The 138513-nt window shown below is 42.3% G+C and overlaps 1 protein-coding gene and 1 long non-coding RNA gene across 2 annotated transcripts; one reads left to right on the top strand and one right to left on the bottom strand.

Annotated features, from left to right (window-relative positions):
- Positions 1 to 29942: 29942 nt before the first annotated feature.
- MEX3C (mex-3 RNA binding family member C) lies at positions 29943 to 51552 on the bottom strand. The gene is made up of 2 exons (XM_012769823.3): positions 50547 to 51552; positions 29943 to 32965 (listed from the first exon to the last, which is right to left on the bottom strand). The coding sequence occupies exons 1-2, from the start codon at positions 51283 to 51285 to the stop codon at positions 31740 to 31742; spliced, it is 1965 nt and encodes a 654-aa protein (XP_012625277.2). The 5' UTR covers positions 51286 to 51552; the 3' UTR covers positions 29943 to 31739.
- A 313-nt stretch (positions 51553 to 51865) lies between these two features.
- On the top strand, positions 51866 to 90791 carry LOC105874231 (uncharacterized). The gene is made up of 4 exons (XR_012912881.1): positions 51866 to 51898; positions 66864 to 67948; positions 69150 to 69318; positions 89576 to 90791. It is a non-coding gene; the product is annotated as an uncharacterized LOC105874231 (long non-coding RNA).
- Positions 90792 to 138513: the final 47722 nt, after the last annotated feature.

Below are 138513 nucleotides of genomic sequence, written 5' to 3'. Positions count from 1 at the left end.
TGCAGGTGGCCGGGCATCTGCAGACCGGCCCTGCCCTCCAGCTGGCGTTCCCCAGGAGACGCTGAAAGATTACATTCTGGGGCATAAATGTACGAAGGAGTTTATGCAAGTTTGTCCCCATCTTTTCCACTGTTTCTAGGAATAGCTTGAAATAGCTCAAGGGCTTGGTAGTAACACAGGGGTGACCCAAGCCAGGCCGGTCACTCCTCTCCGGGCCTCATGTGTCATATGAAGGGTCCCATTGGGCACGCATCCAGATCAAGCCTTTGGGGGCTCCACGACCAATTTTTCTTGGGAGCGGAGGAAGGGTTTCTAACATTGTATTAAAATGTAATAATTTCACTCATGGTTTTAGCTGAGCCCCTAAGGTTTCACTGTCTGATGGCAATATGATTCCAGGCTCAGGTGTAATTTTAAATCTCCTATTAATAGTAGTCCCATCAAAAAATTCAACAGACGCCAGGCATGGTGGTTCATACCTGTAATCCCAGTGCTTTGGGATGCTGAGGATCACTTTAGCCCATGAGTTTGAGACCAGCCTGGGCAACATAGTGAGACCCCATTTCTACAAAAAATTAGCTGGGTGTGGTGGTGTGTGCCTATAGTCCCAGCTAGTAAGAGGCTGAGGTGGGAGAGCTTACACCCAGGAGTTCAAGGCTGCAGGGCTACTGCACTTCAGCCTGGGTGACAGAGCGAGACCCTGTCTCTAAAAAAAAAGAAAAAGAAAAGGGTGAAATTAATTTTAATAATACATTTTATTTAATGTGACATATAAACATATTATCAGTTCAATATGCGATCCATATAAAACATTAATAAGATATTTTACATTATTTTTTGCACCAAGTTTTACACTTATAGCACATCCCAGGTGCTCAACAGCCACCTGGTGGCTGGTGGCTACCATACTGGACAGTGTAGCTCCAAGGCAAGAAGTGACAATTGCCACATTCCCAGATGAGACTCCAGATTACCTGAGCAGGTATCAGAATTCTGCGTTTCATCTAGTGGGTAACAGCCATGCACATTCTCCCCTCTTCTTCCACCCCACTGCAAATTTTCTTTCCACTGAAGAAAGGTCTTCATAGTGAAGGGTGGCCACACCAAGTTTCCACCTTTTGTTTACCTGTCGTGCACCGCTGTCCAACCCAGGCAATCGGACAGTACCGTGGTCCCCCCTCTTATCTGAGGTTTCAGTTACCCGAGGTCAACCTTGGTCTGGAAATATTAAATGGAAAGTTCCAGAAATAAACAATTCGGTAAGTTTTAAATTTTGTGCCATGCTAAGTAGGGTAATAAAATCTCTAGGCCGGGCGTGGTGGCTCACGCCTGTAATCCTAGCACTCTGGGAGGCCGAGGCGGGAGGATAGCTCAAGCTCAGGAGTTCGAAACCAGCCTGAGCAAGAGCAAGACCCCGTCTCCTCCAAAAATAGAAAGAAATTAGCTAGAAAACTAAAAATATATAGAAAAAAAATTTAGCCGGGCACGTTGGCGCATGCCTGTAGTCCCAGCTACTCGGGAGGCTGAGGCAGGAGGATCGCTTGAGTCCAGGAATTTGAGGCTGCTGTGAGCCAGGCTGACGCCACGGCACTCACTCTAGCCTGGGCAACAAAGTGAGACTCTGTCTCAAAAAAAAAAAAAAAATCTCTTGCTGTCCAGCTCCATGCCGCCCGGGACGTCGTGACTCATCCCTTTTCCAGCGTGTACACTGCGGAGACACTCCCCACCCTAGTACTCGGGAGCCGTCTCAGTTATCAGAGGGGCTGTCACACTAGCGCGGTGCTTGTGTTCAAGTAACCCTCATTTCACTTACGACAGGCCTGACAGTGCAAGAGCAGCGATGTGTTGTTATAATTGTTCTATTTTTATTATAGTTATTGTTGTTAATCTCTTACAATGCCTAATTAATAAATTAAACATCATAGATATATCTATAGGAAAAACATAGCATCTGGAGGGGTCGGTACTATTTGTGGTTTCAGGCATGCACTGCGGGGGGGGTGTCTTGGAACGCATCCCTCATGGACAAGGGGGGAGGGGGCTACTGTGTCTGTTTCCTCCATCCGTCCGTCAGCTCTGGGGACAGGTCTGAGTGGGGAAGACCTGCAGAGGAGAGAGGAAGAGCCTGCTCTGGGATTTCGCTGTCCCCCTGCCTATCCTATGAGAGCCAGTGGGGACATCTCCCATCTTCACTATTCGACTGCCTGTGGGCCCCAGAGGAGCCCAAGACAGCTGTGAGCGGGAGGAGAAGGAGACACTTGAGGTGGGGAACAGGGGGGTCACCCACCCTGGCCCCCTTTTGAAAGGTGGGCTCCCAGCCTGCAGCGGCCCGGCCCTGGGTGGGACAGTGAGCTTTAACTGCAAAGGAAGTTCCAGTGTCTTACGTTATTCTGCTGCGCTAGACTGAAGGAAGGCCACTTGTTTCTAAAAGCAATCAGAGGGTTTGCTTTAAAATATTCCAGCAAAAACAAAGTGTATGTATGTGTGTGTGAGAATGGGATTGATCAAACATGGCTGTGATTGGTTACACAGGGGGTTCACTATACCATTGTCTTTTTTCTGAGTAACATCTGAATATATTCATAATAAAAGTTTTTTTTGTTTTGTTTTGTTTTTTTTTAAGACAGAGTCTCGCTTTGTTGCCCAGGCTAGAGTGAGTGCTGTGGCGTCAGCCTAGCTCACAGCAACCTCAAACTCCTGGGCTCGAGCAATCCTCCTGCCTCAGCCTCCCGAGTGGCTGGGACTACAGGCATGCGCCACCATGCCCAGCTAATTTTTTTTCTGTATATATTAGTTGCCCAATTAATTTCTTTCTATTTTTAGTAGAGACGGGGTCTCACTCTTGCTCAGGCTGGTTTCGAACTCTTGACCTCGAGCAATGCTCCCACCTCGGCCTCCCAGAGTGCTAGGATTACAGGCGTGAGCCACTGCACCCGGCCATAATAAAAGTTTTTAAACAGTGACAAGAGGACTTTTTAAACTTGGGAGTGAGCAGCAGAGGCTCAGACCGGCTGGAAATTCACTGACAGGTGGGATGAGAGGCAGCCTCACAGAGCAGGATTCAGCGGGAAAATTATAAAATAATCCAGTTGTTTTCTGAGCACACCCCATGAGACCCGCTTGTCCAAGGTACGGCTTACTTTTTCCTGGGTTGTGGAATCTCTCTGTTCCCAACCTCCATTACCAGGGACGTGCCCCAGTGCCCGCTCCAGCGGGGCCCGGGCAGTTCAGTTGCTCCCCAACTTCTCCGAGTGACTTGATGGCTTGGTAGCTGCCTGCCGCAGACGCGGAGACGGATGTTCCTGGAGCGCACAGCCCCCGCGGCACGGAAGGACAGCCCCTGTGAAGACACTCAGCACAGCAGGGGCCATTAGTCACCAAGGATCACTTGACATTTTGAAATGAACTCCTGGTCTCCCGTAAATAAGCTGGAACACTGAGTCATGCCTAGGGCGGGTGGCTGTGGTTGGGGACTGGGGCCCCCACCTGTCCCCCCTCCCCCCGCAGCGCTGTGGGGGGCTTGGTGTAGCGTGGCCGGGTGTGGAGAGTGAGCAGCGCAGCAGCGCATGGGCGGGAAGCTCCTGGTCAACCTGCTGTCCCTCTGTTGGGATGTGGCAGCTCCAGCTGTGTGGGCGGGTGATCTCAATGGCTACCGACCTGTGTGACAAGACTTACTGGCTCCTCTGCACGTGGGCCAAGTCCTCTGGAGCCTGAGGGCTGGGCCAAAGGCCCCTCTAGCTCTAGGTGTCTTTTCTCAGGCCCGGAAGGTGCTTGGTCAAGAAAAGCCACCATTCAAGTTGAGTCCCTCTCTGGCGGCACCAAAGCTCACAGTGAGGCCTCCCGGAGAAAAGTTTAACTCTTTACAGTTTGACTTTTTTTCTTGCCTGAGTGTGATACGTAAGACTTTATGAAGACTCCCTGAGTGCCAGGCATTGTCCAAGGCCTTGTGTGAATTATTTAACCCTCACAGCCCCGGAGAGGAGGGGATTGTCCTGTCCCTGCTGCATAGATGAGAAACCAGAGCTTTGCCAAAGTTGCTGCCAAGTGACTTGCCCACGGGCACTCAGGGACCGGGGCTTAGCCCTGCCACAGAAGCCTCTGTGATCCTGCCTCCCAGGGAGCTTCAGAAAACCAGGCTTCTTACAGATACAAACCAACCGGGGGATGTGTGGAAGGCTCTGGGGTGGCGTTGTCCCCTTTTCTGGCCCCAGAAAAGTCCAGCAGCATCACAGCTCCACGAGCCAGGCAGCTGTGGGACATTCCAATCCACATGTGGTCAAGTGTGGCCCTCGTCAAGCAGGGGTTCTTGGGTGACCTGGGTGAAGAATGGATTAAGAATAATTTGTGATGGGGTCAAATATTTCTTTTGAAATGCCAGAGATGTTTTCTAGGCTAAACCTTCCCTCTGCCCAAGTGGCTACCCCCTTCACTTGCTTAGCAAACTCTTTTTCCAGGGGTCCTGCAGAGGCCGCCTGGTTTTTGAAAAGGAGCTCACAGTGCCTAACACTTTTGAGTTTACAAAGAACTTTCCTTACAGGATTTTGTTTTGCTTGCACCATAAACGCAAAGAGCAAGTGAGACGCATAGCAGAGATTAGGAGGCCAGACCGACTGCTTGGTAGGTCAGCCAGGACTCGAACCACAGGTTCTAAGTTGGCCTTCCCAGTGACTAAAAATGGAAAGGGAAGAGAGATGCCACACGGATGAGATTTTCCTCAAACTACCCTGTGTTTCTTAAGGATGTGAGTGACTGTTTCTTGAGTAGATTTCTCCCAAGCCCAGTTCCTCTGTCCTTTCTTGTCATGACAGAACCTCGTCCTCCTCTCCTCCCAGGCCTTCTTGCTGATGAGCAAACAGGATACTGTATGGTCACTCACCTTGGAAGATGAGGGCAGCCTTATGGCTGGACTGACCAGCGTAGGACTGCGTGGGCAGGCTCCAATCCGCTCAATATATTATAAAACAAAAAACAAACACACAAAAACACTGCAAGCAGGCCAAAAAAAAAAAGTGCATGTTGTCCTTCGATGAGACCCTGGGGAAACATTTCACGAATTCAAATATGCATGTGAAAAAAATGCATATTTTACCCAACACACATGCACAGACGTATGTTAGTCATGCTCAGAGAACAAAATCTGAAAAAATAAATGACAAGTCATTAATAGTGGTTAATCTTCTTGGAGTGAGGTAAAAATGTCTCTGTAAGCCATTTTTACTTTTTTGCATGTTTGTAGCTTAGTCAAACACTTTAAAATGTTTTTAAAGTAAAATACTGAGCATGTATAAAAGAATATTAGTAAACTATAAGACATGAAGAATTATGATATAAGAGACACCCATATGCCCACCACTGGGGCAAAGAAATAGAACACAGGTCTATTTCCTCTGAAGTCCCCTGTTAATTCTCCCCATGCCACTCCTGCCCCTCAGCCTGTGTTTATCATTCCACTTTTCTTTTAGTTTTATCATATATATTTGCAGCCTGAGAGTTGCTTTGTTTCATTTTGCAATTTACACTTTAAATCCATGGAATCATACTGTAGGTACTTTTATGTGACTTGGGAGATTCCTCCACGTTGTTGCATGTAGTTCATTCATTTTCAGTGCTACATAGTGTTCCTTTGTATGAATACATCACAATTTATTTATTTTATCATTGTTGGACAGCTGGAATGTTTAGAGTTTTGTTTTTTTTTTTTTTTAACATTACAAACAAGGTTACTATGAACGTTTTTGTACAAGTCTCCTGGTGTTATACATTGCCATAGGGAAAATATCTGACAGAGGAATTGCTGGTCATAGGATATACTCATATTTAATGTTACTAGATGAAGTCTGTTTTCCAAAGTGGTTGTACAAATTTATACTCCCAACCACAGTCTATGGAAGTTTCCATTGATCCTCTTCCTCACCAGCACTCAGCAATTCTTGTCAGACTTTTAAATTTTAACTGTTGGGTGGGTGAGTGATAGTGTCTCACTGTAGTCTTAATGTGCATTTCTCTGATTACTTACGAGGTTTAGCACATTGTCCAATGTTTTTGGGCCATTTGGAAATCATTTATGAAGTGCTCATTTTTTCTGTTTGGTTGTTATCTTTTTTTCTTATCAGTTTTTAGGGTTCTTTCCATATTCTAGATATGGGCTCTTTATTGGTTATATGTGTAGGAACTATTGTCTCCAATTCCATGGCTTGCCTTTTCATTCTCCTCATGCTGTCTTTCGATGAACAGGAGTTCTTAAATTTAATGTACTCAAATTTATAAGCAATTTTGTTTAGTACTTTTGGTGTTCTGTTTAAGTTTCCCTACCGTGACAGCTTGAATCCACCCCATCTCTACAAAAAATGAGAAAAATAAGCTGGGCATGGTGTCGAACAGCTATAGTCTCAGCTACTCGAGAGGCTGAGGCAGGAGAAACGCTGAGTCCCTGAGTTCAAGGCTGCAACGAGATATGACTGCGGCCACTGCACTCCAGCCTGCACAATAGAGCAGACCTTGTCTCTAAAAAAAATTAAAATAAATAAATGTTATATATCACTGGATTTTGTTTGTTAATCTTTTTTTAAAGGGTTTAAAAATCTATATTAATAACATTGGCCTGACATTTTCCTCTCTTGTAATTTTTCTGTCAGGTTTGGTATCAAGGCTATGCTTTAGAAAGTAAGTTTGGATTATTCCTCTTTTTCTAATCTCTGGAAAAGTTTGAGTAAGATTAGTGTAAGGGCTTCCTTAAAAATTTGGTAGAACTAAAAAAAAAAATTTGGTAGAACTTACCAGTAAAGCCTCTGGGGTGTTCTTTTGCGGGGGAGGATTTAATAATAAATTTAATCTCTTTTATACATATGCATTATTTAGATTCTCTATTCTTATGTCAGTTTTGGCAAGTGGTATTTTTCTAAGAAATTGTTCATTGTAAAATTTCCAATATAATGCCCAAAGCTGTTCATAATACTCCCTTATTATTTTTTAAATGTGTGTGTGATCTATAGTGATGTCTTCTTTTTCTTCCCTCACATTGGTTGTTTGGACTCGACTCTTTCTAAATTGGTCAGCAGGTATTAATTAATTTTTTTGAACAAACCACCATTTTTTGGCCTTGTTGATTTCTCTATTATGTTTGTTTTCTATTTTATTACTTTTTGTTCTTATCATTATTATTTCTTTCCTTCTACTTCTGGATTTGGTTTGCCTTCCTTGAAAAAATTGTGTTTTCAGAAGACTGCTTAGATTATCAACGTTCAGTCTTGCTTCTTTTCTATTATGCAATGAAAGGCATACATGTCTCTATAGGCATAGTTTTAGTGTATGGCACAAGTTTAGATATTTATATCATATATTATTGTTTGGTTCAAAATGTCTTCTAAGCTCTTTTGTGATTTTTGTCTTTGATCTAACTCCAACCTTTTTTGCACCAGGGACTGGTTTCATGGAAGACAATTTTTCCACGGACTGGAGGGATGGGGCAGGGAGCATGGTTTCAGGATGATTCAAGCACATTACATTTATCGTGCAGTCAAACCTCTCTGCCAATGATAATCTGTATTTGCGGCTGCTCCCCAGCGCTAGCATCACCGCCTCAGCTCCACCTCAGATCATCAGGCATTACAGTCTCAAAGGAGCGAGTAACCTAGACCCCTCACACACGCAGGAGGGTTCACGCTCCTGTGAGAATCTAATGCTACAGCTGATCTGGCAGCAGGCGGAGCTTGGGCGGTGACGCGAGTGATGGGGAGTGGCTGTGAAAACAGATGAAGCTTCACTAGCCCGGTGCCTCCCACCTCCTGCTGTGTGGACTGGTTGGTTCCTAACAGGCCACCGGCCAATACTGGTCTGTGGCCCGGGATTGTGGACTGCAGATCTAAGTGTTACTTAGAAGTTTATGAATTTCCAAACATATGGAGATGTGTAATTATCTTTTTAAATTAAAATCTCATTGCTACTGTAGTCGGAGACTATGCTTTATGATTTCAATTTTTTTTTGGAATTTGTTTCAATTTACTTTATGACCACAAACATGATAAACTTCTGTAAACGGTCTATGTGGCCTTAAAACAAATGTGTATTCTGTGGTGGTTGGGCTCAGTGTTCTATAGTATCAAGTATGTCAAATTTGTCAATCATGTCATTTAAAACTTTGATTTTTTTCAAACCTTTTTATTTTTAAATGTAATATACCTTCAGAAAATCACATTAAACATTGTACAGCTTAATGAATTTTTATAAGGTGAATATTTTGCAACCACCACCCATATAGGAATATAGAATTTACTAGCAAGTGCTCTCTGCTAATCGCAGCTGTTCCTCCACCCACCAGACTATCTATTAATATTATTCTGACTTTTATGGTAATTACCTTCTCGTCTTTATAATTCTGTCACCCAAATGTAAATACCTAAACACTATCATTTTATTTTAACCTTTTTGTTTAACTTTTGATATGTCTCTTTCAATTTGTAATTTTCCTTTTCTTTTTCTCTCTCTGTCTCTCAATTTGTTTTTTAAAAATCAGGTCATTTGTCCTGTAGAGTTTCTTCTATGCTGGATTTTGCTGATTACATTTCCATAGCATAATTTAACATATTCCTCTATCCTCTGTGTTTCCTGTAAATTGGTAGTTGCATCTAGGGGTCTCATCCGAATCAGGTTGGTTTTGCTATTATTTCTTTGTAAGATTTTTCATAAACAGTTGCCTGTTTTGTTTTACACTGGGAGGCATTGAATGTCTGGAATTCCCACTTTATGAGATTTAGCAGTCATTGGTGTTCAATGTCTAGGAGCATTTAATTCATTCAGGGTTGTAAAATAGTGCTAGTATGATTCTTTCATTCCTTCTTCATTCATTTCCTAGAATATTCTAGAAAGAGAAATTTCACCTCACGTACTATGTAGTTTCCAGTTGTACCAGTTCAATAGAAGAAGCAAGACAAATGCTTAATTAATTCCCTTTACTTACCAGTTTTCAAAATAAAGAATTGGTTTCTCAGCATCCTCCAAGGGTGACAAATTAGTATTTTTTTTTTGTATCATAATGAGCCAGCAGATTTAAAGATATCGGATGTGTTTCATCCACTGCCACAATTACCCTTGATGCTCAAATTGTCCCATTCGGGAAGTTGGAGTGCCACTTGACTCCTGTGTTTCTGAAAGCTTCTTTTCCGCCTGGTATAACAAGATACTTAAGGCTCATCTTGTACAATTCTTGTCCCAGACATTTCTCCTTGAAGCATTGGTTTCTTTTAGTGGAAAATGATACACTACTGTCCAAATTTGGTGACTGAAAACAGTTGGAAAGATTATTTTATGTGTGTGTTCTCACCAGTTCTATTTCCTCCTTCTTTTGCTCCTCTTTTTCTAGGGAGCACACAGTTAGGACACACTATACTCTCTTTTATATCCCTCATGCAGTTTTAATTTTATACAGACACACACACCATACACAAGATACACACACAACATACACAGTAATCAAAACGTCATTCTCTAGCTGTTTTCTAAGAAAGGGCGATAGAATTAATATTACCTGAATTTTTGCATGTTCCAGACACAATATTTCTATTTAAAAGTCAATTTGGCTAGATTAAAAAAAAATCCTCCGCTTTCATTTTCTTGCCTTGAATATCTTAAATATCTTACTAATTTTCTTCTGGCATAAAATGTTACTATCATAATGATTTTGGTAATCAAATTTTCTTTCCCTTATAAAGTTAGTTGGTCTTTTTGCCTAGATATCTAGATTTTTCACCTTTTTTTAAAGTCCAATATTTTACTAGAATATATCTTGGTATTGGTGATTTTGGGTCAATTTCTCCAGTTAAGTGGTGTGCTGTTTTGATTCCTTTTAGATTTTTTTGTTTTTTCCCAAAGTTTTGGGGTAAATGTGGTACTGTCTCCTAACTATAATTTTGGATTTGTCTATTTTCTTTTAGTTCTGTTAATTTTTGCTTTCTACATTTTTGAGGCTATGTTTTTATGTACATGAAAATTTAGATTTGCTAGATTTTTTTGGTGAGCCATATCTTTTATTATTATAAAATACTCCTTAACCTCTAGTAATGCTTATTGCCTTTAAATCTATTTTTTCTGATATTAATGTAGCTACTCCAATTTTCTTTAGGTTTTTGATTGCTGTCTCTTTTCTCATACCGTATTTTTGTAAGTATGCTTCCTAAGCAAGCAGCTTATAATTGGATTTTGTTTTTATCAAGACAGACAATTTTAATTGGAGCATTTAGTCCATTTATATTTAATACAATTATTGATTCAATTGAGCTTAAATGCTATTATTTCTCCTCTCTTTGTCCCAATTAGTCTATGCGCCCTTTCTTTTCTTTCCTGCCTTATTTGCTTCTTTTAAAATTATTTAATTTTCTCATCTCTTAACTTTGCAGTTATATTTTTTAAAAACATGATATTTAGTAATCAAACAGATATTACAACATAATTCTTTGAGTCATCAAATTCTAAAAGAAATTAGTACATTTACCTCTTTTCAGACAGCATGAGTGCCTTAGAAAAACATTAATCCCATTTACTTCACTTCTGATTTTTGTGCTATTATTGTGATGTATCCCTGCTCAGCAGCCTATGAGGCTTCCAAAAGCCATGCTCAGTCTCTCATCTGCTCTCTGTGTAATCAGCAAATGCACCCAGGCTCCAGATGCCTGCCTTATCTCCCTGAGTCTCTGCTCTCCAGAGATCCTGGCTCAGTCATTTTTCACTCTCATGTGAGCTCTCTGATGCCTTCAGTAATTTTTATATTTAGTCCAGCTTCTCTAGTTGTCTTTGGTGGAACAGTTGGTCTGATTTACCTACTCTGTCATTACTGGAAGTGGCAGTCTGGCGCTATTCACTGTACTCTACTTGACAAAGACCCATTGAGCAGGCATGGAACACTGGTGGTGCTAGCAGAGTAGCCTAAATCCCACAGCTCTTCAGCATCTGTGTTGTCTGGGAAAGGTGACTCACAGACCCAGCATGTGATGCTGCATCCAGAGTCAGATGCATGTGCTAGCCAGGCCCAGAAACTGCACATATTGCTTAATTGTCTGAGTAAACATAATCCGAAAGGGACCTGAGGTGGTTTGTGCTGTCCTGAGCAGGTTTTGGATCAGTGCCCGGGGGCCCAGTGCCACCGAGGCCTACCTAGACTTGATGCAAGTCAATGAACAAGCCCATGAGGTCAATGAGAAAATAGTCTCTTTGTTCCGCCGTCAGCAGGATAGACTCAATGAGTGCTCGGCGCTGGTACACCAGCCTGCAGCCCGAAAGACAGGAGTCTGGGCCAAAGGTCAGAGGCAGCCCATCCTTGTCAGGGGCTGGGAAGGCTGAGCGATGGGCCATTCCTGCAGCTGCCATCACGGGCCGGGGGCTCCACAGGACACCCCCCCCCCCCCCCGGCAGGGACGCAGCTCGATCCCAGAACTTCCACACCTCACACACATTTTATTGGTGTTATAGACTGCATTGGGCGCCCCTCCCAATTCATATGTTGAAGTCCTAACCCCCAATATCTAAGACTGTGACTATATTTAGAGACAGAATCTTTAAAGAGGATAAGGTTACATGAATTCATAAAGGTTTGGCCCTGATCCTGCAGGAGTGAAGTCCTTATAAGAAGAGGAAGAGACACCAGGAACACACGTGCACAGAGAAAAGCCCATGTGAAGACGCGGTGCGAAGGTGGCCGTCTGCAAGCCAAGGCAAGGGGCCTCTGGAGAAACCAAACCTGCCAGCGCCTTTATCTTGCACTTCAGCCTCCAGAGCCGTGGGAAAACAAATGTCTGTTGTTCTGTGGTATTTTGTTACGGCAGCCCCAGCACGAACACACCTGGGGTGGGGTCGGACACTCTCAGCGGACAGGGAGGTGCTGGTGGGGATTTCTGTCTTCCCTGGAAACACCCACCTGAAGCACCTGGCTTTTAGAAAGCGACTCCCAGCGCTTCACTTGCTCCATTTGTTTCTGAGTATGTCTGGGTGTGTTTCCACCCTTATTTTGTCTTCCTTTATCAACCACCCCCTTCCAGGAGAGAAGATTCTGGCAGGCTCCTGTCTCAGAAGGCAGACAGACCAGATCTCTGGAGTTTCTGTCCCAAGGGGACCTGGCGCCTGACTTCCTGGCTCAATTGCTGGAGGCACCGGGAGGACTGTGCATTGGACTTGCTCCTTTGCTGGGTCCCCACACCGTGGGGACGGAGACTTGTCACATTAGGGGCTTTGTCATTGACTTGCATGGACTTTACCGTTTCTGGCTCTAAGCCTCTGGCACTGCTGCACTTCTTGTTTTGCTCCCAGGGGCACTGTGGTTCCCGGGAAGCCTGCGGAACAACCCAAACGGAGCTGTGACTCTTGCCTTCCCGGAAGAGACGGCCCAGACCTAACCCCTGGGACCCCCAAATCCACCAGCAAGGGAGGCCAGTGAGCTCTTGAAGCCTCACCACCCCTGTCACCCCCAGTGAGGCGCCAGGCGAGTAGTCACTTCTTCCCTCCCAGGGCGATGACCTCACCTGCCCGCTGTGGCCTCCGGGTGTCTGCAGCTGCTTCCCCGGGAAACCTCCGTGTGTGTGTGCGCGTGTGTGACTGGTGGTAAACAGGGCCTGCTGTTTCTTCCCCAGCTGTTAGCGTCACCTCTTTCTTTCTTTCTTTTTTTTTTTTTTTGAGACAGAATCTTGCTCTGTTGCCTGGGTTAGAGTGCCGTGATGTCAGCCTAGCTCATAGCAACTTCAAACTCCTGGGCTCAAGCAATCCTCCTGCCTCAGCCTCCCGAGTAGATGGGACTACAGGCATGCGCCACCATGCCCGGCTAATTTTTTCTATACATTTTTTAGTTGGCAAATTAATTTCTTTCTATTTTTTTAGTATAGATGGGGTCTCGCTCTTGCTCAGAGCAGGTCTCGAACTCCTGACCTGGAGCGATCCGCCCGCCTCGGCCTCCCAGAGAGCTAGGATTACAGGTGTGAGCCATCGCGCCCAGCCTAGCGTCTTTCTACCCTCTTCCATGTCTGCTTAGCCTCAGCTCCTAGTAAACACATAAGTGACAAGAGACCTCCCTAGTGTCCCATCTTGGCTAGTCCTAATCCCTAAAAGATCTTTCCTTCATCCTTCCAGCACTGGCCTTTCTTGTAAATGATTCTGGGTATCTGATTCAAATATGAGAGTCATGAGTTTTAAATCTGAGTCACATACAAACCTCTGTGAAACAAAGGAAACCAAAAGTCTCATGATCCTCCAGGGCTGTCTTAGATTATGTTGCTCATCCTATTACTTAAATAAGTACAAACACAAAATTATTTAGACTCTGTATACTTTAATAGCTCTTACATAAACTTTAAAATCAAAATCAGTGTATAAATGAAATACCAAAATTCCCTGAAAAACCATCCAAACTCAAGTTGGGACACTTACTTACTTAATTTATTTGAGACAGAGTCTCACTTTGTTGCCCAGGCTAGAGTGAGTGCAGTAGCATTAGCCTAGCTCACAGCAACCTCAAACTCCTGGGCTCAAGCAATCCTGCTGCCTCAGCCTCCCGAGTAGCTGGGACTACAGGCATGTGCCACCACGCCTGGCTAATTTTTTGTATATATATTTTTAGTTGGTCAATTAATTTCTATTTTTAGTAGAGATGGCGTCTCGCTCAGGCTGGTTTTGAACTCCTGACCTAGAGCAATCCTCCCGCCTCGGCTTCCCAGAGTGCTAGGATTACAGGTGTGAGCCACCACGCCCGGCCAGGACACTTACTTTAATGTGTGGCCTGCCATGGTATTTTTCTGACCCCAAACACTGAATATCCTATCCTCTGATGCCACCCTGTGTGGTGTGCAGATGTGGTTCCGCTGCAGGGAAAACTGTAACATTTCACTTGTGCAGAACAAACACTGTGCTGGCTGGCATTTACAAATGAAATCTTCTGCTCCATTCTTTTTAAAAATTAGCACTATTTGGCTCTGAAATCTCTCAAAACAGTTGTGAGATGATGTTTTATAGGATGTGTAACATGCTTACATTAATTAAAAAAATTTTCATTCAAAAGAAAATTAAGGCCAGGCCTGGTGACTCACGCCTGTAATCCTAGCTCTCTGGGAGGCCAAGGCGAGCGGATTGCTCGAGGTCAGGAGTTTGAAACCAGCCTGAGCAAGAGCAAGACCCCGTCTCTACTATAAATAGAAAGAAATTAATTGGCCAACTAATATATATAGAAAAAATTAGCCGGGCATGGTGGTGCATGCCTGTAGTCCCAGCTACTCGGGAGGCTGAGGCAGAAGGATTGCTTGAGCCCAGGAGTTTGAGGTTGCTGTGAGCTAGGCTGACGCCATGGCACTCACTCTAGCCTGGGCAACAAAGTGAGACTCTGTCTCAGAAAAAAAAAAAAAAAAAAGAAAATTAACATTCTCCTAAAGGGGTCACAGACGTCCCGAATGTGTCTGCAAGTTCTCAGGGTGTTCATAGACCCCAGATCTCAAATTCCTGGATTTGAGGTTCCACTTTTCATCCAAGAAGCTCTTTAACTGCTTCCTTCTGGGCCTGCACTGGTCCCCAGCCACTCCCAATGCCCTCTGGGCTGAGGTCCCCAAGCGGGCTCCTGGGCCTGGCTTGTTTTTGCGAGTGTCTCCCGGTGGGCCAGGTGCACACTACACACATGCATGATTCGCGCCACAAAAGGAGCCTGTGTGACCGCTCAGGGGGTGGCTCCCTGCTCCTCAGGGCTGGCCAGCTCAGTCTGTGCAGCGTGTCCGCGTTCCCGGGCCGGGGCTGGCCGAGGGGGCCTCTGTCTGTCCCCAGCTGATCCTTGCCGGGCAAGTGGCTGCTCACTGTGCCTCCACCAGAGGAAAAAATAGCAGCTCAGTCTTTGGAAAAAACGAGCGACTCACACGACCGGAATAGCAACTGAAGACGTACTTAAAAACAGAAACACCTGCTTCGGAATTGTGACAGGAAATGAGATTTCAGAAATGCCACAAGAAGCTGGTAGAGCAGCCCCTGCCTCGTGTTTACCCGCCCGCAGGGAAAGCCCACCCGAGCCAGGCCACCCGGTGGCCATGGTGGCTGCTGGCTGGCCTGGCCTGCGGGGCCAGGGCCTGGTGCGGGCTGGGGGGGCAAGTCACGGTGGCCATAGGCGAGACCCCACACTCCTGCGCCAAACCTCTTGGGTAGCAGCAGACACTCAGGGGGGACTGGTCCCGGGGTGGAGGGGACACGAGGCCCCCCAGACCCTCCTGGAGCGAGCCCTCCTTAGGGGACTGCACAGCCACCGCTGGTCCTCTTGATCCACGACATCTCTTTTAGGGGCCTCCGAGGGCTTTCGGGGAAGTGGAGGGGCCTGACGCTCAGTCCGGAGCCGGCGTCTCCAAAGGGGGGTTCGCCCGTGCCCGAGGGCGTGTAAGATGACCCATGCGCTCGTGGGAAGAAAATAATAGCCCATCTATTTTACATTAATGTTTTACTTCAAAAAACGAAAGAGAAAGCTCAGCCACGTCATTCATCTTGAACACGGGGTGGGGTGGGGGGGACTCGGGGTGCCCTAGATGGCCCCGGGAGGCGGGCCCAGAGCAGGCAGGAGAGGGGGGAGGTATTTCAGCAAAAACTTACCCATGCCTGGTGACGGGAATGTAGAGATCCTGTTATCTATATTTAGGTAAACTAACTCTCCTACCAAGGGCCAGCGGTTTTAAAACAATCTTGAAAAGAAACCTTGGGCTGAAGATAGCACTAATATGGCAATCCCAGCAAAGCCCCAAACACAGAGCAAGCCCTGCTCCTGCCATCCTGAGCTTGCTGTCAGCCACCTCCTGAAGGAAAAAGAATGGCACTTTAAGCAGATCTGACACAGTTGGTCAAAACTGGAATTATCCAGAAGCCTCTTTGAACTATGGCTTCACACCCACAATCATTCATGTCAAATGTTGCCTGAAGTAGGCATTGTGCCAAGAGGTCACAAGACATTTAAAGTATCATTAATTTCATCTTGATCTCATCCTTTTAACTCATTTTTTTTGCAGGGTGCTTTAAAATAAATAATGAGAACTCTTGAGTGTGTGAACAACTTTTTGTCCCTTGGTAAGGGCGGGCAATACATGAGCTCGGGGACGGCTGCCCCAGTGGGCAGAGCTCAGGCTGCAGGTGCATCACAGTGACCGGGAAGCTTGTTAGACCTCTTGGTCACGGGCCCCTGCTGATGCTGATGGTCTGGGGACCCTCCTCACAGGCGAAGACAAGGCTCTGGCCGGAAGACCAGCGACCCCGCCCACAGCCTGAAACACGCCCTTAGCGCCCACTCCTTAGCCTCAAGCAGGACTTTGCAACAGCTTCTGTGAAACTGGAAGCAGCCTGAGTGCTAAGCAGGGACACAGGGCGCAGGGTGGGGACAGGGAGGGACTGTGGGTTCACCTGCTGGCCTTACCTTTCCTCACCCCCGAGGTTCTGGGGCTGGGGAGGTCTGAGTTGAAGTCCCTGTGCAGCTGCTCGATAGCTTTTGACCTCAAATCTTAATATATGTGTAATGGAAAAAAAAAAAACACAAAGAAAAACCCCTTACTATTTCAAATTCTTTTGCTGCCTTCCCCGAAGAAGGGTGGGTCTGGGGGAAGGGTACTGTGGCCAGCAAGGCAGCCCTGCATAGGCCTGTGGGAAGGAAGCTATGAGCCTCTGGCACCCCCCTCCCTACTGTCCTCATCCTCTGTGGGGCATGTCCCTGAAGGCTGAGCCTAGCATGCTGGTGGGTGTGAGCAGAGGCCTGGGGCAGAGGTCAAGTTCCCAAGTAGGTATTAGGACCTTCCCATCCCCCTCTGCTCTGCAGCTCCCTCCCACATGTGCGGCCATTTGCTCTTTTTTTCTTTCCTCATATGCATTTGTATAGGGGACTTGTGAAAACCAGAAGCAGCAATGCACCAAGGGATGTGACTTTAATGGCAGGATTTCCAGCACGGGCCAGGCTGGGAGACAGCCTGTGTCCTTTACATTGGGCCCAAATCACATCCAGTTCATGCAGGCTGCTCACTTTTAAGGGCAGGTGTTTTCTACACCTGCTGTATTTGCTGCTGGTGAAAAATATTAGAATTCCTGCCTCCGCATGCAGCCTGCAGGGAGAAGGGAACAAGCTTTGTGGTGCTCCTGCCTGGTCTCAGCCTAGCCTGTGCCTGGCGCCACCCGCTGGGGCAAGCGTGGGGCCCTGGGTCCTTCCTTCTCAGCACTCCCTTCTCCAGGGGCCCAAGCGTTGTCGTTAGGGCTAATTACAGAGCTTCCTTTCCCTGTGCAACTTAGTGCCTATAAAAGGCCAGTGAGAACTGTGTAGAGATAATAGGCCTTGGAGGGGCCAAGCCCTTACCCTGCCACTGACCACATTGGTGACCTTGAGCAAGTTCCTCAATGTCACTGAACTCCAGTCCTTTGCTCTGTAAAACAGGGTGGTGAAGCTGCCAACTGCAGATGGCCATGAGGATGAAGCGAATGTGTGTGACGAGCAGGGCCCTTGGGACGCTCCCTTGTGTCCCTGTTTGGAGCTGATCCAATTGCACTAAATTCTAAAAAGCCCCGTGGGTCACTCCACTGAAAGCTAAACTCAGGGAATCTTCTTCTGGGATTCCTAGGGCTTCTGAAGGTTAGAGACATGAGCTCACTCTTGCAACAAATATACACTGAGTGCGGATAGCAGGTCAGACAATAAACGAGTAAATTATCTAAAACAAAAGCCTCTCTGCGAGGGCTATGCACACAGAAGGGCTCTGGCAGACCTCCCTGGAGGCTGGGCTACTGGAGGCTGACCTCCCTGGGGGCTGGGCTACTGGGCCGGGGAGGGTGGGGCAGGCTGTGAGCGCTGCCAGTGGATGGGAGCCCCTTTTCCACCCCAGGCAAGGTGGACAAAAAACCACAGTGGCCCTAGTGCTAAGGGCCACAGTGAGACAAAAGGGGAGGCTGAGGCTGGAGGGGGTAGTCAGCCTCCTTCTTGGGCCATGACTGCTTCCCAAGCCTGTCCCCACCCTGTGGGAGAATGCTGGTCCCTGCAGGAGCCATTCTCTGCACCCCTACCCACCTCAAGTCATCCCAGTGCACCGCTAGCTTTGGAGTCAGACCTGAATGCTCCCCTGCTCTGCATCGGGAAACTCTGAGCCTTAGTTTTTCTACCTATAAAATGGTGATAATTGTATCTTTTTATTCCACCCACCCAGGAAAACCACGTAAAATAGGAAGAGGAAGTGCTTTCAAGATGACAGCACCTTATGCCCAATGTCTACTATGGGGCGGATTCAAGTGTCAGTCTATAGCAGTAAGCTCCTCCTCAAATGGTTTTTATATTTTAAAAACAACAAAACAGTAACAAAATCCCTCAAAGGTAACAGCCACATGGAACATTCTGACCTTTCATTCTCTTTCTGGTGAGAGCAAGGATCCCAACAGATGGATGTAGGTGCAGCCATGAGCCAGGGTGTGAACATGTGGCTCACCCTCAGTTGGCCAGCAGACACCAGCATTAAAGCCATGGCTCTTGTGAGATCTGACTGGCTCCAGTGCCTGCCCCAAAGCAGTGGCTGCATCCACGGCCCTGGGGCAGCTGCCTCATTCTGGATGGGCTCAGGACACGGCACCAAGACAGCAGTGGCCAGATTACAGAGGCAGCCACCTGTCTGCATTCCCCACCTTCTGCCTGGGGCGCTGGGTGGTTTCCTGGCCCATTCCTTTCATCAGAACCTTTACCCACAAAGCACAGCCACTGACCTAGCACACCTTAGAGCAAGGCCCAGCAAGCCAAGGCCCACGAGTAGAACCTGGCCCGCAGCCTGTTTATGCGTGGCCTGTGAACTAAGAATGGTTTTCACGTTTTTAAATGGCTGAACAAACTTAACAAGAGAACATTTTTTGTGAAAATTGAGTACTTGCAACAGAGACTGTATGGCCTGCATACCTAAAATATTTATCTCGTCCTTTGCAGAAAAAGCTCGTCATCCCTGAGTTAAAGATACCTTCCTTCCAGGAGCACTAGTGCTTTAATTCACACTCATGCGTTAAGCCAGGGGTCCTCAAACTTTTTAAACAGGGGGCCAGTTCACTGTCCCTCAGACCGTTGGAGGGCCGGACTATAGTTTAAAAAAAACTATGAACAAATTCCTATGCACACTGCACGTATCTTATTTTGAAGTAAAAAAAACAAACAGGCAAAAACACCCACATGTGGCCCGAGGGCTGTAGTTTGAGGATGCCTGTCTTAAGCAAAAGAGATGAAATTCTAATGGTGGGATTTTAGGCACAAGTGGCTTCCTCGGTTCACCCTTTCAAGGGGAGGGAACAAGAAAAATACAGCCAGGTAACAGAGAGGCAGCAGTATGTAAAATAAACGCCTGGAGCTAGGCTGTAGGAATCCTGGTTTCTAATTGCAGCTTCAACTAACTAATAATTATGTGAGTTTTGAGCAAGAGGGCTTTCTAAGTCCTGGTGCTTTCTTCTCCATTCGAGATCTTCCCCCCTCTCCCCCAAAAGGAAAACGATAACTGTGAAATGCCTTGAGACCATAAGTGTCACTCAAAAGCAAAGATTAGTCAATTCTAAAGCATTCTGATTAGGTATATTTCTTCCTTTCAAGGCAAGTGAAACAAGGTATCTATAGATATAGTGGCCCTATTCTCAAACTCCTTGGTTTATCAACAAGACTGTTACATACAGACCCTTGGCATTTGTGTCATTGACACTTTAGTCATTCCCAAGCCTCCCAGAAGTTTCCTCATCTATATCTGTTATTTTGCCAAGGCACAAATCTGAGTAACTCAGCTGCCACTGAGTGAATCCAGGGAGTGGCCCAGTAGCTGCGTTCAAAGACACCCAGCTATTCTCTCCTTGTTATAATAGACATAGTAACTAACAGAGTTGATTAAAGACTCCTTTGTTAATAAATGCCTTGTATGCATGATGCTGGCACTCTCAAAAGTCTCAGGAGGGACTATCCAAGAGTGACGTGAGTCTACATTATTTATTTGTAGTCAGGGACTCTTGACATGTGGTGGCCATTTCTAGAAGATGCCTAACATGTCTTTCAATACAACCCCGGAAGTGGTTTCCTTTTATGGCAGTCTCAGTTTCCGGTTCCTAGAAATTGCTGATTCCAACAGCATCCAATGTCCACAAGTCACCTGAGGGTGCCTGAGGGCAGGAATGGATGACAGCCACATTTTACTCAGTCACCAGAGCAAGCTGCCATCTGAATTGCGCCACGCCCTGTAAAGGTGCCAAAGCATGCAACAGAAACAGAATTTGCACTTGGCATGTTTATTTCCATTCCACTAAAGGTGCATGGGTGCTCTTAAAGAGGCAAACCCACATAGGAGCCCACGCCAGAGACAGTTGCAATAAATTGCATCACCTGGGTTTTTCTGTTTATAATAGCTAGCCTATGTTGGTGGTGCAAATTGGCCAGTTGTGTGCTATTTTAAACCCTGCCTGCTCCTTTCCCCCCTTAGTGCCAAGGGCATACAAAGCTGCCCAGAAGGAAGGAATTCTATCAGCATCAGAAGAATGCATTGAAGTCCTGTTTCCTAAACCCCAGGGGAGATCTGAGTGGGAAGGGAGGATCCAGCTAGCTGAGGACAGAGTCTTTTTTACGGTGTCTGTTTTCCCCAGGCCAAATGCCAACCAGCTGACAAATGTTAGTGGGTGGGAACAATGGAGGAGGAGGGCCTGGGCATAAGGGGGTGGATGTACTTCCTGAGGATCCATGTAGGCCCAGAGTTTCCAGCTGTCACTTCAGAGCGCCGCCCACCTGCTTGGCCAGGTGGGGTTGGCCCTGGCAGAAAGGGCTGCAGGTGAGACCAGTTATCGCCCCGTTTTTGCCAGAACCCCATCCCTGGCCATAAACCTTACCTGGCCAAGCTGCTTTCTTTATGGGACATTTTAGTCAAGTATCCAGACTGGTTGGTCTCAGAATGAATACATTCTTCTTCTGCTAGTCCCTTCCCTTTTCTGAAATGGCACAGAGGCTGCACTCTTAAACTCACCCAGGGTTTGGGCTGGGCTGGGTTGGATGTCCTGTATGTGGACACCTCCATGGACCAGCCTGCTCCCTGGGTTCAGTTTGGAAGCTGGTCACGCCACTGCCAGCCTGACTCCCTGTTCCAAACAGTGACATACCTCAGGTCTCCTCTCCTGCCAGCTGGTCAGAATGGGGGGTGCTCTGTAGAGTCCTGGGGATAATTCGGTGGCCCAACTCCCTTGTAAGACCTCCGGGGGTGTCAAAGCATAGGTGCCTGATGGAGGAACTGGTGTGGGACCAAGTCCCTAAACGAGAGACCCCATGCCGTTTTGTATCTGCTCAGGGGGCCAGGTTGGCCCTGAAAAAAGGATAGCCTGTGTTAACCTCTAGTACAGCGCCCACATGTCCTAGGTCAGGCGTCCTCAAACTATGGCCCGCGGGACATATGCGGCCCCCTGAGGACATTTATCCGCCCACCGGGTGTTTTTGCCGCCGCTGCCTGTCCTGCTTAGCAGCCGACTCCTCCCGGGCCCACAGTGCGCATGTGTGGAATGTGCGCCGCACTCTCCAACGATCTGAGGGACAGTGAACTGGCCCCCTGTTTAAACATTTGAGGACCCCTGTCCTAGGTGCTCAGTGATGTTGAATATCAACTACATGCGTTTCCCGGGGAATCCGATTACTTTGAACAACATGGACTAGACAGGTATTTGTCATGAATGAAATATTTCACACGCAGGAGACTTTGTTTTATCACAGTTAATATAAACTGTGAAGTCAGAGAGCTTTCAATACTGAAACCATTCTGAGAAGAGGTGGCTCCAGGCTGGCGCTGTGGGAGGTCTTTCAAACCATGGGGGTCACGTGGGCTCTGCTTCCCCAGTCATTGTCCTGCCACCAGAGCCTCCTGGTTCCGGTTCTGGGAACGGGCGCTGGGCCTCACGCTCCAGCCCCATCTGTAAAATGGGGTCGCTGTCCTACCTCACAGGGTTGGCGTAACAGTCAAATATGATAATAGACGGAATTCTGATAATATGATAATAGATGGATAATAGATGGAATTTACTTCACTCTTCTGGAGTGAAGTAAAGACAGTGAGGCATTTACATGGGAGCACCAGACCCCCCTTGTCTGAGGACTCAGGAGGTGGAAGAGGAGAGTCTCTCCCTGAATTGGGCCTCATGAGCCCCTGCTGTCCTCTGCCAGGGGTTTCCCCCAACCTGTGCCATCTTTCCTGGTCAAACATGATATGCGAGCGCAGAGATTTTTGTTTCTCTTTTACTTGTGTCTAGAAGCCACTGCAGCTGCGTGGCCTATGGAGCTTGGAGGACCTGACCCCACACCCACACACCGATTCCAATGAAAACTTGGTGCCCAGAAGCCCAAGGAAGCGCATCCACCCTTGGGAGACTGGACAATTTCCTCTCATGACACAGCTGCACAGACCGTGAGAGCATGTCATGTTCTCGAAGAGCTAGTCCCCAGCTGTCACAATCTAAAGCAGGAACACCAGGAAGTACGTGCTGTATCTGACAGACACCTTCCTGTGAGTCGATTTCACTCTTGAAAATGTGTGCAGGGAGTTAAGCAATTTAGGACAGTTTAATATCAAATACGGATGTTGTCGGGAAAATGCAAATTGTTCGCTGATTAAGATGAAACACAAGCCTTCAAAGAAATTTCAGGCTTGCAACTTAAAGCAGCAGTCCACAAACATGGCTTAGGAGAGCAGAACACCCCCATTCCCACACAGCCCACCCTGCCTGAGCCCCACCCGACCGAGTCAGGTCCTGTGAGGTTGGGGTCCCTCATCAGCTCGTCTAAAATGCTCCCAGGTGACTCCAGTGTTCTGGTGGGATTAAGCAGCACTGGCTCAAGGGTGTGTTTGCCCTGTGCAGGTAGGAAGTGGGCGGGTCTGGGGCATGCTCCCTCGGCACTGGTTTCCGGTCCCTTTGTAGATGAGATAAAAGTGATTTCTTCAAGGTCTGAGTGGGGTGCGCACAAACCCATCAGGGAGCTTTGCTGGATCAAACCAGTGCTAACATCAAAGCCCTGCCAGGTCCACTGGGGTCAGCTCCAAATGGTCTTAACCCTGCCCTCGGCACACCCTGAGAGACTGGAGACACATGTGGCAAAGGGGATCAGGGACTCCTGCTTAGGTGTCTTTTCCATCTTTAGATAACAGGAGGAAGCTAAGGATGTCCCTCTCAGCCCTATGGGGACTTAGTCAAGAGAAGCCTCTCACAGCCTTATGAGATGGCATTCCCCAGCCCTTTCTCAAGTCCTCTGGTTCCTTCTGGGAACCAGGGTTAAACGGGAAAACCACAGAAAAATAAGACTTCCTAAAAAGGTGCAGATGTCCTAAGTTTTCAAATAAAATCTCCCTTGGCACCTAAGAAAATGGATTCTTAGGCAGCTTAATTCTTCATTGTTTGTTCCACGAACACTATGCCTTTTTGCTAAGTACTAATATTTTCTGAGGTAACCCGATGGGGCTGCCAGGAGTGGGCAGTCTGCCCTAGGTGGGAAGCGCAGCAGGTAGAGGCCCTAGGTGGGGCACAGTGGTCTCAAGGCCTAGAAGCAGAGATCTCTGGAGCACCTGGAATGTGCTAGACGCATCATTTGTGAAGGGGCCTTTCAGGCTTAGGAGTGCTGACTGCAGGGTCTCCCGGGAGTGTCAGCTGCTCCAGGGCAAGGGGGCAGCAGAGTGTCAGAATCCCACCATCTGGCCTGAAGCTCGCTGGGTGACCTTGGGCAAACCCATTCATCTCTCAACCTTCCTCAGAGTTAAGGATTAAGTGCAATTGTATACAAAACATGTATTAGCATGCTTAACTCAAGTACTCAAAAATAGTGGTTATCTTAGCCACTTAGAGCCTTTTCTCTATCATTTGTCCTAGTACGGAGGACTTCTGCACTCGTGTGCGTGCGTGCATGTGTGTGTACTGCTGACATCTAGTGGGTCAAGGCCAAGGATGCTGGTAAATACCTTACCCCCTCCCCAACAAACCATGGAGCCCAAAATGTCCACAGTGTGAGGCTGAGAGCCCTGATCTATAGAGAGAAGCTGGGGCTAGCCCAAAGACGACGGGTGGGGGAAGCAAGTAGGCACCAAGTGTGGGATCTGACCGCAACTGCAAACTCACGCAACCATCCCCGGAAGAGGAATCTTCTCCTCGAGTAGGCACGTTAGCAGCTATAACTCAAGTGTTAAGCACATCCTTCCCTAAATTGTCCAAGTTAGAGACACTGGATTCAGAATTAAGACTCACAGGTCAGTGGACTGATTTCAATAGCTTTTTGGTAAGCTGTGAAAAAGCAATAGTAATTGGAGGGACAGAAAGGAAAAGCAGCTAGAGGTAGAAATGTGGTACAGAGGGAAAAAAGCATAGTGGTAAGATATATCACATAGTAGAAAAATATGAGGTTCATCCCCCATTCTTGATTTTCTTTGTAGGATAAGGCAAACTGCATACTAAGAGACTACAAACACTTAAGCAAATCGGTCTGCATGAATCTGGAAAAAAGACAAATCCTTTGGAAGGTCAACAAAGTTATCTGGTTGGGCTGCTACCTGCTCATGCTATGGTGGTCTCAAAGATGAAAACAAACAAACAAACAAACAAACAAAAAAAACGAAGTAAAAATTCTGATCCCACCAGTTTGGGCTGATTTTGACATTTCATATGCTTGGCAGAGCACTTTAGTGCCCAGTATGAGTTCACAAATCAATCGTGAAACAAGAATTGATGCCTTCATGGTCACGACAGTCTGAGAATCCAACTTAACTGTATCAGGTTTAAAAAGCTACTGAGATCTTTTGATTGGCATGCCCAGGAATTACAGAACCACTGAGTTAAATGAAAAATGCTCAGCATTTGTTAACAACTGAGACATTTTCCACGGAATCTTCTGCAAATGCCTTTAGACTTGGGGATTTTTATTTTTACCTTAAGCCAGTTACTTAAACTCTTAAGCCTCAGCTTTATTCTCTGCAAAATGGAGATAATAGTCCTTCCGCCCCAGGGCTGCGGTAAAGATTAAGTAAGATTACGCACCTGAGTTCACTTTGTACTAACTGGGTCACACAACTAAAGGTAGTGTCCTAGAACCCAGCGGCTTTTTACTTTTATTTCACATTGCTCTTCAGGCGCACTTCAATATTTTTCAGGGTCATGCTGGGTTTTTAAAAGAACCAGAACAAGAGAATGTTACCCAGGAAAGCAAATTAGTTACTTCACAGCATCTCTGGTTCTTAGTTTCTTACTTGAGGTTCATGCAGTCCTCACAGGTAATTATCTCTATTTTACAGGTAAGGAAAAATGAAAAGAGACTAAAAATATCTAATTTGCAAAGTTTGAGATTAGATACCCTCTAATGAAGCCAAAAAATAAGGGAACTTGAATTGAAATGGAAGCCCAAAGCTGGAGAATAAAATGAAATTCTACAACTGCTCTGCCCTGGCAAGCTCTGTAGGCAGGCCCAGCCCAGGAGCAGTTTCCTAGGCTAAATGACCAGGATTTGGAAAGCATGGAAAATGATGGAAAAATCAGATGTACCCTAAAATGTACAATTCCCTTCAGTGGTCTACTTGGATTTAAAGACCTCAGAGACAGAGCTATGACGCCCAATCAATTCCATCTTTTCCCTAGATGGGGTGGTACCTAAAGGTGTCCAAATGCCGGTGGTGGTGAAAGGGTCAGCAGAAAGATGCTATTCCTGGAGGTTAAAAACACAGGGGGGCAAGATCTGAAGTGAGGTCACTGAAAAGGCTGAGGAAATGGAACAGGATGATCAAGAAAGGCTTGTCTACTAGTAAAGAAAAGTAGAAGGGACCATTTCCGTAATCCTTGACCACAAAGACAATCTTTGACGTGAGGACTTACTTTCCAAAAAACACTGGGAATCACCTGCTTAGGAATGAAAACATAAAATATGACCCTGACTCAAGAGTTGTCAGCACAACCTACTAGTTGTGAGAATAAGATTGTCTCATTAGATTCCATACAGTTCAAGAGAGGCCACTGGGAACAGTGCAGAGAAGCCCATTTTTGGAGTTGGCTTTCTCAAATTCAAATGAGAAAGCAGCTCTCAGAGTATGAATTCTGAGAATCTTCATCCACGTGCTGATAAGAAACCAGGAACATCTGTCTAGCCTCTAGATAACTGGAGCTTCCAGAATTAAAAAGAAACATCCTAAACAATACCATGTGACTTAAATGAGCTAAAGTTCCAAGAACAAATTCAGAAAAGTTGTTTTTAATCCAAACACAATCAAGAGTCCACTCATAATCCTATCTTGGTTTTTATCAATGGCCAAGATGCACAAAAGAGCCCTTAATTGAAGTGATAGACTGTTTTAAGAAAACAGCTTAAAGAGCTGCTTTCAGACACCTACACCATTACTTTCACACATAGACAATTCTTAAAATTTCCAGCAAGTTCTTGTTGTATTCTCCACCAACATGAAAGAAATGAATTAGACTCTCCAGTATTTCTGTGGTTTCAGAAATGGTCTTACTTTCAGAAAATTTTACTTCATCAATACTAACAATTTTTTAATAATAGGTATTGGTATTCCTTGACTCTAGTATCGTATTTTCTCGCATCTGACTCTTGTAGACTTGAAACCACTACCCCATTCATGTCTCTTGTTATTATGCTTTGGTAACTCCCCTGAAATTGCAGGAACACATCACGCCAAAGTTCCATTCTGTTTTTGATCTTGGGAAATGTCATGAAACAGATATAAGCCTTGGTGCTTTAAAAAAGGGGAATACCTACAATGTATTTCCAAATTTGAGGTAATTATATTCTTACAGTTCCAGGATCACATAAAAATCCTCACATCTTCATTTTGAATAGAGGATATAACTGACTTCTCCCAAAACATTCTAATTTAAATAGAACCTCCATAGATTGTCTTTGCATTTTGAGGTTCTGTGCAGCCTTTAAGAAGAGGTGACTTTTTTTTTTTTTTTTTTGAGACAGTCTCACTTTGTTTCCCAGGCTAGAGTGAGTGCCGTGGCATCAGCCTAGCTCACAGCAACCTCAAACTCCTGGGCTCAAGCGATCCTACTGCCTCAGCCTCCCGAGTAGCTGGGACTACAGGCATGCGCCACCATGCCCAGGTAATTTTTTGTATATATATTTTTAGTTGGTCAATTAATTTCTTTCTATTTTTAGTGGAGACAGGGTCTCTCTCAGGCTAGTTTTGAACTCCTGACCTTGAGCAATCCGCCCGCCTCGGCCTCCCAGAGTGCTAGGATTACAGGCGTGAGCCACCGCGCCCGGCCAGATGTGACTTTTTGTGCATTATCATTACTGCAGTAAATTATACATAACACTGCTACAAGTTTTGGGTAAACATTGAAATGTTGCTGGTAGGCATTGAGCAAAGACTTATATGATCTTGACCCTGATTATTTGCTGCCTCTTCTTAAACTACCAAGCTTCTTGTTATTAAGGCAGTTTTTTCAGCTTTCTTCTTGTGTACTCAGCTGAATACTGTAGTTCCTCCTGAGAACTTCCCTATTTAAAAAGAAAGGTACTTAAGCACATGCTTTGAGATACTAAAGGTTTACAATTTTAAATACATTCAAAGGCAGCAGGAAAAGTAATTTTACAACTCATGTAGTCATCAGGTTACAAACCATGAGAGTTATGAATGAAGGTCTAACATCACCCCTGATGACCTAGAAATGTGTGGCTTCTCTTCAGCTGTTTTCTTTTCCCTCCCAATCCCCATCTCTGACTACTTACTATTTAAAATTATCTAAACACTTATCCTATAGTTCTATGCACTGGTGTCCAAATGCTATTCTTTGAAATGTAAAAGCAGACAAACTAGTATGAAGGCAGTAGAATACCTCAGCGGCATAAAAATGTCTTTCACAATTTTCCATTATTCCATATGGTCAGCTGAAAAAACTTAACAGGAAAGATCGGGGATGCCCAAGTGGGAAGGTATGCCATTTTAAGGAGAGTAGCTACTCTAAATCTTTACTAAATGGAATCTCCTTCTGAGGCTTCTCAATGTCCTTCCCTATATTTTATCAGTTCCATTGTCCATAGTTTAATTAATCACTAATAGCAAATGGTTAAGTTATGAAACCACAAAAGAATATTACTGCAACCATTAAATGACATTCTCTGAAGTATACTAACACTGAAACGATATTCATAATATATTACAAATATCCACAACCCCCATTATTTATAAAAAGTTTTGGATTGAGATAAGTAGAAATTTAAGAGAAGAGGCAGGTGGCAGATTGAGAGCCAGTGTCTGGTTTTAGTCTAACAGACCCATTGAAGAAAATAATCTGTAATAACACATTTATTATACCTATTCTGAAATGACTTTCTAAATTAACCAAGTCTTCATCTTACTAAAAATCTAATTCACAAAGGGATTCTTTCAATAAAATGCTTTATGGGAAGAATTATATAACATTACAATAACTTAAGCTGCTAGCCAAATATTTTCAGTTTAGCTGTCTGCCCTCCCAGGCTGTGAAAAGGAATAATGTAAAGCCCTTCTCAACAGGTTTGTCTAAACCTTGATTATTCACATTGCAGATCATCCTGTGTGGTGTGGCTATTTCCTGTTAACACGGGTCCAGAGTTCCTGGATCCTTTCTTCCCCAGTACTTCAATAAGCAAGAAAACTGACACAGGCATGCAAGGAAAGGCAAATCCAGACTTAGAACTAGGATAAGTGCTTATCAGTTTTGCTAACATTAGTTTCAGACAAAGTTTTGGCTTACTCGGACAAGCAAAGCCTTTAAAGTAGATTATTTTCAAGGTCCCCTGAAAGATCTTGACCTTGTATTAGGTAAAAGTTAAATTCTGGCATAGCGCAGTGGCTCAAGCCTGTCTTCTTAGCACTTTAGGAGGCTGAGGCTGGAGAGCAGCCTGAGCAAAAGCAATACTGCATCCCTACAAAAAACTTACAAATTAGCAGTGTGTAGTGCTGCTTATAGTCCCAGATACTCAGAGGCCGAGGCAGGCGGATCCCTGGAGCTCAGGAGTTGGAGGTTGCAGTGAGCTATGATAATGCCACAGCACTCTAGCCTGGGCCACAGATCGAGAACTTGTCTCAAAAATAAAAAAGACCAAAAAAAAAAAAAAATTCATTTCATAGGCTATCCAATCTTAACTGGAGTTTACAAATACTAGAACACATTCAAATAATTTAACTTTTACACTTCTGAAGCTAATCTTAAAATTGGCAAAATAATTCTGGCTGATAATTCTAGGGCAATAATCTTGCCCATTATTAAATCTACATACTCCAGTCTTCTAGCACAGCCTAAGAATTTGTCCAAAATCTACAATGAAGACTTACTGAGGCTATGTGATATCCCAAAGTATTAAGAGTAAAATTTTACTTTCTTTAAAATGACTTCAGAAATGTCTTTATTCTTGCTTTTTAACAAAACAGCAATAATTTACTCCAATTCACATCAAGTCCATTTCATAAATGGAGTAATATTTTTGTCAAAGACAAAACCTTTTAGAAGGTAGTTTTAACTGAAGTTAAACTTATACCTTCATATTAGAAAAGAATCATTTTTATAGATTTGGTGATAAAAAAGACAAAAATAGTTAAAGAATACAAACTGAGTGGAATCTAAGTAGAATTCAGGATTTCAATATTAATGTATAAAAAAGTCATTTACTATTTCACTTACAATAGATCAGTAGTGGTTATTTGTGGTCAATCAATCATGCAACTGATCTAAAATCAGCTAAATCTCCAATTTCCGATACTGTAACACTCATTTAAAGAAAAAGCTAAACTTGGACAGGAAAATAAGTGACACATTTAACACCAAAGAATACACTTAAAAAAAAAAATCGTAAGAGTGAGCACAGTTAGGTAGCTGGTAAACGGGTAAAATTTGTAAAAGGAAATTTTCAATTCTTAAGTAGCCATATTCTAAATTGCTATTATATGAAAAACACCAAGGAGAATACATTCAAGTTAATGGAAACAAGTCTTTATTAAGTAACTTTTAATATCAGAAAAATAAAACTCTTATAATTCTCTTTACAGCAAATATATAATATCAGTGCTTTGGCCATCTTAAGTTAAAGGCCCTTTATCATAAAATATATGGTTTTAAACTTTACTCAAATTGAATTTATAATCCCTATGACTTCCCTACATATACATAACAAAAGAGTGTAGTAAAATTAGCAAATACTAAACTATATTGATAATTTATCATTCTTAGTTTGTGGTTTTTAGAAACAGTACACGCACCTAATATATGTCGATTCCTTGGCTTATTAGTTGCAGTGTACAATGCAACAAAATACAAAATACATGCTTGGTGAACATTCGTTCATATCTACAAGACGGCAGCTAGAGATTAGGTTTCAATACTGACATTTAACTATCCTACAAGCAATTAGCATTACATCATAATATGCCATCAAGGCAATTTTTTATACTGAAAAAATCAAAATAAAAACCGTTATTTGTAAACTTTTATACGAAATGTAACTCTTCAAGTGGAAATAAAAAATAAAATCTGTCTATTTACTATTGAATACACATAGGATTTCAATTTTCGGTATACCGAGAAAAAAAGCTCTTTTGTGTTGGGAAAATAACGCTTCAAAAAATAATTAGTAGAAAAACCCACCAGTATAATGTTTTGTCCTTTCAATGCCAGCACAGATTTGGGAACATACTGAGGATGAGTTATAGACATCCACAGGTGAAATGTACAAGCATATTTTAAACAAATCTTTCCTTTGTGATTGGAAATAGTTTTGAAATGAAGTAAACTGATTGGAGGTCGTCACAGCTGCTTTTGTGAATTATGCCAAGGGCATTATCATCCCTTTCTCCCCCCTCCCCTAAATTACTAAAAAATAAAAATATATTTATAATGTGCAAGACAAATATGGATTAAACATAAAATGTTTCACATTTTGATCTATAGTCTAAAAATTAATTAATAGCTTGATCAGACTAATGAATGGAATGTTCGCATCCTCAATTATTAGCCAATATAGGTGCCACCCCAAAGCCCTTCCTGATATGGGAAAACCTAGGTGGCCATTTCCACATCCACCAAGGGAGGCAATGGGTAGGAATTCACAATTGCATTCCTGATCCACTGATCACACCAGCCTTGAGCACTCTGGGCGAGATGAAGGTCAATGTAGCAGTTTTGTCCCAAATTATAACCAGTGATATAGTAAACTGCCATCAGCCCTATTATTACCAATAAGTAATCACAATGCATTAAAAAGTGACTTGCAATCCTGCAGAATTAGGCATAAGTTGTTGTAAAATAAAAAACAAACAAACCTGTTTTGTCAAAACTGGCAGTGTAAAGAAGGCAGCACTGGAAGTGTCTGAATCATCTGTAATGCCAAGTACCCTCCATAAACTCGTAATGTGGTTAGGCTTTGGGACCCACTGTTTTGAAATCTTAGACGTATACACTTTCTCATAGGCTCACATAACCTATGATTATCTTCACTCACCCAAGTTGAACTTCAGCTTTATCAATTCTTAGATAAGCTATGTCTCTGGGTCTACAGAACAATATTAATAATTCAAACCAAACTAATAGACAAGAGACCACTTAGGTTTAGTGTTACCATAGCAGTCTTTTATAAGTTTACTAACAACTTTAGCCTAATCCCAATAAAGCCTGATAACAGTCATAAGAATTCATTAGGAAGTTTACTGGGGGGTACCATTATACCCATGCCTTTACGAGTCCATATAGAGATATAGTATTTATGTATATATATATAGTTAAGAGTGAATTTGGATTGCCTGAGTAACAGCTGTCTGGCAAACTGGACATGATGGCGTTCTCTTTTCACAGATCTTGTTGGCACATTCCATGCAGAAGAGGTTGTGGCCACATGGAACTAGGGCAGCAATAACTTCATTCTCAAAGCAAATCACACAGTCGTGCTTTCGTCTTGATTCTGGAGGTGAGCTAGAGGTGGAACCACCATTGGAAGAGGAGTAACTATTGGTACCATTAGAAAAAGCAGGGATGTATATTGGAAGGCCAACATGGTTGCCTGTACTAGGTGGGTCGCTCCTAACCCTCCGAGCAAGTGGGTGTTCTATGCTCTCAGGAAATGTAGGAGACAGACGAGGAGTAGATGGCTGACTTCCTCTGCGCTGAGTCTTCATGTTACCAGAGGGATCACTCCCAAAGCCAGAAAGTGGGTTAACTGGTTCAAACGGAGTCCAGATAGTTTGAGCGGATGTTGGTAAAGAGTCAAAGGCAGGAGAGTCAACTGCAAGATCTTCTGAGCCTACAGATGGTAGCGTATCTCCAAACCAAAAGTTTCCTGTACTAAATGGGCTTGTTGGACTAAAGTCAGCCAGCCTGTTGCTTCCAAAGTAGGAATCTGTTGAACCACTTCCTAGAGAACTGGAACTATCATTTCGATAATTAGATATCATTCTTGCTCGGCTAGGAGGAACTGGATTGGAGGAGAGCCACGCAGAGCCAAGAGTGCCACCTTCAAAGCTTACATCGGTGCCATTGTAGTGGAAATCATTCTCTTCATTGAGCTCTATATAGTTTCCTGTACGCATGGCAATATGCATTTCTATTTCTTCCCGTGCTCGGTCAACATTTTCGGGCATACCGGTCACTTCAAAAACAGGCTCCTTATCTCTGCTTGGTGTTACTATGTATGTGTGGGTCTGCTGCTGAATTCTTTTAATGGTTGCTCCTTTGGGTCCAACCACTAATCCTACCACACGATAGGGAACCCTGACTTGGACGGTGGTTTGACCAGGCAGATTAGGACTACATGACAATCCTCCCAGGGCAGGGCCATTTTTGTTTCGAGATGCACGGATCATGGAGAAGTGCTCTGCAGCTGACAGGATTTCTCTTTTGGCCATGGCAACATCTTCTTTCCGTCCAGTGACAACAAAAATGGGCTCTTCACCACGGACAGGTGTCTTGATATACGTGTTTGTCTTGGCTCTCAGTGCTTTAATTTTACAACCTGTTAGAAAAAAAACATTTTGTAAGAATCAACATCTCTTATAAAGGCAAATCACAGAAAGTGCCTTTTAACCTTCATGTTATTATGTTTTAGAGTTTGTTCTTTACCATACAAACTAATCACACGATGACAAAACTCCTAATTTCACTAATACTCCTAGATCCAGAGGTATACTTGTTTGGTGGATGCTTCATTTGAAAAGAGTAGTGGTACTTCTACTGGGAGGTCTTGACTCACTCAAGTCAGGCATATCATTTTCTTCCTCTTGTTATTAGAAATCACAAATGACACATAAAGTTGCCTATACAGATAAGCTACACCACAAGTGGGTTTGATTTTATAACACGAATAAATTACTACTACGCAGGGAGTTGGTGACAAAGAAAAACAATAACAAGCATGAGAGAGACATTTAATACCTATTCTCACTTAATCTACACAATAACTGTTAAGAACCAGACTATTACACCCTTTTTTATTGCTAAAGAAACTGAAGTTACACAGAAAAACTGAATAACTTGTCAGAGTTCACGCAGCTTGTAAGACACAGAGCCAAAATTAAACCCATTCTGACTTCAAAATCTTTTCATAATTCCCCATTTTAACCAACTTTAAGTAATCACAGATTACCAGTGCCAACCGGGTAAGATTAGAGGGCTTCACACTGTAACCTAAAAATGCCAAATATACAACTAAGATGCATATAAGTCTGGGGTTATACTTTTCAAAGATCCGAACTTGAACCTTGCCGTAAAAGATTTGTTCTCATGAATGTATCATGCTAGTCTGGTTCCTCAAAATAAACACACTAGGTGCTATTGAAGATAAGTGTCACGATTTGAGCAGATCTTTTTCTTAAACTTTCCCAAATTAATAATGTGCTTGTTTAACTCCTGCTAGTCCTTCAGATTTTAGTTTATATGCCTCATCCTCTCCAAAGCTTCCTCTCCCCCAGAACCAGTTTGTGTGCCTTTCCTGAGCATTTCCAAAAGACTGGGTGGTTGTCTATAGAGGTTGAGTATCCCTTAACCAAAATGCTCGGGAATGGAAGTGTTTTGGATTTTAGAATATTTGTGTTGTATCTGTAAGACAAGCACCTGTAATCAGAAAATCCAAAATGCTCCAATAAACATTATGTTGGTGCTGATTTTGAAGCATTCTTGATTTCAGATTTAGGATGCTCTATCTGTATGTGTTTTTGCTCCACAATAGAAAATGAATTAGAATACCAGAGCAACAAAACTTCTGTTATCTACTTACCATTTATATAGGCTAAATGTCCAGGAGACCCCCTCATTCAGCACAGTGGGTGTTTTCTTGGGACTGAGAATTGAGATCACTTTTCATTGGCCAGTATGACTGATGGAGATGCCTAAACAATTCTGACAGGGATGTATGAATACGTAACTGGTCATACTCTATATTCTGGGGAATTATTGGTATTATTTGAATATATACGTTTGCCTGGGCTACAACTTGACAAGAAGGCAGTCTGCGGTAATCACATTCTTAACAACAGACAATCCTGATCATTCTGCAGAAAAACACTGGGCAATTTCTACCAAGGACAAAGGGAAAATTAACCCAAGGGTCTAGTGTTGGTCCCTTTCCACCCTTACTAATACTGGCCATTAGAAAATGGAATTAAAAACCTTTCTAAATAAATACTTCTGAGACTATAAACAACTGTCAGTCATACCTTAGGAGAATATTTTCTGTTTACTATCTAGTAGGATTATAGTATTAACTAAGGAAATATGCTTAAAGAACCACAAAACACTATCTGGCCTATGGGTGGTACTAATAATAGGTGTTTAATACATGCCTCACTGGATAGAGAAAATGTTTTAAGCTTGGACCACGTGCTTTATTAGGTTTTACCCATTAGGGTAAAGAGATAATAAGAATACAGCAAAGCCACGCCCTTTTAAGCCACTGACAATAAAAATAGAAGTATTTCTTCTCTCCTCTAAATTTTATGACAGTTTTAATACAGTACTCTAAATTCAGATTAGGACTACGGGAAACCTCACCGAACATAACACTGTTTCTATAGAAACACATATTCTGAGTTCCAAACAACATGTGATTTCTAGAATATGAATACATTCTAAAGTTGGGGACTATTATGAATAGGTATTAAAGTATTAAAAAGTATTAAAAAGGTGACACAAACTAAAGCAGAAAAGAGTTTTATAATTTTGTGAGTGATGAAGGTAAAAAGCTTTTGAAATATTTTTAGATGGGTTTCTACTTGAAAATTCAAAGATGCTTTTAAAAATCACAGAAGAATTTATGATCCCATAAGCCACAAAAGTACTGATAAATTAGACTGTATATTTTTTTAATTGCTGCATGGCAAAAGTCACCAAAAAGTAAAAAACTAAAATATAACCCATCTCACAAATGGCTAATTCCCCTTTATTTACACACACACACATACACCCCTTACCTACAAACCACCAAAAGCCCAACAGAAAAATACTTAAAAGAAACAGTTTGCAGAATATACAAATGGCTCTGAAGATGGAAATGTCCATTTTCACAGGAATTGAATTTTCCACCTAAAAGATTGTCGTATATCAAAAAACTTTACAACAATGCTAGTTAAAAGCTCATATTTAGCTAGTAAGATTATAAACTACCTGCTCTGGAGGGCGGTTTGCAATATTTATCAAATTACAACTGCATATACATGGTGCCCCTCCAATCCCACTTGTAGAATGGATCCTGCAGAAAAACTTGCACAAGTGCAAATGACCTCTGTATTTTATTACTTGTTTCGTTTGGATTAGCGCGAGTCTGGTGCAAGTATATAATGGAATACTATGCACTCATAAAATTGGTTGACCTGGGGGACACGGTAAAAGGTAGATTTAGTATAATCTTAATTTCTTATAAATGCATCACCTTTTTCTAGGAAGTATGATTAGAAAAACAAATCAGATATAAAGAAAAAATATATTTTACTAGTCTTGGCATATTCATTAGACTTTTGGCTAGTACTACTGAGATTATAGTCCCCTCCCCCCAGTTTTGCTTTCCATGTTTGAGTTACCCACAGTCAACTGCTGTCCAAAAATAGGTGAACATAGTACAAAAAGATATTTGGAGAGTAAGAGACCACATTCACGTAACTTATTACAGTACACTGTTACATAACTTTTCCATTATTAGTTGTGGTTAATCTCTTATTCTGCCTTATTTATAAACTTTATTATGAATATGTATAGGGAAAAAAATGCAGTATGTTTATACAGTACTACCCCGTTTCAGGCATCTACTGAAGGTCTTGGGAATGCGTGCCCTGAAGATTAGGGGTAATCCCTGTACATGAACAGCAAGGTAAATGATTTCATAACCTCAAAGTAGAATAAAGTTTTATAGTTCCAAAATGTAAGAACACTTGTTTTCTTACAGCTGCAGATAAAAACATGGCAAGCTCTACTCAAGGTAGTCAATGGGCAGAAGCTGAGGCCAGACAGTTTAGATGTCAAAAACTAGGGTAGCTCGAACGACTTTCACAGCTATAATTTTATCTTGATTTGGAAGTAAATTTCCAAATAAAGTCTCCCACCTTACCCCACTGGTACTGGGGCTGTGTTTCAGCTCAAAACCCCACAGCTGAAACCAGAACTCGGGTACTATCGTTCCTTGGTATAGCAAAAGGACTGTGCCTTGCTTCTTCAGGGTAGAGAGAGCCTCTCCCAGCTTTAGTAAATAGGAACAGGAAGTCCTCTGCTGCTGGGAGAGGAGCTGAAAGAAAAGGTTTTAAACAATGGTATCTTCAGTGTTTTTCAAACCATTGGTTGTAATATCAATTTAGTAGGTTGCATAAAAAAGAACTCAATGTGCTCCAAATGTTTTAGTGCTCCACATGTCTGAGCTTTCTGGAAGCTCAAGGGATCTATTTCCTATGTGTACGATGGGATGTAATGTTGTTCTTTCTGCTGTGGGTTACAGTCAGAAAAGTTTAAAACCACTGGAGTAGATCATCTTCAAGGCCACTTTCTAGTTCTACAAAACATGTGAAATGATGATACTTACCACAAGAGAACCAGTGTAGTGAAGCGGGAGGAGTGTGGAATTGTTAAGACGACGTAGGTTTACAGATGAAATTTCTTATATAGTTGAAAATGGTTTAATACTTATAGTTCTGCTCTGTTGTCACCTAAAGTAGCTTTTGGAGGCCAGAGAATGTAGATATATTTATAACACTGAATTTTAAAAAGCCATTTATTCTAGCCACTAGAAACGTATCTTGGATACCCACAGCAGGATTCTGCAAGTTTTTTATTTTGTTTTGTTTTAAACCATGGTTCACCTGGGTGGTAGCAAAAAGACCACATGGCCTATCTATAACATTTGTTCCCACTTTCCAATAGATAAAACAGTATGAGACAAAGAACTGAGTTAACATTTAGGTCACCAGTAGTCTACAGTTAAGCAGAAAATAAAAGTCCATGGAGCTGTTCATCATTCACTTTCATTTCACCATTCACTAAATCCTTAAAAAGGCAGAATTCTAAGATGGCCTCCCAACATTCCTGGCCCTGGTGTACATACACTTTCTTTTAGTTAAACACTAACCTAGGTGCCCATGTGAAGGGATTTTGCAAAGTTATAGTTCAAATCAGTTCATCTTAAAAACAGGGAGATTATCCAGACTATCTGAGTGGGCCTAACCTCATCAAGAGTCCTTTAAAAGCAGGTCTTTCTCCCAGCTGATCTCAGAAGAGAAACCAGAGAGATGTGTTCTATCTGGCTAACCTGGAAGAAAGGAAACAAGCTGTGAATTGCCTATGGTGACCCCATGATGAGGACCTGAATGTGGCCTTTAGGAGCTGACAGCTACAAAGAAAATGGAAGTCTCCTTCCTTCAACAAGGAAATAAATTCTGCCAGTAACAAGTGAGTTTGGGTGAGGACATGAGCCCCAATGAAAACTTTGGTCCTGGCCAATCCCTTGATTCAAGCCCAAGTAAGACTCTGAATAGGCACACCATGCCAGGACTTCTGACTTACAGAAACAGACAATACATTTGTGTTGTTTTAAACCACTAAATTAGCGGTGACTTATGCAGCAATAGATACTACAGAGTTCTCAAAGTCCTTGAAGACTCCACAATCACTGCCCTAAAAGAGCTGAGACTAAAATATTAGGTATTACATTCTTATTCAGTATCAACATGTAATACTATATTAAGGTGTTACAGTAAATACGGAATTGTCATTAGTTCAATTATTCAATTTAAGTACAGAATCTTTTTTTATCCTTTAATTTTCTTATTTCCTGCTTCAGTTTTCTAATGCTGCCATAACAAGCTACTTCAATGACACAAATTTATTATTTTACATATATTTATTATTTTATAGTTCTGTGAGTCATAAGACTGACATGGGTCTCGACACAGCTAAAATCAAGGTGATGGCAAGACTACTCCTTTCTGGAAGCTCAAGGGATCTATTCCCTTGTACATTCAGGTTGCTGGCAGAATTCAGTTGCTTGTAATGTTAGGATGTAGTTTCCTTGCAGCTCTCAGCTGAGGGCCATTCCTAGCTTCCAGAGGCCACCTACATTTCTTGGCTTATGACTCCCTTCCTTCATCTTCCTCCTTCATGTTTCAAATCTCAGACTCAGGTGGGATATGCTTTCTGCTTTTAGGGACTCATGTGATTACAGTGGGCCCACTCCGGATGATGTCAGACAACTGCCTCATAGCAAGGTCCACACTCATCACATCTGCATAAAACATCTACAAAGTCCCTTTTGCCAAATGAGGTAACATAGTCACAATTCCTGGAGTATTAAGGTATGGGCATCTTTGGGTGGAGAGGATTATTCTGCCTACCACATTACTTTTTTCCTTTCCTCCAATTATTTTCCTTTTCTTCCAAGTACCTAGCTTTTAAATTCCAATCCAGAAATAGTAACCCAATGGCCAGGGTAGTGGATAGATATGATAGGGTCAGGAAAGGTTTGGGGAATCATAGGCATTGAAATAGGGTAAAGGTATAGTTTAAAAATCAAACAGGAAGAAAAGAAATATATAAGCCAGGTGTTGACGACAACTCTTACTAGGTGATTGTATTTATGTTGGGAAGTGAGTGGTTGGTAGGTGATGCACAAGTAAAAGCTGGCCTCCACTTGTCCTAAGGGCTTTGACTAGGTGCTCCCAGCTAAATCACTTCTAGGGGCCCCAGAGCATTTCACCAATTGTGAGATAAAGTTCATTTCAGCCTAATGGCTGAACTTACCCATTCAAATGTTAAATTCCCTACAAGGGTGTAGGTGCTACTTCCAGGTAGTAAGTATAAAGGATCTATCAACATTTCTGCTCTCAAGGAGCTCAGTCTAGAGGGGAAACAGTAGAGCAATGCTGATATATGATAACTGGTTTAACAAAAACAGGCATACAAAGCAGTGGAAGCATAGAAGAGATTACTTTATTGCTTATACTAAATAAAAGGCATCAGAGGCATTTGAACTGAGGCTTGAAGAAAGTGGTTTGGCCAGGTGGGAAGGAGAGCAGAGGGAACTATTAATACAAGTGCAAAAGCAGGGAATCAGGAGCAAGGGAGGGCACAGCCAGAGAGAATTGTTCAGTACTGTGAGTGCCTCCAGTGAATGGAGAGTAGATGGCAGGGGATAAGGCTGGATGGGGAGGCAGAAGTCCTCAATGTCAGGCAAGGGAGTTAAAGGCTATCACAACAATCAGTAGAAAAATGCTGGGAATGAAAGACAGGATACAAGGCAGGGGCTTTTTGTGACCATTGTTATGGACATATTTATTTCAAGTACTTGTGTTGCTGATTTTTTACAAAGAGGAGTTTGTTTTCCAGAAATTAAATCCAGTATATTTTCCATTCATTTCATAAATTAGCTACATATTAATTATTATATGAGTTGATTTAAGGAAGCACAAACTCTTACAAACACCAAACTGCATTAATGTGTGTATTTTCACTTTTGGTAATCCTTCAGGTAAGATCTTTCTCCGAAAATTTCCACCTTAAGAGGTTTTATTTTGAAGGGGAAAGCATGCTACTGGGAAATCATGACACACACTCTTTAATAAAAATGGGGAGAGGGAAGTTAAACTCCGTGAGTAGCTCTTTTTACCTTCAAGAAAAAAATAAATCTCCTTGGCCTGATATTAAATTCTCCCTGCCCCTCCCCACATTAAGTGGCTATATAACCTACCTTCTCCCAGACTTTATCATCTCCTAAACATGTCTTGTTCCTCTTCTATTTCTGCTCAGGTATTTCCTTAAATAATCTGAAGGATTCTCCTACCACACTCCCTCTTCTCTGAGTTATCTGAGTAACAAATGCGGCCATTTGGAAAAGATAAAATTGTACATGTGAAAGGCTCTATGAACTCAAGAATAATACAAACATAGGTATAACTCTTATAGCTATCACATACGAATCGTTCCAGTTCAAAGGAAACAATATCAAGAAAAAAACCCTGATCATCTACAGAACTGGGAACTTGTTTTGACCTTAGATCATTCAACCTCTAGGTCTTTTTCAATGCTTATATATTTTTAATCAACCCCTCATCTCTTCCTTTCCTAAAGTCTAAAAAAGCACTTGGGACAATCAGATACTATTATATTTTGCATTATTATATATCTGTTCTTTCGTAAAGGAAAGATTGGTGGAGTAACAGTTGGGAACATGAAACTTTGGACACTAACGAGGTTTGTGAACTTGAATAGGTCACTAAGCCTTACCTCTCCTTCACGTGTAAGGGACTACGATTATGGATACTTCCCTCATTTAGTTTTTGCATGAATTAAACAAAATACTGTATTAAAAATGCTTACTATTTTGTCTGTTATTCAGTTAAGTACTCAGTAAAGGGTAGTTTTTATGATTTTTTTTTTTTTTAAGAACTATTCCCCACTCCCCACGTTTCCCAAGTGAGTATTTCCTAAGTAATCTCAGCTAATATTTGAGACTGGACTTAGCTTGGAAATAGTAGAAATTTACAGAGTACTCCTTGGTTTTCAGAGCTTTTTCCCAGATACATTCTCATTTAATCATAATAGTGCTTTAGGAAGGCCAGGAAAGAGCTTAATTCAATTGTTCAAGATCTCCCAGCTATAAAGTCAGATCTTAAACCCAAGCTGTCTTAATTCCACACTCTTTTCACTATTCTACAGTATTTTCCCCTAAAAGTATAACACTTTACATGTTTCAAAATATATTAGAATGGATGAGGGGGAGATAGTATTACTTAATGGTTTTACATAAAATGAGCACTTTTCACTTGACAACAACTCAATTTTAGTATAATATTTTCAAAGACTGATGAACATCAGCCAAGTCCCAGTAAGTGTTGCTTAAATACATAATTTAATTCAACATCTTAAGTAATACATCATTTAAGAGTGCAATGTATTCCCCTAAATGTATAATAAAGAAATATTAGCTTTCCTTTCCAGGGTTCAAGTGTCTCTGTAGCTTCTCTAAGGTCAAAATTCTCCACATTTTCTTAGGAAAACTGTCTCACTTTAGAGATTACTTCAACAGTACTTCAAACAGCTTCATTATTTTATTTTTGTTTATTATCAGCTTACATATGGATATTTAATGCCTTCGATCAAGTACCATCTACTGTTCTTCAAACAAAAGCTCAAAACAATTTGAACCTGACTAGCTCTTTTAAATAAAAAGCTGGGAATAAAGGCAAGAGGGAAGAAAAGCTCAATGAATGCAATATGGAAAATGAATGATAAATAATAAAATGACATGCTTCTAATACAACAATTCAGTTCAATCAAATAAACAACATGTACCTACTTTGTTTCAGGTACTTTAACCAATATTAAGGATGCAAAGACAACTAAGATTCAGTTGTTTTTATTGATTTGTATCAACTTCAAGCATCAAAAATATTTAGTGATAGTACATGTTCATGTACAGATATACATCTGTCATTTTCTTATATTATTGTTGTTGGTCAAATCTACTAAATTCTTGCTGATTTTTGTCTGCTTGTTCTACTTCTTACTGAGACAAAACTGTTGAAGTCTTGATCTATATTAGCTCAAGACCTTGGAGAAGTTGCTTATACCTCCATAGACCTGTTTGTTTTATCTGTCTGGTGGAAATAATGGATTAAATGAGATGATACATGTAGTTTTTACATAGCACCTGACACACATGTTAAAACAAATGAATTGACTTTCTATAGGGAGTTAAAAACATATAAAGAATTCTTCAAAAGATAAAATATATTTAGATTGTGAAAAACATCTTAAGATATTATGAACTTTGCAAAAATGGAAAGATATGAAGTCAACCTAACTGGTAATTTGAAATATGGCTTACTTATATATGATTTTAGGGACTCTCTTTGGACAAAAATCAGAATGTAAGAGCTATGATAGATCACCTAGTTCAATCTCATTTTATACATGAAGAAAACCAAAGTCTAAAATCACACAAAGTTATAAACTAGTGACTCCTAACCACCCTCCCAACCTGTCTTATTTTCCTACTTGATTTTTGTAACTGGAGAATTCCCTGCATGTACAAGGTATTTTAAAAAATAAAAGTTAAACAAAATCTAAAAATTTCTCTTTTTTCACTTATCTTAGATAAAAAATATTTAATGAAAAGGTTTTTATTTGACCTTTCAGTAGAGCTGAAACAACTAAAAGTAGGTGTAAATCAGAGATAAAAGGCAGAATAATTTTCCTAACTGGGAGCTTTAAATTATGTTCATGCCCTTTAGAGGATGTTAACAGAAACCTTTGCATTATCTCAGTTTGGGTACCATTTAATGGAATCGGATTTATTTGTAAACGACTCTCTTTCAGAATAGCTTAACTCTTTGCCAGGAAATACATTTCCAAAGCTCTGATTTTAAATAAACTTTAAGATATAGCATAAACTTTAAAAAATATAATTTAGTTAGTGGTATATCCTAAAAACTTACACCATGAATTTATACTACTAATGGTATCTTCTCAAACTTGATCCTCACAACAAATGGGGAGAAGGAGCAAATAGGAAAAGTAGATGGAACAGCTTTTTTCCCATGAGAGGAAACAGAGGGCTAAGAGAAGTTAAATGATTTGTCCAAGGTCACATGCAACAAGTGGTAAAACTCAACTTTTCTAACTTCAAGTTCAATGTCCTTTTCTACAGTATACTACATGGTACCTGTAGAAAGTCATAAGATAAGGTGAAGGGGAAAAGAAAGTGGCATGGAAAAGCAAAACAATAAAAAGGGCAGCTTCAAATGTAAAAGTATTTTACACTGGTAACTATTTGGGGAGATCTTTTAGTTGTCGGGAATCATTCCCTTCAAGTTCAAGACCAAATTCTTCAAGCTTACCTTCAACTACATCTGCAGTTTGCATTAAAGAATTTTCTTGGCTGGGTGAGGTGGCTCACGCCGGTAATCCTAGCACTCTGGGAGGCAGAGGCGGGAGGATCACTCGAGGTCAGGAGTTTGAGACCACCCTGAGCAAGAGCTAGACCCCGTCTCTACTAAAAATAGAAAGAAATTATGTGGACAACTAAATATATATATATATGTATATATATATATATAAATTAGCTGGGCATGGTGGCATGTGCCTGTAGTCCTAGCTACTCAGGAAGCTGAGGCAGAAGGATTGCTTGAGCCCAGGAGTTTGAGGTTGCTGTGAGCTAGGATGACACCATGGCACTTCTAGACGGGGCAACAGAGCCAGACTCTGTCTCAAAAAAAGAGAAAAAAAAAAAGAATTTTCTTTATTATTTAAGGCCTAGTCTTATTATTCCATGGTAGTTTTACTTGTGGTCAAATCAGGCTTCCCTGCATGCAACAAACCATATACTTACTTACTCAACAAAGGCAACAAACCACGAAACTTGAATTGTTCTTAAATCCCAAACACTGGCATCAAAGAGGTTCTATAGTTACTCAGTGTAACTTAAAATTCCCCCAAATCAGTCATACAATAAAGACTTGAACTACTCAAATAGGATTAGGCCATGCATATATTCAATTTAGTATAATTGGGCTTGGTAATCCTAACATTAGAAAATTATTTTAAAGCCTTAGATATCAGATTTAATCTTTGCCAATCTTTACACAGTAACTAATGATGCCATGGGAAAAAAGTTAAAAGGAAACGTACAAATTACGGTATCGGAGCCATCTGGGAAGCCTTAAGGATGCAATTTAATAAAAAAACATATCACTATAGAATCACCAGAATATCAATAGGGATTTAAAATAATTGTTTATGATATATTTCAAGCTTCCAATTAAAAAAAAATTAAAATCTAGTATCTTATTTAGATACTAACAGTTACTTAGTAGCTTATAAAAATTATCTATTTTTTCATTTTGAGTTTAAATTACAAGTTCCATATGCCAGAAATTACTTTAAAATTCCATAATAATCCTATAAATTATAAAATAGTACTGTGGTAATCATCATAGCTGCTCACTAGTATCTTGGCTCTGTGCACATGGTTGTAATGCACTTTCTTGCCCATCTGAAATTAGGTGTGGCCAGATTACTAGCATTGATTAATGAAATATAAGCAGATGTGATAAGCATTACTTCCAGGTCGAACATTTAAAGACAAGTGTGTGATATGACATAGTCTTTGACCCTCTAGCATAGGGGAGGAGAACAGTAACACTTGAGATGGTGGCTACTCCATTGGCCTGTGTCTCTGAATGACTAAAATGAGCAGAGTCCCTGTGAACAAAAAACAAACCTTGGTTGTTTTAACATTGAGATGTTGAGGTTCTTTGTTACCACAGCATAATTTAACCATATCTTGACAGAAGTGTCAGGTATCTAACAGGTGTTCAGATATCAGTTGGTTCTAGTTCTATCACATTAGAAGAATATAATGTGTGAAAATGTCTGCTAAAGCCGAAAAAAGGTGGAATATGATTAAAATGGAGTGGTTCTACATTAATTTCAGATTTACCTTGACAAAAGTTATATGTTCCTATCATTTATAGCTTCATACATCAATTTATTTGTCTATCATTCAGATACTCTAGAGCAGGGGTCCTCAAACTTTTTAAACACGGGGCCAGTTCACTGTCCCTCAGACAGTTGGAGGGCCAGACTATAGTTTTAAAAAAAACTATAAACAAATTCCTATGCACACTGCACATATCTTATTTTGAAGTAAAAAAACAAATGGGCAAAAACAAGCGTACGTGGCCCACGGGCTGTAGTTGGAAGACGCCTGCTCTAGAGTTATTGCAGACATGATTATGCCCAGCTACAGAAGAGGAATCTGAAGCCTAAGGAGTTTCAATGACTTGTCTAAGATCACTAAGTGAATTAGTGGCACAGAGTAATCATCCTTCAGGAATATCAATTTCTGATTGCTGGCTCTTTCCAATACACCACAGCTGAACAGAGACTGTTACAGGCAATTTGATGTTGCTTATAATATGTATTTTTATATTAAAATACACATTATAAAACCTTTTTGTTTTAGAATTGAATTTGAATTTTGTTTTAGAATTGAAGGCAAAGTATTAACAACCCATAAATATTCAAAACCAAATCAGCACTCTTATAACTAAATTCCACCTTTCCTTGAAAACTTAAGATGCAGTGAACAATCGCCTAGAATTCCAACCCATACACATTGAAAAATTTTCTAGGTAGAAATCTCTAAAAGAAACAGTTCTCAAATACTTGGCTCCCCAAATCATTTTTAGGTTGTTGGTAAGGGGAGTAGGGTGTAGAAAATACACCTTTGGCTGGGCCTGATGGCTCATACCTGTAATCCTAGCACTTTGGGAAGACAAGGCAGGAGGATTACTTAAGCCCAGAAGTTCAAGACCAGCCTGAGCAACATAGTGAGACCCCATCTTTACAAAAACTAGAAAAATTAGCCAGGCATGGTGGTGTGCACCTGTAGTCCCAGCTACTCTGGAGGTGGAGGCAGGAGGATCCCTTGAACGAGTAGTTTGAGGTTGCTGTGGGCTATGACACCATTGCACCAGAGTGAGATCCAGCCCTACCCACCAAAAATACACCCTTGAATTGCCATTTTATTTCCCATTTCCTCCCTAGTAAAATCAGAATAGTTCATTAGCTGAATAAGGCAGAAAGAAAATGCAGTAGATTCCCTGCTTATATGCAAAACAATTATAGTAATCTGAACCTTTCGCAAGCGCCCCAGAGCTAATAATACAAACCATTATCAACTACATTTAAATTTTAAAGCCTAAAAGAAAAGTTATAATTTTTAAAGCTACTGTGTATGTATATATACACAAATTACTAACTATAAATGACAGTGAATTTTTTGTTAGACACATTAGAACTATATTGTAATGATAACCATGCCTTCTGGGTAGTAAAAGACATCAAGATTTCATTAAGTAAACTAATTATGAGAATGATATTATGTATACTAGAAATACAGGATCCCAAAACTCAAGATGATTAGGGCAGAACTTAATCCACAGTATTATTAACCTTCCAGAGCAGAAAGCCTCAATAACTGAAGCAGCAATGTCAAGTGGAATTTTATTTTCGTGTCAAACTGGCCTACATCCAAGTTCTGTTATTTGAGCATGTTATCTTTCAGAACTCCAGTTTTTATATCTGTAAGATGGTGAAAACTGCCTAGCAGGGTTACATGGCACTGGTAAAGTACCTAACATAGGCCTTGCCAAAGAAAAGGCCAACAATGCCACCCCTCCCTTATAAAAGAAAAAGACATGTGCTTTAGCATTATTCCAAAACTGTTTATTCTCATGAAATGTGTATTTCTTCTTGAATAGGAAATTTATGTTCAGCAAGACCAGGCTTTTTTTCTCATGGTCATACGTACATACACCTTATTTCAGTTGTTTTGGGGCTTGAAGGGGTGGATCCACCCTAAGAAATTGCAAGGATGCATTTAAGACAACTTGAAACAATGTAAAAAGTGACACTACACACTGCCACTGGGGATCAGTGGAAACAGAATAGTTCAATAAGGAAGAAGAAAATTTCCAAAATGGTGTAGCTCAGTGATAGTCAAAGCAGAGTATGAGAAAATCCACTGGAGTGCAGAAAAAACTAGAACTCCTGTTACCATTTTTACCTTATTTTTTAAAAATCTTACATATGTTTTATAATATATACTAGCACAAATATGCATACATAAATATCCAGATATTTGGAGTACAAGCTTAAATTTTATTGACAGGGTGTACAATCAAAAACAGCTGGAGATCACTATTCTAGACCATGAGGCAGGAGAATAAACACACACCCGTCAATTGAAGCCTAATGAAAATAGTATAAGATATTCATTTATCTTAAACAGTAATATAAAACCTTGGTTACAAGTTTTTAAACTGAATTTATGACATTTAATATTTATTTATAATGTAGATAATGGGTATACAATTCTGCTTTAATTCATTTTTTAGTCTAAATTGATATCAATGATTGTATAAATTGGGACAAAACCCATTGACTTAAATTAGACCTGTTAACTACTGTTAATGTATTACAGGTACTACACTTAAATAAGTGTTGCTATTGCCAGCCTTATTTTTGAAGTCCATATTCTAAAACTTCTTTGATTAACTACATCAATAAGCCTTTTTATAGTTCCTGGCTTTATTTTACAATATTGTTGGTTTCACAATAGGTGCAAAGCTGAAAAAAACAAGGCCAATTTAGCATTTACAAATGACCACATGCTACTGGGGAGTATAAATAAGAGGTCAAACACTCAGCCAACTTTCATTACTACCAAAAGCATGTTTTTTTTTTTTAAATAAGCACAACAAATTTATCACATGCACATGTGTGCATGGGAGTCATACAAAACACAAAAATTCAGTGGCTTGGTTTTTTTGAAAAGCACTGAAACCAGAGACCATCTACATGAGTTGCACTAGTCTATCTGACTCAGAATTCCCTTTGTCCTGCTCCTTGCTTCAGAGCTTAAGTCACAAATATCTCCATCTGTGACATAATTATTTCTAAAACCAATTAAGAGATGTCACACAGAAAATTATGACTTCAGGTAATAAATAAAATGACAGAAATGGATAATTCTTAAGGATGAAAACTTAGCTTCTCCAAAGCAAACAAGAAAATGAAATGATTTACTCTGCTTTACTTACTTAGGACAGGTCCTCTCCCATGGGGATATGATCACACTGTAAAAGGATGTGAACAGTGGAAGTCACTAAGTTCTCCATAGAAGTAAATACTTTACAGGTTTTATTACTATGCTGCTAGAGCATAGGGGTGGCAAATGGGTCAATGATCCACTAGTTGAATGGTTTAAAATAAATGGGAAAAGGGCAAGACTTTCTGCTTTTAAGATAAGATAGAGGATAATGACATACAGTCAACACTGAGAAAATACTAAGCACCAAAAGGAATAGTCAGCAATTTGTCTTCATGTCCTAAGACATAAACAGATTTACATTTCCTTATTAACTAACAAGTACAGCCTGAAAAAAAAAACTTTCTCATTTGCTATCACGTAATACAAGGTACAAAACATTAATAAAAACTAGGAATTAATTTATTTTTACATAATGGGTTTATATAAAGATAACAGTTTATACAACTAAGGATCATTTTATAGTGTTTTAACGGGTATGATATAGTAAAGGACAAAAGTCTGTATTAAACTAAATCTACAAAATATGTTATCTGGACTCTTAGAAAAACTGGCATGTAAATGTTCTTTTCTTTGTTACCCTGGACTGCCACCATAAGCACACTGAACCAACTTGTGCGGAGGAAGTAGCATCCTCCCATAGCATTCAGGATTCTCCATATTCCAGCCTATAGGACTACACTCCCAGTCTTCCACTACTCCCCTTTACTGACCCTAGATATCAACAAAACTTAACACTACTTGCCAATCACATCTAGAGGTTAGTCCTCCACACCATTCCTCACGTTGTTACTCGGACTTTCTCCAATCTCCATTTGTTAAACTCCTACCCATTCTCCAAGGCCCTCCAGGATATACGTTTTTACATGTGTGACTTTTTGTTTGTCACACTAGAGTTAGTGTCATTCCACTGCTTATTAGACTGTTAGCTTCTTAAGGGCAGAAAAGTTTGAACAAACTTCACATTCTCAACTTAGTACCATAATCTCAATACCTGGCAACATACAAGCTTGATACCTAACAATCCCTCAATGTTCTTATATGAATGGCCAATTCATTCTGGATCTATAAATTGAGATGTTTTAATTTTATCCTGTGTAGGTGAATTAGTTTTCTCCCGGAGATTTTTATCCTAAGTATTGTCAAAAACAAACGAGGTATTTGAAACTCATTTACCAGAAGAACTACAAGAATAAACTCCCTTTCAATTGAATAGTTCCAGATTTGAACAGCATCTTAAGTGCCAATCATCAGGCAGTCCGAAATAATCTCTTGTTTCTATCCAATTTTCAGATAAGTTTTTATTAACAATCTACAGGTAAGAAATAAGTCAACTCTGATATGTGAAACCACAATTTCGACAGACCTCTTATTTATGTGTACTTTAGACCACTTGGGAAAGATGAGATCATTTAAGCAGCAGCGCCATCATCTCTTTATTTGACCCCAACAATGCTCTCAACCTAACAGTAAAGAGTCATGCATCAACCAGGCCAAACCATATTGTAATGAGGTGTCAGCAGGTAATAGTTACCCATTTAATAAAAGGGAGAAAAGCCACATTACAGAGCTTAGGACCTTCCCTAAAAATGTCGGAAAAAGAGGTACTCCGGGCGGGCATCCCCTTCCCCCACCTTCACAAATCTACTCCTGGAATCTGAGACATAGGTCCTTTGTCTGAACAATGTGGGAGGAGTCTGTCTGCAGTACTGGTGTGCTGGCAAAAAGAGTAAATTACTGAAAACTGTATAAACGCATAAAGTTCCTTAATTACCTTACTGTCCAATTTTTCTTCGTCGTGCACACTGAAGTGTTCGAAAAGATAGCCAATGGTGCCTTTTCGAGAGTTAAAATATATCAAGAGGAATACAATAAAATCAACAGAGTTAGGCTGCTCTTCAACACCCAAGTTTCTGAATAGCTGAGGGGCTGGGGGATGGTGGTGCTGGCGACCATTTGCACACCCCCCTCCTCTCGGATAAGGTCTTTCTACAAGCCTCCATCTCTGTCCATTTCTCTATCTGAATAAGCCGTTGTAAAGGAAGCTGAGCGCTTTTATAAGACACTCGGCTGTGCAAACTTGCAATCTCGAAGCTTTCCGTACACAACACCGAATCCACAACTCCTCTGACCCGACCTTTTACCACCTCACTGAGGTTTCTGGTGACACGCCAACCCGGTATTCCACGAATACAGCCCAAGCAAAGTGAACTCCACCGGACTGGTGGCCAGAGAAACTTCACACTTTTTATCTGGCAAAGTGAGCGGAACAGCGTGGGTTTGCGCAAGGTGACCCATCTTCTCGTCGACCCTCGGCTCCTCTCAGACCCCTTTCGCAGTGGACCTGGGAGACTCGCCGGGTTTGCTTTCTCGGCCCCAAACTCGTACCTTTTGGCTCCCCACCCACGCCCAGAGCCATGCCCAGCTGGACCTCCCCACTCCCTACACTCACCCTGGCGGCCGACAATCTCGGCGACATGCTCGGAGCTGGGCACCGGGACGCACTCGGTGGTGTTGACGCTCTTCCTCCGGAGCAGTGCCGCCTGCTCGCCGTTTAGGGCGGCCGCCGCCGCCCCGCAGCCGCCGGGGCCGTAGGCGTGGGACAGCATCGCCGCCATCATGCCCTGGGCATCGTCCCCGCCGTAGAGCACCCCCGCCGCCGCGGCCGCAGCCGCCGCCTCCCGGGCATCGAAGCCGGCGGCGGGCAGCAGCACCGACCCCAGGGTCCCGCCCGGGATCGGCTGGGTCTGGGAGGCGGTGGCCGCGGGCGGCGACAGCAGCAGCAGAGACGGCCGGTCCTCCTCCTCTGCTTCCTCCAGCTCCTCCTCCTCTAGCAGTTCTCCGTCCAGCTCCGCTTCCTCCCCCTCCTCCTCGTCCTCCTCCAGCTCCAGCTCGGCCGCCTCCGGGGCCCCGGGCCGGCCAGCCCGCTCCTCTGGAGACAGCCCCGCCGCCCGCCGGGCCTGGCCCTGCGCCGCCGCCGCGGCCCGAAGCGCCTGGGCGCCGGGCTCCGCCGGGCTGGGGTCGTCGAGGCCTAGCGCGGCCAGGCGCTCCCTCAGCAGAAGCCCGTCCCCATCGAGCTCCGGGCCGCCCGCGGGCGGCGGCAGCGGCGGCGGCGGCGGTGGCGGGGGCGGCTGCGGCAGGGGGGCCGGGGCCGCCGCCAGGGCCAGGGCCGCGGAGCTGCCGCTCGGCATCGCAGCGGCGCGCTGTCAATGGCGGCGGCGGCGGCGGCGGCGGCCGGGTCAGGCGCGGCGGGCGGCGAGCCCCATGGCGGACAGGGCCCGGGCCCTGTTCAGCGCGCAAACACCTTTCCTCTGGGGAGGCGGCGGGGCTGGCGACCCGAGCTGAGGAGCGCCAGGGCCGCCCGGAGACCGGAGAGGGCGGGGTGGAGGGGCAGGGGAAGGAGGCAGAGGTAGGTAACTAGGTGGGTGGGTGGGTGGGGACGGCAGCGGGGCGGGCTGGTGGAGGTGGCAGCGGCTCCCCTCTCAGGGTTTCTTTTGTTTCATGGCCTTAACCAGCCCCCGGCGCGCGCGGCGGCGGCGGCGACGCCCCACGCCGCTCACCGAATGAAGCCGGCGCGCTCTGATTGGCTGTTTTTAATCCCGGGGAGCCCGCCCTCTCCTCCCGAAGCCTTCCAACTCCTTTCCCTAGCCCCACCCCCCGCCCGCGTCTCGGGCCCCGCCCCTCCCCACCCCAGAGCTCTCTGATTGGGTGACTGGGACAAGCCAGCCCCCAAAACCTTCTCCTTCCGTCCTCTCCCCTCCCCCCACCCTCTCTTCCCTTTCCCTACTGGCTCTCGAGGAGCGGGTATGTGATTGTTCGCTTTCACGTCACTCTTTGTGACGTAAAGCAGGGGGGGCGGGGAAAGGGGGGGCGGACGAAGCGCTGCAGCAGAGGCTGAAGCCCGGGGCCCAGCGGGACTTTGGCGCAGGCGCGTGCATTTTACGCGCGCACTTGGGTTCCCTCCCCCATCCCTCCCAACCCTGTAGCCCACCTGGGTTGTGTTCTCTTAGGGAAGGCAAAGTGTGAGCTGCCCTGGAGCGGAGCCGCCGGCGTGGACCGGAGGGAGGGCGTTGTTTGCTCAGGTTGAGGAAGAGCTTGCCCCTTTTTGGTTGAGGGCCTAAGAACAGTCATCAAAGGAGGGGCCAAACTTACCTGGCAGGGGTGATACCATGATCACAAAGGAGGGGCCAGGGAAGTGTTCTCCTATCCTCTCGCGTGGGTGGTTTCCTGAGCCACGTGGCCGCTGGGCCTTCCCTGCTCTACCAGGCGACGCTCCTCCCTCCGGCCGGCCCTCCCTCGCCGAGCTGGCCCGGCTTCCCGCCGGCCGGTTGGTCACATCAGGAGCTTTGAGGTGCTGAACTTCAGTTCTTTGAAGCTTTTAAAGGAAATTAATTGCTTGTTTCCTCCTCTCTAAAAGCTCTGCCTGCAGTATGGCTCAGGAGATCTCTCACCGTGGCTATCTTATCGAGGGATTACTTTAAAGTGGCCTGTTAAACCCTATTACTTTCCTCTGTCTTAGGCTGTGACTACCCCATCCCTCCCTTTAGTACCAGATAGTCTTCCCAGGTTAGTCTTAACCAGCAACATTGTCCTGTAGCCATAGAATGAGGGCAATATAATGTCATTTCAAAGTTTCCAGGGCCATCATTAAAGTATTAGATTATTAAATATGAAATATCTATTTTGAAATCAAAAGTTTAGTTTATTATATCTCAAGAAGCAGTACAATTAATCAAGTATGAGCCTAAACTATCGACACAGTTTTGCCATCTTAATGGTAGCTCGTTTATGCCAGCAGCGAAGAATCCTAGAGAACAAGTGGTGATGAAATCTCAAAAGGTGTTTTCCATAGCTTGTTGAGAATTGAATATATATATATATTTTTTTTTGCAAGAAGTGGTCCAAAGCCTGGAAGGAGTGGTAGGCAGTTGGTGCAAGATCTGGTGAATGTGGTGGATGACATGAATGTTTCCCAGTTCAGTAGTTAGAGCAGTGTTGTTTGTGTGGTGCGTGGTCAAGCATTGTCTTGCAATAAGATTGGTCTATCTCTATAGAGCAGTCTTGGCTGCTTAATGCAAACATCCTCATCATTTAATCTAATTGGCTGCTGTAGATGTTTGCTGTAAGGGATTGACCAGGTTTCATGAATCTGTGGTGGATAATACCAGCGCTGGACCACCAAAGAGGCACCATTAGCTTTTTTTGATGAATATTCTGTTCTGGACTGTGTTTTGGCATTTCATCCTTTTTTTTTTGAGACATAGTCTTGCTTTCTTGCCTAGGCTAGAGTGAGTGCCGTGGAGTCAGCCTAGCTCACAGCAACCTCAAACTCCTGGGCTCAAGCGATCCTCCTGCCTCAGCCTCCTGAGTAGCTGGGACTACAGGCACGAGCCACCATGCCTGGCTAATTTTTATATATATATATATTAGTCGGCCAATTAATATCTTTCTATTTTTATAGTAGAGACGGGGTGTCGCTCAGGCTGGTTTTGAACTCCTGACCTTGAGCAATCCGCCCGCCTCGGCCTCCCAGAGTGCTAGGATTACAAGCGTGAGCCACCGCGCCCGGCCTGGCACTTCATCCTTATCCAATCATTGTGCTGAATGATTGCGATTGTCAAAAGGAACCCATTTTCATCACACATAATATGGTGTAGAAATGGGTTGCCTTTCTGTTGTGACAGCAAAGGCATGCTTCAAGACATTTCTCTTCTGATGCTCGTTTGATTCATGTGGAACCCTTCTATCCAGCTTCTTTACCTTGTCAATATGTTTCAAATGGTCCAACATTGTTGGAATAGTAATGTCAAACCTTGCTACTATTATAATTCACACGTGAGTTGAGATAAATGCGCTTCCACGACAGCGTTCAGCTCATTGTTATCCTCCTTGGTCTCAGGTTGCCCACTTAGCTCATTTTGAAGATTGAAATCACCAGAATGGAACTTCTCAAACCATCCACGTACTCTGCTTTCATTAGCCACATCTTTTCGAAACATTCATTGATATTTCGAGCTGTCTGTGCTACATTGGTTCCAAACGGAACTCATATGTGAAAATAACACGAATTTTTGACTTGTCCATGGTTTCATAAAAATGGCTGTAAAAAAATTTGAAAGATAATCACAAGCTAAACCATGTGTTTGAGAGAATAAAGATGTACCTTCATGAAAAAAATAAAACAAATGTCAAAAAGTGAAATGTCAGAGATACCAACTGTCAAACAGTACACTTAAGAAAATCGGACATTTCATACTTAATAACCTAATAGAAAGTTTTAAGAAAGAAACAGTTTTAATAAACATGCTTAGTTCAATATGTCCAAAATATTATGATCTCAATATATAAGCAATGTAAAATCATTAATAATACAGTTCTTTTTAAGTCTTTGAAACTGGTGTGTGTTTATACTTACAGCATATCTTGATTCAGTTGGCTTCACACTAATATTACATTTCAAGTAATGCTCAGTATCTACTAGTAAGTCTAGACCTTGATTTTTGAAGTAGAACTTGGGGCCTTTTCTATGTTGGGTTTATATACTATATCGTATTCCCTTAAACTCTTTTCTTAGGAGTCAACTTTAATTGAGCTCCTACATTTCTCAATTGTCTAAGCTGTTGCAGAGAGAGTAGTGCAAGAGAAAGCAGAAATATGCCTTCCATTTCCCTATTTTGTGCTCATAGAACCATTTGCACAATCCTTCCACCTACCCCACCCCTCCAATCAAAGACCTGGAGAATTTTAGCTAACACTGAACCTTTCCTATTATTCCTACCAGCCTGTCTAGAAAACCCTGTAGGTTGCTTTTATAACAACTTGTAGCAGTAAGTTATGGAGCAGTTGGTTTTACAGAAGAAATCTTGCTATGACTCTGCTGAAAAGTGATCTGTTCCTTCCCTACCTTCCCAATTAGGCACAATTTTCACCTATACCCTGTTTGAGATATGCCCCAAGGATACATTTCATAGCATCTTGATAAAAGGTACTGAATCTTTTTTTATGTACCAGTGAATGGCTAGTACAACTAGACATTAACTGATAGAATATACAAAAATGCTTGCTGTCTGATATTTCAGTTTAATTGATAACCATTATTTGAAGGGAAAAACTTCTAAAAAAGCAAATCTAATCAAAGGATAAAACCAAATAAAACATGCAGTTGTCACTCCCAGGATCTATTTGTCATTGGAAGGAAATTCGTAGTAGAATCACAATTGAAACTGTTGAAAGTCCTTTTCTCTACCTCTTCATGGGTTGTTAAATGCCCCCAGACCTTAATCCTAAATTCTCTTCCAAAAGACCCAAAGCAAAAGCTAGAGCAGGAGTGATAGTCACCACATGTTTTTCTTTTGAGAGGGGATGATGGAAGAAATAGATTCATGTAGATAAAGATCCACACAGATAAGATCCATTTGGCTAAGATTTTAAAAAATGCTAAATGCTTTATTGAGGTGTTCATAATATAAAAATTGCTTTCTACTTCATTCTCACATAATAAATGAGGTTTCATGAGTTCCCATACACAAATATATACATTCATGCATTCAGTTATATTTGATCAATAGTGTGATTTATGAATAAGGCAGGAGTTATCGAAGCTCATGGACCTTCCCATTTGGGTCTAAATTTATCAGCTTGTATTAAATCTTGTTTATGAAGCAACTTTGAGATTTGCTTTTGCTCTAAATATTTGACTAGGATTCTTTCATTTAAATTTATCAAACAACCCAATCCCTTCATTCTCCCTCAGCCACACAACACACTAATTTGCACCTCAAGAGGGTTTCCCTTTTATTCCTAAACTGCTGTTTATTACACAGTTTGATACCCTGGGGAAGAAAAGTTGTTTTAATGATCATAGAGCAAAAAAACTACAGAATTGGCTACCCTTTATCAAATAGCGGGCAGACTGCTGAACTAGCCCTTTAAATCTATCCAATTGTAATATTAAGGTTGGAATAATTGCAAACTAAACAAAATTTAACAAGATGTTTGTCCTAGTAAAGAAAACTGAGATAATTAGACAATAATTTAGAAACAATGCTTCAAAATTCACAAAAGCATGGTGAAAGATTCTGCTAAGACCCTCCCTCACCTAGAAGCCAAACTAAGCCTGTGCTTCATTTTTAAGGCAGGATGAGTTTCTTTAGGGTAGGATGTCCCCTGGAAGCAGTAGTACCCAGCTCCAAGATAAGTCTTCCTACACAGGACCACAGACGTGCTTGAATGGCTCCTCATTGCCTAGGAACAGCCTGGATTCCTGGCCTTCCACACTCTGATGTCATTTTTCCATGTGTACAAAATTGTCACATGAACATGCTTACATCTCTCCGTATTAATGGAAACTCTTTCTTGACAGCATAAACCTCTCTTCTCTACTCCAAATCAACCTCCAATCAGCTGTCTGCACTACCCTGCCCTGCAATGCAGCCGTGGCTCTTACTGCTTCACTGAAATTATTCTCACCTTGTCACTAAATCCAATGAGCACTTTTCATCCTTATCCAGCTTAACCTTTCTATGGTAGGATTTGACACTATTGACTGCTCCTTAAAGCATTCTCTTCCTTTCCCTTCCTTGAGAGCACATTCTTCTGTTTTTCTTCCTACTTCCACAGCCATGCCCCTTACAAGGTCTCCTGCATCTGAGCTGTGTCTATCTCTTTAGCTTCATTCATGCCATTCTTCCTTTTGCATTCTTGGCCTTACCATAGAGGCCTTCTGGCAGATCTTCATATATTCTCCATACTCTTATCATGCCTCCAGGCCTGGAATGTGGCTTTTCTCTTTCCACTGTTAGCTTTGCTAACTTCTGTTTGTCCATCAAGGCTCAGCTTAAGCATCACTTCCTTTAGGAGGTCTTCCCTAACCTCCTAGGTGAGGTTGGCGTCCCTGCAGTAGGCTCTAATGGCATCCTGTACTTCCCTAGCAACACTCACCATCCCTTGCTATTTAATTGTCCCTTTTCCTCTGTTTTCATCCTTATAAAGCCAGGACTATGATAGCACCTGACACATAGCAGAGACCAGTATATACTTGTGGAATGACTGCCTGACTAAATGGACAGTCTTCCAAATAAACTCAGTACATTAGCTAGTCTGAGCTTTTGGCCATTTTGCAAATACACATTATAATCTCCCATCTTTGTCCCTTTGCTGGTATTGATTTTCTGCTCAGTTTTCCCTCACCTTCTATCCCACCCTCCCCCATCTCTACACATTTTGAAGCTTTAGCTTAAATTTAACTTCTTCCAGCATATGTTCATAGCCAATTGAATCAGGGCAAGTCCTTTCCTTCCTCTCCCTAGGAAAGTGTATATGAAGGGAACATTTTGTATATATCTCTGAGTTGTTTAAACAATCCTCTAAAGTCTATCCATGGATCCCTATGAGTTCTATAGACCTGTAACTCAGGCTGGCTAGTTGTTCATTAAACCTGTTTCCTCTTCTTCCTATAGCTAGACTACCTTTCCTGGCCTCTGTTGCATTTGGGAGGAGGAGTATTCATAAGACCGAGTTTTAGCATGATGTACACCACTTCTATACCTGACCCTCAAAAATCCCTAACTCTTCTCTATGTTCCTTCCATATATGTGGATATAAATGAGTATGATGAACTTAGAAATCACATGTTAAGGATGACAGGCCACAAAATGAGAGGTATCCTCCAATCAGATGTACTTGTTTTAGACTTTACATGAGTGAAAGAAATATTTTTATCATCTGAAATATATATTTCTGTGTACATTTGTTACAGCAGTTAGCTAATATAAAACACCAAGTTAAAAACCCCTGGTTTGCAAGGAGATGGTAAAAACATTAGTGGTTGCCAGGGATTAGGGGGGAGGAAGGAAAGAGTAGGTGGAGCATAGAGGATTTTTAGGGCAGTGAAACTACTCTGTGTGATGCTATAATGGTGGATACATGTCATTATATATTTGTCAAGGCCCATAAAATGTACAACACCAAGAGTGACTCCTGATGTAAACTACGGGCTTTGAGTGATAATGGTGTGTCATTGCAGGTTCACGGATAGTAACAAATGTTCCACTGTGGTGCAGGATGTTGATGATGGTGGTGCATGTGTCGGGAGGGAGGGATGTGGGAACTCTCTGTACTTTCTGCTCATTTTTGCTGCGCACCTAAAACTGGTTTAAAAAATAAAGTCTACTAAAAAGAAAGCAAAACCAAAACCCTGGTTTGCACAGTTATAATACATAGTTTAAGCTACTTATATTCTCTGACCACAAACTGCCTGAGACTATTTCACTTTGTAGAACAGAGCCCAATAAATATTTATTTAGATGGGAATCAATGCACCAAGATAACATGGCAATCCTAAATGTGTATGCACCCATCAACAGAGCTTTGAAGTACATGGAAAATAAACAAAACCAAATAGGTGATGAAGCTGAAAGGAGTAATACAAATCCACAATTATAGAAACTTCAACACTCTTCTCTCAGAAATTAATAGAACTATTATTAAACAGAATATTAGCAAAAAATAGAACTGAATTACACTATCAGCCAACAGAATCTAACTGACATTTATGGACTACTCCACCCAGCAACAGCAGAATATACCTTCTTTTCAAGTACCTGTGAAAAATTCATATACATATACCATATCCTGGGTTATAAAACAACTTCAACAAATTTAGAAGAATTAAAATTATATAGAGTATGCTCTAATCAAACTAGAAATCAATAACAGAAAGAGAATAAGAAAATCTTAATACACAGAAATTATACAACACATTTATAAATAATCCATCAGTCAATGAGACCTCTCCAAGAAGTAAAAAAATACACTTATCCAAATGAAAATGAAAACACAACATATCAGGATTTGTGGAACATAGCTAAAGTACAGCTGAGAGAAATTTATGGCACTACGTGTTTATATTAGAAAAAAGGAAAGGTTTCAAATCAATAACTTATGTTCCTACCTCTGTGAACTAGAAAAATAAGAGAAAAACCCAAAGAAGCAGAGGAAGGAACTAATGAAGTTAGGAGCAGAAATCAGTAAAATTGAAAACAGTAGAAAAAATCAATACAAGAAATTGATTTTTAAGAAATCAATGAAATTGCCAAACTTTTACCAAAGGCAGACTAAGAGAGAAGACACAAATTACCAATATCAGCAATGAAATGAGATATCACCACAGATCCTGAAACCATTAAAAGATTAAAAGGATGATACTGCTGAGGCAGTATTTGATTAAAAGAAAACAAAAAACCAAATGAAAATAAAAGGATAAAAGGAGAATACCACAAACAGCATTGTGTTCATAAATTCAACAACTTGAAATAAATTTCTTGAAAACTATAAACTATCAAAATTCAACCAAGATGAAATAGACAATCTGAATAATCCTATGATGATAAGAAAATTGAACTCATAATTAAAAAGCTCCCAAAAAAGAAATCTCTAGGTTTCACTGGAGAATTCTACTAAATATTTGAAGGTGAATTAAGCCAAATTTTATACAATCTCTTGTAGAAAATAGAAGAGAGAAGACTTCCCATTTTATGAGGCCAACACCGGACAAAGATGATACAAACAAAACAAAACTATAGATCAATATCTCTCATGAACATAGACACAAAGATCTCAACAGAATATTATCAAATAAATCCAGCAACATGTAAAAAGAACCATACCCCACCACCAAGTGGGATTTATTTCAGATATTAAGACTGGTTTGATATTTAAAAGTCCATTAATAGAAAGCATATGTTCACACAAAATCTTATACAGGAATGTTCACTGCAGATATGTTCATTGCAGAATTATTCATAATAGCCAAAAAGTGAAAAAAATCCAAATGCCCATCGACTAATTAATGGATAAACAAAATGTGGTATGTCCATACAATGGAATATTATTCAGCCATAAAAAGAATGAAATACTGATATATGTACTACGGTGACACAGATGAACCTTGAAAACATTTTGCTGAGTGAAAGAAGTCACAAAGGGCCATATATTGTGATCTCATTTATATGAAATATCCAGAATAGGCAAATATATAAAATCAGAAAGTAGATTAATGGATGCCAGGGGCTGGGGAGTGGGGAGAAAGAGAATTATTGTTATTGGCTATGGAGTTTCTTTTTGGAGTAACGAATAGGTGTAAAATGAGAAGCCATTGCTGAGTTTTAAGCAAAGAAGTGATGTCACAAAAGTGTTAAGAAATGACTGTAGGTGGAACGAATAGAAGCAGGGTGTTAAGAAACAGTAGTGTTTGGGACACACTTTTGAAGGCAGTGCCCCCTGACTCCAAGGTTTTTGGCCTGTGCAACCAGAGGGGTGGTGTCGCTCCTGGTGGAGATGGCTGCAGCCAAAGCAAGTCTGAGATAAATATTTCTAGGGTTTCAAGGGTTTCATGACAATTGGTGGCCCCTTAAGTGGCTTGAATCCAAAGTCACTTCTCTGACTTGGTCTTTCTCATCATCTGTCCTGTCAATCTTCCTCTTCTCTTCTGCAACCCTTAAGCGTAGCTTTAGGGGAGGAAGGCCAGCCTAATTTTCTAGGCAGACTGTTGGCTGGTTTCTTTTATCCTGAGTCCCTAATAATAAGTCTAAAATTTCTCCCACAGCACTGGATCTTGAGAGAAGGTGATGACATATTTATTTTGGTCATACGTAGGTGTTGTTGAGTTTACAGTGGATGGAATGAGTTTTACAATATGCCAACTGTCCACTAGGACCTGAGTTGAAACACAGTTAACTTATTTTATTCAGGTCCTTTTCTGTAATCATGATAGAGGCATCAGTCCCTCCGGTCAGGTTTGCACTAAAGTCATTGCGAGCAAAACTTCCCCAAGGCCATATTTTTATGGTTCATTTTCAGACTATTGGTGCCATAGGAGCAATTAAAATTTGTGAATAATGTTTTTTTCCCCCTTGATAAATAATGTGAATGGCCTGCAGTCTGCTCATATTCGTGGCAAGGGATTTAATAGGCTATTGTGTTAGTAACAATGTGGATACAAATTGTGAACATTTATCATATCCAGAGCTTTGTGAAATTTTCAAAGCAAAGTCAGTGAAAACAGATGCTCTAATCCCCCCCAACAAAAGCCTTTAGATGATTTTTTCCACATTCTCCAAAAACATGTTGTCTTCCTGTAACTTCTATTTATTATATAAAATAAATATTGTAAAATTTACATATTGTAAAATCTACTAGAAAGTGAATAGTAATGGATAAGTTTAATGTCCTCTAAAACTGATGTTGTGTCTCTTTAGACACTATGAACTACTATTCTAACATAACAAATATATATAGCATATTATTAAGGTATAGCAATAAAATATACTGTATAGTGGGATTTAGTCATAAATTCCCTTTGTGTGTTTATTAGCATGTTTATTAGAAAGTAAACTACATATATGCTAGTGAAAATGTCCCAATATATTTTATCTATAATCTTACAATTTTACAATTGTTATCTCGACTCTTGAAAACCAGCAATTCACATAGGAAGTCCAAAAATTTGAGTCTTAAGATCAAATTAATATTTTGCCAGGGGGAGAAAACTCTTTAAGAATTATTATGACTCCTACTGAAGCATGTTAGAGGAGAAAGACATAGATCAACAAATATTGCCTAACTTCTTATAAGGCCTTGTACCAAGCATGTGGGGAATACAAAGAAATATAAATCATGGACTAGACCACAAGAGAGTCACAATATAGTTGGCAGACTGGTCAAAAGTTAAAATGTACGAAGGCATAGAAGATAATAATCTAATGATTAAATGGATATCAAAGAAGCTTATTTTAGGTGTTTTGAGAAGATATACTATTTCTGTGAGGTAATTGAGAAAGACTATGGAAGAAGTGAAATTAAGCCGAGATTTAGGGGAGGTGAACTCTGAATGGGTGGAAAAGAGGGGGAAGGCAGCTTCTTGGTGAGAAATAACACAGGCAAAAGAGAAGCCTACAGACTTGGGAATACTGGTGAGGATTAGGGGGTGAGTACATGTTTGACTAAAGGGAGGGATTGATATATGGCAATGTGAGGAAGCAAAACATGGAAATTTGAAAAGGCTAAGGCATTTGGACTCTGCTCTGAGGCCGGTCTACTGTGGGTTGGTCGGTTTCTTGTGTAAGGATTCAGGCAGATAAGAGAGTAAGTCCTAGCTCCACTTACATATGGACAATATGTTACTTAGTGATTTAACTTCTGGGAGCCTCAGTTTCCATTCTGTACAATGGAGATTTTATCTGCCAAGCAGAGTTGTGAGGGCTGTGTGAAATACCAACAGTTCGTTGTGACCCAGCCAAGTGAGCGCTCATCACGGGAGTGGTCACTCCCTCTCTGGGGTGGACGGGTGGGGCAGGGAGGCCGCACTCAGGGCTCGTGAGAAGGAAATGACGTCACTGAAGGATGGATGTGGAGCTCTGGGAATAGTGATTTTGTGATGGTGTGCAGAATGAACCAAAGAAAGGGAGCATGCGTGTGTTGGTGGTGAGGGAACATTAGACCACACAGGAAAACACGGGGCCGAGTTAGCCATACTGGCTATGGCAAAGCAGTAGAAATGAAGTGAATATCAGAAGGAAAGTGCAGAAGGGATTTGGTGAAGAGAGAGCTAAATGTAAAAAATGGAACCCAGATGAAAAATTTATTAATTTCAGAATGAAGAAAGAATCATCAAACTAGTAAAAGAAGATACCAAGGAAAAACCTATAACGAATATTTGTTTTTGTCTGTTTCTGGTTTTTGTTTTTATTTTTCCCCCTTTTTTTTAGTTTTTTTTTTCTTTTATTTCTGTTTTGTTTCACTTTGTGTGGTGTCCTATCCAACTCTTTCCTTTGGGTGAGTTACTCTTTTCTCACTTTATGATGTGTCTTTATCTGGTGAATCAGAGTACTTTATTTTCTTGGCACCAATGATTGGTCTGGAAGAGGGCATGTCATAGGCTGGGTCAATCGGAGTCTTTCCCCAGAACTTTCCTACCTAAAGATAAATCCTCTTGGCCTCTCTGGATATGGGAACTATTATAGAAGGTTGTCAATCAGGAGAAAGTTGCTGGCAGGAGCATATGACACCAATGGAGACCACAAGAGATTAAAGGAGAAGCAGAAAGACAGATTTACAGGCTCGGTGACATTGATATTAATTTTAATAGTATTTTGTAAGGCCTACAGAGTTTCCCTGATCATTAAAGGATGCCTTTTTTTATTCCTCTTTAAATTTTCTTCCAATAAATCCTTTTCCATTTAAGCTAGATTATGCAACAGAGATACCAATAGATTTGATTGCACAAAAGTTAAAAGTTTCTGCAAGCCAAAATATTAGGAACAAAATCAAGTTAAACAAATTGGGAAACATTTGCAACAAACACAATATGACAAAAGGATAACTATATTTCTTGTATGAGGAGAGTTTATAAATCAATAAGAAAATAGTAACATTCCAAGGAAAAAATGAGCAGAGTCTATTCATGAATAGACTACAGTCAAAGAAATACAGAGTAAATAAGAATCTGCCTCAATAACAATCAAAGAAATATAAACCAAAATAGCAAAATGTATTTCACTAATCAAATTGCAAAGGTGAAATTATCGTAATAATGTTTGGGTAGAATGTGTGTGTGTTTGGGGTTTATTTCACTTGTCTTGAGGGCAAGAGACTTAAAAATGTCCAGAGCCTTTTTTTCTTTTCTTCTTCTTTTTTTTTTTAAGAGACAAGGGTTCTTGCTCTCAGGCTGGAGTGCAGTGGCACAATCATAGCTCAGTGTAACCTCGAGGTCTTGGGCTGAAGGAAGCCTCCTGCCTCAGCCTCCTGAGTAGCTAAGACTACAGGTGTACCACCACTCTCAGCTAATTAAAAATTTTTTTTTTATAGATACAGGGTACTGCTATGTTGGCCAGGTTGGACTGGAACTCTCGGCCTCCAGTGATCCTCCCACCTCAGCCTCCCAAAGTGCTGAGATTACAGGCATGAACCACTGTGCCTGGCCTGTCCATAACCTTTGATTGAAACATTCCACTTCTAGGAATTCTGCTGAGGATATAATCAAAGATGTGCACAAAGATTCACATACAAGGATGTTTATTGCAGTGAATATTTATGTTAAAAAATTGTAAATGTCTAACTGGGTGATGGTTGAATAAATAAGAAATGGATACTCACATAATGAGAAATTAGGAGCCAATTAAAAAATCATGTTTTTGGAATATAGTACCTTGACATGGCAAATTCTCACTATATAATACTAATGGAAAATAAGTATAATGCAAAAATGATGTGATAGGGTCACTATTATTATTTTATGTGTATGTGAGTATGTATGTATATGTGTATTAGGATGTGAAATGGGACTCTTTCTATTGCCTTGAACTTTTGGCCAAAGCCTAAACTAAGAATAATTGATAATAAGTATTTTCATGTTCTCAAGAAAGGGGGTTAGACACAGCTTCACAATATCTACTATTAAATTAAAAAAAAAAAAGAAAAGAAGCCTAGTGATCACCATAACCACCACTAGCGTATTTCCCAGAAAGGATAATTTTAAGCACATTTACTGGGGCAGAGAATGCTTTTGGCATAGACCCTTGTGCCTGACATGGTGACGGACTCACTTCCACCCTTGGGGGTAAGGGTCTGTGGATTTTCCTATGCAGCGAGTGGCATGGGACAAGGAGAATGAAAGACCAGCCCATTGCCTGCTCTGCTCCGTGTACCTGAACCTCAGACGGACCTGAGCTCAGGGAGGGCAGAGGCATGGACTTGACTTAAACTGACTTTTTAATGCCTACACGTGAACCAGTTCCAGTACCTGAAAATGACAGGAAAGCTATGGGATGTGCCTGAATCATGGCTCAGGGCAGGGAATGGTGAACTGCTCAAAGGCAGTAGTGAGTAGGAAGCAATCAAGCTGCCTCATCTTTGTGCTTCACCAAGCCCATCTTGTTTAATAATCACTCCTAAATGCATTGACCAAGGTTGGAAAAAAACGTTACCTGAAATCAAACATCTGAAATCATCTCAGAGTGCTGAGAGTATAGGTGCCATTTAATGCCTTATTTATATTTTTTCTGTGTACTTTTCAAAATTTCTTTTCTTTTTCATCCTACGTTACACTTTGATACTTTTCAAAATATCTAAAATAAATATACATGCTTTTATAATACAAAAAACAAATAAAAATAAAAAGCCCAAAACAACAAGATTAACAAGGCATAACAATGAAAGGTGTAGAAGAAATGGCTCCAGAGAAAAGAACCAGGATCAAAATTTTAAAAAGGGAGTGGGCGGGGCGCGGTGGCTCACGCCTGTAATCCTAGCTCTCTGGGAGGCCGAGGCGGGCGGATTGCTCGAGGTCAGGAGTTCGAAACCAGCCTGAGCAAGAGCGAGACCCTGTCTCTACTATAAATAGAAAGAAATTAATTGGCCAACTAATATATATAGAAAAAATTAGCCGGGCATGGTGGCACATGCCTGTAGTCCCAGCTACTCGGGAGGCTGAGGCAGGAGGATTGCTTGAGCCCAGGAGTTTGAGGTTGCTGTGAGCTAGGCTGACACCATGGCACTCACTCTAGCCTGGGCAACAAAGTGAGACTCTGTCTCAAAAAAAAAAAAAAAAAAAAAAAAAAAAAAGGAAGTGAATTGTCTTCTACTTATGTGTAGTGAGGCACACATTATATCTGTATTTCTATTGAAATGCCTTTTGTTTCTCTCCCTCTTCATTTTTATACATTCACACTAGTGCTGACTCTGGGCACTTTTTCCTAGAACAGCAGTCCCCAACCTTTTTGGTACCAGGGACTGGTTTCATGGAAGACACATTTTCAATGGACTTCTGGCAGGGGAGGTGGTTTCAGGATGATTCAATTGCATTGCATCTATTATACACTTTATTTCTATTATTATTACATTGCCACTTGCCACTCACTGATAGGGTTTTGATATGAGTCTGCAAGCAATTGATTTATTATGGTCTCTGTGCAGTCAAACCTCTCTGCTAGTGATAATCTGTATTTGTAGCCGCTCCCCAGCCCTAGCATCACTGCCTTACTTCCATCTCAGATCATCATCACTGGCTCTCCCACCACTCACTTCTTGCTGTGTGGCCCGGTTCCTAACAGGCCACAGGGGTTGGGGACCACAGCCTTAGAAGACTGTAGTGACCTGATAATTTATGTATTTTCCTGCTATAAAGCACCACACTGATAGGACCATCTTCTCAAAACACATTCTGCTCTCAGTTCAACTCTTCCCAAGTGTTTCAAAATACCACCCCTCTACTCCCCCCAGCTTCAGGCCATTTTCTTCAAAGTCTCTTATAAAAGGCTGAATTTAACCCTCCTCTGGCTCTTGTTAATTTACAACGCCCAAGAGGAACTTTCAGTCTATTTAAATTGTAACCATTTCCTGGAGTTTACCATAAGTCCAGCCCCTTCTCTAATTTTAGAAAGTAATAGGCAGTAGGTTTAGTAGTTGGGTACATGTGAAACAGAGTTCTCTTTTTCATATATGTAAAAAATTTATAAACTTCATCAGTAACAGGACCATGCCACGTACTTCTGTGTGTATATCCTCATGTGAGATACTACAGTACATTGTTTAACATGTAGTAGTCTCAGAAAATGCTGTTGAATTGGCTGCATCTAAATAATTACCATAGAACCATTTAATCTGTTAATTTATTATCAAAGTTACTAGGATTGTGAAACTTAAAATAGCCCATCATTTTCTTTCCTGAATCTGATTAACTTTCTAAATCATCTTTTCTCTTTTTTCATTTCAGCTGTGTGATCATGTGAAAGTAATTTGACATCATAACATCTTAAATAAAATAAAAAGGTAGACTTAGATAGAGGTAAAATTAAACAGTTGACTTGGATAAAAGAAAACAACCCTTATTTAAATCCATTTGTATTTGCAATGAAGAAAAAGACACTTTCATATTACCGTTGTTATTCCAAAAATTAATTTTTGAGTCTCAGAACAAGGGTTATTAAAAATATAAAAATCTTTTCACACCTCCTCCTACTCTACCATCTAGAAAAATCTATATAATATATATATAATGTGTGTGTGTGTGTATTTTACCTCTCTGAACAGATCCAAGGAAATAAGGCTCATACTTGTTTTCTCTACACTTAATTTTTTAAATTTATAAGTAAGTTTATCCTGATTCCAAGTATTAATTAATAAACCAAGTATTAATTAAGGTACAAATGAGAGAGAGAGATTAGACACAGACAAAGGTCAAAGTTTCTCTCAAGTCTACAAAAGGGCCATATCTAAGACAACTTACACTAAATGTTTGTAGTTGCATATTTCAAAATTCTATGATATAGTGTATTAAATTGAATTTGACTTCATTAATATTAAGCATAGTACTGATCACAATACTGATCTAGCTTTAGTACTTTATTCTTTTTTTTTTTTAAGAGATAGGATCTCTTTCTGTCGCCTAGGCTGGAGAATGCAGTGGCTTGATCGTAGCTCACTGCAGTCTCGAACTCCTGGGCTCAAGCGATCTTTCCCACCTTAGCCTCCCAAGTAGCTACGGCTACAGGCAAGTGCCACAACTCCTGGTTAGTGTTTTTAAAAATGTTTTGTAGAGAAATAAAGTAGCCCGCAACAAGTGTTACTGGCAGCCTAACCAAATGAAATGAAATGTAATGAGTATATAATAAAACCAAATAAATATATTGAGGTCCAGACAAAAGGCGAAAAGTATCATGAACTTCAGGTGGTTCCCTACCATTGGGCTGGCAGGCTGTGGAAGGTGAAAGCTGGGCTGTTCTCGCTGATGGCAATGCCAGAGCTTTCCTGGCTGGAACGCAGAACTCATTCCCCATGGAAACCGTGGCACACTGTTAGGTAGGTTCTACAGTGTGTTTAGAACTCCAGATGAGGTATGTGGGTCAACCGAACTTTCATGAGTTCTCCCAGGCACCTATCCACGCCTTCTTAGATTGTTTCCTTAGGAAAATAGCTCCAGTTCCAAACAATTGACCATAAATCATCTTTCTCTAGGGAGCCCCAGGGATATAGGAGGCCTGGATTGTTTGTCTGCTGTGAACTCAGACAGGTGTGAGCCCCACTGAGAGGCTTAGCTCCACTCCAGGCCTGAGACTGCTGAGCTGTTAAGGAAGCCAGAAGCCCCCTTAAAGTGAGCACCCAGAAAGGAAATAATAGGCCAGAGAGAGGAGAGGATGCATATGAGCTTGGTGTAAGACCTTGATCTGGGGCAGGAAGGACAGGAGGCTCAGGGCAGGTAAGGGCGGAGCTTTCCAGAGCGTCTTTTGGCCTGCCCCTAGAGATTTTAACAGCGTTGTATTGTTAAGTTAGTTTCTATAGTCTTGTGCCAGAGCCATTGGCAGGAGGCTTATAATAAGAAGCAAGTGGAGCAAAAATCTCTACCTTTAGAGTTCTCTAAGAGATGGAGGCCAAGGGTAAAGTTATCTTGTGACTAGTAACAGAGCACATCACTGGGTGTGCGCATGCGTGTTGTGTGCATGTGTGTTGTGTGCATGCGTGTTGTGTGCATATGTGTTGTGTATGGTATTCTACTGTTCAGCTGGAACAAAATAAATGTTCCTTGGCTAGCCCAGGCCACACTAACCTGACAGGGGTGTGACAGTAACAACAGGGAAAGTAGGGAACAGTGAAAGAATGGGAGGCCATCACAAGATAGGGGAAAGAATGATTAGGAAAAGTTATGAGTCTGTGTTTGGTCCCATAGGATCAGAAGTAAGAGATTTTGGGGGGACTGGGCTCCAGAGATTGAGATGGAAGGGTCTAGATTTATCAAATAAATAACGTTCTTGTTACTCTTTTGATTGTGCGCTGGGGAAATTTAGCTGCTTATATATGGCCCTTGGTACTTAGCATCATGCATAAAGCAGATTTCAAAGTGTTACCAACAGGCTAAACAAATAAAATAAAATTAGCATACTATAAAACTAAATAAATACATTGAGGTTCAGACAAAAGGAAAAAAGTGTCATGTGCTGCAGTGCTGAAGATACACTGTGTAGGTTTGGAGCCTGATGTTAGCTTGTGTTGTTTATTATTCTAGCTGCTGAATGTGCCCATACAATCTTTGCCTTCAGAGGAACTCAATAGAATTATGAAGAGAAACCAGTCTTTACTGTGATAGTTCAAAGTTGGTTTTATGGTCTCTCAAAGTGGTCTGCTAAGGCTCTGAGCCTTCTCTCCTGAGGGCGTGATGGATAATAACGTAGAAGGTGAGTTGGTGGCAAAATTTCCATGATGGTGATGGCAGGGGTAGTGGTGGGTGGGGGTAGGAAGAGATTTTTGATGAGAGGCCTAATGTGTATTCTAACCATTGACTCCTGTAGCTAGCAGGGGCTCTCCCAGGGGTGGGGAGTGGAATATGACAGCAGAAACAGGCTCTTCTGTCAAAAATATTCAGCCTTCATGTTGCATTTTGATATATGAGTTGGGGGCAGGGGCCGAGGACAGACTTGCTTTAATCTACACAATGGACAAGAATGTATGCAACAAAAGTGCTTCATAAATGCTAAATGATCTCACGAGAAATGTCCATTCGTCATCATTTCCCATTTACTGAGCTCCTATTATGTGCCAGGATTGTGGTCAGTCCTTTGGAAATACTGGAGATGGCTTCAAGTTTCTGTGCTTTTATGACTATAATTCCTCAAGAGCAGGGACTTAGATTATCTCATTCATTTTTTGAAACCTGTGGTTTTCTTTCCTGGGGATTTTTCAAAGTTGCAGTGGAAGGTGTAGCTCTCTTCCTTGGATCCCAGAGCTGCTGGAAGAGAGGTCCCTTGCTGCTTGGAGGGCCTTGAGAGAATGAGCCCAAATACAAGCAGAAACCAAACAGAGAGGAAGAGCCAGGAGGAGAGAAAGAGAGAGACAGAAGGCAGGACAGAGAGCTAGTCCTGGTGCTTTCAGTGTTCAGTCTGGAAGTCCTCTCTATCCCTACATTTCCACCATTTGGTTCTATGACCTTAGGAAGTTGTCTAAAGGTAGTTTCATATGGGTTTTTATGACTTGCAGCCAGTGCCCTGATTTATACAATGTTTAACCCTGAACTCATCATCTTCCTTTCCTCAAAGAACCTCCTCCTATATGCTGGTTAATGGTACCACTCTCCACCTAATCCCTTGCATTAGTAATCTCTGGCTGCCATAGCAAATACCATAGACTGGGTGACTTAAACAACAGGAATTTCTTTCTTACAGTTCTGTGGTCTGGGAAGTCCAAGATCAAGATATTGGCCAATTTTGTTTCCTAGTGAGGGTCCTTTTCCTTTCTGGCAGGTGGCTACCCCTTCTCTGTCTCTTCACAAGGTGGAGAGAAAGAGAGAGGGAGGGAGAGGATGCAAACTCTCTGGTGTCTCTTCTTATAAGAGCACAAATTCCATCATAAGGGTTCCACCCTCATGACCTCTTCTAAATTTAATCAATTTCTGACCACCCCATCTCCAAATACCATAACATTTGGGTTTAAGGCTTCAATGTATGAAATTGGTTAGGGTCAGGGGAACACAATTCGGTTCATAGCATTCCCCCAGGTCAGAAGCCTGTGGGTCATTCTAGAATCCTTCCTTCTCATCACCCCACCCAATAGCCAATGATAATCACCAAGTCCTAATGTTGTAGCCTAAATATTCCTTGAATCCATCTTATCCCCATGTCAGTTGTCACCACATTTGTACAGGCCTTCATTGACCCTTGCCTGGGGTTTTGCAGTAGCTTTCTACCAATCTCATCCTTGTTAAATCCATCCTCCAAGTAGCAGCTAGGGTAAGCTATATCTGAAAGGCAAACCTTACTTTATCAGTCCAATGCCTAAGTTTCCCATGACCCAGTCCTACCCTTTCCAATTTCTCACTTTTCATTATACCATGCGTTGATCAACAAAAGCTTATTATTTCACATGCAAACCAAGTCCAGGCTATTGTGTCAATAGCTTTGATGGCTTTTTTTTTTTTTTTTTTTTTGAGACAGAGTCTCACTTTGTTGCCCAGGCTAGAGTGAGTGCCATGGCGTCAGCCTAGCTCACAGCAACCTCAAACTCCTGGGCTCAAGCAATCCTTCTGCCTCAGCCTCCCGAGTAGCTGGGACTACAGGCATGCGCCACCATGCCCGGCTAATTTTTTCTATATATATTAGTTGGCCAATTAATTTCTTTCTATTTTTAGTAGAGATGGGGTCTTGCTCTTGCGCAGGCTGGTTTCGAACTCCTGACCTTGAGCGATCCGCCTACCCGCCTCAGCCTCCCAGAGTGCTAGGATTACAGGCATGAGCCACTGCGTCCGGCCTTTTGATAGCTTTAATACCAAAGAAGAGAGGTGGTCTGTTTCCACTGACTTAGTTCTCAACATAGTCTTTAAATACTTCATTTCATACAAGACAAAGCCTAAGGTTTTTAGGTTGTTATTTAATTTATTCTTTAACTTTTCAACCTTTTCCACCCTACTAAAACCCTATAAGAATTATTGCTTCAGCCAGACTATTCTATAAATACGTAACAGCTATTTCACAGATCTGCCTACAGAGCCCTGCAATTCTTCCCTGCTCATTTGCTTATACTTACCCTAAACAGTGGTCTCCAACATTTTTGGCACCAGGGACTGGTTTCATGGAAGACAATTTTTCTACTGGCAGTGGTGGGGAGTGGGGAGGAGGGGGTGGGGGACAGGGGAGGAGGAGGAGGCAGAGCTCAGGCATGATGCCAGCAATGGGGAGCATCTGTAAATACAGATGCATGCTTCGCTTGCTCACCTGCCACTCACCTCCTCCTGCGTGGCCCCCTGGTTCCTCAGTTTCATGGAAGACATTTTTACCATGGTCCATGGCCTGGGGCTTGGGGACTGCAGCCCTAAGGCATTCCAAACCACACTGATTTCTTGTTCTTCCAGCCTCAGCCTCTAAGTTCTTAGTATTTACCCTAGTCTTTTTTTTTTTTTTTTTTTGTCACTTACTACATATTGCTTTATATTGATGTTTGACTCTTCATGCATATGTCTTACCTCTGCCACAGTTTCCAAGCTCTGTGAGGGCAAGGACAATGCCTTAAGCCACTGAGTGTGCTGAGCATGCTGTCTTGTGTACAGCGGGTAGTCAGACATTTGTAGATTTTCTTCTATTGGATCCATTCTCTTCCCTTAGATCATGGTAGCCCCAAATTTGGGTGAATTTTTAATAGAAGAAGACAAGGCCAGTACATTTTTAACTTCCAAATGTAAAAGTTATGCAAGGTCAAATTCCTCAGTTCCTATAAAGGGGATAATCACTTTTGCGAGGTGCCTAGCAACAGTCTTAAGTTCTCTTGAGCAAGTCCCAGGAGCCTAAGTTTTGTGTCAATGAAAATCATAATTACTGAGGACAATTACAATGCTGTGGAAATTGTGAATATTACAATTTATGCATCTGTAAAATTGCCATTTCAAGGCTCATGAAAGATATAAGCTCAAGACAAAGGAGAACATGAAAACCTTGGAACCAGATTTCTAGTCACAGTAAAGAAGTTATTTTAAGATAGTCTGAGATTATAATTTTTAATTCTCTTTACACATATGCCTATTTATTTCTGGGCATTTCACCTTACATTAGAGTTTATGAACATAGAAACTCTTCTGGCATGTTTGTCTATTTTATTTTTCTCTCAAGACTCTTATCTGTTTTCATGGCTTTATTATGATGTTGATGAGAATTTTAGTTAACACCTTGATTATCTTGATATATAAGACATTTTTCTTCTGAAGATCTTAACCATAGGTTACATTTCATTTGTCCTCTGCTAGTATTCTTTTCATTGTGAAAAGAATATACAAAATACTTGGCTTATGCAAAAAGGGAATTTATTGGCTCATTTAAGCTAAAAGTGTAGGGCTAGGCAAGCTTCAGGTACAGCTAGAGTTAGAGCTTAAAATATTTCATAAATATTTTGTTTTTCACTATCTTTCTCTTCTGCCTTTTAAGTGTTGCCTTTAGTCCTGGGCTTCATGTGGTAGGTAGAGGGTAGTATCAGCTCCAATTCCTGTATCTCTTTAAATTTCAAGACAATGAAGAGTGATAGAAGTCTGTCATTGCATTTCATTGGCTCTCAGTGGTTATGTGCCCACCTCTAAACCAATTATCATGGCCATGACTTACTTAAAACTGGTAATGAGGCAGGGTAGGTACCCTCTAACCTCAGGGTACAAGCTGTTCCATCAGAACTTCATGGACTGATAGGGTGGGTGAACTGATTTTGATCTTCCAGACATCCACTTCCTGGACTCCCAGGAGCAATCAACTTTGTTGATCACAACCTTTAAAAATAACACATTTCTTTGTTTTTCATAGGGCTCATTGTCCCTTTTTTTTTTTTTTTTTTTTGAGACAGAGTCTCACTTTATTGCCCAGGCTAGAGTGAGTGCCATGGCATCAGTCTAGCTCACAGCAACCTCAAACTCCTGGCTCAAGCAATCCTCCTGCCTCAGCCTCCCAAGTAGCTGGGACTACAGGCATTCGCCACCATGCCCGGCTAATTTTTTGTATATATATATTAGTTGGCCAATTAATTTCTTTCTATTTATAGTAGAGACGGGGTCTCGCTCTTGCTCAGGCTGGTTTCGAACTCCTGACCTCGAGCAATCCGCCCGCCTCGGCCTCCCAGAGAGCTAGGATTACAGGCGTGAGCCACCGCGCCCGGCCTCATTGTCCCTTTTTTATGTGGTCATTATCTCCTTTCTTTGGTCATTAAATGTTCTAATCTTTAAAGGTTAGGTCCTAGGCACTCTTCTAACTGAATTCCCTTCTAGGTGACTTCATTCCTACCCAAGGCTTTGATGACCACCTAAAACCCAAGGACTTGAAATTTCCTCTGCAACCCAGAGGAAACTCTGCACTCTATAGCTCTGTCTCCAACTGCCCATTTGACTTATCTACTTAGTTTTTCTCTCTCTCTCTCTTTTCTTAGAAACAAGATCTCACTCTGTTGCCCATGCTGGAGAGATGTGGCATGATCATAGCTCACTGTATACTTGGTTCTCTTAAAGTCACTTCAAACTCAACATGTTTAAAACCATATCCCCTGACCCCCAACAAACTGGTGTTTCTCATTGCAGTGAATCGTACCACTAACAATATAGTTCAGCAAGTGAGAAATCTAAGCCTCATCTTTAACATGTCCCTCAGCCTCACTCCCCATTGCTTAGCTGATCTGTCACCAAGTCCTACAAACTTTACTTCCTCAATAGCTCTCAAATCCTCCCAGTTCTCTCCATCTTTACAGCCACCTCCTTAGTCCAAGCCATTATCTTCAATCATCTAATTTCTACACAACCTCTCAGCTCATCTTCAATGACTTTCCTCCTTCTTCCAATCTGTTTTTCATTTTGTAGTTAGGGGAACCTTTTTTCAAAATGCAAATCCAATGACTTTCCAATAATCTTAAGATATAGAACAAAATCCCCACCATGGTCTGCAAAACTTTGCAGCTAGGCCTCCTTCCTACCCCTTTAACAGTGTAACTCTCTACACTACCCTTGCCCCTTGAATTCCACCACAGTGACCTTAGTCCATTTCTTGCCACACTATGGTAGACAGAGCAATGCACCCCAGACAGATGTCCACATTTTAACCACTGAAACCTCTGCATATGTTACCTTATATGGCAAAAGAGACTGTGCAGATGTGATTAAGTTAGGAATCTTGAGAAGGGGAGTTTGTCCTGGATTATCTAGCTGGGCCCAGTGTAATCACAAGGGGCCACATAAGAGGAAATCAGGAGGGCCAAAGGCAGAGAAGGAGATGTGATGATGGAAGCAGGGGGCAGAGAGACATGGAGGGGGCTGTGAGCCAAGGAATGCAGGAGGCCTCGAATAGCAAGAAAAAGCAAGGAAATGGAACCACTGTGCCCCAAAGCCTCCAGAAGGAATGTAGCCCTGCCACCACCTTGATTTTAGGACTTTAGAACTATAAGATAATAAATTTGTGTTGCTTTAAGCTACTAAGTTTGTGGTAATTTGTTATAGCAGCAACAGGAAACTAATAACACAGACTGTTGAGCTGAGTATCTTCAGTTTGCCCTTCCAGGTTTGGTCTCCACCGTTCCTGCTCAAGGCTGACCTGTGTGCTCTGCACCAGGGAGCTCTCTTACCATCGGGTCCTGGTTGGGCTTGGCCAATGGGAGGCACACACAGGATATTGGAGGGTGGAAGGGAAAGTGAAGTTGGGCTATTTCTTCCCCCCTGCTACCATCTTGCTGGAATTCTGTGGGCTAGTGGCATACCCAGCCTGAAGGCCACAGCTCCTGCCAGATGGCCCTGACCATGCCTGTGGCAGGTTCTAGTAAGTACTTTCTCTCCTTGCCCCTTTAAGCTGGGGTGGTGAGGTGGTTAATGGCTCCCTGCTGTTGCTAGCCTAGGGTGCTGCAGTATTCCGGACTCTTCTCCCTATAGCCTGGCCTGGGCTTGTTAAACAGTCTCTTTATTAAACACTCCTGAAATTACCCAGTTTGCAAGGGCCATCTGTTTCCCCACAGGATGCTGAGTAATACAGACCTCATTCTATTGCCTTCTGCCTAAGGGCCCTGGCGAATGCTGCTTCCTTTGCCAGGAAAGCCCTTCTCCCCAAGTGTACTATCTTCCTGTGTTGATCTTCAGAATTCTTAAGAAACACTTCCTCAAGCAAGGCTTCCCTTGCCCTCAAAGTCAGGTCTTCTACAGCCTCAAAACACTACGCATCTATGTCTCTATACTTCATATCACTTAAGATTTTAGCTTTCTAGCTGTTCCTGAGTTCATTTGGTTATAGTCTATCTTTCCCTCTGAAGCTGCATTATCCTATACCAGGGGTCCTCAAACTTTTTAAACAGAGGGCCAGTTCATTATCTCTCAGACCGTTGGAGAATGTGCACTGTGGGCCCGGGACGAGTCGGCTGCTAAGCAGGACAGGCATCGGCGGCAAAAACACCCGGAGGACCGGATAAATGTGCCATAATTTGAGGACGCCTGCCTCGAGCCACACGTGGCTGTGGAGCCCTTGGAATGGGGCTAGCATAACCGAGGAACTGAATTTTAAATTTTACTTAATTTTAATTAATTTGAATTTAAGAATGAATAATAAAACTTTGGGAAAACTTTGTAAGCATATTTGGAACCACTGGGGGGTGTGAATCTACTTTATCAACAGTAAAATTTATGAAATCTACATACAGATCAAATATTTCCAATGAAATTTAGAATCTGAATAGAGATGGGATGTAAGGATAAAACACACACTGGATTTGGAAAACAGCACAGAAAAGAATGTAAAATGTCTCCATTTTAAAATGCTGATGACATGTTGAAACAATAATGCTTTGAATCTACTGTGTTAACTGCAGAGTATTATTAGAACCAACTTCACCTGTTTCTTTTTACCTTTGTAAAACATGGCTACTAGAACATTTAGAATTACATGTGTGGTTCACATTGTTATTTCTGGGACGGTGCTTCTCCAGACAAGAGGGTAAGATAGGGCAGTTTTCTCACCTGGTGTCCCTTTACGTACTGCCTGATGCTTGCTAGTGCCACACAGATGTTGAATAGTGTGGGAATGAAGGGAAGTGTGTGTTCTCCTGCAGTGCAGAGTGAACTTGGGGAGCATCCTCACCTTGAGTATCAACAGATTCCTAGTCTGGGTCTTAAGAGTCAAAGTTTTAGGGACAACAGTGATAACCTGCATGTTTAATGAGGTTCTGGTGTGTTTCTATCTCTTGTAAGTTAAAATACCCACAGGCTGGTAGGTAGAGTTGCTATAGCTAAGCGATGACAAACTAGACCGGATCCTGTGGTAGGGCAGGGTGTGGGCTGGGGGTAGTGGAGTAGACTTTGCTGCACTTGGCAGGAAGCAGGCTTTCTGGATGGTTTCCAGGGAAACCTATGGTTTCCTATGGTTTCCATAGGGCCAACTATGCCAAAAAGTCTCGGGGTACTCATGTATAAGAATACTCTGGGGCTACTACCTGCCAGCACTGTTCACTTCCCCACGACATCCATGCTTCCTCTTGGAGACTCTTCACTCCTTTCCTCAAAGGGTAATCCTTGTCATTTTACTCTGGTTTTACTAAGCCTAATCCCACAGAGCCCAAGACCCTGCGTCCAGCTGGGGATGTTTATTTTGTGTGCTTACCTGAATGGCCTTTTCAAAAGGAGATGGGGCAGCTTGGTTGGGGTGGGACATAGATCATTTGCTTTTTGTTGGAAGGCAGTGAACTGGGTTAATAAGAACTCTGCATTTCAAACCATCCATCTCCACCTTGTCAGCCCCAAGCACCTCTGTGCAACTTGCAAGAAGGCATCCTTCCGTATAGCCAAACTCTTGCCCTCGGCTCAGCCCTCCTCTGTTTGAGAAGAAAAGCATGTGGATGCAGGAAGACAGTGACTCCACGTCTTTAGGATTAAGGTCCCTCACACATCCACTCTGACTGTCTGACTACTAACGCTGAGCGGTCTGAGTCATCGGGAGGCTCCCAGGGGACTTCCGGGCTGGCCTTGCACTGCCCTGCCACTCTGCCCATCTTCCCACCGTTTTCTTACAGACCTCCCATAAGCCCCAGCCAGCAGCTTGTTTTCATTCATTCCATCTCTACATTCTCTTGACTGCGATGACCTACTTAAGTTAAAGGGAAATACAAACCTCCAAGGAAATTTGCTGACAGCTGTTTCCTGGGTAGAATTAGGTTGGGCATGTGTGTGTGAGAGAAGCTCTAACAATCATTTTGGCTGGAGATGAAAGTGGTAAAGGAGGGACAGAAGGTTAAAGGGGAAAAAAAAGTGTCACGACAAGTCTTTCAGGGGGAAGTGGCTGGAGACTGAGGGTGGCAGGGACGGCTGGGGAAGAAATAGTTCCTCCAGGGCAGTTCTACATTGTTTTGAGATTTTCTATTTGGTCCCTTTGCTAAGTTTCCTGCTTTGAAGCTTTACTCCTAAGATTATAGATCTAAAGACTATCTGGGTCCAGATAAAGCAGATTAAGCCAAACGATTATTGGGAAAAATTACATACTTTTAGCAGGCTGATAATATTCTGACAGGTATATAACAGCACAATCTGGAAAATAATGTAAGGATAAAAGATGGCTTCAGACCAAGCGTCAGAACACCTGAAATTTTCCATTGGATTTTCTAGGAACTGGCTGGGCACCTCAATCAAGTCATTTTGACCCCTCCTAGCCTCATTTTTCTCACCTGTAAAATGTGTGGTTTAAATTAGATGATGGCTAAGATGTCTTTTTAGCTTTTAAACTCCTTGAAACACATCAAATTATTCACCTATTGGCTAAGATAGCTAACAATTGCTATTATCTAGTAAAGTTGTTAACAAGTAGTCAGATTGATTTATGTTTTTTCCTTCTCCTTTTTTGGCAGAGGTGTTTTGTAAACCGGCCAAAAGGTGGGGCACAGAAAAAAAATCAAAGATCCAAATAAGCCCTGATTCAGGCAATCTGCCTCTGAATCACGGACAGCTGATTGGCTGTGGATGGTAGAGTCCTTTTGGCAACGTCTGGTATGAGTCAGAGGCCTCACTGTCCAAGACATCCAATCCCACGAGGCGGTCCTTTCCTTATCTATTTGTATGGTTTGAAGGAGGACAAAGTACTTCCATGACTAACAGCCAGAAACTCCTGGATGAGCCCTAAAATGCACTTTGTATGCTGTCTTCATTCAATTGTAATGGTGCAACGAGAGTGGGCACTGAATAATGTTTGAAGCTACATTCCACAGCAAACAATCTGGTATTTATTATAACTGTCAAAACTAGTTACGGCAGATAAAAGTACTGTTAGGTCAGTTTATAAGCTTAAACTTACAATGTTAGAGAATTTTGGAGCTCAAAGACCCTGGAATCCATCTGATCTAATACTAACACTTGCCCCAGATTACAAATTTATTAGTGCAAAGTCAGGACTAGAAAACACCACCAGACTCTCAGATCTGTGGTCTTTCTACCATAGTATGTTGCTTATGAAAGTACCTGAGTATGTTTTGAATACAATTAATTTTAAATATGCAATGCATGTACTACAAAATTTAAAGGACACAAAAGGGTTTAGAGTGAAAAGTTAGGCTCCTACTCACAGTCATCTCTATGTAGGTCTCTTCCCTCTCTGACCAGTCTGGAATTTATTTTATTAATGGCTTAGGGTGTGAGGTAGGGATCCAATTTTATTTTCTCTCAGATGGCTATCCAGTTATTTTTTTGCTGATAAGCTGTGTTTTCCTCATTTGTACTTCTTTTTTTTTTTAATTTTCCTATTAATTTTGCTTTTCCCCCCCTCCTATATGAACTTGAGAATCAGCTTACACATTAAAAAAAAATTCTGTTAGTTTTAAAATTGTTATTGTGTTAAATTTAAAGATTAACTTAGGAGAGAATTGACAGTTTTATGAAGTTTGCTCGAGAGCATCAGGTCATACTTTCCTCCCTGTTAAAAAGAAAGATGGCGGCCAGGTGCAGTGGCTCATGCTTGTAATCCTAGCACTCTGGGAGGCCCAGGGGAAAGGATTGTTTGAGTTCAGAAGTTCGAGACCAGCCTGCGCAAGAGCAAGACTCCATATCTACTAAAAAAAAAAAAAAAAAGAAAAAGAAAAAGAAAAAAAAGAAAGAAATTAGCTGGACAACTAAAAATATATAGCAAAAATTAGCCGGGCATGGTGGTGCATGCCTGTAGTCCCAGCTACCCAGGAGGCTGAGGCAGGTGTCCTTTCTGCTCAGAACACCCCTTCCCCCAGAGATCCGCATGGCTCATTCTCTCCTCTCCTTCACCTGTCATCTTCTCATTGAGCCTACAGTGACTGCCAAATTTAAAATCACTCTTGCCTCCCACTCTGAGCTCTCCTAATTTTCTTTATCCCATTCTACTTTACTTTCCATACTGCTTATACTGCCTTCTCATATACTAGGTAATTTAATTAATCATGATGCTTCTTATTTATTGTCTGTCTCCACTACTAAAATGTAAGTCTCAAGAGAGCAGGGATTTTTATTTTATTCACTGTGAAATCCTAAGTGCTTAGAACTCTGCTTGGCCTATAGTAAATGTTCAATAAACATTTGTTTAATTAAATGAAAGATACTATATTTTAAAAAGATATTTTATTAAGAATCCACATAGCATTTTAATCAAGTATCAAATACATTTTTGGCATCTATGGAAATAATCATATGATTATTTTCTGTTTTCAGTCCAAGACATAGTAAATTATATATATTACATTTCCTAATAGTGAAATATTCTTGTATTTCTGCAGTAAATACCACTTAGTCATGGTGTATTATTATTGAACTGCCTGATTTTGTTTGCTATTATATTTAGGTTTTTGAATTGATACTAAAAGTGAGATTGGTGTAAGTTTTGTCATGACATCTTTGGCTTTGTTATTACTGTTACACTAGCCTCAAAAATAATTTAGATGGAACATTTTCCTGCCACACTTTTTTTAATGCTCTAGAATAGTTCAAACAACATAGGCTTTATTTTTCTTTAAAGTACGGTCACTTATACATTCTTCTAAAAATTTTTTTTATTTGTACAAATTTATGGGGTACATGTGTAATTTTGTTACATGCATAGATTGCATAGTGGTCAAAGCAGGGCTTTTAGGATATTCATCACCCAAATAATGCACATTGTACTCATTAATTTCTACTCATGCATTCTCATGATTGTAATCTCTGGGTCTTCAAATTTTCTATTTTGTTATGCTCAGTATTATAAATACAGTTATAATATTTTGCATATACATATTCAAAATTAAGTTAGAGTTAATTATCTCAGGAAATTATCAACAACAAATTATCTTATGCCATACATTCTTTTTAACCAAATTTCAATTAATGAGAGTTTGCGTTAACATTGCTGTGACTTCCTTCCTTCCTTCCCTTCTTTCCTGCCTTCCTTTGAAATAATCAAATCTTTGCTCAGGATTTAGCTTTATTTTTTGCACAGGCATATTAAAAAAAAACCAAAAAGCAAACCAGTTCCTAAACTATGTATTCTCCTTCTCGAATGCTCATACAATTCTAGAGCTATAAATTTCTTAGCTTCTAGATGATAAAACTGAGGCCCAGAAAGTTCAAGTTTCCCTGCCTGGGCTTTCGTTCTCACAGGAGAGTCAGAATTAGATCCTGGATCTTCAGTGCCCTTTGCATCGTACCACTGTTTCCCTCAGTTGGTCTCTTGGTGCATGTCCCTGTTCTGCTCCTCCTGCCAACCTTCTCCCATCCACCAACAAATGTCAAGTACCAAGTATGTGCCAGTCATTGCTCAAGGTGTTAGGAGATATGACGATGAACAAGGTAGTCTTTGTTTTCTAGACATTTATAGCCTAGTAAGGGACTCAGGCAAGTAAATAAATAATTGTAACACAGTGTGAAGATGATGCATGTAATATATAAATGGGCAGAAAAAACAGTGGAGAGGGGCTACTGAATGTGATCAGAGAGCCAGGAAGAACTTGGCAGAGTCTTGGACTTAGAGGCCTGGCACAGAGGCTTCTGCTCATGTTTGCCATTCCTTGAACTCAATGTTCTAGCGATGCTTCACGCATATCTAAAAATATTCTCATTCCAGGGAAGCCACAAACCATGTGGCTAGAGCCTTACAGTCTCTGTGCTACAATAATCCACATTCTTCCTGTTCATTGATACATTCTGGGCCCCAAACCACTTCAGAGTTCTCTGCTCCATATGATATGGCTTCTGCTCTCAGATTCTTTAGTAGAAACATCCCTTTGGTAATGTTCAAAGCCTTAAGCAGTTCTAGGGAGTAGGAATTTAAACTTGACAGGGCAGAACATGAAGATGTTTACTTTTATGTTTAAAACAAGGAAACTCTCTGGCAGTTGATCGAACCTTATTCACTTAGTGCATTGAGGCTAATGCTATTGATTTATCTATCCTAAGGATTTTCTGAGTTTATTTATCATCAAATGCATTCTTTTATTTAAGACATTGTGAGTTCCTCTCTCTGGATAAGGCATTGTGGAGGAGATAAAGAATTAGAAGATATGCTCCTTTGCCGAAAAAGTTTTCAGTCTATCTGGGGAGACAAGGTGTTAGAAACCAACAAAGTCACTGTATATATGTCTCAAATGGGTAGGATAGATAATTATGACTATTGAGTGCAGGGGAGGAATGCTTGCTGTAGAATATACTAGTTCTTATTTGCCCATCTTTAAACCTGTGATGGTTAATTCTATGTGTCAACTTGGCCAGGCTATGATACCCAGTTGTTTGGTCAAACACAAGTCTAGATGTTGCTGTGACGGTGTTTTGTAGATGTGCTTTACATTTAAATCAGTAGGCTTTGAGTCAAGCAGATTGCCTTCTATAATGTGGGCGGGCCTCATTTAATCAGTTGAACGCTTTAAGAGGAAAGACTGAGGTCCTCTGAGGAGGAAGGAATTCTGCCTCTCGACTGTCTTTGGACTGGCGATTGCAACATCAACTCTTCCCTGGGTCTCTAGCCTACTGGCTTGCCCTGCAGATTTTGGACTTGCCAGCCCCTATAATTGCAAGAACCAATTTCTTAAAATGAATCTCTCTCTCTCTCTTTTTCTTCCTCCTTCTTTTTTTCCCCCTCTCTCTCACCATCCTATCTGGTTTATTCTCTAGAGAACCCTGACTGACACAAAACCCTAAAGATTCTCATCTTCAGGCTCTTTCTACCTGGTTCCTAAGATCAGAAAACATCAGCCTGGTATATATTAATATTTCCACTGAGAGGCGATCTCATCCATTCATTTATTAGTCAAGAAAAATTTCATTAGCTATCTATTAGTATGAGGGATTAAGAGTACAGGCTTGGAAACCAGCCTATATAGGTTTATTTTGTAGTATTAGCTCCAATTTTTTCATCTGTGAAGTGGGAATAATAATTATACCTACTTTTTATGGCTTCTTTGAAGAATAATTAATTGAGTTAATAAAACCATGCTAAGTGCTTTGAACAGCCCCTGGCACTCGATGCAGTCAGTGCTCAATGCATGTTAGCTATCTTTATTATGACTGTGTGCCAGGACATTTTGCTTGGCGTTGTAGGAACAATGGTAAGCATTATACAGAGTTAGCCCTTCAGTGGCTCACATACAGTGCCAATAGAGTGTGCTAAAAATATTGGTGGAGGTGTGCACAGGGCCATAGGCTTTTCAGGGGAAGCACAGAGCAGGTATTCAGGACCCTGAGCAGTTCTGACAAAGAAAATCTGTGGCCCTTTGAGCTGTGAAAGACAGAGGGAGGCTGGAACCTGAGAAGCCCTGGTGTATTCAAGGGAACCATTTGCTTGGATTAAAGACTGTGAGAGGAAGCTGGTGGGAGATAGGGAAGAGATAAGCCTGGGGCCAGAGGCTGCAGTAAGAGATTTATCTGATCTTTATCTTGCTGATAAATTAGGATTTTCACTCCTGCAAGGGTTTTCAGCCCTTTGAGGCATTCTAGAAGGGGAGGCATATGGCAAAACAAAGAGGCACAATCGTACACATACAAATGAATAAATGAATGAATGGATGCCTGTTTTGTTTTTTTGGTAGGAGAACAATGAGTTGACCTGAATTGTGGGAGTGTGACCTCCCTATAGAGTGGTGGCTCTCAACGGGGGTGGTTTTGTCCTCCAGAGAGGACATTTGGCAATGTTGGGAGACATTTTTGTGTGTCATAGTTGGGGTAGGGAGGCATTACAAGGCACGTAGTGGGTAGAGGCCAGGGATGTTGCTGAAAGTTCTACTATGTGCCCGACAGCCCCCGACAATAAATCATCAAGTTCAAAATGCCAGTAATGCTGAGGCTGAGAAACCTGCTGTAAAGAGACAGTGAAAAATAAGGCTGCAGAATGGGGAAGTGCAACACAAAAATAATAATACCATGATAAGTATTTTGGACTATTCTCCAGGCCATTAGGAAGCCTCCGGAGGTTAAGAAGGAGAGAGTGATGATGAAGGTCATGTTTGGGAAGATTAATCTGGCTGTTGTGTGCAGGATAAATTACAGGGTAGGAGAGACCTGAAGCAGGAGGACCATGTAGAAGGATATTGTGATTGTTCAGACTCCAATGTTAGGAGTCTAAGTGATCTGCAGAAGATGGAGAGAGAAATAATGAAAACTGATGGACAGAAGAAGCCTGGAGAGGAAGCTAGTTTGGAAGAAGATAATGTATTTATTAAAGAAAACATTCATTTTAAGGCAACAGTGCAATTCATGCAGAAATATCTCCTAGGCAGGAAAGAAGACAGGACTGGGGATATAGGAGTCAATGGCCTAGAAGTGACAGGCAGAATACTGGTGGTGGACTCGTTCTTCCAGGAAAAGAGGTTACAAGAGAAAAAGCAGTAGGCTGAGCACTGAGCACAGTTCATGGTGTCTCTTCTCTTCCCTTGTTTTAATTTTTTCCTTTAAGAACCTACATTTCCCAGCAATGTTGTCAGTGAGAGAAACGGAGACGGGTGCTGTTCCCAGGTATTCTGACGCTGTTGGTATTCAAGGCCCTACACGACTGTCTATTGACTTGATGGGCCAGGTGCTTCCTGGAAGGTTGGTTCCCACTGGAAAACTAATCACTGATAATGAACCTGATCACCTGAATGTTTCTTGCTACTTTTGGTTCACATCAGGCTAGACAGTACGTTCATGATCACAAACAACGTGGGCTAGACACCCTTCTCTCTTGCCAACACCTGGGTTGGTGGCGCTGCATGGATGTTTTCCTGGATCCTATTTTTTTTTTTTTTTTGAGACAGAGTCTCGCTTTGTTGTCCAGGCTACAGTGAGTGCCGTGGCGTCAGCCTAGCTCACAGCAACCTCAATCTCCTGGGCTCAAGCGATCCTCCTGCCTCAGCCTCCCGAGTAGCTGGGACTACAGGCATGCGCCACCATGCCTGGCTAATTTTTTATATATATATATCAGTTGGCCAATTAATTTCTTTCTATTTATAGTAGAGATGGGGTCTCGCTCTTGCTCAGGCTGGTTTTGAACTCCTGACCTTGAGCAATCCACCCGCCTCGGCCTCCCAAGAGCTAGGATTACAGGCGTGAGCCACAGCGCCCGGCCCCTGGATCCTATTTTTATAGAATATTGATCACTGCCTTTCCTGATGTGGGTTTTCCCCATGTCTTACTAGTACTTTTCTCTCACACATACCACATTAACCACATAATTCTAGAGTCTTTGCAATTGGAAACTTGACCTGAGTGTATAGCAATGTGATAGAGGAGAGGGGGTTGAGGAAAACAGGCAATTTTATTTGGTTTAAAAAAGAGAAAAAACATTAAAGTGGTTTTTTTTTTGGTCAAACATAACTAATGTTTTAAATGATTATTATAGAGCAGATACTGATCATCTGTTATTGATCTCTGATAAGAATTTAACATAATAATACCATGTAATATAAAAATTTTTTACTATTTAAAACTCAAGACAGCCTTCTAAAGTAGGTGGTGGTAGCCATTTCACAGGTGAGGAAGCTGCAGCTCAGAGAATGGAATGTTCGAGGCCTCAGAGGAAAAGGGTAGCAGAAGGCTGCTGTCAGTCTCGTTATTCTCCGTCTGTCCCAGCAGCTACGCAGTGTAGACAGAGCAACTAGACAGAATTTGTGTGTGTGTTCCCCACCTTTTCCTCTTTTTCACAGTTGATATCATAGTAATCACAATTTATGCTCTTTTTTTGAGATTATTCTATACCAGAACTCATAAAACATCTTGTCATTTTTTTTCCAGTGGCTATATATTAGTCTATTTTAATGGACATAACTTAATTTGTTTACTCAGCATTTAGGTTTTCTCCCCCCATTCTTTTTCTATGAAACAATGTGGTGCTATGAAAAACCTTGTGTATACATCATGTTGTGCATAAGTGACAAATGCAACTGGAGAATAAATTCCTAGAGGAGGAATGGGGAGGTCCAAGGGTATGTGAATTCGTAATTTTAATAGATACTGCAAACCACCCTCCATAGAGAATATGCCCAATGTACACTCCCACAAACAATGTACAGGATTGTTCTTGGGTTTTTAAACCTATCGGTATTTTTTGTCTGATAGATAAATCATAGCTTCTTGCACTTTTCTTTTTATAGTGCGGTTGAATATACGAGGGCTGTCTGGAAAGTGTCCAGCCATGGAACCGGCTCATTACATTAACAACAGCTGGATACTTTCCGGACATCCCTCATATATCTTTTCATATGTTCAAGAGCCATTGGTATTTTTAAAGCCCTACAGGCCTTGTAAACCTAGGAAAGGTCTAGTATGGCCCTAGGTCTGCCGTGTCAGCTTCTTGCCAATGAGCAAGACCTCAGCCTTCTTTCCTTAGAATGATGTTTATTGAATGATTGGCCAAGAGTTTCACTTTCTTGTGGCTCTGCAAGGGCTCCCTCTGCAAAGAAGGTATCTCAGCCCCTGCAGGTCCTTCTGTCATCTTATGCTCCTGCTATTCCTTCTCCCTCACGAGTTTCACCTGCTCAGGTTGCTGATGGGCCAATGCCGCAGTGGATCCCTCACCCTGGCCACCAGCCTCTGCTGTGCTGACCCAGTCAGTCTTCACCTCTGACTTCCTTAGGTGTCTGTTGCCATCCAGCCCCATCTGGAGTTCCATACTTATTTTGCCTGCCCTGGTCACTTAATCGCAATGCTGCTAATCCTCTGTTTAGCCACCCACGTGATGGCATCTGCCTCCTCTTTGAGAGTGTGCTATATATCCAGCACTTTGCAAAGAGCTTTGCAGGAATTATCTCATTAAGTCTTTACAAGAACTCTATTTTAAAGACAGAGAAACTGAAGCTCAGAGAGCTTAAATAAACTTCCTAAGGGCAGACAGGTAGTATGATGGTTAATTTTAGATGCCAAGCTGACTGGGTTCAGAGATACTCAAATAGTGGTAAAACATTTCTGGGTGTATCTGTGAGGGTGTTTCCAGAAGAGATTAGCATTTGAATCAGTAGACTGAGGAAAGAAGATCCCCTCACCAGGGTGGGCAGACATCATCCACTCTACTGAGAGCCGAGATGGAACAAAAAAAGTGGAGGAAGGATGAGTTTGCTGTCTTCAAGGGCTGGGCCATCTGTCTTCTCTTGCCCTTGTGTATAGGAGCTCCTCTGGTTCTCAGATCTTTGGAGCTGGGGACATAATACCAGTGGCCCCTCCCGACCCCAACCCAGTCGTCAGGCCTTCTGCTTTGGACTGAGGTTCATACCACTGGCTTCCCTGGGTCTCCACCTTGCGGATGGCTTATTGTGGGATGTCTTGGCTTCCATTGGCTCATCATGTGAGCCAATTTCCATAATAAATCTCCTTTTATATATCTCTATATACCTGCTATGGTTTGAATATTTGTCCCCTCCAAAACTCATGCTGAAATTTAATCTCCAATGTGGCAGTATTGACAGGTGGAGCCTTTAAAGGGTGATTGGGTCATGAGGACTCTGCTTTCATGAATGGATTAATCCATTCATGGATTAATGGAGTCATAGGTTAATGGATTCATAGGTTATCAGGGAGTGGGACAGGTGGCTTTATAAGGAGAGGACGAAAGAACTCAGCTAGCATGCTCAGCCCTCTTGCCATAGCAATGCCCTGTGCCACCGTGGAACTCTGCAGAAAGTCCCTACTGGCAACAAGGCTTGGATTTCTCAGCCTCCATACTGTAAGAAAGAAATTCCTTTAAAGAAATAAGTTACCCAGTTTCAGGCATTCTGTTATCAGTAATAGAAAAAAGGGCTAAGACAATATCCTATTGGTTCTGTTTCTCTGGAGAACCATAACTAGTATGGGCAGTGAGTGGGCTCCATTTCACTCTCACATGCATGTTGCTAATTGCCCTTGTGCTGGTGCTAAGCAGACCTTGACCTCTGGGGTTCGCTCTTTGGTGCTTTGTGGGGTTTGCCACCATCTCTCTCTCTCTTTCTAGCTCATGTGCACCTTTCTTTCTCTGTGCCTCAGAGAAAGGTGGGTCTATACCGTACATAGGTGTCAACACACACACACACACACACACTGGCAAACTTGAAAATTCAAGGTTTTTGGAAAAAGAAAAAACAATCCTGTCTAATAGAAGAAGCTTTATTTTATACCTCGCAGCACCAACAATTTCTGAAAATAAGGTTGGTTTAGAAGGGCATGGTATAGCAGAGGGACACAGTGTGGTGCAGTGGGCTTAGGGCTTGGTCTGTTCTGTCTGCTAAATGAAATACTATAGGCTTATCGACAACACAGATTTATTTCTCACATGTCTGGAGGCTGGGAAGTCCAAGACCCAGGTGCTGGCAGATTCAGTGTCTGGTGAGGGCTCACTTTCTCATCACTAGTGCCTTCTTGCTGTGTCCTCACATGGTGGAATGAGCTTCCTCTGGCTTCTTTTATAGGGACACTAATCCCATTCATGACTTAATCATCTCCCAAAGTCCCCACCTCCAAATCCCATCACACTGGGCATTAGGTTTCAACACGTGAATTTGGTGGGAGCACAAACATTCAGTCTATAGCGGGGACCCGGAACCAGGTTTAGTCTGCTAACTTGTGTCACTTCACTCTCTGAGCCTCAGGGTTTTGCATTATCTGTCAGGGATGGGGTTGAACTAGTGGTCTCTGCAGTTCCTCCTGGCTATATCCCAAGAGAAGCAAGCAATTGTTAGCCTTCACTGAGGCAAATAACCAGACGCACTGGCTTTTAGCCATAGGGGAAAGAGAACACATCTCTTCCTTGCATGGCCTACCCTAGATTTTCTCAATCTTGGCCTTACTGACATTTTGGGACTGGGCGTGGTGGCTCTTGCCTGTAATCCTAGCACTCTGGGAGGCCAGAAGTGGGAGGATTGCTTGAGGTCAGGAGTTCGAGAGCAGGCCTGAGCAGAGCAGTGACTCCGTCTCTACTAAAAATAGAGAAATTAGCCGGGTGCAGTGGCACGGGCCTGTAGTCCCTGCTACTTAGGAGGCTGAGGCAGGAGGATCGCTTGCACCTGGGAGTTTGAGGACGCTGTGAGCTAGGCTGACACCACTGCACTCCAGATGGGGCAACAGAGCGAGACTCTGTTTCAAAGAAAAAATTAAAAAGACATTTTGGGCCAGATAATTCTTTGTTGTGGGGGCTGTCCTGCATGGTGTGGGGTGTTTAGCAGCATCCCTGCTCGCCACCCACTTGATACCAGTAGCACCGCCCCCCACCCTCCACCAGCTGTGACCCCCCCCCCAAATGTCCCCAGGTACATTGCCAAGTGGCTCCTGGGGTGGGGGCAAAATCTCCTCTGGGTGGGAACCACTGGTCTACCCTTATGCAAGTTGCACAGAATTTCTTCCTGAAGCAAACTCTTCCTTCCAAGGAAGCCAGACATCAGACCACAAAGGGTGCTGCTCTTTGCGGTTTGTCATCTGAGGGCTGTGGACACAGACCACAGCAGCTTAGCAGCCTCTTCATTGTGGCTTTCCCTGAATATTGCGTCCTAGGAACTCCAGAGGCCTCAGGCAAGCATTTCCATTTCCTGTGTTTGCTCTAGCCTTGAGTATCTTCATGTTGGAAGACATTGATGTATGATCCACATACGAAAATGTTTTCTCTAAGCTTTTTTCTGAGAGACAAGCAGACTCTGTAGATGACTACAAGAAGCCAGTCTCCGTCTAAACTCCAGCAATTCTCATCTTTGCCCTAGGCTGCCTGCGTCAGGTGAGGCGCGTCTACACTCTGAGGGGCTGGGCGCTGCTTAGACAGGGTGCTAGGGGTGGAAGTGGCAGGGTTTGGAAGCTGAATGAACCTCACCCACAGAGCCACGTAATCGTGGAGGATACACCACAGGAGGAAGAAATGTGGATTGCGTAAGCAGTTTCTCCTCAGAAAAGAGCACCAGTCAGCTCAACTTAAATAGATCCAGTTTCTGAGGCGCTCACAAGAAGTGCTACCCTCAAGGGACAGAGGGCAGGGAGATTGTGGGGTTCACCCCCATCCCCACCGTCAACGGTCTGAGCATCCTGGGCCGGCCCCGAGAGGGGAGAGGTTGGGAAGAGACTTCATCAAAGGCCAGGTGCAGCTGAGGGGCGTGTGGGGAGAGGCTGGGGAGGAAGATGCTGGATGCAGTGGCAGAGCCCGGCCCTCCGCCCTCTTAGTGGCTGATTTCGGTAGAGGGGGCCTCACACAGTTGCAGCAAAAGCTCACAGTGCCACCCCCTCCCATCTATCTGGTTCTTGCCATAGCGTCTCCTCCTGCCTTCCCAACTTCTCATCCCTGAACCAACACCCCATCTTGTCTGTGACCCCCCACGCTGAGGAGACTGAGGAGATGGGGGACAGTCACAGATACGGATGCAGGAGCGTGGAGTGTTCGAAGCTGTGGGTGTGTTTATTCCCCCGTTGCTCCCCCCTGGTCTCTGCCTGCTCCGTCTCTCTGGACCTCCCTCCTAAGATCCGTTCCTGAACTTCCAACCTTTCCCTGTGGCTTCCCCCGTCTAACTTCTGATTGTCCTTGGCACTTCATCCCAGCGCTCCCTCCTCTGGGAAGGCCTCCTGCCCTCCCGGGCTGTGTTAGAAGCCCCTCGTCTTGTTCCTATATTGGTTCATACTTCAGTTTTTTGAATTTTAGTCAATGTCTGTCTTTATGGTTATCTTTCCCCACCATTTGCTAAGGGTAGAAATAAAATCTTTTATTTTAGGCCTTTTAGTCTTAGCTCACAGTAGGTCCTGAATAAATAACTGTTGACCAAAATTAATAAAGAGAATTGAAGGGGCCCATCAGAATCTTCTAGATGGTGTTTTCAATATATACATTGCCATCCCCAGCTATATATATATATATATATTTTTTTTTTTCTCTAGGTCTGGACTGGGGTTCTCGGATCTGCCTTTTGTAAAAGCCCCATGTGATTTTGAGGCTCACTCATGGTTAAGAACCACTGATATAACTGAATCTACTTTCCAAGTGTCACACGGAATTGGACTAAGAATCCAAGTATCCTAGCTCTCAACGCAGCGCCCTTTCTTTGACATTTTAAAGATGAACAGAAAGATGTGTTGGGAAGAAGAGATTTGATGAGACATGAAACAAAATATTAGTATGAGACGAAAGTTCTCTGGTTCCTCAGTAACAATAACGATCATTAGTGTTAATAAACCTCATTGTATTTGGAAGTACAGACGCTACTACTGATGGTGCAGATGTTTGAGGGAAAAAACGTGGGCACACTCAGCTGGCGGCAGTGCGGGAATGACGCGGCCCAGGTCAGCCGTGCGTCCTTGCTTGTACAGCAGGGGGACAGCCTCTGCCTAAATAAACATCCCTGCAAAGAGCTTCTCCTGGATTGTTGAGAGAGGGAGGGATCCGAACAGTGTTTAGTCTAGTGATGTCATTTTAGAGATGAGGAAACTGAGGCTCAGGGACGGGCAGTGGCCTCCTGTGCAACAGCCAGTTAATGGCAAAGCCGGGCCTAGAGTCTAGTTTCCTGCCTCTTTGCCAAGTGGATGCACACACTGGTTATACCTGGAGAATCTAGCAAAAATGATCCCAGGGTGTGGGATAACCTACTGATGCCCTCAGAGACCCCCAAACCGTCCCAATCATCCCAATCCATTGTCCCAACCTGCCCTCTCCTGTCCCTTTCTAATCTTCTCCCACCGCCAGAGTAATTTCTCTAAAATTCAGTACTGATCAGGGGCTTCATCTCATCACAGAAACTTATGTTGGTTTCTCAAGTTTTTTAAATAAATTCCAAACTCTGCAGCAAGGCACTGCAGGTGATTTGGGTTCCAACCTCAGCTTGCGCCCCGACGCCATCCCCAGCCCTCTCCTGCCGTGGCTGTGACGGGCACTGTGCTTGCGTGTGCTCATTTCTCACCTTCCTTTTCTGTCTAGCGGAGCGCACCACCCATTAGAGAAGTTGCCAGCACCAAATACTCACTTTTGCGGCTCGACCGAGCCTGGAGAGCTGGTAATGTGAGCCAGCAGCGGCCAACAGGACGATGCCCGGGAAAGTCTACAGTGGGGACAAAAGGTAGCTGTGGCGGAGATCTTTGTCCTTCTAACACGGAGAGGCTCTTCCATCTTCTTTCCTGTTCTGGAGGACAGGGCATGAGTGCGTGGTGACTGACACTGTTGCAGCCGTCTTGCAGTCCTGAAGGCGAAGTCCAAAGAATCACCGAGAAGCTGACCCACCGGCCAGACACTGCTGGACAACTCAACCAGCCCTGGAACTTCCCCCGTCTGGACTTATTGGTATATAGGATGTAGAGAAATTATGCAATAATCTTTCTATTTAATAATAACAAATTGCCAAATAACAATCTTACACATTCACAATGACTTAGGTTTTCCATTACCTACGTGCTGACTGACATCACAGGGGCTCTGTGATCAACTCAGGGCCCGCCTCCCTCCCTTGGCCGGGAAATGGAGATGAGAGTTAAAATTATAGAAAAGCTCAAGTCTCCCACCCCCTGCTGCACTCGCTCCTCACGCCTGCCTTTTGTGGGCTGGCTCCGGCTCCCACAGGGCCCCTGGGTCACTCGACCGCACCCACAACTCATTCTGTCTAATTCTAGACTCTTCCAGGAAAGGACTTCCCTTCTTGTTCTCTGTTTTCTTTTTACCTAGCAGTTCAGGCTTGACAGAGTCTGGGTCTCTCCTTAAGGTCTTCGGCTTCCTCTAGGGGAGACACTCCTCTTTCCCACTCAGTGGGGCCTCCTGGGACCCTTTGAGGCCCCCATTCCACCCTAGTCAGGGACTCCCACTTGTTTTGTTCCTCCGGAGGTGGGCATTATCGCCTCTCACTTCTCTCTCTGCCTGAAGGAACAAACTCTTTAGTCAAACCAGTCTACTTGCGCGCTTCAGAAAATCCACTTCCTCTTCTACTTCCAACAGTTTCCTCCACCTTGAATGCTGCTTAATGGCAACATCTCCACCTATGGGACTCCTTCCCATTCTTGGAAACCTCTCCCACGTTCACGTCCCCTGTGAGTTAATCCGTGTCCATTCCAGCCACAGAGCGCTCCTTCCTTTCAGCACCTGCGGGAGTGTGTACCTCTGCGCCAGCCGGTCACTCTGCTGTGTGTGTTACACTGCCGTGTCTCTGGGTTGTGAACGTGTGTCTCCCTGCTGGACCATAAGCTTCCAGGACTGCAGTTTATGTATCTTTTTAATCCTCTCCAGTATTCTGCAGCAGGACAGCCCAAGCCGACAAACACTTACTGTGCTTGGTGGTGCTATCTCAGGACTTCTTGTTACGGAGAATAATAAATGTAGCTATTGTTCAAAGCTAATTTTATTTGAGTTTGCATTTCCTTGTAGTCAAGAGCACCATAATGCATACAAATTCCCATGAAGGAAATAGAGGTGGGAGTAGAAACGGGGTTTTTCTACAGTTTATTTCAAAGTGGGTGGTGTATGAAGCGGAATGATTGAGGGGGGGAGGTTAAGAGTTGGTCTCATAAAGAGGTACAGGCTATGATGTATCCATAAAAATTAAAAATAAAAAAATTTAAAAATCACAGTAGGGCAACTATAGTTAACCATAATTTATTGAATATTTCAAAATAGGTAGAAGAGTAGATTTGGAATGTTCCCAACACAAAGAAATGCTAAACGTTTGAGGGGATGGATATCCCAATTACCCAGATTTGATTATTACACTTTGTGTGCTTATATCAAAATATCACATGTGCCCCATAAACATGTACAACTGTTATATATTCATAAAAATTAAAAATAAAACAAGAGTTGGGGTGTGTGTATGTAAAAGAACAAAGCTAAAGGAAACTAGGAGTGCATGTGTGTACAAATGTGCGGGGGAGATGGAGGGTGATGAGGAGGTTTATTTAGAAGCAAGATTAACATAGTGAACTCCATGTTGCCCCAATAAAAATTCGCAAAATACTCTTTTTAACAGAAAAGATTTCTTGAGTGCCCCACGTATGCTAGGTTTGGCTAATAACACTCTATTCTCTATATGTTAACTCACTTCATCCAAACCAATGCTTCCTAACACGAAATTTGATTTTACTCTCAGTAGATAAAGAAAATAGTTTTTATTCTCCATTTAGGTCAAAAGCAATTTTGGCAGCAGTTCAAACACTGCTTGGGGCACCAAGAATAACTAGAAGCTTATCTTTGTGAACATCTTTTTTGGGCCTGTTTCTTTCTTTGGTATTTTTTCTTCTCTATCCTTTGAATTTTTTTTTCTTTTGCAGTTTTTACTTATTTTTCATCACATCCCTCTTCTTTGACATTGCTCTATGGTTTTTTTTTTTTTTTTTTTAAATCTAGCTCTTGCATTTCTCACTGTGATGATGGTAACATTTCAATAATTCCCATTAAGGGGGTGGGGAGTTGGGGTCATTGGAGTAGCAGGAAAGCAATTTGGTGGAAGGGTAGGAAGCGGTGGCCTGGAGTTCAGGACCCCCAGGTTTTCATGCAGGATTTTATCACTAACTGGCTAGATGGCTTTGGGCAAATCACAACTTCTGGAGTCTTGAGGCCCTTATCTCTAAGAAAAAGGATTTGCCCCAACACAGTCTCTAGATATTAACATTCTATGATGTTTATAAAAACCTGCTTTATATTAAAAAAGTGAGATTTGCTGCACTTGTGTTTGAAAATATGGGTCTTTGGTGATAATGAACACTGAATTTAAAAGTAATTTTCGTATTCTGCAACTTTGTGGTTCCTTGAGGTTTATAAATGAGGACTGGGATTTGGGACCAGCATTTCTGAGGTTGTCATCAATCAAACACTGGAAATGTTTCCAGATAGGAGTTGACTCTGCAGGAAACAGGGAGATAGAATAGTAACAGTCCTTGACTTGTGCTCTCTCTCCTTTTTTTTTTGGTGGTTAAAAAAATAACATGAAATCTACCCTACTAACAACATTTGAAGTGCATAATATAGGATTGTCAACTCTGGATGTATTGTTGTAGAGCAGATCTCTTGAGCTTTTTTTTATTTTTTTTATTTTGCATGACTAAAACTTTATACTCATTGCACAGTGACTTCCCATGTCCCCATCCTCCTGGCCCCTGGCAACCACCATTCTGTTAATACTTCTTTTATGAGTTTGACTCCTTTAGATACCTCATGTAAGTGGAATCATGTAGTATTTGTCCTTCTATGATGGGTTTATCTCACTCAGCATAATGTCCTCAAGGTTTATCCACGTCGTAACATATGACAAGATTTGTTTTTTTTTTAAAGGCCAAACAATATTCCTTAATCTACATGGTCTATGCTAGAATTTTTCTGAGTTTCTTACAAACAAAATCGAAACTCACACATTTTGTCTTAATACCCATTGCTGCTCTTGCTGATCGTTTATGGGGCCCGTACAGCACAAAAGTTCTTGGGGCAGATTGGCTAAGGATTACCTAAGGATGCCTTTCTTTACCTTTCAATGTGTTTCCAATATTGCTTGTTTATTCTTTTACTATTTTTATTTATTTATATATTTTTTACTATTTTTAAAATTAGAGTTAGGCTTATCCAAAATAGGAGTCTTTTGGAAGGATGAGACTAGTTGAATGGTTCTCAGAGAAGGCAATTTTGCCCTTCAGCAGATGTCAGGCAACATCTGAACATTTTTTGTTGTCCTCTCGGGGGAGGGTGCCACTGGCATCTAGCGAGGAGGCCCAGGGTCCTGCTAAATATCCTACGGAGCACAGGACAGTTCCCCCACCCCATAATAATGACTCTCTGTGGCTGGGTTACAGTTTGGTTTTACACATTTCAGGGAGACAGGGGTTATAGGTAAAGTCATAAATCAATATGTGGGAGGTGTACATTGGTTTGGCCCGAAAAGGTGGGCCATCTGGAAGGAGGGGGGTTGACAGGTTATAGGTTGGTTTAAAAATTCTTTGACTTGTAATTGGCTTCATGTAATTCTAGACATGAAGCTTTGTCTAGAGCAGGTGTACTCAAACTATGGCCCAAGGGCCACATGCAGCCCGCCTAGCACATTTATCCGGCCCGCTGGGTGTTTTTGCTGCAAGGCAGCCGACTTGTCCCGGGCCCACAGTGCACACTCTCCAACAGTCTGAGGGACAGTGAACTGGCCCCTGGTTTAAAAAGTTTGAGGACCCTTGGTCTAGAGGCTTGGAATGTTTTAAGATAAAAAGCTCTTAATCAGAGATAAGCCACTTGACATATATTTGTCATGTAAATTGAGGACCTGCAGGTTTGTCTTGCATCCCCTTAGGCCTGTTAATGGGTTACAAAGGATGTCTCCAAGAAGGAAGAGGGGCATAAACAGGCATGTCTGACCTCCCTCCTCCTGGCAGGCAATTTAGTTTTAGGATATTCCTTTGGCCTCGAGGGGGTCCTTTCAGTCAGTTGGTGGGGGGAAGGGGTTGGGAGTGTGGGGGGGATAAGCCTTAAAATTTTATTTTAGTTCACAGTGCTGAGGCTGAGGAATCCTGGACTAGTTGATTTCTAAATTTTCTAACATCTCTAAAAGGCCACGACTCCTTCCATCCCATCCATTTTCCCCTTCACTCTCTCGTGGGCGTGGGTCTAAGATAAAATGGTAAAGAGCTTATTTTATTTCTTCCTTTTCCTTTCCTAGTTTCTCCTTCTCAAACTTTCATTTCTGTCCTCTTCCTTCTCTGTCTCATAATCTGGGACAAGTTTAAGAGACATATACGTTTTTTTCTTTTTTCTGGTGACATATACGTTTTAACAGGGTTTGAATTCTGGGTGGCAGCAGGCTGGTTTGAAGGAGAAAGACATTTCATCAGCCTGGGCCTTTGCTGCCAGACTGTTTCTGTCTCATGTTTTGCGTCCCAGTTATATAAGCTGGCGGGGTGAGTACTGTAGTTCAGTGTTAAAATAAGATGTTAAGTTTTTAGCTGCCGTTAGAGTTTGCTCCTTGTGCTTTCCTATCTCGACAGTCCTGTCTTGCACAGAAGTTTGATGTGTAAAAGTGCAATAATAGGCATACCTGCTTATGTAGGTTTTAGTCCCAGAGAAACAAAAACATAACATCCCTAATATATATCTTGCCTCTAAGATACAATCTTTAATGATTTATTTCTCACATGTCTTCTACATTAGAAACACGCCAACTAAAAAACACTTCTGAAAGCCAGAAGCTAGGTGTTAGCTTTGATCATTTCCCCTCTCTCATCTCTCTTGTCTAATTCATCTCCAAGTCCTGCCAATGCTGCCTTGGAAATATTTTCCAAATCCACCTCTTAACCCTGCCTCTGTGAATAACTGCAGCCCAAGTTCCTATCACCTCATCCTGGATACAGTGATCTGGGCTTAACCACTTTAAACCCATCTACCTAGTCCCCTCCACTCTGTTCTTCCCATTGAAAAAGGAGCCATTGTCTCAAAACACTAGTTAGAAGACATCAGCCCCCCATGGCTTCTTACCCTGCTGAAGATGATGACAAAACTCGTTGGCACAGCCCATCTGACCTGCCTCCTGTCCCCCTCCCCTCCACCTACCTCTCCAGATTCATCTTCTCCCACCTTGTCCTCATGTTTTGCACTCCAGTGACAGTAGCCATCTCTTTCTCAGTCCCTTGAACTCTCCGCACTCCTTCCTACCACAGTGCCTTTGCACACACTTTTCTTCTAGCCTGAATGCTCTCCCCACATTTATTCCTACCTCTTTGTCTTAGGTTGGGTTGTCCCAGAAGCAGTTTTTGAGATTGGGGCTTCAATTTGTGTAGTTTATTGGAGAGGTGATCCAGAAAGCGCTGGTAAGGGAGTGAGGGAAATGAGAAGAGTCAGGAAAGATGGGAAGCCCAGGTAGGGTGCAGTAATGAGCAGGTCCTGGTGAGGGTGGGTGACACTCAGATTCACTGGGGCTGCTGGAAGATGGTGTAGAACAAGCCTCAGGGTTGTCTAGCCCAAGGGGGAGGAAGTTTGGGTATTTGTATGCTATTGACTGGTTGAGGGCTGCTCCTGGGATTGTCAACTTCCTACTTCTGGCCTGTCCTGTGCATGAGCTGAGGTCACTCCTGTGGCCAGAAAAGCACTTGGGCCCAAACTCAGAGGTGTTTGCAGTAAGACACTATCGTACCACCCGGGAACGTGGTAACAGGGGACGTGGGCAGGGCACTGGAATTTAATGGCATCTGCTTCCCTGTGCATCCCTTCTCCACCTATTAACAGTTAGTCCCTAATTATTCTCAGATCTCAGGTGAGTCCCACTCTTTCAGGAAGCCGTCCCAAACCTTCTGGAGGTGGTCAGGTGTCCTTGTTATCAGTACTCCAGCCACCATGGGCCTTTCTTCTGCAGCATTTGCTGCAGTGTGATTTTTTTCATTAAGATTTGTCTCTAACACTAGACTGCAAATGACATGAGGTAGGGACTTCTGTTTTTACTCACCTCTGTGTCTTTACTGCTACTGCAGTGGCCTGCTCAGGGTTTGTGGAATGTTGGGTGGATGCCCTTTAATTTCGTTCCTTTTTCCCCTCCATGGAACATGTAGGTTTTCTCTTACACCATTTTAAGTATATCTAACAATTTCTATCTTTGTTTGGATTATATTCTTCGTGAAATCTAATCTGTTTTACACTAGGATTAGAACTTTGTCTTAATTAAGTCATAAGAAAAATTATAAAGGTAAAAAAAAAACACAACCAAACGAGTGCTGAAACGTTGCTGCACAGACAGACTGAGGTGTTTAGAGGTGGAACTATCAGCTGAGTGGGGTGTGGTCCTGCTGCAGCTCAGAGTTGTGTGAGAGGTGACTTTGGTCTGTCTCTACAGTGGAAAGGAGTTGTGAGTTCCCCAGACATTAAAGAATAGAAGCTAAGAACTGTGCTAGGCACTCATTGTCCTCTGCTGTGACTCAGGGCGGAACCAGCCCATGTCAGCTTTGTGTTATCAGTCTGTCTCTTTTAGAGAGAAGCTTCTGGTACTTTGGTAAAGAGAAGGTGTAATTCTTGGGAGTATATTAGTCAGGACTCTGACTACTCCAAGGGGAAAACAGGAGGCAAAACGTGGGATGGGTGGGAGGGTATGGATGAGAGGATCAGGGCTACATAGACTATCAGCAGGTCTCTTTCCATCGCATTCTTTTTCTTTCTTAGTCTCATCTCCTTCCATGTATCCCTTTGATTCTCTCTGTGTTTTCCACATTGTTTTTGAACTATGGATAGGCTACTTCCATGTGGAAGAAAAGATGACCACTGACATTCCCAGGGATATATAATTTAGTAGCCTCAGTAGTAAGAGGCAGCATCTTTTTCTCCCAGTATCCAAATACTAGAGAATTGATTGGTTCTTGGACCAATCCCTGTGGTGAGTGGTAAGGAATACCGTGATCACCCCGCTGGGATGGTTTGCTTTCCCGTGGTAGTGAGGGCTACTTTGTCTTGCAGCCCCACCAGAACCACCTGGAAGGAAGAAAGGAGGCTGCTACTACCAAAATCAGAAGAAAATGTTGGACACAAGAAGACAACAGATATCCCTATAAAACCAACCGATTTGTTTTTAATTCATTAATTTCTTCAGACACTTATTCATTTATTCAAAAATGTCTACTGATTCTCCATTATGACCAAATACTTCTAGACATAGAAATGTAATAGTTTCCCTCCTGGAATAACTCTGAGTAGTGGAAGCGATAGACAAGTAAACAACGATAATAGGAATCAGCTTTCAAGACCATATATTATTAGAGTAGCCCAACTACAGGAATTTTCAAAATAGAATTCTTTATGTATTTCCAAGGGAGCTGGGTCCTGCCATGAAAATGAGAACCATCTTTATTCTTTCAGACCCTAGCCATGACAAAGCTAATTAGTTGTCCTGCCTTTATGGTGAAGTTGGATAGTGGGGGGAAGATGGGGAAGAGGAAGCTCAAAGAGCTCAGTTAAACATCTACTCAGACAAAGCTTCCCTCTGGTAAGGGAAGATTATGGAAATTCTGAGGATTCTCTGATTAATAAAAGCTCTTAATCCACTTCCACGTCCTAGGCTGCAAGAATCAACCCCTATGTCCAGAGATGTTGGTTTGCTGGGAGAATTTCTTAGCAAAATTTGTCTATACACTAAGCTTGTTAACCACCAAACATTTACAATACTGCAATTGTTTGATCAATCTCATTTCTTAAATGATGTTCTCCACCAAGCACCATCCTACAGAATTTCAGTGACCTTGGCCAATGTTCCATGGAGACACCATTTTCTGAAAATCAATATTTAATTTGGAAAATTTCCAAGTCTCACCTCCTTGAGAGGTAAAAATCAAAGAATATGGTTCATAATAACAATAACCAAAGGGAATCACTACTAAGCGGCTTTCTTTCTCACTGAAAAACAACAGTGATTTAGGGTTAAGTTGGCCAGAGTAGTTTGTTCTAGCAATAAAGGGCCATTTCCTTTAATGCCTACATTCTTTAACGACTTTACTGTTGCCTAACCCATAAACAGTTCTCCCCAAACATATGTTTACAGCACTCTACTTTCTATAGAAGGTGTGAGAACTTTCCCAGCAGGGAGATAAAGGGATATAGCTCACACAAGTTCTGAGGTTTCTTGTGGAGAGGAGGCCTTTGTCACTTCTGTAGCAGGCCACTTAATAACACGACCTACAGTCTGACATGGGGTAGCCACACCTGTCATCTCAAGTCTCCTAAGGCAGATCAATCCTCAGAGCAGTTTCAAGGAAATTCAGTGGCAGGAAGAGAAACTACCTCAATCTGACAGGAACAAGTCTCTTACTGATTTAGCCCACTAGCTTAGATAAGTAAATTGCACGATTATACCAAATCTCCAGCTGGAGTGATAGCAAATCTGTTAAAAGTCATAGGAAGGGTCCTTTGATATCAGTTCATCCTCTTCCACCTTGAACAGTGGGGGAGGGAGGAAATGATTTTCCCAATGTCTCACCATGAGTGAGGGGACAAACCCATCATGTAACCTTTCTGGTGCTTTCTTCTTGGTATTGGCTACAAGTAACAAAAGAGCCCACTGAATATTTTTTAAACAAAAAGAAATTTGTTATCTCACACAGTAAGACTGGAGGTAGTTGGTTAATTTAGGGTCTCAGTCATGAGACCCTAAATTAATCTAAATTAATCTGAATCTTTAATAACATATTAAAGATTCAGATTCTTCCATTATGCTATCCTTCTGCTATGCCATTCTCACAGCATTGGAATTTGACCTTAGGTTCACCCTCTCATGATTCAAGGTGGCTTTAAGCATCATTTCTGAACACATCATCAACCAAAACCTGGAATAGAAACCCCCTATTCTTGAGAAGAGTAAGGAGAACTTTCCCAGAATCCCTGAAAGATTTCTTCTCATATCTCGGTGGCTGGAATTACACTAATCAATAGCAAGGCAAATGGATTTACTGTGATTAGCTTAGACCAGTGGTCTACATACCTCTGGGGATCCCAAGACTATTTTAGGGAGTCTGCAAGGTCAAAAATATTTTCATCATCATAGTATGCTTTTGCCTTTTCCATGGTATTGACTTTTCTAGTGTATTAATTTTTCTTGCTGCTGGTACAAAATCAATAGTATCAATGGTAGATAAACTTGGCACCTTATGAATCAGTGTAGTGGCATCAAACTATATCTGTTTATGAAAAAAAGTCAATTTCATCTATGAATTCCTTAATGAATTAGCAAAAACTCTAAACTTTGGAGCACACATATTTTAAATATTCTGCGTTAAAGTACTTTTGCTTCAAACCAAGATTGAACATCCTGTGTAACGATTGTCCCAAGGAAAAGCACTTTTGCAATTGCTGGAGTTACAAGCTAAACCAGCCATCATTTTTTCCATGGAACTCCATTTTTACTTAAAAGAACAACTCTCAATCTGTGGCTATTCAGAATTGGTTATGTGTCAGACATTTCCTTGAAAATAAAGTGAGCCTGCCACTTCAAGGAAAACAATTAATCAATCAGTAAAATGGAAAGGCAATGGATTGGGAAAAATATTTGCATACCTATATCTGCTAAGGGGTTAATATTCAAATTTTATAAAGAAAAAAAAGAATATAAATGTATTTATTACCACTGAACTGTATAATTAAAAAATGGTAAAGATGGTAAATTACGTATGTATGTTTTAACTCAATAAGAAACAAAAAAGTGATTATGGAAAAAATTCTATTTCAACTGAAAAAAAGAACAGTTGTGAGGCTCTCATTCTCCAGTGCCTATGGAGCAAAGGCTGTATGGGAGCACGGTGGGAAGGCACCATCCACAAACTAGAAAGAGAGCCCTTACCAGAAACCATCTCTGCTGGTACTTTGATCTTGGAATCCCAGCCTCCAGAGCTGCAAGAAACTAAATGTCTGTTATTTAAGCAAAACAAAACAAAACAAGAATTACTTGTCAAATTTTAGTTTTGGTGTAGCATCAGAGAAGAAAAGCCACAATTATTTTTTAAAAAGCTATTACAATAATCTACGTATCTGTGTGAAGCTAGATTTTCTTCATTTATTTCAACAAAACAATATTGCAACAGATTGAATGCAGAAGCAGAGATGTGAACCCAGTTGTCTTCTATTAAGGCACACGTTAATTTGCAAAAATGTAAAGCCAGAACTTTCTCCTCATCAAATTTTTTTCTTTGAAAATATAGCTATTTTTCATAAAAATATGTGAGCATGTCATAGTTTATTACTGTTATTTTAAATAAATTAATGAATCCTTAAAAATCTCTCAGTGTTAATGTCTGATACAGTCACTATCAATAGGTATAATTCACATAAATGAAAGTACTTGGGGATCCTCAATCATTTTTCAGAGTTTAAAAGGGTGCTGAGGCCTAAAAGTTTGAGAACTGCTGGCTTAGGCTAATCAAAGGTCAGTTCCTGGGGTAGGTATGGGCCCAGCCCCCCGTGAAACACATGGTTCCCTAATACCTGAACAAAACTGGGCTTCTCTGAACAAGAAAGAAAAGGACAAGCCTTTCTCTGGGGCTGTCCTACCTTCTTGAAGAATAGGTGGTATCTAGTTATTTTTCCAAAATTAACTGGAACTGAATTTGGTTTGTACTTTTTCAGATAATTTAAAACAGAATGTTCTCAATAATAATTAAAGGAATATAAACAAAACAATAAATAGATTTTTAAAAAAATCAGATTTGCAAAAATTTAAAACTCTGATGAATCCAATGTTAAAGATATAGAAAAACAGGAGCATAAACTGATGTAACCCTTATTATTTCATGGAAGAGAGGATATGGAATTTGGTGATTATCAAAAATTTAAATGCTCATTCCTTTTGATCCAGCAGTTAAGGATTAGAAATTTACCCTACAGATATATCACAAAAGTATGCTCAAATGCTCATTGCAGTACTGTTTGTAATGGCAAAAAACCGGAAGCAAACCTAAATGCCCATTAATAGGATATTGACTGACTTAAAATGGAACATCCATACAATGGAGGGCTAGGTTATTAAACTAAACTATTTAGATTATGCATGTGTTATAACTGAAAGATCTCCAAGACATTTTTTTAAAGGAAAAAAAGTAATTTTTGTGACAGTGGGTAAAATATGATCGCTGTTCCAGTTATCTATTGCTGCATTAAAGGCATCCCAAATTTAGTGGTTTCAAATCACAACAATCATTAATTTTGCTCACAAACCTGCATGTTGTCAAGGGTTGACAAGAACAGCTTGTCTTGTTGGAGTCGGCTAGGATGGCTTAAAGGTTGAGGGTGACCTGATGTTTGGGGAGTCATCTGAAGGCTTTCTCATTCACACATCTGGCAGTTGGTGTTGACTGTCATCTTGAACGTGGCCTCTTTATGTGATTGCTTGGCTTCCTCACAGCAGGGTGGCTGGGTTTCAAGAATAAGTGTGTCAAGATACAGAAAGTAGAAGCTGCCAGTTTCTTAAGTCCTGGGCCAAGAAGTTGGCAGAGTGTCACTTCTACCATGTTCTATTTGGTCTTTAGTCAAGCAATGAGTCCAGATTCAAGGGGAGGGAATTTAGACTTTTCCTTTTGCTAGAATAAGTGTCAATTTATGGTTTATGTTTTAAAACTTCCACAACCCCATTTGTGTAAAATTTTGAAAACATACACATGTAAAGTACAGATATGTGCAAGTTTTTTTTTTTTTTGCATAAAAAATTGTTAACAAATGACTACCTTTTGGGGAGAGGGAATATAGGTTGAGGGTGGGATGAGCAGGAAAAAAAAGACTTTAATTTCTGATTTTATACTGTATGGTGCTATTTGAATTCTTGTGCATGTGGATATATTATTTTTAGTAAAAGAACAAGACAAAACAAAAACAGCAATTAATTAAGAGTAGGAGCTTAGTCTTTTTTGGGCTTCCATGTCAAGTATCTTACTTTATACACATAACAGTTCTTTGAGGTCAGTAGGAAAAGTGTGACCATCCCCATTTTCAGATAAAAATCAGAATCCAGGCCTCAACTTCTAGTTCAGTGTCCTTTCCCACTTACTGTATAATTAGGAAGGACCCAGGCCTAGAATTGAGCCGATCTACTTGATTTTGAATGGGCAGTCCCAGCAAGTGTTAGAAAAAAGTCCAGGATGGGTGCCTGTGGCTAAATCCAAAACCACGTGGTGATGACAGTAACTCTCCCAGCATCTAGCACATTGTCTGTCTAGAATAAAAGTTTGCCAAACAAGGAGTACGAAGTCTCCTTAATAGTCAAATCTACTCCCCTTCCACTCCATCCTCCATCTCAGACGTGATAAAGTAGAAACTGGATCTCATTATCCTCTTGTTCAAAATCCTTCAATGCATTCTACTTTTACCCACGGGAGAAGAAGAGATCTAATATCTGTGTTATGTGCCAGATATTATCCTAAATGCTTTTCATGAATTAACACATTTGATTTTATCAATAACTGTGATGTAGATGCTATTTTTGTTTCGTGTCCCCATACTATAGATGAGGAAAGCAAGGCACAGAGAAGATAATTTCTCATAGCTAAGAAGAGGATGAGAAAGACCTTGAATCAAGGCAATCTGACATCAGAGCCTGTGCTGTCAGCCATTTCATTATCCTGCCTTTAATCTTCTTGCACCTTCCATATGTGTTTTAAACAATTCCTCTGGCTTTTGGGTGGAGAATGGGGGCCACCTTGGACCCAGGACGACCCAGAAGGAGCTCCTACAGTGGTCTCTGTAATCTTCTGTGTACAGTGCTGGGCAATGCCTTCTCCTTGGTCCTCTTGCCATTTCTGCCATTGTCTACCCAGTGAACACGTGTCATCTTTTAAGACACAACCACAGCCTCCTGTCTGAGGCTTCTTCTGACCCATCACTCCCCATAAAACTGCCCAGTCCTTCTGAGGGCTTCTTGCTGGGAGGGCAGCATGCCTGGACAGGTGCATGGACAGCTCCATGCACCTCTCCACCCACCATCCTGCCCTGTGCATTTCTTCCATTTGGCTCTTCCTGACTTGTAACCTTTATGGTAAACTGGTAAATGCAAGCAAATTGCTTTCCTGAGTTCTGTGAGTTGTTCTGGAAAATTATTGAAGCAGAGGAGGGGGTTGTGGAAACCTGAAACTTTGTAGCCAAGTTGGACAGAAGTGTGGGTAACCTGGGGACCCAATATTTGCCACTGGTGACTGAAGTAGAAACAGTCTTGTTGGACTAGCCCTTAAAACTGTGGAGTCTGATGTTAACTCCAGGCAGTTGGTATCAGGGTTGAACTGGGTTGTAGGACACCTGGTGGGTTTTGGAGAATTGGTTGTTGGTGTGCAAAATCCCCACATCAGCTGTCAGAAGTGTTGGGGGGAAAAGCCCACACCTATCACCAAATTATTTTTTTGTATTTCTGCTTCCCTTTAACAACTGTGAGCGTCTATGGGGGGTGGAAAAAACCATGCCATCCTCATTTTTTGCATGCTATCTCAAAACCGGTGTGTTGTACATGTTCAATAAATATTTGCTGGTAACTGAAAGAGCTAACTCATTAATATCTAGAGTACATTTGGGTTGGTGGACCTTGTGCTGAATGCTGCAATTTCACTCCTTATTCTTTTAGGGACACAATTCTTCTGAAATTTGAGAATTAACAATTTTCTGATTTTTATGAGCTTTAGCTTAGTTATGATATATAGCCCAACACTCTCTATCTAAGGTATATATTCATTTATACTGTGGCATGCATTTATCTTTCCTGATGAATAATTGGGTTAACTCATTAATTAAGTAGATGTTATTCCCCAGCAGCTAGTCCTGGTGTGGCTACAGTTTCTCTCATTGAATCTGGGTGGAGACAAGATGAGACTCTATTAGTCCTGTGGCTTTTCTCCAAGTTGAAGCAATCTCATCAGGGTGTGTAAGCCCTGGGCAGCTGTCTGCTTTACTGGGGCCAGGGTGGAGGCCGGAGCTACTGTCTGTTTTGCTGCATTGATGGCTGGAGGCCAAGCCCTAAATGTCTTCTGAATTTGGGGAGTGCCTTGGGTGAATCTGGCCTGTTTAGCAATTGTCAGTTTCCTTGGGTAAAAGACTAGCAGCCTCAGGTGATTAGGGGGCAAAAAGCTTACAACCTGGCTAGTGGTGGGATGTTACAATGAAAGCAAATTTTGGACAAGATTCTGCCAGAAATGCAAGCATATAAACAGACATACAATGTGCTCCTGTGAGCTCAGGGGAGGCCCCCATCATGGACTTCATGAAGGTATTTTATGGTGGGTGCTGTGATTTCTGATGACTTTGAAATCAAGTCAAGCTCAGAGTCTTAAGATTGGCTATGCTTGCTATCATACATCATTGCATTCACCTTGGATTAAAGTGTTCAGATGAGGTATTGGTTTGATGTCATAATTAGGTTCACTGGGCCTAGGTGTACTAACTCCCATCGAAGCCAGGAGGTTTCACAATGACTTAATAACCAATTATATATGTGCAAATTCTCAGTTTATTGGGAGGCTTTCACATACCATCGATTATGCATTAATATTCAACACACAGGCAGTAATAAAAGTGGGTAATGAACCACAGTGATGGCTTGGGCGGCCCATTCATGGACAGATGGGTTGAAGGGGTCCAGAAGTCCTTTGGACACTGATGGGCTGGGTGGTCGCTGCTTCTCTCCGGCAGGGCCTCCAGTGGCAGAAGCCCAAATCGGGAGAAGGACTCAGAGTTCTCCCAGGCAGAGTCTCTGCAAGCGTCTCAGGCAAGATCAGATCTTTGCAGCTTTTATGATCCTCTGCAGATGCATCCATTCTTATGAGCTCGGCCACCTTTCACTTTCTATCCATTCCTTTCAGGTCTCACGTGGTTCCTGGCAACAGCAGGTGTTACCACGTCAGTGCATTACTTATATGTTTATCACTTGGGGTGCAGGGGACAACTTCACTGTGAGCTCAGTGCTACTTGACTTGAGTGACTCCATTTTCAGACGTTAGGATCACACATCATTATGATAGAGCGTTTGGAGTACCTCAAGGGTGAGGACAGAGAATTTCTCTAAAGGTTTCTCTAAAGGTATTAGGTCCTGGGTTTGCCTGGTCCTTATGCTTCATTCACGTAGGCATGGAAGGGCCTGAATACATTAAAAAATTTTAATAAAATATACATAAGATTTACCACGTTAACCATTTTTGAATATAGTTCTATGGCATCACATTCAAAATGTTGTAAAACCATTACCACCATCCATTTCCATAACTTTTTCATCATTGCAAACTGACACTCTGCACCCATTAAACAATAACTCCCCATTCTCCCTCCCCCCAGCCGCAGGCAACTGCCACTGTGCTTTCTGTCTCTACGAATTTGAGTATGCCAGGGACCTCGTATGAGTGGAATCAGACAGTATTTGTCCCTTTATATCTGGCTTATTTAGCATTAATGTCTTCAAGAGGCCTGGAGAATTTTTTTGGCAATCGTATTATTTGAACACCACTCATTTCACCAATATAAATTATCTCTAACACCCTTTACGCTATTTTAGAAACCTGTGGAGCAGATTTAAGTAACAATCAATATTTGAGGGTGCTTAGTAGCCACCCCTGGATTGTGGATTCTTGTTTAGAGTTCTTCATATGTTAACCAATCACCCTTTACACTTTACATAGTTCACACTGGAGTCTTTTTTTTTTTTCTGAGACAGGGTCTTGCTCTGTTGCCCAGGCTGGAGTGCAGTGGTGTGATCCTAGCTCGCTGCAACCTCAAACTCCTGGGTTCAAGTGATCCTCCTGCCTCAGCCCCCCTGAGTAGCTGGGACAGCAGGTGTGCGCCATCATGCCTGGCTAATTTTTCTATTTTTTGTAGAGATGAGGGCTCACTCTTGCTCAGGCTGGTCTCGAACTCTTGGCCTCAAGCAATCCTCCCTCCTTGGCCTTCCAAAGTGCAGACATGAACCACTACGCCCGGTCCCCAAAGTCTTTTTTTTAAAGTGAATTACCATGCTGACACTATGGCATAGCTAACAACTCAAAAGCTCCTGACAGAGGAAATAAGGAAGAGACATTGCCCACTGAATAGCAGGAGAAACTTTTGGCTCTGTGAGGCAGAGGGTTTCAGGGATGGGCTTCTGAATATCTGGAGTTTTGCACAAAACTTTGTGTGTGTGTGTGTGTGTGTGTGTGTGTGTGTATTGCTCGGGTAAGCCTTCAGGACTTTTATCGAATTCTAAGGAGGTCCGTGATCTCCCTAAATAAGTTATAAGCCATGTTGAAAAGTGAAATCCTATTTTCTATATTGTTTTGAATAGAAAATAATAGAATAGCAATAAACAGAATTAGGTAGAAAAAGAACAGGAAATACAGTAGAAACTAGAAAGAACAGAAATAGAAGAGAAAAATTATACTCCCTATATTTGCGATAGTGTTTTGGAGGAAACAGGTGGATGAAAGTCCAGATCTCCAGGTGGGGTGAGAATACTGGGAAGTAGTTCAAATATTCCAGAAGGCTTATTGCTTCTGAATTCTTGTGCCACCAAGAGTGAAGGCCCCCAGTTGATGGTGGCTCCAGCCTCACCCTGAACTGGAGAGCACCTATGATCTTCCTGGCTCCCAACCCCTGGTCTTATATTATCTCCTCTAAGCAACAGGTCTCTGCTATCGTTGGTGCCTGTGTCTCCATAAAGTGGCATTAGATAATAGCTCCCACTGTCACCTCGTGTGTGTGCGTGTATGCAGGAGGGTTCCTTAGCCTTAATTGTCATGGCCTTCAGTATGGGAGCCCATGCTTTGTAATTCCTCCTATCAGAGTCCGTGATTTTATACCAGGCTTGCAGCCTTAAAGCTTTTCCTTACCCACAGGGCAGCCGCACCACACACCTCTAGGGGGCACTGTTTGTCTGCATCCTCTGGAGTGGCTGAAGTTGGGCAGCTCAGCAGCCTTGTTGACTACCAAGGCTTTCTTGCAAATACAAAGACCCTGGGTCTTCACCAACACCATTTTTCTTTTGGCCAATTTACTCTTTCATTCATATATATATATATATATATATATATATATATATATATATATATAGCATGAACTGTGGGAAAGATCAAAGAAGAATCAAAAATAGAACCCTTGCTTTTCTGTTCTGAATTAACAAGGTGGTTCTTGGTGTTTTGAAAAGATTTTTTACAGTGATTGGCTCATGAGGGAGCTCAGGGAGAGAAATAATATCAAGGAGCTTTCAAGGCTAATAAATAATACTCTAATTTCCTATGGTAGCCTTTCCTCCCTAGGCTTCTAAATGATAGGCCAGTTTAGCAAGCTGGTATAAACCATGCCTTTCTCCTTGAAATGCTCTTCTTCACTCTGTCGGTCTGATTTCTCTATATCCTTAACATCCCAGCTTAAATGCCACCTCCTTCAGGAAGTCTTCCTTGATCACTTCAGCCCATAGTTGCTGTTCCCTCTTCTGAATTTGGTACCACTCAGAGTCTGCACCTTGCTATTAGCATTTACCTTGTATGCACTGTTAGTTTTCTTTTTATGTGTGTGTAATGGGACACTATTATAGAATATTATCTGGTATAATAATTCTCACTGCAGGTATGTTTTGTTGCTCTGCAATCCTCTCTTCCCATTGAGGCTGAGGCATCTGCTGTCGGGAGGTGAAGAGTTAGACAAACATCCCCCAAGACCACCCTCACTTCTGATACCAGTTCCAAGATCAGGGGGTTCCCAAGGCCATCCTCAGGTCTAATAACTTGGAGAACTCACTGAAAGCTGTTTTACGTACGCTCATGGATTAGTACAGGGAAGGGACACAGGTGAAAATCAGTAAAGGGAAGGGAAGACATGTGGGGCTGAGTCCAGAAAAATTCCAAGTGTGGAGCTTTCAGTCGTCTTCTCCCTGTGTCATGGACTTCATTACTCTTCCAGCAAAGATGTGTGGTAATCCGTATGGGGCATTGCCAGCAGGGAGCTCACCTATGCCTGGGTGTCCGGAGTTTTTAGTGGGGTTCCATGTCCACTGCCCACATGGCTGACCTCAGCTCCTTCAGAGGTTGAACTGATATCGTACGACTCAAAGTTCACACCAGAAATCATTGCTGGACTTTCTGGTGTAGCCCAAAGACCTTCAGTAAACAAGGACACTCTTATTAGGCAGGACATTCCAAAGGCTTAGAGATGACCTCCTGCAGGCCAAGGGCAAAGGCCAGACCTCTCTTTGGGCAAAGTTAAATCCTTTACTACCCAGGGGGCTTTGCAGAATCTAGCTGAAGAATAGAGAACAAATTCAGTTCTCAGCTTCTCAGATATGGTCTCAAGGCATTGCAGAGACAACAGCTGGGATTTTCACTTGCAAGAATTTTACACAGCGAGCCAGCTTCTTTGAGGGAAGTAGGTTTATGAGTTCCATGGAAGAAAAGCTGGAGAACTAGAGTTTAGAGTTTATTCACATTAGCAACAGGAGAGGGGACTAGGCAGGACGTTGTATAAGGGTGATTTCCCATCGTACAGGAAGGCAGTGAGGGCCTTTCTTGGGCTGGGAGGAGGATCTTAAGAGAAAGGGAGAGGAGAAAAGAGAGGGGCTTTGGTTTGACCCACCCACAGGATTGAAATATGTGTGGGGATGGGATCAGAAGCTGCCCGGACGCATTTAAGGATCTGGGCTCAGAAGGCCCATGTGTGCGTCCTTCTGCCTGGAAATCTCAGAGGAGACCAGCTCACAGAGTGACCCACACCAACCAACTGTGAAGATGCAGCACACAGAAGGTTTTCCGGGTTGTAAGTGAACACCATCCCCCATCAAAATGGCCCGTGCAGGACAATATGCACATCCCTTATGTTGCATGAAACATAGATGAACGACGTCCGTTCACGTCATTGGCAAGGGCTGATGTTATTTTTTCTCAGGTACAATAGGCGATTTACATCTTTTCTTGTCTTTCTTGGTTAGCCGTCTAATGTCTAAATGAACATAGTTGTGGACACTTATGACTGAATACTTATGACTGTGTCTTCCTTGCTCAGATGCTGTCGATAAAACTCCCTGTTCCTTGGCCCAGCGTTCAGGTCTCCAAGGTCTGGCCTCAGCCTTCCTGCCTGACTTCGTCTCCTATTCCTCCTCCTTAGACACAGTGGCTGTCTAATAGCATACTATTAATATAAACTGGGTGACTTAAACAGGAAATGTTTAGTTCTCACAGTTCTGGAGGCTGGAATTAGTCAAGAACTCACCGTGCACAAAAGAAGAGATAGAAATGACCTCTAACTATTTTCTGAAATGTTCATTCTCAGTGGTGGTTAAAGAACTATGAATCCAGACAACAATGAGGTTGTCCTCCCTGCCTTTTATTTTGTCCATGTGAGGATGAGGTACAGGCTATTCCTTTGTGCATTTTAATATATGAATTGGTATAACTTTGGCCAATTGGTATAACTTTGGCCAATTTGGCTATTTAAAAAAAATGCATATCCTCTTTGATCTAGCAATTCTACCTTTAGAAATTTATCCTTAGGCAATATTTCTGACAAGGCACAAAAATCTGGCAAACATGTTCATAGCAGTCCACTTTTAATAATAATAAACATACTAAATATGATAATGGGAATTGGATAAGTAAACATAAACGTTGTCACTACAGAATACTCTAAAGTCAGTAGACATGATGTTGAAGATGTTGGACAGTGTTCCTTAAAACTAGTTCCTGATTCCCTGCTGTTTTGTGGAGATGCTACAATGTCCATACCATGCGCCAACTCTAAGCAATCCCCAAGAAATGAGACACAGATCCCTTGGACTTTAGGCTGTCCCATGCTAGCTTGGTCCACATCTCACTGAGGACAGAAGGAGCATGCGAAGGTGGGAAGGATTTAGGGAACTGGGTTTGTGCACACGCACTGAAGCTGGTGGCTGCCACATGGGGTGCTGCAGGTTTGGCCACTCCCAGGGTGCAGCTCTGGGAGGAGTCTCTGGTCTTTATCTTTGGTGGCTTCTTTTCCTGTATCTAATCCCTGGAGGAAATGGCATGACCTTAGGCTGAATCTCTGACCTGTCTGACATTAGAGGGATATTTCTCGATGTGGAAGGATGCTCCATATATTACTACATCATCAATTGAAATAAGCAGTTCACAAACCAGCACAGTGCAGTATCGTTTCAATTTTTTTGGTAGAAGCATTGTCTGTAGTTATATCTACACCTATATCCAAACTTCTCTTTCTCTAGATACATGTAGAAAAACATCTAGAAAGAAGTTTTACCAAGATGTTGACACCCATTATTTCTGGGTGTTGGAAATATAGTCATTTTTATTTGTGTTTATGTGTACGTATAAAGGTTTTTATTTTATTTTATTTTTTTTTACTTTGTTTTTCTTATGTCATAAAAATTTCAAAGGAATACTGAGCTCTGGGGAGCTCTGCCCCTGATTTCCTCTTCTTCTGTCATGAAACCATAGCAAGGAACTCCTGATCCCAGGTCCAAGTGGCCCATTCAACCCAGCTGGGCATTAGGGAATGTCATGGAACAGGCAGCCTTTGAGGAGGTGGCTTCTGAGGGAGAGGACGTGAGGGAACATGCCATGCCGAGGCGACAGCCTGCGAGAGAAACGGGAATGGCCCTCTGTGGATGGTGAGTCAACTCCAGGCCTCCACGGACGTTGATGCTGAGGGCAGGCGTCCAAGCTGCTTCATGGGAGAAGGAGGTGAGGCAGATACTCTGTTCTCTCTCATCGGGACACAGGGTACCATCTTTAATCATTCTTTTACCCTTTTCCATTTGAAAGTCTTGTCACCACGAAAGGAACTCCGGGTTCATCCGGGGCAGACACGCTTCTTTTGGAATTCCCTCAGCAGGATTCCCTCCGCACTGATCAGAGGGGAGGTCAGGGGAAGGCTGCCTGTGAGAATGGACAGAACTTGAGTTGACATTGAAGGGTGGCAATGTTGGCCACCCCAAGAGATGCCACCCCCAAATTCGCCACTTTAGCATAAGGATTATTTTGACCTGAAGGCACTTGAGAAGAAACAGATACAAGAAAATCTCTCTGTCTCCCCTAAAAGCGGGACATATATTTGTAAAGGTGTCTCTCCTCCCCTTCCCACCAGGGAGGACAGAAGTTAATCATCAGAGACAGCCCTGGACTCATACCAGCCCTCACTAACTAGCCTTTATCTTCCATCAGTTTCCTCATCTATTTGCCTTCCCACAGTTTGCTGTCTCTAGAAGCTCAAAGTCCTTTTTCTCTGTCTTCTCACTTCTCTAGAAATGTATTGTTCTTTTATTAAGATATTCTACAAGCCCAAGTTCTAACCACCCACTGATTTCCTCATGGCTGCGTACTGCCATATTTATGCATGATGCACCTGTGAATAAACTTTTGTTTGTTTTTCTCTTGTTCATCTGTCTTTTCTTGGTCAAATTTGCTGGGCCCTACCTGGAGAATTCATGATGGGAAGAGGACGAATATTTTTTCTCTCCCCTACAACATAAGTTCCATTAAGACAGCTTTAGGGAACGGCTCTCTCCCTCTTGTTACGGGTTTGTAGGAAGCTTAGAAGATGCCTGTGTAAAGAATTCCCTCCTCTAACATGGTTCTTACTAGTGGCGTGAGGGGTGTTATGAGTAATTTAGTTCACATAACAGTTAAATTTGGCTTATAAATAATTTGCTTTGTATTCATCAGAACAGATTCAGGGCTATCTATATAACAAAATAACTCAAAGTCACTTGCACTCTGACATGCTTCTTGCCTGGGAGGCTGGCGGCCTGCTGAGAATTGTATCCACCCTGCGGCTTTTGTGATCCACGCAGTGCAGCGAACCATTCTCACTGACGGACGCTTTATAGCTAAATTACTCAGACGCTTATAAAATGTGCCTCTCACTGCCAAGCCTGGGACAAAGAAAGCTGGCTGTCCTACTTGGGGTCTTGTCAGAATCTGGTCTGTCCTCGGAATGCATTATAGGTCTCTGCGCTGACTTGGGTCCCTCCATGTGTGAGGAGGGGACGGTGCTGAGAGTCGGCTCTGAGGTATGTGACGTGGGAATTCGCCCTGTTAGAGAGCAGCCCGGCAGCCCTGTCGCTGTGAGTGAGCTGCAGAGGGGAGGCCCAAGAAGGAAGATGGGTCCTGCAGGCCCTTCCTCAGCTCTCCAGAGTCATCCTTGTGGCAACTGAGGGCCCTCCTGCCTTGCTCCACCAAGGCAGGGAGACTGGGGGGGACACTTTCTACAGTTTGTGAACTTGCCTTGTTGGTTGGGGATGGTTCCCCAGCCACTTGAAAGGACAAACATGGAAAATTGTGTGAGGAGCTGAGAGTCCTGGGGGCCCAGGAGGACAGGCAGCAGCCCCTAACGCTTTTCCCTCACAGGTAGCCCCTGGAGAGCACATTGGCAGTGGGAACATTCACTCCAGAGAGCCTGGAGGTTGCACTTGCTTGGTGTCCAGCTCTCTGAGGGTCACAGTAAGTCTTGTCCTTTGCACGCCAGAGTCACTTTGCTGCTCTATTCTGTCTCATCCTGATGTCCAGAAAGCCCCTGGTGAACCTGTGAGAGTTTTAAGAATGTTTGTTGTTTTCCTGACACCAGAGAAGCCTGCTTTAAACTTGCAAAATGGTGACTCAGAAAAATATGTTTGCTGATGATTGGCAGGTGGATAACGCCCCTAGAGCCAAACTATATTCACCTGCCAACCCCCATGTAATCTAATTCAGGATTTAGCTGCAGTCTCCCTGTCAATTCTATTTTCAATCTAGAAAGTGGCTGTTGAATTCCCCCTGGGCTGGGCTTGGGGTCAGAGACCAGAGAGCCTGCCTTCAGGGAGTCTGTGATCTTGCAGATGGCCAGCACTTCCCCTTGCCCCGCAGCAATCTGAAATGTCACTCCAACACCTGATTTATCTGGAGGGCCGTCTGGCACCTCAAGTAACTCAGCTATGGCTGAGAATGAAAATAACTTTGGTATTGGCTATTATTCCTTTAGGGTGCTTAGATTCTCTCTCTCTCTCTCTCTCTCACACACACACACACACACATGCACACACACACTCACACACACGTAGTGTGATACAATGGAAAGCTCCTTGATTTTGGAATTAAACCAAACTGGCAATGTGACTTTGGGTATGAGACCCACCCTCTTACTGCCTCAGTTTCTTTTTTTTTTTTTAACTTTTTTTTTTATATTTCGGCATATGATGGGGGTACAGATTTTAAGGTTTTAATAAATGCCCTTTCCCCCCTCAAGTCTGAGTCCCCAGCATGACCATCCCCCAGACGGTGCACATCTCACTCATTATGTATGTATATACCCACCCCCCGCCCCCCTGCCCAATACCCTATTACTGTAGTACCTATGTGTCCACTTAGGTGCTGCTCATTTAATACCAGTTTGCTGGTGAGTATATGTGGTTCTTGTTTTTCCATTCTTGGGATACTTCACTTAGTAGTATGGGTTCTGCCTCAGTTTCTTAATCGGCAAAAAGAATGCATAAATTGACATTACAGGATTTTTGTGAGGACTAAAAAGAAAGGAGCTAACATTTATACATGATGTGCTGCTAATGGTACATACTGAAAAAAATATTTGTTCCTTTACACCCTGTCTTCCCGCCAAGGGTATGGTCAACATCTGGAGTATTACTTCTCAAATGTATGCCAATTCTTCAATCGAGGTTTGCTATCTCCATTTAATGCAGAGAAACCACTGCCCCCCTCTCTCCCTACTGCTCACATGGAAAGCATCTTGGGATCCTTTGACCACCGACCCTCAACTGAGTGACTGTTCTCTGATGAGAACTGAGTCGACTACACGGAGTTTTCCTTCTCTCACCTCCTGGATTCTGGACAACTGAAGAGCAGGTTCTTCTAGGTGACAGATGGAGCTATGATAGCAAATCATGAAAAACCCCAATTTCTAGTTTACAATAATCTATTATATATTTCAAAATAGCTAGAAGAATTGGACTGGTTCTAGCAGAAAGAGAAGACAAATGTTTAAAGTGATGGATAGATAGCTCAAGTACACTGATTTGATCTCTGAAAATTATATGAATATATTAAATTATCACATGTACCCCAAACTATGTACATTTACTATGCATCAATGAAAAAACACCAACCTTCCAATTTCTGAATGCCGATAGCTTTTTCTAGGCCTCTTAATGTGTGGTTCTGGGAGGAAAAAGAGGTGAGAGTATGTCTCCACTCCCTCCCAAGAGGCCTGGGGCCCACCGAGTCCCCTCCCATCTCTCCTATATCAGCAAGGATGCTGTCAGTGGAATTGATGGGAACCAGAAGGACACTTATCATCTACTCAGAAGCAGCATGGAGGCAGGTGGTTCCAGGGTTGGTGCAGTGGCTGCACCAACCATGTCATCAAGACCCAGGTGCCAGTTGTCTGTTTTCCATCTTCTGCATTTTAATGACATCTCTCCTTAATGTCATGAGTTGACCATAGCAGTGCAAGGTGCCATATGGTGACATTTCTTCATCAAGTGACGAAGAATGCATTATTTAGGAGGAAAATCTTTCCTAAAAGCTTCTCAACAGATTTCCCATTAGGTTCCAGAGGCCAGGATTAGGTCACATGCTCATTCCCCAGCTGCAAGGGAAACTGGGAAAGTGGGTGATGGGCTTGCCAGCAAGGACGAAGGGTTGAGGGAGTGCTTGTTTGGGTGGGCAACCACGAGCATTGGCCATATTTCCTTGTTGTCTGATTCTCGAGACATCAGATCAGGGCCAATGTCAGCAACGTGCAACAAGTCCAACGAGTCCCAGTCATCCACTCTCAGCTTGTTTTCTCTCTAGCTTGGAAGCCGTTGCTGGCATGTAGCAGTTGGTGGTTCTAGCTCATGGTACATCATCTCCTGCCATTGTCCCTTATCATTTTGCCCTGAATTGTAGGTGGCAGTCTGTCAGCAGTCTGACTGGTGCCCCCAATACTTGCTTTACTTTTGTCAATGTCTCCTTAGGAAAAACTATCTTTCTACTGTACTTGTATCCAAGTGGCTCCATCCCCTTCGATATGTATGAATCCTGTCTTCAGGCAGGGGGATGACTGACTCCATGATAACCTTCTTGAGCTGATCTTAACAGGGTCTGGCAGTGCCTTGTCTGGTTTCTATTACTCCCTTATGTATGAGTCTGAGAGACCATAATTTATAACAATAACTTTTTTTTTTTTTTCTTTTTTTTTTTTTTTTTTTTTTTTTTTTTTTTTCATATAGACCTTGGAGAATGAAACAATAACTTTTAACTCATGGGAACTCACCCATGGAAGTGCACTGCTGTGATTCCCCTCTCAATAGATTGGTTCCTAGGTGAGCTTGCGTGTACTTATCCATGTTGCTTTTCTCATTCATCTGTCATAATTACAGCTGATAGTTTAAAACAGAAATCGGATTGTGAAGAACCCAATAGAGATTTTATTTTTCTCATGCAAAAAGAAGTCTGGAGGAAGGCAGTCTAGCAGTGACACGATGTGTCTACAATGCTATCAGGGACCCAGGCTTCATCTTTTTTCCTGCTTTGCCATCCACAGCACATGGTTTTTGTGGTCATGACACATTTGCAAGATGACTGTTTCACTTACAGAAATTACATTTTGGTACAGGCAGGAAGAAAGGGAGAAAGAAGATTAGTAAAAAGCTTGAGACCTTTCCTTCCTTCTTTCCTTCCTTCTCTCCCTCCCTTCTTTCCTTCCTTCCCTCCCTTCCCCCTCCTCTTCCTTCCTTCCTTCTTTCCTTCTTAAAATAAGGTAGCAATTAAGTTTTCCTGGAAGCTTCCTGCTATAGGCTTCACTTACATCTTATTGGTCAGAACTAGGTCCCACAGCCACTTCCCTACCTGCAAGGGAATCTAAGGCAGATAAAATGTCACATTGCCAATAGATTGATGTTCTCCTAGTAAGGAAGAGGAAAGAATGCATACTGGGCTGGCAGCCAACAGTGTCTGCCAGGGGAACACAGCCCTTCAGGTCAGGTGTGGTCTGTGGTCCACGACCTGAGAATCGTGGAATCTTCCCATTGTCCATATTCCCACAAGGCACTCAGTCCCCATTTGTGGAGAATGCCTTGCAAACCTTCCAAATTCCCCAGAGGACTGGTAATATTTGCATAGGGCCAATTCTGCAGGATCCCTGGCTTCCTAAAAGGGCAAGGATTCACTTGTGCCTTCTGTCTTCGTTCCTCCCTTTCTTCCACAAATACTTCCCGAGTCCCCAATTTGCATCAGACACTGTGATAGGCACTTAGGGACACAGGCAGATGCTGCTCCCACCTCTGCCAACCAAAGCCAAGTTTGGCCACTGGATGCCAGACAGGAATTGTGACTTTCAGGTGAGCATCACCTCTTTGGAGCTCATGAGATTTCTGGAAAATGTGTTTGAGCAGTCTGCCATCCTTGGGAAAGGTCACTCTGAGAGGGAAGACAGAGTCCCTACGTCTCCCTGAAAGACTGAAGCTGTCCCCAATCTCTGGCTGTTGACTTTGCACATGCGTGTGGGAAGCTTGTTTTCTCTGTCACAGGTGGCTGGACAAATCAAGTGAATGCCACACAGCGTGGTGCCAGACGCCCCCCAGCTCCCACCCCGCTTGGTCAGGAATCTTGCTGGTGATGGGTGCGTGGTGCATATCGGCCGGCCGGGGAGGCCAGCAGCACATGGCATATCCGTATCTGTGTCTCAGCTGTTTTAAAAAAGTTCTTAACCTGTGGATGAGAAAGATGTGCATGATATCCAATTACACATGAAAGGGAGAAGGTGTCTGCTGGGGAAACGGAATTAATCAGGAATAACTATTAACATTTTCTATTATTAATAACCACTTACATTTGTCTAGCAAGTTATAACTCTCAAAATGATAATATATACGTGATCTCATTTGATCTTTACAGGAATTTTACTGTAAAATCTGTCGCATATTATATATTTAAATATTTACAACTCTTTTACTACCACCTAACAAAGCCAATAAAATGTCCACAGACACTGAATATTAATATCTGAGGAGCGCTAAACCTCAAATGTTTTACTTTCTCCTTTAACTTGCCTCATGATCCTGTATTTTAATGTTTTTTTTATTTTAGTGTATTATAGGGGTACAAGTGTTAAGGTTACATATATTGCCCATGCCCCCCTCCCCCCTCGAGTAAGAACTTCAAGCGTGTCCATCCCCCAAACGTTGCACATCTCACTCATTTGGTTGTATATACCCATCCCCTCCTCCCCCCCCTCCCATAATGTGTGTTTTTGTATTAATACTTCTGTCTAATTCCTTCTCTGAGCTTTACACATTTATGTTACCCTAGAGCATCTTCATTCCTGTATTGTATCTTTGATGTTCCACTGTAACTCATTTTATTGTTTGATTTGGCTGTTTGAGTTTTTAAAGACAATTTTATTGAGGTGTAATTGACATATATCAAACAGCACATATTTTAAAGTGGTAACTCGATACGTTTTGACATATGTATAAACCCATAAAACTATCACTATAGTCAAGATAGTGAACATCCCCATTTATTTCAAGTGTCTTCAGTTGGTCTTTATTATTTGCAATCAAAAGAATCTTAACTAAGTTACCATTTTATTGACATTTTCTGGTTCCTGAATGTGTTTGTGCAGAACTCTCTTCCTGGTTCTGTTTCCTGGGGGCCGTCAGCTCACCCTGGACCTCGGGTTTAGTAAGTGATCCCATAGGCCATGTCTCGCCACCTCTTGTTTCTCTTTCAGCAAGTTCTGTCCATCTCATGGGGTAGTTGAAAGAGCACAGTCTGGAGTCAGAAGACCTGAGTCTATACCTCTGCCTTGCTTCTTTTTATTGTACATGTGTGACTTTGGACAATGATGATAATCACAATTTAGATATCATCAGGTTGTTTAGGATCACACATGAACCTCTTTATGTAACAGGATGTTAAAATGGATGTTTCTATATAGACACCAAGTCATGGTATATGTGATATTCCAAAACCAGTCAACATAGGGTCAATTTACAAAGAAAATGTCCCCCAATTGGCTCAAGATCTCTTGAACTCCTTACCTACTTTAAGATAATAAAAAGAGGCAAGAAAGGAGAGAGGGATGGAGAATGTGTGAGGGGATCATCTTCTTGGGAGAGATATATAGTCCCCTGACCCCCCAAGTCCACTGGGAGCAGATGGCTTCAAGGGGTCCATCCAGAGAGCTCGTGTGTCCCTGTGGTTGGGGGAAGAGCTGACTTGGGGTGGAAGAAACCCAGGAGCAGCAGGTCACCTGCACTTCCTGGGACCTGGGGGCTAAGGGTTGTAGGAGGGCTTCCCTGGGACCAGAAGTTGGCTTCATCGGAGCGGGGAATGGGCTGGAGCTGCTTACAATCCTGCCCTGCCCCTAGAGAAGGTAAGGGGAGAGCCGAGGAGGCCTGACAGTCTGTGTGGAGTGGACCTCGGAGGTCCACGGTGACAAGGCACGGTCCCCTGGGGAGCAGAAGGCAGGGCCCCTGTGGTGGGACTGTGTCCAGAGCAGCAGAGAGGCCTCTAGGGAGCCCAAGAAAGCACCTGCTGGGGAAGGAGTTGCTCTAAATGTCCACCCACTGGGCTATGCAAGCTGAAGCTGTCGGCCACAAAGACATTCCTTCCCCTCCTTGCTCCTTTTCTTCTTCACTCCCCACACACCAGCCCAGGAGCGACTTCAGGCCGCCTCCAAGGGGCTTGGAAAGGTGGGGGGAAAGTTCCGTTTTTGTAGGTGTCTAACAATTTCTGAATTGGGCGATGCTGCCTAAGAGTGAGCAGAAAAGTCTTAAGATCTGACCATGTTTTCATCTAGGAATAGGTGAAATTGACTCCTACATTTTATTTATTTTTTATTTTTAATTTTTGAGACAGAGTCGTAATCTGTTGTTGGAGCTGGAGTGCAGTGGTGTCACCATAGCTCAGAGCAACCTCAAACTCCTGGGCTCAAGATATCCTCCTTCCTCAGCCTTCCGAGGAGCTGGGACTACAGGCTTGCACCACCATGCAAGCAAACATGACTTCATTCTTCCCATCAATTGTGCACCTTTTAACATGTACCAGAACTTTTTAAATTCTAAAGAATGTTTGGAACTCTCCTCCCTTCATCATTCCTCTTATCATTAAAATATTTTCTTCTTTGTCTAATAAAACATAGCTGAACCTAAATTCTGCAACATTTCTCATATACTGAGAATGAATTTCAGGTATTTCTATTGAATGTTGAAAAAGACTTTATCTTCCACCTTTTGCTTCATAATATCTAACTTTTCTTTCCTGCAATCCAGAAAATACTACCAATTTGCTTCTCTTTCTGGTCTGTACATTCCTGGCATGTGTATGTAAGTTAATGATTTTTACTCATGTGTCCTCACAAATCACAGAAATTATTATTGAGGGCTATAGTGCACCAGACATTGTGAGAATTATTTCCACTTTATTAATACATATCAGGATACCAAAGCTTAGAAGGTTTCCAAATTCATCATTAAAAAGTTATGTATGCAGCTGTGTATGTCTCCGATCTGTGCATATATTTAATACTTACAGATTATCTACTATTAGTAAACAAAGGGAAAGAAGTGTCCAATTTTGACTAGCCCTTTAGTCCACTTGTCATTATTTCTTCAATTGTCCTTCCCAAACTCTGCCTAAAGATCTATTTATCATAGGCTGATTTTTGATGACTTCTCACCTTATACCGTTTTAAAGACACAATTGAAATAGTCTTGCACAAAGGAAAGATGACTTTTGGAAGGTAGTTACAAATTTTGTTATTCCCAGGTTCCCATTCATAGGCAGCATTAGGAATACACATCTGGCAACTGAGATTTTCTTTCTTTCAAACATCTTTGTTTTGTATATTGAAAAAAATTCTGCTTCCACATGATTGTCTTTCCCTGTTATTGACTGGTGCAAAGACACCTAAACCTACTACCTTTATGAACAATAAAGTCCTCTGTAGGCATTAATCTTTATTTCTTGTACTAAAATCATATCCACTTCCTCCTCTCTCAGGGCCACGCCAGCTGTGACTTTAATGTTTTTCATTTTACTATTTTTATGCATTTCTAAACGGTGCTTTCTCTGTATGGGTGTAATTTTATTAAGACCTATAAAATTTCCTTTGATTTCTTTCTCCTCATTGCTCCCAAGCTTTGTTCCTCTAGGAGTGAGGGTCCACCTACTCTGAACCCAGGATTCTCACTTTCTTTGGGTTTTCTCCCCCTCCACTCCCCTGTCATCTTCTTTTCCTCCTCTGTTGATTCATTCAGACACAGGTGATCATTTTCTTTCCTTTCCACAAGTTAGCTGTTCCTAAAAGCTTTTGCCAATAAGCTTTATTACTTTAATATTTTTATTTCTTTATTATATTTATTTTCTCATAAGGAATTTATTAAAAAATTTCAAAATACATAAAAGTTTAAAGAGTTTTATAGTAAACACCCATATACCAATCACTCAATTTCTAATGTCAATATTTTAGTATATTTACTTTACCATGAATCTATTCACCTATCCACTCTTCTTTTTTCCATCCATCAAACCAACTTCTCCTTTATTCCTAATTAAGTGGGAGGCATCAGTACCCATCACCTCTGCATGTTTCAGCTGCATAGTATTAATTAGACTTCAATATTTGTTTATCGCTCTTTTCTTTTTGGAGGTAAAATTTACTTACAGCAAAATGTATAAAACTTAAATTTACCATATATTTTGATAAATATCTACACATGTATAACCTAAGCCCCTAGCAAGATATAGAATAGTAAAGAAATAAAGGGCATCCACATTGGAAAGGAGGAGGTCAAACTATCCCTTTTAGCTGATGATATGATCTGGTATCTAGAAAACCTAAAGACTCCTCCAAAAGACCCCTAAATTTGGTCCATGAATTCAGTAAAGTCTCAGGTTATAAAACTCAATGTATGCAAATCAATATCACTGCTATAGGCCAATAACAACCAAGGAAAGAATCAAATAAATGATTCCATTTAGAATATCTGGAACAAACAAACAAAGAGAAAAGCAAAACAAAACAAAACAAAACAAAAACTCTAGGAATATATTTAACTGAGATAGTGAAAGATCTCTATAAGAAGAACTACAAAACACTGATTTTATGTTTCATATGTGCCTCATACACATAGCCCGAAGGTAATTTTATTATAGATTTTAAACAATTTTGTGTGTTTAACTGTGACCTGTCACATGAGGTCAGGTGTGGAATATTCTATTTGTGGTGCCATGTGGGTGCCCCAAAAGTGTCAGATTTTGGATTTTTGGATTAGGAATGCTCAATTTATAGTACCTACTTCATAAAGTTGTGAGGAATAAATGCAATAATGAATTTAAAATGCTTAGCAGGCTAGGTGTGGTGGCTCACGCCTATAATCCTGGCATTTTGGGAGGCCAAGGCTGGAGGATTGCTTGAGCCCAGGAGTCGAGGCCAGCCTGAACATTATAGCAAGACTCCATCTCTTAAAAAAGAAAAAATGTTAGACTCTTTCTCTGCTCTTTAGTTTTCCTGTCACTAGTGATGTCCCTTTCTTGTGCCTCTGTCCCTCTATATATGTGCTCATAACATTCCTTCTGCTGAGAAAGTTTTTCCCTAGGGGAGGGGAGGAGGGCTTCCAAAAATTACCAATCTCCAGGCCTTACCCCCAGAGGCTCTGGTTTTATTGATCTGGGGACTGATGTCTGGGGATTGGTATTTTTAAAGAATTTGCTTAGATTGGCACTTCTCAATTTAATGTGCACCTGAACCACCTGTGGATCTTGCTAAAATGCAGACTTTGATTCAGCAGGCCTCAGGGGCCTGAGAGTCTGCATCTCTGACTCGCTCCTAGGTGTTGCTGGTGCTGCTGGCCCGCTGACTGCACTGTCAGTAGCCAGGGTCTGGGGCGATGGTTCTGGGCAGAGGGAGGCCACGCAGTCATTGACCCTGCTTAGCTGCGCCGGCTTGTGCATGCTGACCTCTAACCTCTGGACCCGTGGCTTCTGATATTCCCACATTTCTTATCACAAAAGACTTCCTTCGATTTTCAATAATGCAACCATTGGTGATAAAAATGCAACAACAGGCTGTTTCATGAGGGAGAAAATTTCATGTGCCTTTTTACTAAGCAAATACTTTGGCAAAAATAATAATAATGGCTCTTTAAAATGTTTCTGAGCAGATTGGTAAGACATCAAAGAAAGATATTTTCCACAAAAGCAAAGGAAGGATTGTTTACTTAAGAAACAGAGCTCATTGGCCTATTTGAAGTATGTGAAGGAAGCAGCAAGTTCAGATATGAAAAGAAACCCTGCAGAATTTAAAATAACAATAATGATAGTAATAATGCAAGGATAATAGCTAACACTTAGTAAGCATTTATTATCAAAGCACTGCTCTAAACACTTTGTGTGTAATAACTCAATTTATCCTAAAGTTATCCTATGAGGATGTTACTATTAACTATCCCCATTTTATAATAGAGAATATGAAGACAGAGATGTCAAGTACCCAGCTGTGTGAACTGAGTAACTTGCTTAAATTGAGACAAATGAGTCAATAGTAAAAAGTATTTGAAAGATCTAGAATCATCTAGAAGGTAAAGCCATTATTTAACATTCATGAAAGGAATAAGAGCTCACTGAAGAAGCCTTCAAGAAAGATGGCCCTTCCCCAGCATTTACTGTTCACAGAATGTCAGTGGTTTTAGCGAGTAAGAAAAAGTTTTCAAGACACTTGATTCCCAATTTTGAATGCAGTTCGAAAATCCTGGGAGCACTGAAAAAAATGCTTCCTCCTGCTTCAGGGAGATTTAACAGGAAGAGATGTCATCTTCTGTCTAACCTTCGTCACACTCTCATTTTAAGATACTTCACTCAGCCTAGTCCATGTTGAAAAATTCTCCCACAAGAGCATTTCCAAGATTATGTTTATATGAAGTATTTGGATTTAATACTTAATAGATATCTATAAAAGCATATGCCTGTTGTTGCATGTTTTATACATGGAATGACATGGTATAAGTGGTTTTCCAGGAATGAAGCCTGGACTTGCAAAATTGCATCTATAGGAGATAAGCATTGCACGTATGGCCTGTCTCTTTATACCTCTTGGCCAAAACCCGAGAAAGTTGTGAGCATGCTTGTGCACAGGTGAATTCCTCAGCACTTTATGTGCATGTGTCCTCAAGGGATCACTTTTGAAGTCAGTGCCTGGCAATATGTTTATTAAACTAAACCAGTATCAATGGCTGATGTGTATCGGATGTTTCCTGTGATCCAGGCACTGTGCCCAGTGCAGGGCTTATTTCAATGAAGCTTCTCCATAAAGCCACATGGAAATGCATGTGAACCCAGGCCCTCTGATGACAGAGGCCACCCTCTTGAGCCTGTTAGTACTTCTTCACCTGAAATGTAGCCTTGGGCTGGCTAGAGGCCACGTGTCCTTCCAGCTGCGAGGCTGCCAGCAACTCTCATGCATGACTCTGCCTCTTCCTGAACCATCTGAGGGACTTCTCCATGACACAGCTCACGAACTGGGCAGAAAAGCCACTGACTCACCCTTAGCCCAAGAAACCAAGCTTCCATTTTGTCCACAATCTGAGATTCTCTCTGAATCCTAAATCAGATATATTTTTTTCCATTGGAGTTTTTGAAGAATTAAGAATTTACATATGCATTCCAAGGTTCTGAATCCTAATTCAGACTTTTTTCCACCTTACATTTTTAAAGAATTCATACTATTAAAATTTTACATTTAGACTCCACACTCCATTACAAGCGGTCTTAAATGTGGCCCCTCCTTGAATTGTGAAATAGCCTTATGATTTGGGTATTTTTCTCTATTTCTTTGGGTGAAGAAACAGGCATAACAGGGTATCACCTAACATCATACAGTTGGGAGGTGAAAGAGCAGCCTGAAGCCAGGACACCCCACTGCAACGTCACTGCCCAGTTTTTATGACACCAAAACACGTGTATTCACAATAGCATGGGGCATTCCCTTGTTCTCAGAGCTCTGTTTCACATCATCCCCACCCAGCCATCGCCTGAGTAGCAACTCAGGTGTTATTATCCCACTTTACCGTTGGCAACATTGAGGCCGTGAGAGTTAAGGACGTGCCCCTGTTACTCAGGTTGTTCAAGTGGAGGACCCAGAACCTCACCACAGACCTCCTGGAATTTATAAAAATGATGGCGGACACTGGGAGTGTAAGCTTCTTACCGTGAGGGACCATGTTCGCATCTTTCTTCCTCTCCCAGATCCATCACTTAAATCCCCTGAGCCAAAGACTCCTTGTTAGTTCAGTGGAGATCACAACGCCTTCCTTGGAGGGGTGGTTGTGAGGTAGAAGTTACGTTATACCAAGGCCAGTGTGGCACCTGGCGTGTGGTAGGTACTCAGGTATTTTCTGGACAAGACATAGGGGTTCTTCTCTGGACGCCTCACTTCTCACCGCTCTGCTGATAAGAAAAACAAAGCTGTTCTTTGGCAGAAAAGCAGATCTCTAAGTTGTGTGTCATTTATATCAATTAACATGGTGAGTATAAACAGATTTATTTCAAAGAAAAAATTTTGAAAGGTTAAAGCCACCTACTGCAATTAACCTTTAAGGTCCAACTCACCTGAAACACATTAACAGCTTTAAAAAGTAATTCGTCTCCTTATGTGCACTGGGCAATAGGGCATTCCAGGCATGCCCGGATCTTCAGGGTGCAGATTCTTAGAGACACAGGGACTCATAACTTGGTCTTTGTTTCAGATAACTTCACTAAAATGACTTCTTAGAACTGTGTAAGCTCATGACCATAGTCGCTAATTTTGGGGGTGCTTGTCCTACCCACAGCCTCCTTTTCTAGAAACTGCTTCCCCTTACCAATGGTCTAGGTTGAAGGAGGGGCAGGGTCCAGGCAGGCCTTGCTTGCACCAGCTCTCGCCTCTCCCTGATTGGATCTCAGTGGAGACCTGCCCAAAGTCCAGCCAGTTCGCTGGCTGCCCAACGTTCATTTAGATTCTCTTGTTTGAGAATCTGAAGCAAGAGACACAGAGAGCAAAAGAGCCCTGAAAGGCCCAGTTGATGCAGGCTTGTGTCTTTAATGCAGAGAAATCCAGCTCAGAGAGAAATGGAGAGGAGAGAGAAAGATCTGGGAGAGAATGCATAGCTCTGGCCAGGTGGAACAAGGTCTGCTTCCAGTGTGGGAATTTCTGTGTATGCTACAACAAACCCTTTTTTGCTTGAGTGGATTTGAGTACATTTCTGTTCCTTGAAGCCCACTGATCCCTGAGAATGGTGTTAACGATACGGTCCTCCCTGGTCGTGAGAGGATGGATTGACTTACACTTAGCATGCTCATTGGTGTAAATGACATACAATTTATTTTCCGGTCCAAGTCTAGTTGAGTTTTTCTCGGCAAGATGGTGTGAAGTCCCCAGAGTAGAATCCTCGAGTCTTGTTCAGCAATTATTTGAGTACCCTGTCACGTACTGAAGGGACTCCTATGGCTGGACATGTCCACACTAGTCCAGACAGACTTTCATCAGCCTTTCCATGTAGCTAAACCCGGTTAATAGTCATGATCACTTAGCTCTGGGTGGCACATGTTGCTTGCTTGTCTGTCTTCCTGCTCTGACTGCATTTTCCAAGTTCGGTGCTCCTAGGTACCTCTGCCCCTGGATGCAGGAAAGAACCGAGGAGATGCAAGGGAAAAAATTAAAACCAGCCAGTCTTGCTCCATACTTTGAGTTCTAGCTCGAAGTTTGCTGGGGGAAACGGTTTATATAGGTTGACTGAGAGCATGTTTAATTAAGGAGCCTTTACCTTATATTGCTCATCCATGTTTCCATTAGATTCCCTACAGTCCTGGTTCTGCGGAGGCAGCAGAATGTAGGGGAAGAATCCTGGCCCGAGGCCTGTGGCCTATCCCATCCTGACTTTGCCAGCTGGGGGATGTGGGCAGGTCTACTGCCTGTCCCCAGGCCTCTGTTTCCCCATCTGTAAAAAGGGTGTTAATAAATGTCCACTGTGTCTAGCTCACAGGATGGTCCTAGGAGCCAATGAGAAACTAGATGGAAAGAGATTTCCAAGTCATAAGGGGGATTGTGAGTGAGGCTGTCGTGGAGAAATGGCTGTGTCGGGCAGCGCGGGTCCCCACCTGCCCTGACCTGTGATGACAACTCCAAGATGCAGACTCAGGCTTCTCCTCTTAACCTTCTCTTCAGTAGCTCTCCCTGGAAAAACAAAAATGCTGCCACTGGGGGCTATGGAACATAGAAACCAATAAAGTGTTCTCTCTGTTGAAGATTCTGGTTTTTTTTTTTTTTTTTTGAGACAGGATTTTGCTCTGTCTTGCGGGCTAGAGTACTGTGGCATCATCATAGCTCACTGCAACCTCAAACTCCTGGCCTCAAGTGATCCTCCTGCCTCAGGCTCCTGAGTGAGTAGCTGGGACTACAGATGTGAGCCACTGCACCAGGCTAATTTTTCTATTTTTTTTTGTAGAGACAGGGTCCTGATCTTGCTCAGACTGGTCTCGAACCCCTGACCTCAAGTGATCCCCCTGCCTCAGCCTCCTGGAGTGCTAGGATTACATGTGTGAGCCACAGCACCTGCCAAGAATTTTGATAAGAGGTAAATCTGTTTTATGCTTTGGTCAATTTGAGTAAAAGTCATTGAACTCCTTTCCTCCCAGTCTATACAGAAGAAGCTGGAAAGGAACAGTCATCAGAGGGCTGCACATCTCCTTCTGTGCGTCGTCCCTCTGGCGGCTGCCCACTGGGACCTCACCCCCAGCGATTCGGCAGTCATCGGCCTGGGGTGCCGCCTGCACAGCTGTGTTCTCAGAATCTTTCCAGGAGATTCTAACGCACATCCAGGATTGGGAACTCACTGAGCTTGTCTAAACCCTCAATTCACAGATGAGGAGATGGAGGCTCTGGTTTCTGTCAAACTCCAACCCTTCATTTAAATTCCTGTTGGCCTCCCCCTGGAGGTTTGGCCAACACCTAAGTCTCAAATATAAGTGGAAAAATGTTCCTCTCCAACTGGCTTAAACCCTTAATGTCATTACCGTCATTATCCTCAGTACTTTCCTGGCATACTTGGGCATCTTTAATATCCTTCTAACCCACAAAGTGGACTCTGGAATGGGGCGGAATTTTTTTTGTCATGTTTCTTGCTTTAGTCCATTAGTTCGTGTTTCCACTGCCCTCATGCTAGCTCACGTCTCAGCTGACAGCTGGCCTGGTCCATCGGCCTGCAGACTGGTCTCCTGCTCTCTGCTTTCCTTTGTTCTACCTGAGACCCCAGGACTGAAGGATGATGGGGTCTCAACTCCTCAGCCAGACTTGAAAGGCTCCCACCTCTACTTTTTGAACACACGTTGTGTTCTACTGCCTGCTCCAGGCTTCATGCTTGGTCTTCCACCCCCTTTTCTGCCTGTTGAACACCACTTATCCTTCAAAGCCCTGGTCCACTGTGGCCTCCAGTGCTGAGTCTTCTGGGATTTCCAATTGCCAAAGGGATTTCTATCCAAATTCCTGTAGCACTTTATTTGTGCTTGACTTTGGCACTTAGAGATACTGAGTTTCACATTGAGAATTTGATGTCCTTGGGGACCCTGTTCTATACATCTTTGTGCCTCCCTACACGATACCTCGAGTGGTCTTCTTTGCCATGGCAGGTGTGTGCTAAACATTCGTTGTATGAATGAACACACAGTTTAAACACAAATAATGAAGGGACATTTGCAAGATCACCCAGCTTGTTTAGTGGACCGAGTTGGGAGACAATCCGTGTCTCTGACGTCTGCACCCCATACCATTCCAAGAAGTCCATTTTGCTTAAAGATAATTCACAAATGGCTCACTTTAAAAAATTAATTATATCATCAAGGACATCTGTTTGCTAATTTTGGAAAAATATGAACAGGAAAAATGTTAAACAAGTTGGGAGAGAAAAAAAAAAACCCTGCCTTGTGAGTAGCTCACCAGAAAAACCCCAATCCAAATATTAAGCTTTGTGGAGAGCTACATTTTCCTGTCATTTTGGGGGAGGGTCTGGGGAAACTGGAGGTGGGGGTCGGAGGGAATGAGAACAAGCCACTCCAGGAAGATTCGGTGCCCTAAGCTTTCTGAAAGCATCCACTCCACCTGGGCTGTCTGTGATTGTTGTGTGCATTTGACAATGCATGACAGATGGGGGGTAGTGTGAGTTAGCAAGGGTGAGGGCAGTTTCTTCTCCATTATCATCTCATTAAACTTCTGAATGCTAAAGCTTTACTAGCCGTCTGTATCAGCTTAAATCTCTCCTGAATTCCACACATTTCATTTAAGCTGCACAGTTAATTGCCTAAGAGGTAATTGAAAATGAAGCATGGAACGCGTGAGTGCAGGCTGGAATACAGACCTCAAGTTCTACGCTCCTGATGAGCTCGGCACAGAGCTCACATTAATGGCATTCCCTTTGATTACCAGCATTAGGTTCAGGCCAGTGAGTTAGCTCCAAGCTGTGATTTTTAGAATCTTAACTGCCACCTCCATCCCCTTCCCTCCCCCTTCTGTCTCTATCTCATGCGCACACGCCTGCACACACACACGTGCACACACACATTCTTCTCTTTTCTATTCCTGGCACGGTGGCTTTCTCCAACTATTCACTCACTTAAGCAATCGACCCTTTGGAAATGAAGCCTAGAGAAGCAATTACTTGGCCCTGTCTGATTTGGTGCTGATGAGCGGGAGGGTGCAGGGAGCTCACAGCAGAGAGCTCATCTGACACCCCGGGCTTCTCGTCAGTGGCCTGCCCTGCCGTGGACGGAGCTGCCTCTTGACCTGTGGCCCCTGCCCTGCTTCTCCAGCTCTGTGATGATGGGGCACAAGGGTTTTGGTGAGTGCTCCCTGCCGCGCCGGTTAGTGTTTAACCACTGAGCACGCCTTTCTATTCCTGCAAACTTCTTTCCCCTCATCAAAGGATTTATCAACAAGATAAATCCTCATTGTTTCTGTATCTTTAGAAGAAAGGTCTTGCATCTGTGAGATCTGGTTCTTAGGGGACCCTGGAACCAAAGAGCCACGTGTGCCTTTGTGCAGAGATGGCCTGTGAGCTCGGCAGGGACCCAGAAACACACGGCTGGACCAAAGTTGGGAATAAACTCATGGAAGATGGTTGATAAGTGATTGTACCAACTGCTCCTTGCTAGTTGATCTGCACAGAATTATTTAATGCCAAATTCTTATTAACATACACAGGCAAAGTGTGTGCTTTGTGGGCAGCAGGGTGGGGGCCATGCAGTGGGAAGCTCTTTGGGGTAAAGGCTGGGGCCTGGATTCTGGCCCCAGCCTGGTCACTGAGCATGTCCTGCCTTTTGGCAAGGTACTCACTGTCTTTGGGTTTCACTGTCCGCATTTTTGAGATGATCTCTTGGGGCCCTTCCAACTGTGGGAGAGACTGTGATGTTCAAGAAGGGTTTTGGCCAGTGCTCAGAAACCATGTGGAAAGAAAGCCACATGGCAGGCACCGCCAAGAAGCCGAGAGCTGTGGAGCAAACCCGAATATTAACAAAACCTGGTCATGTTCAGGCACCACCGGCAGGCAGCATCGGTTCCCTTGACCTTCATTCATCTCGTGCCCAATTTATTTTATTTTAGTTTTTTTTTATTTCGGCATATTATGGGGGTACAGATTTTAAGGTTTCAATAAATGCCCTTTCCCCCCCTCCCCCCACAAGTCTGCGTCTCCAGCATGACCATCCCCCAGATGGTGCACATCTCACTCATTATGCATGTATATACCCGCCCCCCGCCCCCCTCCCACCTGCCTAATTTAGCTGGATCCTGTATCTTCTTTGCTTTGCTAACCAAATTCACTCAGGATTGGTCATTCCTACATTTGTAGATTCATGGATTCTTTTTTTTCCTCTTCTCCTGTGGACTTAAGTGTCTGTGGTGATTGAAGTCTGTGTGTGGTTGTGATTGGGAGATAGCGATTAAATTAATAGCTCTTTCCGAGGATGAACTCAATGAAGGCAATAGATAAAAACGTCTAATTAAACGGCATATCATTATCTACTTTGAGTCTAAATAAATTTACCTCTTAACTTGGGTGGGCAAAGAGGTTAATTAGAAAGCTGGGCATGTGACTTCGCTGGCGTGCTCACAGACCAATGTGTGTTTGTCTCCGTGCACGATGAGTTTGCAGTGGGGGTATTTGTTTCCTGTGAATGAAGATAGCTCGCAAACACAGAGCTGAAGGGGGTGACAGGAAACACAGAGGGACTTTGTCCTTGTTTGTAGGTGACGGCGGTGACATGAGGGTGGCATTGTGATTTGGGCTCAGCTACCTTTTGCATTATTCTGGGGCAAGCAAAAGCTCAACCCTAATATTTCTCACCCCCCCAGTCCCAGCCAACTAGCAGTTATTTATACAGCCCTTTCTTGTGGTCCACATTTTTTAAAATAAATTTTAATTGCGGTAAAATACGCACTACATAAAATTTACTATTTGAACTGTCTTTAAGTGTCCACTTGAGTAGTATCAACTACATTCACATCATTGTGCTATCACCACCATTCATTGCCAGAAATTTTTTCATCTTGGAAAACTGAAACGCTGTTCCCAGTAAACAATAACTCCCCATTCCTCCCTTCTCCCAGCCCCTGGCAACCACCATTCTTCCTGTCTCTTTGACTACTTTTATGTGCTTTATATAAGTGGAATCATACAGTATTTATCCTTTGAGGCTGGCATATTTCACTTAGCATGATGGTTTCAAAATTCATTCATGTGGTAGCACATGTTATAATTTATTTTTCATGGCTGAATAATATTCCATTTGATGTATATACCACGTTTTGTTTATCTACTCACCTGTCAACAGACACCTGGGTTCCTTCCACCTTTTGGCTGTTGCAAATAATGCTGCTATGAACGTGGGTGTACAAACATCTGGTGGAGACCCTGCTTTTCGTTTTTTTAGGTATATACCCAGAAGTGGAATTGCTAGATTATATGACAACTCTATTTTTAGTTTTTGTGGAACAACTATATGTTTTTTTCCATAGTGGCTGGACCATTTTACATTCTCACCACCAGTATACAAGGGTTCCAATTTCTCTACATCCTCACTGACCTCCCTCCCTCCCTCCTTCCCTCCCTCCCTCCTTCCCTCCTTCCTTCCCTCCTTCCTTCTCTCCTTCCTTCCCTCCTTCCTTCTCTCCCTTCTTCCCTTCTTCCCTCCCTCTCTCCCTCCTTCCCTCCCTCCCTCCCTCCCTCCCTCCCTCCTTCCCTCCCTCCCTCCCTCCCTCCCTCTCTCCCTTCTTCCCTCCCTCTCTCCCTTCTTCCCTCTCTCCCTCCCTCCCTCTCTCCCTTCTTCCCTCCCTCCCTCTCTCCTTTCCTCCCTCTCTCCCTCCCTCCTTCCTCAAAGCGATCCTAATGGCTGTGAGGTGGTATCTCATTGTGGTTTTAATTTGCATTTCCCTAATGATTAGTGATGTTGAGTATCTTCTCATGTGTCTTGTGTTCTACAGTTGGTTAGGTTTGAAATTATAGTTTACAATGTAACCAGGAAGAGGCTACTTGAAGAAAGAAACATTGAATTTTGTGCTGAACTGGGCTTTCTCCTTCTTACACAGTAAGAGTGTTAGAAGAGAGGGAGGACAGCGTGAGTTAGTGTGCTTAAACCGTGGAGAAGAAACAGGCTGGTGTCTTCCACCTCCAGTGTGTATAAGACTCCCTGGGTGCATTCAGGGACCTGCCTCCGGAGATCCTGATGCAGTGGCTCTGCGAGGGCCCTCGGTGATTCTGGTACAGGTGGCCACTGGGCCCTGTTTTTAGAGCTACTGTTTGTAGTGCAGTTTCCCTCTTGTGTTCAGCTGAGGACATGGTGAGTTTGATGGGTCAGCAAATATATTAAAATAATTTCCTACTGCTGCTGTCACAGATAACCACAAACTCTTGGCTTGACACAAAACAAAGTTATCATCTTACAGTTCTGGAGGTCAGAAGTTCGAAATGGCTGTCACTGGGCTAACAGCAAGGTGTGGGCAGAGCTGTGTTCTCCACAGGCTTTATGGGAGAATCTGCTCCCTTGCCTTTGTCCAGCTTTTCAAGGCCACCCCCACTGTGTGGCCTGTGGCTTCCACGCCAGCTGTGCTCTCTCTGACTGTCCTTTTGCCTCTTCCACTTTAAGGGACCCTCGTGAGTACATTGGGCTCACCTGGATAATCCAGGGTACTCTCCTTGGTTTAAAGTCAGCTGAAAAGCAACCTTAATTCCCCCTTTTCATGTACTCTAACCTATTCACAGGTTCTGGGGCCTGCCATGTGGACATCTTTTGAGGCCATTATTCCATCCATCATCGCAAAGCAAATGCCCAGCAGGTTGGAGCTCAGGAAAGGGATGAAGAAGGAGGGGTGACTGGCTTTAATTCCCTCTTCTCCTCCCCTGTATCCACTGCTTTCTTCTACCTCTCTGGACCAGACACTCGCTACTCATTTTAGAAGAGGAGGCCTGATGGCAGAGAGTCTTGGTATAGAAATCTGACCATTTCAGGGTTTGTGGCACCAGCTGGAGAATTGTCCATCTCTCCACCTTTGTCCCCCCAAAGCACATCTGTGCACACTCATGCCCATGTGTGCCAAGTACAAGTGCGTGATGAAAGACAAAGCCAGGCCACGTGACCCAGGATTTATTTAATCCAATCCAATTTATTACTTTTTTTTTAGTACTTTTATACTTTTTAAGAGTTCAGCTAGCACTGTGCTCTAGGGAATAAAAAGAAAAACATTAAGAGACAATCCTCTATCTAGAAATATGCGGGGAAACAAGTCTTACTGACAAAAAAGAATCAAAGACCAATACTGCTATGTACATAAGCAGCTTCTGAGTCAAACATAATCAGATTCTTATATAATCAATTAGTAGGATCTCCTGGCTGTTGGGGAGGCAGAGCTTAATGGTCTTGGCTGAGGTGGTTGCAGTGTCCTCCTGGGAGAAGAAAGCCAGGAGGGAGGGATGAGATGTGGCCAGGAGAGGACATTGGAAGAGGATGGAAGGAGGGACACAGGTACCAAAAGGAACATGCTGCATAGGGTCTCAGAAACAGGGAGAACCCCGTATTGATTTACTGGCTCTGTCTGGTGACAATCTTGACTATGAATCCCAAGGGAACATGCTGTGGTCACCGGGTTCCCTTCCATTCTGAGAGTGGAAAAGAGCACATTAAAACTTTGCAATTGAAGGGATAATTTCCCACTTTGGGATTGGCTCAGCTCCATTCAGATACCTCCCCAGCCCTCTTCACTTCTTCCCATTCATGCGTTGAATTTCTGAGCTCCTCTTTCTAGGTATGTCAGACATTGCCCCTGGGGGGAAAATAGGAATATTTTCAGGGAATTCTTTTATCCTAGTCATTAAGGGTGGAGTTGGCCTCTCTCAGGGATCCTCTCCTAATAAGCAGCCCCAGAGATAAACAGGGACAGAAAGATGTGGAGCGCTCATTGTGGAAAGCCATTTGTTACAGAATTAATAGCGTGGCTGACATAATAGGTGATCTCATTTCTTGTCTTTAAAACACAGACTATGTTAATACTTCTCCCTATCTCAGTGGAAAATTACTTAATCAAAATTTGTAGGTACAAGCCCCGTGGGCTGCTCTTTGTTGTGGTTCGTGAGAGAAGAAGGTAGCGAACAAGACATGGAAATCTCTTAAGATTATAAAGCTTCCCATTTTTATTTATTGCCCCAAATGCTCTTTTTTTGGAGGCAGTGGCAATTTTGTAAGATATGCTATTATTTTATAGAGAAGGGTGTCTTTTTATAGAAGATGGCCTAATTGATTATGCACCCACGCCTACACTCCATTCAAGTGTGGTGGTGGGTTGACCTACTGTATACTAGCTTGGCAGCTTAAATACTGGATCTGAAAGAGAACAATCTTTCTTGTACTGACCCCTGCAACTGGGTACAGAACTTATCTGACTACTGTTTGTTTTGTCTTTGCTTTTCTTTCCTTTCAAGATGTTTTCTTTTTAAAGTCAGCCCAAGGTTAACAATGGATAATTTGCCACCGTTTGCCCAGAGCGGCTCTTTCTGAAGGCTGTTTCCCTGTGGTGTGCGGGCGGAAGCTTGATAATGACACAGTTTTATCTTTGAAAGCAAATGTCCTTTCTATCAATGGACGCCTAAAACCCTTTGCAGGGTTAATTAATGCAGCTACAAAGTGGAAATAAGAAATGACAGCGGAAGGGAGGGGAAGAACAGCTTGGAGCTGTGAGCAGAGGAGAAAAGATGACATTTGTTATATTTTAAAGACACCACCCGTCATCCCAGCTGCAGTAGAGACTGTGCTGGGGCCAATTTAAGGACTTATTAAGAAGGCGAAAGGAGATACATCTAGGGGCCAATGTGTTAGGGTCTCTCCTGGTGTTACATCACAGCAGTGATGATGACAACAATACGGCCACTAACAGCAGAGTGTAGTCCATGCACCGGGCGCTGTGTTAAATGCTCTGCATTAGAGTGTCTCGACCTCGGCGCTATGGACATTTGGGACTGGATAATCCTCCTTACCGGAGGCTGTTCTGTGCATTTTAGGATGTTCAGCAACATCCTTGGTCTCTGCTCACTAGATGCTAGGAGCACTTCCCTTCTGCAATTTGTGGCAACCCAAAATAACTCCAGACATTGCCAAATGTCCCCTTGGGGACAGACCACAGTCTGTATGAATCACCTCATTCAATTTCCCCAATGCAGTGTGAGGGCCACTATTATTATCAATATTTCCATTTTATCATGGAGAAACCCGAGAGGAGGAAAGGTCAGATGGCTCACCCAAGGTCATAGCATATACCATTGTAGGCAGTGAGGGTTCTAAGTACAAAGCTAAGTGGTCTCTTATGACTAATTCGTGTGCCCCTCTCATGAATGAATAGCCATTCTTCATAGTGATGTGCCATCCTATCTAACCAAATCCTAGTCATATACTTTGGTTGTATTGCCTTTATAATGATAGTAAAAATCATTCTCATGCTTTTATACTCTGCTGACATTACTACTTGAGGCATGAGATGTTTTCAAATGTTGACAGATTCATACTTTTGTCTAAAAGACAATATTTCAAACATATCTAGACATAAAGGGATAATACAACAAATGCCTGGATACATACCACCTGGTTTTTTAAAAACATATCTTAATAATTTGTCATATTTGCTTTAGAAATTTTAAAAATTATTTTCATTGAAAAATATATATATTTTTTTTCCCTGAGACAGGGTCTCACTCTGTTGCCTAGGCTAGAGTGCAGTGGCATCAAAATAGCTCACTGCAACCTCAAACTCCTGGGCTCAAGTGATTTTCTTGCCTCAGCCTCCCGAGTAGCTGGGACTATAGGTGTACACAACCACATGTGACTAATAGAATTTTTTTAAATTAAAAAGTAAAGTAGTATGATGTTTTCTAGTTCCTATGCCACTTTCTTCCTGCCCAGAGGTAACCACTATTCTGAATTTGGCTTACCGTGCCTATGAATATTTTCATATGCTATTGTTTAACCCAAGTCCCCAAACAATATATGGTAGTTTCCCAAGTTTGTGAATGTTATTTGACTATTATAATAAAATTATCATTTTATTTTTTTATTAACATTGAAAATAATATTTTAATTTGAGATGATTTTAGATATGCAGAAAATTTGTAAAGGTAGTACAAGGAGTTCTTTTATCTCCCTCACCTAGTTGCCCTTACTATTAACAACCTACATTATTACCAGGTACATTTGTCAAAACTAAGAAGCCAACACTATTAGATTAACTAACAATGTTATTAACTAAAGTCTAGACTTTATTCAGAATTTACTAGTTTTTCCACTAATGTATCTTTTCTATTTTGGGATCTAATCCAGAAATAAACCTCATTGCATTTAGTCCCATTGTTATTAAACAAATTTTATTATATTTTTTAAAGAACATCTTTATTGAGATATACCATATAATTCAACAGTTTACTTGATGGTTTTTAGTGTATTTAAAATAAATTTTAGAAAGTTATTATCATCCCCAAAGAGACCTTGCTCCTATTAGTAGTAATGTCCCAATTCCCTCTACCCCTCCAGCCCTAGGAAACTATTAATCTATTTTCTGCCTCTATAGATTGGCCTGTTCTGAGCT

The sequence above is a fragment of the Microcebus murinus genome, chromosome 17 (assembly GCF_040939455.1).
Source record: "Microcebus murinus isolate Inina chromosome 17, M.murinus_Inina_mat1.0, whole genome shotgun sequence".
NCBI classification, from domain to species: Eukaryota; Metazoa; Chordata; class Mammalia; order Primates; family Cheirogaleidae; genus Microcebus; species Microcebus murinus.
The sequence above is the reverse complement of the archived record's forward strand: the minus strand, read 5'-3'. Positions and strand labels throughout refer to the sequence as shown.

Bases quoted from the DNA above. Each gene is read 5' to 3' on its own strand.
- MEX3C (XM_012769823.3), bottom strand. From the start codon at position 51,285: ATGCCGAGCGGCAGCTCCGCGGCCCTGGCCCTGGCGGCGGCCCCGGCC. The intron at 32,966-50,546 runs GTGAGTGTAGGG...TTTTTCTAACAG, and splicing joins CGAGATTGTCGGCCGCCAGG to GTTGTAAAATTAAAGCACTG.